Source organism: Semicossyphus pulcher, unplaced genomic scaffold, assembly GCF_022749685.1.
Source record: "Semicossyphus pulcher isolate SPU_LCO1_2020_fin unplaced genomic scaffold, fSemPul1.0.p SCAF_23, whole genome shotgun sequence".
NCBI lineage: Eukaryota > Metazoa > Chordata > Actinopteri > Labriformes > Labridae > Semicossyphus > Semicossyphus pulcher.
Window position 1 is genome coordinate 7,027,089 of NW_027211697.1, and position 102,898 is coordinate 7,129,986.

At 40.3% G+C, this 102,898-nt stretch overlaps 7 protein-coding genes and 1 pseudogene across 8 annotated transcripts; 6 read left to right on the forward strand and 2 right to left on the reverse strand.

Annotated features, from left to right (window-relative positions):
• Window positions 1-4,884: 4,884 nt before the first annotated feature.
• On the forward strand, window positions 4,885-6,801 carry soul5 (heme-binding protein soul5). Its single transcript, XM_069674835.1, has 7 exons — window positions 4,885-4,962; window positions 5,111-5,170; window positions 5,334-5,415; window positions 5,511-5,631; window positions 5,972-6,111; window positions 6,224-6,387; window positions 6,508-6,801. Coding segments are annotated over exons 1-7 (672 nt in total). The 5' UTR covers window positions 4,885-4,960; the 3' UTR covers window positions 6,611-6,801.
• Window positions 6,802-9,206: 2,405 nt separating this feature from the next.
• On the forward strand, window positions 9,207-12,526 carry nr5a5 (nuclear receptor subfamily 5, group A, member 5). Its single transcript, XM_069674822.1, has 7 exons — window positions 9,207-9,303; window positions 10,041-10,156; window positions 10,313-10,454; window positions 10,730-11,481; window positions 11,618-11,737; window positions 11,859-12,006; window positions 12,113-12,526. The coding sequence occupies exons 1-7, from the start codon at window positions 9,207-9,209 to the stop codon at window positions 12,358-12,360; spliced, it is 1,623 nt and encodes a 540-aa protein (XP_069530923.1). The 3' UTR covers window positions 12,361-12,526.
• Window positions 12,527-13,556: 1,030 nt separating this feature from the next.
• On the reverse strand, window positions 13,557-35,191 carry camsap3 (calmodulin regulated spectrin-associated protein family, member 3). The gene is made up of 17 exons (XM_069674839.1): window positions 34,730-35,191; window positions 28,662-28,924; window positions 22,388-22,528; window positions 22,062-22,148; window positions 20,776-20,914; window positions 20,553-20,692; window positions 20,371-20,455; window positions 20,238-20,280; window positions 20,093-20,148; window positions 19,759-19,831; window positions 17,581-19,675; window positions 17,359-17,483; window positions 16,891-17,183; window positions 16,702-16,795; window positions 16,262-16,380; window positions 16,053-16,171; window positions 13,557-15,933 (listed from the first exon to the last, which is right to left on the reverse strand). The coding sequence occupies exons 1-17, from the start codon at window positions 34,860-34,862 to the stop codon at window positions 15,634-15,636; spliced, it is 4,305 nt and encodes a 1,434-aa protein (XP_069530940.1). The 5' UTR covers window positions 34,863-35,191; the 3' UTR covers window positions 13,557-15,633.
• Window positions 35,192-37,361: 2,170 nt separating this feature from the next.
• xab2 (XPA binding protein 2) lies at window positions 37,362-44,109 on the reverse strand. 2 transcript variants are annotated; one of them, XM_069674814.1, is made up of 19 exons: window positions 44,011-44,109; window positions 43,483-43,631; window positions 43,118-43,241; window positions 42,829-43,026; window positions 42,543-42,677; window positions 42,279-42,443; window positions 41,941-42,085; window positions 41,699-41,850; window positions 41,436-41,555; window positions 41,203-41,334; window positions 40,694-40,825; window positions 40,359-40,472; window positions 40,084-40,246; window positions 39,797-39,987; window positions 39,195-39,317; window positions 38,922-39,087; window positions 37,810-37,936; window positions 37,595-37,707; window positions 37,362-37,464 (listed from the first exon to the last, which is right to left on the reverse strand). In XM_069674814.1, exons 1-19 carry the CDS (start codon window positions 44,044-44,046, stop codon window positions 37,403-37,405), a joined length of 2,547 nt encoding a protein of 848 aa, XP_069530915.1. In that variant the 5' UTR covers window positions 44,047-44,109; the 3' UTR covers window positions 37,362-37,402. The 2 variants fall into 2 exon arrangements, with proteins under 2 accessions (XP_069530915.1, XP_069530914.1); XM_069674813.1 differs by having other exon boundaries at window positions 38,916-39,087.
• A 2,562-nt stretch (window positions 44,110-46,671) lies between these two features.
• LOC138603125 (myosin heavy chain, fast skeletal muscle-like) lies at window positions 46,672-58,084 on the forward strand. The gene is made up of 41 exons (XM_069674801.1): window positions 46,672-46,683; window positions 47,284-47,328; window positions 47,448-47,674; window positions 47,806-47,949; window positions 48,073-48,229; window positions 48,350-48,377; window positions 48,458-48,569; window positions 48,655-48,747; window positions 48,837-48,900; window positions 49,053-49,151; window positions 49,231-49,334; window positions 49,418-49,556; window positions 49,655-49,773; window positions 49,868-50,017; window positions 50,098-50,268; window positions 50,361-50,664; window positions 50,907-50,977; window positions 51,066-51,153; window positions 51,329-51,446; window positions 51,544-51,667; window positions 51,753-51,889; window positions 52,039-52,294; window positions 52,429-52,671; window positions 52,782-52,958; window positions 53,075-53,220; window positions 53,336-53,426; window positions 53,520-53,909; window positions 54,066-54,192; window positions 54,272-54,390; window positions 54,556-54,752; window positions 54,835-55,018; window positions 55,106-55,271; window positions 55,354-55,478; window positions 55,595-55,903; window positions 55,986-56,189; window positions 56,281-56,406; window positions 56,505-56,675; window positions 56,873-56,977; window positions 57,064-57,159; window positions 57,254-57,385; window positions 57,981-58,084. Exons 3-41 carry the CDS (start codon window positions 47,468-47,470, stop codon window positions 57,996-57,998), a joined length of 5,811 nt encoding a protein of 1,936 aa, XP_069530902.1. The 5' UTR covers window positions 46,672-46,683; window positions 47,284-47,328; window positions 47,448-47,467; the 3' UTR covers window positions 57,999-58,084.
• A 3,643-nt stretch (window positions 58,085-61,727) lies between these two features.
• LOC138603216 (myosin heavy chain, fast skeletal muscle-like) lies at window positions 61,728-72,817 on the forward strand. The gene is made up of 39 exons (XM_069674916.1): window positions 61,728-61,931; window positions 62,087-62,230; window positions 62,324-62,480; window positions 62,569-62,596; window positions 62,683-62,794; window positions 63,188-63,280; window positions 63,411-63,474; window positions 63,592-63,690; window positions 63,782-63,885; window positions 63,969-64,107; window positions 64,207-64,325; window positions 64,420-64,569; window positions 64,647-64,817; window positions 64,910-65,213; window positions 65,564-65,634; window positions 65,723-65,810; window positions 65,978-66,095; window positions 66,193-66,316; window positions 66,402-66,538; window positions 66,678-66,933; window positions 67,147-67,389; window positions 67,474-67,650; window positions 67,754-67,899; window positions 68,546-68,636; window positions 68,724-69,113; window positions 69,226-69,352; window positions 69,436-69,554; window positions 69,720-69,916; window positions 69,998-70,181; window positions 70,272-70,437; window positions 70,628-70,752; window positions 70,869-71,177; window positions 71,257-71,460; window positions 71,549-71,674; window positions 71,791-71,961; window positions 72,049-72,153; window positions 72,233-72,328; window positions 72,454-72,582; window positions 72,800-72,817. The coding sequence occupies exons 1-39, from the start codon at window positions 61,728-61,730 to the stop codon at window positions 72,815-72,817; spliced, it is 5,805 nt and encodes a 1,934-aa protein (XP_069531017.1).
• A 7,021-nt stretch (window positions 72,818-79,838) lies between these two features.
• LOC138603217 (myosin heavy chain, fast skeletal muscle-like) lies at window positions 79,839-89,605 on the forward strand (annotated as a pseudogene).
• A 672-nt stretch (window positions 89,606-90,277) lies between these two features.
• Window positions 90,278-100,699, forward strand: LOC138603126 (myosin heavy chain, fast skeletal muscle). Its single transcript, XM_069674802.1, has 39 exons — window positions 90,278-90,481; window positions 90,740-90,883; window positions 90,973-91,129; window positions 91,226-91,253; window positions 91,343-91,448; window positions 91,530-91,622; window positions 91,710-91,773; window positions 91,859-91,957; window positions 92,047-92,150; window positions 92,226-92,364; window positions 92,822-92,940; window positions 93,021-93,170; window positions 93,252-93,422; window positions 93,515-93,821; window positions 93,957-94,030; window positions 94,125-94,212; window positions 94,295-94,412; window positions 94,509-94,632; window positions 94,718-94,854; window positions 94,958-95,213; window positions 95,367-95,609; window positions 95,698-95,874; window positions 96,001-96,146; window positions 96,243-96,333; window positions 96,428-96,817; window positions 96,936-97,062; window positions 97,343-97,461; window positions 97,790-97,986; window positions 98,100-98,283; window positions 98,379-98,544; window positions 98,640-98,764; window positions 98,888-99,196; window positions 99,286-99,489; window positions 99,577-99,702; window positions 99,807-99,977; window positions 100,065-100,169; window positions 100,271-100,366; window positions 100,446-100,577; window positions 100,679-100,699. The coding sequence occupies exons 1-39, from the start codon at window positions 90,278-90,280 to the stop codon at window positions 100,697-100,699; spliced, it is 5,811 nt and encodes a 1,936-aa protein (XP_069530903.1).
• Window positions 100,700-102,898: the final 2,199 nt, after the last annotated feature.

Consider the following 102,898-nt stretch of genomic DNA (forward strand, 5'->3'; position numbering starts at 1 on the left):
TCAGTATTTGTTCAAAGGTTACATTGTCTCTAATCTGATTTAAATATCCTGGAATGTTCAGTGGCCGACAGCATGAAGCTTAGTGTTTTGTTCAATAGAGCTCTTTATTCAAACTTGAACCCAGTAGCACATAAAATCACAATGATTATGTATGTGACTGATTATAATAACATATATAACATTGTCGTTGCAATTAATTAATTCATATTCAATAAAGTATTCAGTCGATATGTCTCAAATTCTGATATTCAGTTTCTTATTCGATTTAAATCTTTATGTCGGTGCACCAAATTAACCCAGTTATACACTGGGAAATATTATTTATAACAATGCATTAGATTTTTTAAGTCGCCAGAGTAAGAATTACAATATTTCTCTCAAATACCGTTAGTAGAACAATCACCCAAATTAAATAGGCTACAAATAACGGAGATACCACGGGCGATGGAATATACAATATGGTCACTATGACACTCATTCCCCTACAGGACCGGTTCACAACATCAAAGTCATGATTTAGAGGCCTGTAGTTCTACTTTAAAATGATGTTGTAGTCCACCAACCTGTAGAGCGAGCAGCGCGTCCTCCTCGTCTGCAGATGTGGAAAACAGACAGTACCAAAGCTAATCGATTTAATTACATTTACTTCAGTAGTAGGAGAGGAGGGACACATCGGGACACATCGGTGCAGGCGGCTACATAAGCCCAGCGATTACCTAAATGGGACACTAGGCCGACTTAGTACATGGGAGTTGTAGTTCTTTGAGTGACAGCTACCAAGTAGATACATCAAATCCTTGGTAAATGGTTGCATTCAGTATTTTGGGCCTAAATCATAAGCCTAAATAAGTCCAGTACTCCAACGTATACTACTTAGATGTCTGAGAACTGGATAATGTTTAGGCTAGAGAAAAATATAAATTAAAAAGTAGGCTATTGGCTGAGCTATGATGCTAAGTTTAACTGTAGCCCCTGTCCCTATCTGTGTAAAGATTTGTACCTTTCTAACAAACAGTTTTAACAGCTTTTAATTGAGTTTTTTTTTTCCTCTATGAAGAATGAACCGGAAGTACTGTATGTGTGGAAGTTTGTTTTAATGTAATTTTGATTTGACTGATAAAATGTGTTGCAGTTACTGACTGACCTGCTCATGGCATCAAGGCAGACACACATCCGATATTTAAAAAGAAAAACTCTCTGTTACAGTCCACTGCAATTGAAAAGGAGTTTTCACTGATTTGTAGTATGGTATGGTGATAATTCGCTGTTGCCATTGGAGGACATTGGGAATTCAGGTTTATAGAGACACTCTAGTCGTCCTTTAGTTATGGTTAGGCCGAGCAAAAAGTTGGACACGAACAAAAATGCAGGAAGATAATTGTTATTATTGTTTACGTTCTGTATCACTGGGTACAGGTTAAAAAAAAAAAAATACGTTGCTGGGCTGTAGGCTGGTACGGGCTTCAGAGTTGGTAACAAAGTAGACCTACATTAATGGAAATACCATTAACATTAAGATAACTTGTAGATACTTCAGTAATAATAATAATAATAACAGCAACAATAATAGTAATAACAATAACAATAATAATAATACATTTGATTATCTGGTCCATACTTTAAAAAAAACTATATTAACTTCGTATTTCTTTACCGGAAGTTCATTCCGGTACTATGCACTGCGGTACTATGCTATGACGACTGTTTTGGACTAATTTAATGTGTTGCAGTTTCCTACTGGGACCACTGTAGGACAGGTGCAGAAATTAGTTTCATGTCAGATTATGCACGTTTGACGACATTTTTGTATTGCATTGCAGTTCCTCACTTCGACCACTGGAGGGCATTGAGCACCCATAATTCTAAATACACGCATACACAAGACAGGCACAATACAAGAACTGTATACAGAAGGGCAGGACATCTTAGGAAGAAGAGAAAGGAGAAGGAACGAGCTAGGATTTTATAAGCATCCATTTAAGTTTGTTAAAAGAGCGTTCAGCCAAGAAAAGGGAGGGCAGTTTAAAACTTGAAAACAAGAGGTAGAGGAACATTTTAAAAAGACTCACTCAGATACAGGAAAGAATAAAGGGCCTTCCTCCTGATATAGCCTACCACCATTAGGAGAGATAGAGTTTATGGTGGATATAAGGCCACCAAGGAAGGAGGTGGAGACTATAAGGCAAGCAAAGGCTTCTTTGCACCTGAAGCACCTGATGTACTCAGATTCTTGTGGAGATTATTAAGAGTAGTATATGGTGAGGAGCAGGGGGATTCCTAATTCCCAAGGAGAAAGAGTCCTCAGATTTTAGCCAGTTTCAGACACTTTCCCTCCTGAAAATATTAGGTAAGATTTTCTTCAGTATAGTGGCACAGTGGCTAGCGAACTATTTAGAAAGAAATAGCTTAATAGATAGCCTAACACAGTGCAGAAAGTAGGAATCCCAGGCTTTGCAGGATGTATAGAACACATTAGCATGATATGGCATCAGATTCAGGCAGCTAAGACCGAGACAAGAGATTTAGATGTGGTATTTTTAGATCAGGCAAATGTGTTCAGTACCCCACAGCCTTATTTGGAGTGCTTTTGCCTTCTTTAGGGTGCCAGGGGTGATTGTAAACTTTGTGGAAGCATACTTCCAAGTTAATAGAATGTGTATAAACACTAGAGGTTTCACAACAGATTGGCAGATACTAGAAATAGGAATTATGGCAGGGTTTTCCTTTCCCCCACTAGCATTCACAATGGCAATGGAAGTAATTATTAGAGCTTCAAAATGGGTGGTCGGAGGAGAGAGATGGCAGGACAGGCTACAAGTAGCTTAGCTTAAGTAAACCAGTGTGGAACAAAGCAAGTCTCAGAGGAAGAAGGAAGCTGGTAGTGGAGCAGGTACGTCGACAAGAGGAAAGTGTACAAAGGCTGTGGCTCAGGCTAAGCAGGGACAGTGGATGAACTGGGAAAGTGTAGAGAAGAGGAAGCTTTGCTGGAGGGACCTGTGGAGGAAGGAGGATAGTCGTATAAAGTTCCTGACAACGGCTACTTATGATGTGTTGCCATCAACCCAGAACCTAAAACCCATCGTGTCCACTGTGTCCAGAGACAGCCTGACAACTTGAGGCATATTTTGTCAGGTGAAGATTAGTCTGTCGCAAAGTCGGTATGCATGGCAGCATAACCAAGTTTTGACAAGCTTAGGAATTGAAAGTAGAAGACGACTCAGGATGCAATCAGGAAAAGAGTGCAGCCATTCAATTTGTCTGTGAGGGAGAGAAACGTAAAGGAGGTAGGGGTTTAAGTAGGCAAGAGGCCAGCTAAAGGACTCTAATGAGTGGGAGATGCAGGTAGACTTAGAAGGAAAACTTGTTCCGCAGGAAATTGCACTAACTTGAGGCCTGACATAGTGTTATGGTCTGAGTTTGAGTTGCTCTCTTCCCTCATGAAAATGGGAGAGTAGGGGGAGCTAGCCCGCGATTTTATGTACATGTACAAAAAGTGATAATGATGTACTTTAAGGAGCTTAAACATTGTGCAGTGGACTATGGTAATGCTATAATCAAGGTGCAGTAGGTCCTGCCTATGTTCTAATTTCAAATACAGTAACTGGAAGTTCAAAAGTATAATCATAGACCATCCCTATCATTATTTGCCATACATTACATACTAACTTTATTTAAATTAACAATAACAATAACTTTATTCATCCCCAAAGGGAAATTCACATGAAGTTTAGAAGAAAATGAGGAAGTTTGGGTATATTTTGACAGGCTGCTAAAGCTGGCATTAGGAAATTCCATCCATCCGTTATCTATACTGCTTATCCTGTTCAGGGGGGCTGGAGCCTGTCCCAGCTGTCATTGGTCGAGAGGTGGGGTACACCCTGGACTGGTCGCCAGTCAATCACAGGGCTGACACATAAAGACAGACAACCACCCACATCTACGGGCAATTTAAAGTAACCAGTTAACCCAACGAGCATGTCTTTGGACTTTGGGAGGAAGCCAGAGTACCCAGGGGGAACCCATGCATGCACAGAGAGAACATGCACCTTCCGCAAAAAAGGCCCACTTTGTCCGAACCAGGAACCTTCCAACTGTGAGCGATAAATGGTGCATATATGATCACCTCCTTAAACAAAAGCCACTGTCAGAAATTTGAGCACCAATTTTATAATACTGTATTGTTAAAAGTTCTTCCCATGTAGCCAGACTGCTGCACCTCTCTATTGTACATGTGGGTGTGTTTGACCTTTTGTCCCATGTCTGAATGCTTTTTTTTGAAAGGGGAAGAAACTCCGAGCTTTTGGTGTTCTGCAGGTAAAAAACAGGTATCAAGTGGTCTGTGCCAACAAAAGAGACAACGTCAGTGATTCTCCTGAGACTGAGTTCTTTAAGAGTAAGTTGATCATGTCTTAGCCGTGTGTTTGTTTCTATATGAATGTGTATACCAAAGCGGTGGCCATTTAGGACATTCTGTACAATATGGGGGTAAATAGTAATACATGGGAACTGGGCGTTTCACTCCTGTTGTAGAAACGTGAGCCTGTGCCTCACATGAAGTTTTCTCACCACCTGATGTGGCTTACATTGATAACTATGTGATAACTATGTTTATTGATTATTTAAAAAAAAAAAAAGTGTGAATCCTACTTTTTTGTTCACTCATTCTGAATATTAGATTGTAGAGGGAACACAGGCTGTCCAATCTAGATCCTCTTCAGCATTAATGAAGTTACAAAACATGTAAATGTCACGTGCAGTCAAACATTTGGGTCACAAGTGTCCCAAGTTTCTTGTGTCTGCTTTGGGTTCCCATTGGTCACAACACTGTGTATCCTGGCTTGTGTTATGGATTCAGGGAGTGGCCAGTTTTCCTTTCATAACCAGTTGGAATAAATAGTAGCTGTGGACCAGACTGCGACGATACCATTTTCCAGTGGACGCAACCCAACACTCTGAAACAATGTAAGTACAATATAGCTGTCTTGGATAAATGTGATTCAGTTGAAATGTTTAAGTGTATGACTTTAGCTTAAATGCTTTCTTTTCACTGAATGAACAAACAGCTAGTTAAGTTTTGGTGCTGACTAAAACACTCGATATGTGTTTTCAGGATTTTTCTTTCAGGGCTTGTTGGCATTCTGCTGGTGCTAACAGCTGAAGCCAGAGTTGGGTAAGAAGCCTGAATTTCAACCCTTCTTAAAGTACATTTCAGCATTTGACCAAAATGACAAAATAAAAAACCTCACAAGAATGTTACTAATCATGAAGGAAATTGTTGGATGTCCAAGGGGTCTGTTTGATTCTTTTTAATGTTTTTTTCTGTGATTAAACAGAAACTCATCCGAGTCGTCGCTCTGCACTGAGACAGAAGAATGCCTGCTCTTTAATCCAATTTGCGAGAATGACTATTTTGAGGTGAGTGTGTCGTGCAAGGGAGAACCCATTTCACATTTCAGATGGAAGAAAACCTTCAAAAGGCCCACTCCTCCCTGTTTGTTCATGTCACTCAGGCCCGTCACTACCAATCCTCGAAATGGGTTACTATTGAGGAGACGTCCTTTATCATGGAGATCGCAGCAACGAGAGCATTCAAACAACTGTTTGAATACATCAATGGTGGTAATGACCAAGGTGTGTGTGCATTCAACTTATTTATGTTGTTATGTTAACGAATATAAGTCTCAATTAGATCACAATGCAGGGGTTCAAAATCACAGAAAATGTTTAAAACCCTTAAAGAAATATAAAATTGTCACAGCATATAAAAACTGTTTTCCAACCTCTCATTGCCCAGCTGAAAATGTCCTTTGACCTTACATAATCATTTCTTTATTTAGATGTAACCAGAGAACACATTTTGGCAGTTTTGTTGGATATTTAAGCCGGAACATTTGGGTTTGGCTTTTGTTATGCAATTTCTATTTCTGGCATGTTATAAAACCAGTTGTATTTTGTGAATTTTTACTTTCAGGAAAGAAGATTGCAATGACATCTCCTGTTCTTATGAAGGTGCCTGAGGAAACTAGATTTTTGGGAATGTGTGTCTATAGTATGAGTTTCTTGCTGCCTTCTATACATCAGAAGAATCCCCCCATACCAACTAATAGCAAGGTAATCTCTTCTGACACACAAACAAACACACATTTACCTTCACTTAGCCAGTAATGTTACTTAGAGGTTTACCTCCACATCTGGCAGATGATGAAACTTTGCTGCCTTGCAGGTGCACATCCATGAAATGCCAGAAATGAAAGTGTATGTAGAGAGCTACGATGGATGGATGATGAGCATTTCTGACAAATTCAACGCCCACGAGCTGCGCTCTGCCCTTGACGCAGAGGGTGCAATGTACGAAAGAGACTACCACTATGCTGTTTGCTACAACAGGTAAACAAATGACAATAATTTTCTCGAAGTTTATCAAGAAGAAAAACATTACAGAGAAAGCAGAACTTCAGTATGTGATGATGGTTTTATGTTCTGTGTGTGTGCATTTGTTTCTTGCAGCCCAATGAAGATGCTGAACAGGCACAATGAGGTGTGGTACATCGCTAAGGGTGAGCCGGAGTGTTCCAGCAGTGAGGAATTGGAGTTTTCTCTTTTCGATTAAATATTTTAGGTTTTGTGAAATGACACTAACGGCAGACAGCATATACATTTGTAGATATGCCTTAGTTCAAGTAAAGTCATAAGTAAATAAACGTCCAGTGAGACCACAGAGATTTAGAATGTGTTTGGAATGGGAATGAATTGAATTCACCAAGAACTGTTTGTGACGATGGGTTTACAGTGGAGTGTCTGATGGTTTTCTGATGTTTTCAATAAAGTTACTCTTTTGCATTCATTTCAATTTGTTGTTCTCAATCAATTAAATGTCTTGCGTTTGGACCTAAACTAAAATGTGTCTCAAGCAGCTGGCTTAAAAACAATAAGGCCTGCGTGAAGCAGTCCAGTCCGACTTCAGAATGAAACTGTGTTTATCTATAGTACCACCAGATGGCACTACTAATCCGTTACTTCCAGGACTAAACACACTGCCCAGCACTTCAGGCTTTTTCAATCACATTAATTTGGTTTTGTTCAATATCTTTACCTTCATGAGGATTGACCCTCTAAAAGACTACTCAGTGTCAGGGGTCAAAAGCTAAACAGACTGCTTAAAATAGCAGCGAGACTATTTCCCTGATAAATGTCATGATTTATATACAATACAAGCTCATGTGCAGGTGACATAACCGTTCACCCTTGAACAGCCCTGCAGCTGTGACATCACTATACGCCTCATTAAAGGAGCCTGAAACATATAGGCTACTGAATGGCAACTTATCATTTCTTCCCCCACTGCCTGAAAATGTTGAATATTGTTATTGTGTCTCATTTCACTCATTTGATAGTAGTGTGTTATGCTTCATTGAAGAATGAACAACTTATATTTAGTAGAACATAACTGCCTACCTTGAGTATTGTTACGGACAAGAACATATTTTTGTAGTGCTTACTACTTCCACTTCACTACATTTCAGAGGCAAGTGTCCTTTTTACTCCACTATATTTGTATGGCACATGTACTAAATAGGTTAATGTTAATGGAATACAATACATTGCTTAAAGTGGTAGTAAGCATCATGAACATTCTGATGGAAAGAAACTCCTGTATTACTTCACTTAGCACCAAACATGCACGCGTATTTTTGCATTTGTGCAGCTCTGCACCACCGAGGCGAGGAGAGAGAGAGAGAAGAGATGCTGTTTATTCCAATAATAACACTTTACTGCAGGCAAAATGTTTAAATACTACTAAACTTTTTGACCTCTAGGTGTTGGAGCTTAGTGCTTCTGCTCTTACCATAATAGCTACCGTTACCTGTCCAGATGGAACAGGCACCTTACACTCCTGCAGCTGTCGCCATCTGAAAAATGCTTTCCCGATGTTGAACCTCGTGTGATCCCTCTTTTTGTTTAGGGCTTTTTTCTCCTCCTCCTTCTTTTTGCTCCTTCAGCAGTACATGCCGTTGTCGGCAAAGGTAGCCCGCAGGAAATGTATGGCAAGTTACCATAGCACCTGACTGACACAACCTCTGCGTGCGCGCTGCTGACAGAAGTCACGTAGAAGCCGGATAACGCTAAGTTTGTACAGAGTCGCTGTGATTGGCTAGTTACGTGGAAAGCTAATTCTGATTGGTTGTTTCATTCAGACTGGACGAATTCTTAACGAACTAAATACAAAGGGACGGGCGGTCACAGATCAGCAATCAACATCATTTTAATTTGATATTGTTAGGGAAATGCAATGATCAAAATGTGTTATTTTAACCTTGTGAAATAATGTTGCCTACTGTAGCTTTAAGATGAAATCTGTGGCTCCCAAACCTGTGACCCCGCACTGAAAGGGCATTTGGGGCCCCCTGTCTTGTGTTTTAGATGTCTATCAGTTGTTATCAGTACAAGAGAGACTTTCCCTCTAAATATTTCATATTATTAACAGTTTGAAATTCAAAGAGGTAAAGCTATCTGATATTTTACAAAAGTGAACTTCTTGTAAGTTAAAAGAGATCGAGGGGCTTTAACTTCAACTCCCCTTCAACCAGCTACAATTTAAAAGTTTTTTTCTTACTACACAAGTACTTTTACTTTTGATACATTTAGCTGATTATACATCTGTACTTTAAATTATGTAAGAAAGCTTTTTTCTTATAATAAATATGTTCACATTGTTGTACTGGCACCTTAACTAAAGTTAAGGGCCTTTGTTTTTCTTCCACCTATACATAAGTTTAAATGCAACAATTCATTAGAATAAAATGCAAGATTAAAATGAAATCTGACTGTAGTTTTGGCTGAGATTAATTGCACTCCTCAGTGAACTCTTATCTTATCAGCTGAGCTCGTGGATGGCTCAGTGATACCACAGTCATTTCACTACAGTGAGGTTCCAGCAGGTAGATATCTGGCTGTCCCCCGCGGAGGTGCTGGTTGGTTGGCTGGCTGGCTTTCTGACTGACTGACTGGGTAGGAGTGCCAGTCAGGAGAGGTTTTATGACACTCACTACTGATCGAAGTCCACTTGCCGGCCTCAAGCCACCATCAGTCCACCGGGGCTGTCGGGCCTGCATGCCGGCCTTTGTGTGCCTCTCCTGCTGCATCTGTCTGCTGTCCTGATCTCTGCAACGATGAAGATCAGGCTGGACTGACTCTCCAGCGCCAGAATGGACCTACCTGGTTATCACCCACAGCAGACCCAGCCTCTTGTCCACCACTCTGGCAACCAAGTGGATCTGTTAACTTTGGAAGGGCCATCAACATGTGAGTACACAGTAGAAAGTGCCCTTTAAGGCTGCTTCAGAAATTGCTGCTCAGTTAAGTGTTAAAAGGTATTAATGTTTAAGGTATCTGGTTTTAAAGTAGCAGTATAGCAGCACCTGAAAATATTATATTATAGTGTAAAATAGAAATTATATTGAGTGCATCCATATGAAAATCAACATTTACAGAAGTAAAGGCACAAGAACGGTGTACAGTTGTGCTACATATTTTCATTCTGAAGACTGTTTCCTGTCAAAGTCATAACCATTGATCTCTGGGAATTATGTAAGGGTCATATCTGTGATCATAGTCAAGCAAATCAAGCTGAGTGATAAGGACCTGTCTGCAACAGAGGGATAGTCCTGTACTGCTCGATATTCCCTCAACAGCTGAGCAATAAAACCCTCTGGATGACACAGTTAATCTGAGACACTGGGGTTACATTATCATTTGTGTTACTGCCAAATACACTTATATTTCCCAACAACATAAATACAGCACAGTGGGGAATCCACTGACCTTTGGTATCTCTGTGTTTTATTAAAACTACAAAAGGAGAAGAGGAAAAGGGAACAGGAAGGAAGGTTTGGACAGGATTTGCTTGTTTTCAGTAGCCTGGCACATCAGCAAGACAACCTCCACCTTTCACCTTGTGCCACATTGTCCAGTTGTAGTATCAGAAGTCTCTGTCGCACTCTACATTTGACATTTAATGTTAATAGTTGGTCATTCTCCAGCTCAGGAGTTAAAGGCAGAGCCAAACGGCAGAGCAGAGTCAGAGGAGGGCTGTCCCGTCTGTGGGGACAAAGTGTCAGGATACCACTATGGGCTGCTCACCTGTGAAAGCTGCAAGGTAAGGGGTAGAGTTTGGACAGGGAAATGTATTCCCTGATGGTAAAGTTTTGTGATAAACCAAATAGTAAAAATCAACTACAATGATGCATGTTCTATATTCAGGATTGTACACAGTATAAGAAGCAACACGTTTACAGTCATTCTCTCTCTGCAGGGCTTCTTTAAACGCTCAGTGCAGAATAACAAACATTATACCTGTGCAGAACAACAGAGCTGCCCCATGAACCTTTGGCAGAGGAAACGCTGTCCGTTCTGTCGCTTACAAAAGTGTTTGGCAGTCGGCATGAAGAGAGAAGGTACAGTAAATACCCCCCCAACACAGAAACATATGTGTATAGACTCATGCCTTATTTTCCATTGCAACATGTCTTGTGTTCCACTGACATGCATGTTCTTTTCTTCCACATGACTTATCTATGAAGTCATAAACCTGCGCTGTAATGACCCAGATCTCCACATAGGAGGACTTTGTATTGTGGAGCTAATCTGAGCCTTAAGAATGCAAATATTCCAAATATTCTCTGACGATGTCTGAACTTTTGCAGTAAAACCTTTGTTTCATGTTCGACAGCGGTAAGAGCAGATCGCATGAGAGGCGGCAGGAATAAATTTGGCCCCCTGTACCGCCGGGACAGGCAGATAAAACAGCAGGGCGTGTGTCATCAGGCAAACGCTGCCCCCTACAGGATTAAGATGGAAACTACCCAAACACACCGGCCATCAGCTCCAAATGACCTTCACCTAATGAGCAGTCACACGAGTGATCATTTGCCCTCTGATGCCTTTCATCAGTCCCACATGTATCCCTCTGGAATGGGGCAGTCAGGCACGCCCACGCCTCTGGACTGCTCTGTGAACGCAGACAGGGTGCTCACTCCTCCTTCCCTGCCCTACCCCGGACTGTATCACCGCAGCTTCCCTGGACAATTCCAGGATAAACGAGAACTGCCTTTCAGCTACAGCCCGGCCTCAGCAAGCTGTTTAGTGCATCCAGCCAATTCATTCACACCAAGAAGCACACCAGCGTCATCCCCCTGCTCAACGTCCAGCTCATCCACCCCTCTCTCGCAGGCCGCAAACCAAACCCAACACCACCCCGCATCGGCTCCTCATACGCCCAGTTTTCTAAGCCAGCTCCTGGAGGGAGATCAGGACGAGAGCCAGCTGTGCGCCAAGGTCCTCGCCAGTCTGCAGAAAGAACAGGCCAACAGGGGGAAACATGACTGCCTGAATACATTCAGCATCATGTGCAAAATGGCTGATCAGACTCTGTTTGGACTTGTGGAGTGGGCCAGGAACAGTGCGCTCTTCAAGGAGATCAAGGTGATGCATCGTGAACATTTTTGTAAAAGTAGAAATTAGCTGTGAAGCAGACGTTTGGTATTTACACTTACAGGAGGTCAAATGTTGTAGTCTTTTGTTTCCAAACAATCAGATCCATTTTTTATGCTTAGCACAGGTGGAGGACCAGATGGTGCTTCTACAGAGCTGTTGGAGTGAGCTGCTGGTCCTTGATCACCTCTGTAGACAGGTGACCTACGGCAAAGAGGGCTGCATATATCTAGTCACAGGACAACAGGTAAATTTGACGGTAGCTGTGCATGATGAGGAATTCTTTTGAAATGTATCTTTGGATAGTACATTATGTGTCATTCGGGGTTACACAGACTCTTTGACCCCTCTCTGTCATTCTGATGCAGATTGAGGTGTCGACCATCATGTCTCAGGCAGGTGCAACACTGCGTGCCCTGGTATCGAGGACCCAGGACCTGGTGTCTAAACTGAAGGCAATCCAGTTAGACAGACATGAGTTTGTCTGTCTTAAGTACTTAGTACTATTCAACCCTGGTGAGTTTTTTCTTGTCTAGTTACAATAGACACTTATTTAAAGATGCAAATAGGATGTTGTGTGTTGTGACTCTGTTTGCATTAATGTGTTTTCTTTCTGTGTTAGATGTGAAGTCAGTGCAGAGCCGAAGGCAGGTGGAGCAGACTCAAGAGAGAGTTAACAGGGCCCTGATGGAGCACACCCAGCAGAGTCATCCAGGACACTCAGACAAGTTCGGCCAGCTGCTGCTGCGGCTGCCTGAAGTACGCAGCATAAGCTTACAGGTCGAGGAGTATTTGTACCAGCGCCACCTTCTGGGAGATTTGCCCTGCAACTCTCTTCTTACAGAGATGCTGCACACCAAGCACAGCTGAGGAAATGCTGTTGTATTTTCAAACACTGGTGACACAAGATCCGCAAGTTTGGTGCTGTTAATTTAAGTACCTCCAGTTTAGCCTCTAAGACCAAACAACTCGTAAATATTGCTATTAGCAAACAGGCATGCCTTTTTTTAACAGCCATAGCGAGAGAATAAATATGTGATCCAGGATCAACATTGGGGGATATTTGGAATACTTACCGATCCTGTCATGCTTTGTCCATGTGCTCATTATTAACAGTATTACCACAGCCACAAAGCCCAGTACCTGTTTTTTCTATCAGCATTGTCGGACAGACTTGAGATCCAAGCACTACCATGTTGTTTTAATAAGCAGAGTCCCACTGTGTAACGAGGAAGAGAAATGCATCATTAAATAAAGAAATTTGTTTTTTGGATATACCGATGTGTACTCAAAACACACAACTGAAGATACTCTAGCTTGTTTCAACATTATTGCATGCATGTGTCACTTTTCCAGCCAAAAGAGCTTTTCATCAGCTACAGTTTGCCTTTACTCACAGGATAGTGGCACTAACTGATTTCAACGGCATTTAAAATTTAAAAAAAAAAGTAGGGATGCATGATATCAGTTATCGGTATCTGCAGATTATGGATTGAAAGCGACATTTCAGCATCGGTCATTTTTCTGCCGATATTTTCCACCGATAAAACAATGCTTTCCTTATGCCTAAATGCTCCACGATTCCCTAACAAAGCTTGACATAATGCCGCGACATTAACTCGGCGCGAGTGTGTGTGCGTGCACTGCCTGCACCATGCCTCTTCCATCAAGCGTGAAGAAGGGCGCAAGATGTCTGTGGTATAGCAGTTTTACAGTTTCCGAAACAGACAGCAAGGTTGATTTCTGTATTTGTTCTGTGCAATAGGTTTGTTTAAGTAGCTTTCTCATATTGCCCAATGAATGTGTACATTTTAAAAAGCACTGTAATATGTTATTTCTGCATCTGCCAGTTGGCTACTGCAATAAGGATAGGCATGATATCAATTCCACTACTGCAATTAGGTGGAAAAAAAGCCTAAAACATCGGTATCGAAATCAGCAATCGGCAAAAAAGGTTGGAAAATACCGGCATATCGGATATCGCCAAAAAATCCAATATCGTGCATCCCTAGAAAAAAATGCAAATGATAAAATAATCATGGATATGAAAAAACAGATGATGATGATTTAAAAAGATTTTTTATTTTTCTGGTCCAGTTGCCGAGGAAAGTCAATTTATGAAATGAACATACATAATGTGCTGGCACAGATTTGATAACAGAAGAGAAAGATAAACATAAATGTTATGACAAGTTCGATGAAATGAATGAGTGATTTACAACCTCAACCAAAAAAAAAGACACAAGTAGGACCTGAAACTAAACATCAAATGCACCTTCTAATGCAAACCAAATAAATACACCTCTGGGGAACGTGGGGGTTTCTACGGGAGAATTGCACAGAATCAAAATATAGTGTTTCACTACCACATACTACTCTTTACAGACACATAAATACAAACATCCACTAGTTTCATATGCACTCCTGCACTCACACTTTCAATCAATCATCTAACCATTGTTTTCCGATTGTAATGGATTGTCTATCACACAACACATTTGTTGGAGGCAGTCCGTGGTTTGAAAGAAGACAGCTGCACCACGGCAGCTGCTGTAGTGCTAAAGACCACAAAGGAAGGGATGGAGGACAATTTCCCACGGATGATGTGGAGATATTGACCTGATCACAAGCTTTTGCAGGGTCAAGTGTTTATCCAAAAAACCATGGATGCACTGTCAAAAAAAAAAAAAAAAAACAGCTTGGCATTTTACATTCTCCCACTTATGCATGTAGGAGTCTCAGGAGACTCTGTGGGGGAAGATGAGCTGTTACAGTCAAATGATCCTTCAATAAACCTTCTGTGTATCTGCCAGTGCACACAAACAGGGAATCATATAATAGGAAACAGACTGCTAGTGACCTAAAGGATTTATTCATCCCAGGAACAAGGTTTCAACAATTCTCAGCTGTTTGACAATTTCTTTTCATTTTCATTCACTCGTTCTCGTCTCAAACATACAGCTCACTAATGCTTAAGCAGCAGGCTAGCTTATTCGTAGCTTACAAAAGGTCATCTTACTTTTTACAAATCATTGTCAAAAAAAAAAAAGAAATCAGCATTCAGCATATATATTAAATCAGCATTGATTATCATTTTCACACAGAGCTGAATCCATGTATTGATAAATAGGATAAAGCCCTCCTTCATGTTTCCAGTATTATTTTCAAGATAAGCTCAGATAATGTTTATCACATGTTGAAAATGAGAAAGCAGGTGAGGAGGAAAAGTCACATGAATTTCATTCTCTATTTCAGCTCTAAAAGGCTGAAGCGATTTGTCCAGCAAAAACATTTCAAAATAGTATAAAAAACATCCAGATGTCTACAGCTGAAGGAGTTGGAATGGAGTGAAATGCACAAACTACAGGGGCAGGGGGCAGTTTCTAGGGGCGCAAGTCCATCGACAACATCAGTAGCCGCCTACCAGTGCAGCCCACAGAGAAACCACCCACTACGGTATTTTCTGATAAGACAACCCTGAATGGAATGAGTGGTAAGAGTGTGCCCTACATTCATATGAGAGCAGCGTTACCTGCAATTAATTTTCAGCTGATATCTCCTATCAGGACTGAGAGCTGAGCCACTTGTCTTAGTAGATTGGAGAGAGAGTTAGCCCTGGAAGTAGAAGAAAAGGCAGCAAAAGGAAAAGCAAGCCGAATTTAGAGGGGCGAGAACTGCTCCGGCCCAGAATACTGTCGTGTGGGCAAGGGCAGTAAGGTTGTCCCCTCTTATTTTTACCTTAAGAGTCACAAAAATGACTCCAGGGGGCAGGGTAAGGCAAGACAAGAGGAGGCAGGGTGCAAGAGAATTCTTCATCACAACAAGATCTGTTGTATTACATTTTACAATCTGGCTGGACCAGGCAGAGCCAGTCAGAAGCTCTCAAGAGACAAACTAAATGGAACTACATTTGCTGAATGAGTGAGTGATGGCCTCTTCTCTTGGCATGTAGAGCCGACCGGATCATTCTTGAGGTCCACGTTGAAAGCTGGCCAAAAAATTAAGTAGTCATGCTGTCCACTACTAGTCTAACTGGGTAATGAACAATCAAAGTGCCTCACTGGCCAAAATAGCAGAAAATAGGAGTCACGTTGGTGGTTGGTTCCCTGAATGGTAACATCCCTACCCATCCCGGGCGTGTCTTCATTTCGGGGTGCCAAGCTTCTTGGGAGTTCCTGGGCGCTTTTGCCAAAAGTGACCGGGGATAGTGAAGGCATCAACACTCATGGACATGGTTTTGGACGGGATGACAGTGAACTGCTTGCGGTCAGAGCTGTACTTGTAAATGGAATCGACCATCTCAAGCGAGATCATCCGGGGGCCGATCCCAGTGAGTCGTACCATCTCCTCCGTTTCAGGGTTCATGGTGTAAACAGCCCTGAACTGGCAGCTTGCATCTCGGAACAGGATGAGGAAGTGGTTGGCAGAGCTTTTCTCCATTTCCTGAAGAGGGAGAGACAGCGGTAGATTAAAACAGAGTGCAGGTGACAATTTAAATCAGTCACTTATAGCCTTGTTAGGATGGCCTTCTTGTTGGACTCTGACACAGCAGCATGGCTTACCTCTACAATCTTGTTTTTCTGGGGCTCATTGACCTTGCCGGCCAGGCAGCAGCGAGTGATCGCATTATGGATGATGAACTTGTTTGACTTAAAGCTAGGCTCCTTGTAGAGCTTTGGCCCTGCAAAACAAAGCATTTACACATTAATCCCATAAAACACTGCTCACTAGTTCATTTTCATTATGGCTCAGTTTGGAACATTTGACTCACCTGTGTATTCTGGGATTGAGGCAGGGGAGGAAATCGTGGAGCCGTTCTCCCAGTCTCTCTCTCCGTTCTGAGCACTCATTCGTCCAGGCGACCTCAGCCGGGAGGGAGAATGTGAACGGCTAGAGGAAGGAAAAAAGTGAAATGATGAAAGTTAGTTATTTACCTTAGAGCTGAGTGTTAATGATAATGTTACATGCACCTTTACACTGCAAAACAGCTACTACTAGACCTGTAGTTTGTGTACAATTTCACATAAACACACAGGGAATTCCTTGATAAATATTCTGAGAGTATTTTAGGGAAGATGATCAATCAGACATGATAAATCATGAAGTAGAAATTATCCAAAACACAATACAGATGTAATTATTGTAAATGTAAAACTCAATATGATAAATATATTAAGGCCAGCTCTACTCCACCGACACTGTGCAGGTTACCTTGGAGACTTCCTGACAGTCAGGCCTCCCGAGTCGTTAGCCATGGACGACAGGTTCATGGTTGAGTGGGAGTACACCTTGTTCAACCTGCTTCCTAAAAGAAGGGATAGAAAAAAATGATATTAGTGAGGGGCTGAAGAGTGCCTACAAAGACGAAGACCAGTGTTGGTTAAAATCAGGACTTTTTACCCATGTATCCCTTGACAGGGCTTTGAGAGAGGACAGAGTCATCCCTGAACACAGTCTTGGGTCTCTGCTTCTTGACGCCGCGGACCGTGGTGGGTTTCTGCCTCAGCACCTTGTCCAAATCTTCCATGATCTTCAGCTGCTGCCTCCTCTCATACTCCTGCCTTGTAAAGTCTCCCCTGCGCTGAGGGGTCCCCTCTACTGGTGGAGTGCGCGATGTTGGAGGGGTGCCCGGGGTCTGGGGTCTGTCCTCACCCTTATTCCCCCAGCCCTCGATGATCATCCACTGAGGCTTGCTAAAAGTACAAGAAGACAATGTGTAAAACTTTCCATGTGAGACATTGACGATTCATTGAACATAAATAATCTACTTAACAATAAAATCCTTATCATCATTAGTTATTTGGTGCAAAAACATGACTACAGTAAATGCTACAGTCTTTATTGGGTTAAATTAAAAAGGTGTCTCACTTCGACTCTTTTTCCTTCTCCTGCTCAAGTTTGCGTCTTTTCATCTCTTCTGCTCTCTTCTGCTGTTTCTCCAGCAAAGCTGCTCTTCGCTGGGCCATCTCATCTACGGGGCGCTCCTGATCATCCTAATGTTAACACAGGAATAAAAAGGCTTGAATGCGCTGTCCTTACAAAACAATATCTTCAGAATTGCACATGCAGTAACAATAATCAGTCACCTACCTTGAAAAAGAAACCAACCCCTCCTTTCACGTCCTGGTCTAGCCGGTCACTCATCGAGTCAGAGAAAGCATCAGCTACTTGGTCATCCTCCTCCCCGTCTCCTCGCAGAGCAGACAGTGAGATCTCTATCAGGCTGCTGCGTTTGCCGTTTAACACACCTGAAGGGGCATCACTCTCGAAGGAGCACTCTGATGCAGCACCAGAGCTGCAGGCCCCACCCGCAAGCTCCTCCCTTCTGGCTAAAGGACCGTGTGAATGCCCTGTCTCTAGGTCCATGCTAAATATACTGTGATCGTCATTGGAGCCCACTTCTGACAGTGTGTCATCCGCAGCAGGATGGGGAGTCGGTGTAGGTGTTGGTATAGGAGTAATTGTAGGCGTTGTGAAAGGAGTTGGTCCAGATGAGCGCAGCTCATCTAAGCTGTCAGAATCACCAATGGAGAATGAGGACGAAGTCTGGACTTGGGATTGCCATGGGTTTACACGACGAAGGTGGGGGATGCGGTCAACGTTTTGTGGTGCATTTAGAACCCTTGACAGGGTTGGACCCTTTATATCCAAGGGACGACTGTGTTGGTGGTGTTTGGGGCTTTTAGGGGGCACCGATTGGGCTCTACGTTGGACTCGAGGAGATTTATGAGGAGTGGTGTGGTTTGTAATTTTGCGTGATGGCGATGGAGAGGAGGAGGCTGAATTTAAATCTCGGGTGGATTCCCGTGACATGCGTGCATGTTGAGGGGCTGGCGTTGAGGTCTTAGGGCTGGCTGGAATGACCCAGGATTTGTTGCTGGAACCTGCAGTTTTCTTCTTGACTAACTGGTTCTGCTGCTCAGTCAGTCGCTGCATGTCACTTTGCAGGGAGCTAAGAGCTGCAGTCAGCTTGGATACAGCATTGTTATAGTCTCCTAATGGAGCTACCATTTTCTCTCCTGGTGTCCCTGCCTTTTCTTGGGAGTGACTGGCTGGTTTGTTGAGCATGGGTCCTCCTTTGACATTGCCCTCATCATCCACTGAGAGGCGCTGTTCATCTTGTTCCTGTTGCTCTTCCTCTGCCATTCGAGCTAGCCTTTCTTCTAGTGTCAAACGAGAGAGGTCTTCGTCTGTAGAGGAGGTGCTGGTCTGGCCGTCCCCTCCTTCGTCTTCATTCTGCTCTTTCTTTAGCTGCAGAAAGGCACTCTTTCCAAGTCTTTGCCTGTGTTTTGCAAAAATGGCCTCAATGCGTTTCTTCTGGGCCTCGATAGCCTTACGCTTCTCCTCAAGCCTAACCCCCAGCTCAGACATTTCATTATTGAGTTGTGGGCTCTTGTTCGGGCTTTCCTCAGTCTTTTGTGCCCATGTGGTCATCTGAGGGGAAGTGGGTTCACTGGCTTTGGGAGAATCCATCTGTTTCTTTTTGCGTTCTGCAAAGCTGGTCATCTTCACTCCACTGTCAGACATCTCTTTGCCATGGCCTCTTTCAGACTGTGCACCAGCAGCTGGTGTTGTTGGAGTGGACTGGGCCTTAGGAAGGTCCTCTGACGCATCAGAGTCAACACTTCCATCTCTCAAGACTGAGTCATCATCTCGTGAACATTCAGAGGTGTTTCTGGTGCGAGCGGACTCCCTGGACTCTCCTGTGGGCCGGTACATCATTCCTGAGCGTGAAGGGGCAGAGCAGCTGACAGGTGCTAAGTTGTTGTTATGTCGAGAACTAGCAGGGTCATCAGGAGAGTGGAGGTAGAAGCCGTCAGGAGCGCCATCGGGGTGTAAACGAGGCTCCATCTTGCTCTCGTTGTGGATAATTTGAAGAGCCTCCTCTATGGTAGGCAGCTCTCCTGCTTCACTCGCTGCAAGGCCGTTCTCCTCTGCCAAACGTGGAATACTGGGAGTCTGGGTGGCCCAGGAAGCTCTCTGCGGACCATTTGGACCAGGGGGTTTGCTCAGCAAATGGCTGAGGTCTTCAGGAGGGGTGTAGGGTACTCGGGTCATGTTTTGGCTTGCTGGGTTGAGTTGGTCTGAGCTTACTGAGCGGGTTATCACAGGGTTGCCCATCACAATGTCCACATCACTGTCCAGGCCAAAAGGAATGCTGAAGGACACTGCTGACAAGGGGCGGCTAAGAAGAAAAAAAAAATTAGAATGTTTATATTACAATACAAATAAGGGGAAAAGATAGCGTTTACATTTTACTGAAAGTACCTGAGAGGTTTCTTGCTCCATGTCTTTCCAACTCCTTCTATATGAGACATTGAGGTAGACTGAGTCAAAGATCCTGAGTACAATGGGACACACACAGACACGTAAAGGCATGCACACCACACAGGGATGCATAAATAAACCAAGCAATACACCAATAACACAAAACAACATGTACAAAAAGTTTACAGGAAAACAATACTATCATACAACACTAAAAAACAACTAAAAGACAAACAAGAATTTAAGGGAATAAGCAAAGATTGTAAAATGATGGAAACATTCAAAAAACACTGAAGCTCGAATTAATGGCGACAGCACAAAGTCTTCGTCTTACCTGACGCAGGAGAGGAGATGGGGAGGAAAGGCTTCTTGAAGATAGAAGGGGAGGTACTGAAGGGCAAAGAAACAACCTTTCAGTTCAAATCCAAATAATACGAGACTACTACAAAACAAAAATCATATTCAGAGAGCTCCCGCACCTGTTACCGCTCAAGCTACTTGGAGTAACTGGTGTGGGTCCACCTGACAAAAAGAGAAAAGATCTGCAATGTTATGATCCAACTCGAAGGATTACACAGTATTACGAAAGTCCACAAAATTAATAACACTTACATAACGCGTCTATTGGCTGAACAAATTCTGGCCTTTGTACTTCGAACCAGCTGAGCAGCTCTGCTAGAAAACTCAGCAAGTTGAGCTAAACAAATCACACAGTAAAAATCAATCAGACATTAAGAAAAAGTTTTGCATGTGTCAATCAGTCTATTAAAGATAGTAATTGTTAATATGTGTACCTGGAGCTCCTGTGGTGCATAAAGCACGTCCTCGAGGGCTAAGTGACAGCAGCTCCTCAAACAGCTGTCACAGAATTCACGGATGAACTGCAGGTTGTACAAGCTGTCTGCTACGGACATGGACTCCTTCATACATACGTCTTACAGAAAGAAAGGAAACTGTGTTATACTGACATAAATAACAAAAGTACTAAAAACATTTTGTGTTAATGTTTGTTGCTACCTTCAAGTCTAAGGAGGCCAGGGCAATAGTAATGTATGACTGCAGCGATGGCACAACCACTGGAAAGGTCTTTGACTTCATTCACCACCGGAAAAATAGGCTTTTGTTTCGACTGAATTTTATCCTTCCTATAGCGGAGCTAAAAAAAAAAAACACACAACAAACAAGAGAATCAATTAAAGCACTGGTACTTTTTAAATGTTTACATGTTCAGTATTTGACATGTAAATATGTTATAATAAAATCACCACCAAAGACAAGGTTTTCCAAACATTGGTGAATACTGTAAAGTCAATATGCGCTGATACATAACAGAAATGTTATGTTAAAGTTATATATTTTAAAAGGGGACAGATAAAGAGCATGCTGATGCGAACAAGAGAGATCTGAGGTGAACAAATAGCAAATGCAAAAGGAGTGATTTAATCAGAGCGGGAAGAAAGAGGGTTTTGTTAGAAGCAAGTGTGATAGCTGAGGGTCTCAGGATGCAAGAGAGGGAGAAAATGGTTCAGGTGCAACCACATTATGAACAAACAGCCAACTGTCAGTGGGGCTCAGCTGACAAGAAGCTCGTCTCTGTTAACCCCCATAGCCATTTCAACTCAAACACACACCTCTGCTGCACAGACGACCAGAGGAACCGGTTGAACACAGGCGTTTCAAGGCTTTATTCGACACAGCATGTGATTCATGAGCCACTCGCGTGTCAACAAACAACACCTTTCGCACCCCCCGTCCTGCCCCGTCCGACCACATTTATGCTGCGACGTGCAATTTTAGTGCAGACTGGGGTGTGATGGTACACACTTGCAATCTCACACCAGCATATGAAGAAAAAAATAAAACATAACTGACCATCAGATATTTGCTGATAAATTTGATGAAGACACTGGAGGGATGGAGGGACAGGGGGAAGGATCAGAGGAAAGGAGAGAACTTACAGGAACAAGTTTCCAGTACCAGCGGGTAGGACACTGTCAGAAAGGAGGAGGGACAGGAAATAGAAAAAAAGACAGGGCAATGGAGAACAGGAGCAGAAGAAGACGCATTAAGCCTACAGTGGAAGAACTAGACAAACAGGAGAAAGGGTTGTGATGAAGGTTCTTTCTTGAAATGACAAGACAACCTTGTTGACATAGCAGTGACGCCAGCCTTTGTTTTATTGTGTCAATAAATACTGCTTGTGCTTGTAGAGTATGAGGGGGTGCGGCAGAGCAAACAGTATGTGAAATCATATTAGTTGGACAGGAAACAGTAATACGCCTGATGTGTAATTTAATACTCACCAAGGGTTGAACAGGTTGGGGTTCTGTAATGGCCTGAGACGTGTCATTCTGGGCTCCTTCAGTGCGTTCTTTCAACTTCTGGTTTAACTGAGAGCATGCAAAAAAAGACTAATTGGATCACACACGTAGATGACAGATCTACAATATACAGTTATTTGTTAAGTGGCTTAAAGAGTAAAGTATCTGTTCGAAACAGACAGATCAACAGACAGAGCATCAACAACACAGGTCTTGTGGAGATAAAGTCTAAACAAACATTTTTGTCAGTACAATAAAGTTGTTTGCTTCAAACAAACACTGCTTCTTCCTTTAGGCTTTTTCCTTACCCCATTAACCCAGTTAAGCAGAGCATCCTCCCAGCTGGATGCTCCGCCCAGTAGATCGGCGGAACCACGTGACTTCACCGCGGTCACCGTCTCCATGGCTCCAACGGCCATCAGGGCATCTATCAATGCCAGGTGAGCACTCTGCATCAATCACATGAGAGAGGGAGGAGGAACTGTGAGAGGTGGGACCGTGTACAGTGAAGGCCAGAGAGTCCAGACAGCATCACTCAATTACAGCTAACACAATAATGCAGGACGGACATTTGTATTGCTTCAGCAGGGCACTGCTTGCTGCAAAACAGAGATTACCTCTGACTGCTGCAGCACTACCATTTTTTGTTTTTCCAGCAGCGTCCTCTAGAGGTCATCATAAGCCAGCTGTGAGTCAGCAGAAACTGCATTTTTCCACAAGCAAACACACAGCAGGAGACGTCGGTGAACTTTGGACCTTTGTTTGAACAATCATTAAATCCTTAAATAGGCTACAGACTGGTATAATGATAACACATGTGTCCCAGGACTGTCATTCCACAGCTGCTTTACCTTTATTTGCCTTCGCTTTAAAAGTCTTCCTGTTCCCTTCCCTTTTGCTCTATGACTCATGTATAAAAGACAGCTGGATAAAATGAGGTGTTGTAACTTAATAGCCAGTAAGAACAACAATGAAAAGCATTCACTGGAAGAAGCAGGTATTTTTCTGCTGAATTGGTCCATGTGTGTGTTTGTCAGGCAAAATAATGCTTACAAAATCAACTTCAAACAATAACACTCATGCTTACACATAACTGACATTCCCATGTATTTGTTTCCAACAGACATACCTCGTTTCCTTATCCTTGAAAGACCATTATAGAGCCCTTTCTAAAGGCTAGAGCCCATTAAAATGCACCACAAACATTATCAGCTCAGTCAGAGAAAGCGCCTTAACTCTATAAACCAGTTAGCTCATTAGAAGTTGTGTTTCGTTTGTGCCTCCAACCTAATCTAATTTATTTCTAACCTCCAAACTGAACCAATTTTTTCAAATATGCGAATAAATTAAATTGCATTTAATAAATTAATATAAAAAAACAAATAAAAGCAAATTCTTAAGATGTTGTAAATAAAGTTTCCAGTTTTAGAAAGCCTCATCCAGACACTGGCTCATTACATGTAGGGCGAGAATGACTGAGGGGACCATGTTCAGCCAGTGAGGCCGTTCTATAAACAAATCTTCCTCCTTATTCGGTCATTGTACTTAATGTAAGAGCCTTCTATCTTTGTCTCCTCTATCTATATAACTTTTAGTTGCTATCCAACAGAGGTTCTCAGCCCCTCTCTCCTCACTATCAGCTCGTTGCAACAAGGTCCTTGTTGAAATAATTAATTCTGGCCAACAGAGGGGACAGACCACTCGTAAACAACACATTCCTGCCATGGGGCCACTTCTCCAATCTCCAATCTTTAGTTTTGAGCCTAATCTGTGCAAATCAGTGCCTGTTCCTTTTTACAGCTTACAAATTCCACTTCAGAGGCCAGAAAATTCTTACTTTAACCTCTTATGTTGCCCCAGATAGGGGCTGGTGGCAGTCCAGCTGTGTGCTTGAGCCCTCTCTGCATGTCTGTCTACTCAACCCTGATGTAAAGTGCTGACCAGGGCAGACCCGTCGCTGGGGTGGGCAGGGCGGGCTATGCCAGCAAAGGCTTGTCAGATAGCATTGGGCCAAGCTCTCTCGATGTGCTGCAGTCAGTCACTTGGAGCTGTGTGGCCCTGGCTGGCCCGCCCTCCCAACACTGTTGCCAGGACTGCTAAGGCGTCTGTGACATGACTTGTTCTTTCAGTGGAAATGTCTGCAGTAAAGAAGGGGGCCTGATTATGAGAGCCAATCTGACTGATTTAGAGCATCATTAAATAGCATGGACAATTTAACACTGTAATACCCCTTTCCCACCAAAATTAGCACACTGATGCAGGTTTTTTAGACCCGGGAAGACCCGCTAATAAATGCCCTGTATACTCCTGTCGGTCTCTTTTCTGCTGCGTTACCATCCGACATCACAAACGCGCCGGAAACAGGGTTAGTAAACAATGAAGATGTTACGGTGGTTAGGTCTTTATTGTATCTCATACTTATTCAGTCTATGTATCAAACTCGGCGCAGACAAATTTGGAACAATGGTCTAGCACTTAGATGGAGACGGACAGAATTTGTAGCTGCAATGACAAGGAGTCGCAGAAGTTACGACGGAGCATAGCGTAGCATAGATTGTTGACACGGGTTTTGTGTTCCCATCATTGTCGATCGGAGCCGAGGCGATAATTATCCGGGTCTACTGCAGAGTCATTTGACCCGGGTCTGAATGCAGATTGTAGCCTTTCCCACGAAGTAAAAAAGCTGGGTGTTAGCAGGTTTTTTGACCAGTGGGAAAGGGGCTTAAGACAAATATCAACTCCCATACTATGATTATGATTATTAGTTTAATTTACTGTATTATTGTTGAAAAAAAAATTAGTATTTAAAAATAATTATCCTGGTCAAATTCAAGTTATTGTTTTGAATGTGCTGTTTCACGTAACATCAATTGGTTTATTCTAATGCAATTTTGATGTAATTGCAATATTGTACTATAAACTACCTGGCAACATTGTCAGGTACACCAAATGCCAGTTTAAGTGAAAAGCGATCACTGACTGCATCTCAACATGGAAAAGATAATCATATTGTGATATTGATTATAGCCATTTTTGCTTTGTCATTTTTAGGGTTTTTTAAACCTAAACTCAAAGCTTGCTGCTAAATTCTTTCAGTAGCCGAGTTTAAACACTCATGACAACAAATGATTTATGGTAGTAACATAGCTCTGCAGTCAGCCACAAAGTCTAATCATATGTTTGAGCTATTGTCACAGTGTGAAAGGAGGCAGGATGACTGAGAGAAAAAGAGGAAATGAAAAAGGAATAATGACAGACCGAGGGAAAGTGGCCAGCCCTGTTGTTGTGTAGTACAGTAGTTATTCAGAGGAGAGAGGAGCTGGGTAATTCATGACAAAAAGTGCAGACTGACAGGGGGAGAAGGGGGGCTACCAGTGGATTTCCCGTTGCAGACCCAGGAGAGCTCGCTAAGCTTAATCACAAGTCTCCCTAATGAGAGGGGAGAGAGGAGCAACTCATGAACACCCAGCACAGAGCCTGCCAGGTCACCATAACAACCAACCAGCTGACCCACAATGCATCTCAACACAAGCCTGACCGCAGCATTGCTCTGTGCAATGGCTTAGCACCGGCTCTCTGCGGCGGAAACACCCAGCTAGCAAACAGTTAGCACCCCTCAAACCGATGTCACAAAGACAGGACAAACTTCGACTCTTTGACTGGCCGCTTCGAAATAATGTTAGTACGGCTCTATTTGGTAAATCTGCTTGCATAATCCTGTCAAAAACTGAGTCAAACAAAGACCGCAAAGGCATCTTGTGGATCATTAAGTGAGATTACGATGAGGGCAAAATCAGATTATGTCTGAAATATGACTTAACCCCACCCCCCTACCGTGCCTGGTGCTTACTGAGGGGTAGACAAACAGGGGGATCAGGCAGGTCTGGGGCCCGACAGGGGATTTAAGACGAGGTTCTCTCAAAACACATGCTTATATGAACAATTATATGAATATGAACGGTTTGCTTGGCGAGCAATACTAGTCCTTCAGCATAAGGTAGAAACATTTTAATGGTACTCAGTAAATCAGTAAAGGCCTAAAGCAGAACAAATGGTGTAAGATGATGGTTATTGTTTCTGATAGTCTGCCACTTCTATGTTCAACTAAGCTCCTGACTGATGCTCACTTGACCAGAAAGTTGCCAACACAGCAGTGTGATTTAAGACAAAGTGTCAGTCAGTGCCTATCCAAAACCAACAGGGGACCAGGAAGAGGGTTAGCTGAATTATGGCTACATGACTTACTTTGTTACTGTGGGAACAAATGCTAAACCCTATCAGCAGTGTAACCAAAATCAGTATGTTTGAAATGGATCTTGTTTTGTGACAAAAAGGTTTGATGTGAGACACGTTAGGTGCATGGTGAGTCAGTGGTCATCTCTGGTGTGTCATCCAATCGTGGATGATGACGTTCAGTCTGCATGGCAGATTATCTCTAATCTAGGCTGGGCTCCCACCAGAAGGACAGTTACCATTAGGGCAAACACACATATACAGAAAGAAGGGGATTGGAGTAGCTGGAAGCACCATTGCTGAGCCCCAATGATGTGCTATCTACAGAGCTGTCCTTTCAGGATAACCCTGATGTGTAAAGACAGTGGTGCTAGCATTGGCTGCAGAAGCAGTGCCAATGACTTAATGTTTAAAGGAGTTCATGCACACTACACACACATTAAACAAAGGGCAATAACAGATGATCAATACTTATGTTAATGCTGAAAGTTTAAAGTTTGTTTTTTTAACACATTCTCTTTCAAATAATTATCAGTACCATGTGTACAAATACGAGTGTTAACAGCTGATAACAACATTCTACATATAAATATTTAATACGGCTCATATTACATACTAAATCCACTAAGTCCCTGATCACACAGCTCACACCATCTTTTTCCTTAAATATATTTTGGTTCAACTATGACGACAAGAATATTCTACAAGCAACGACAAAAAAAGTAGTCCCCTTAAATCCTGTAGAAGCAGTTCACAATTTGATAAAGAAAAAAAGTCATTTAAATACGATTCTATATGTATTAGGTGTGCTTTGATGTGCCCGTTTTTGCCCTACTTTCCCCACAGCGCAGACTGTGTGGTTTTATAGAGAGCAGGTCATTGGCGCTCTTTACTGCAGCTACAAGAGCCAAAACCAGCATCTTCATGGGTTAGTGTAAACCTAAATCTCTGGATTTATACATAAGCCAGATTTTACAATCACCAACAAACAGCAGCAAATACGTTAGATGTGTGGCGCACCTTTAACAAAGAGAAAGCTATCACAAGTGCATGGCTTGTCACCAACAAGCATGACGCAACATACTTTATTGATCTTACACTACAGGTCATTTTCTTGTTTGACACAGAAGATTCGATATACAGCAGAGCTGCGGCAGATTGCTGCTGTTCCAAAGCTGTTTATCGGCCAAGACCCACATTGATGCTACATCCTTCTAATGCTGCTGCAGCATGACCCACTTTCTCTGCTTGCCACACTGTAGCTAGTAGCTACAGTGCTAGTCAGCAGCAGACGAGCTTAGAGAGCAGCCAGGGGCCAAGCAGTGACAGGAAGTCACCAAAGCAGCAAATGCAGTATTCACAGTGAGAGCCAAAAATCAAGCTTAAAGATTAGGATTTACAGCGGAGGTGGTCCATGGTCTGGCCTGAAAGCATCCCCCAGAACTGAGACGCACGCCAGCATTCATGCACACACATATTGCAGCATTATCAGGCATTTAAAAGAACTACCGTGTCATTAGGACATTAAACAGGTACTATAGTGATGATAAAATTGTAGGCATTACCACTACAACTAAAATAATTCAATATTTTGTGAGTTGTATTTTATTGTGGGGATTAGAAAGTAGTAGAAGGACTATATGACCTGCTATTGAGTGCAAGAGGATGAGCATGTGACATGCAGGAAAAACACTCTCATTATAAATAGCGAAGAAATCCTCTTAAAGAGACCTTCTCTACTGTGAATTTAGCACTATATTATGTGTGTACTAAAGACGAGAGAGAGCGAGCGAGAGATCCATTTCAGGGGCTATGAGCACAAACCAGTTCCTCTGGATTTAACTCACCTAGCCAGTCTAGGGTGTTTTCTCAGCGCAGAATCTAAAGTTTCACCAGAACTGTTAGCCATTGTTCTACGACTGATCTGGACCTTTTAGTGAATCTAGACACGCCCTCTCTCCCTCCCTCCCCTCTCACACTGTGGAATTAAAGTAGTCATCACTTGTGTCACCATGACTGCCCTGCTCCCAGCAGCTGGATCCATTCATCCTCTAGGATCAGCTGGGGCAGGGAGGATGGGGGTGGGGTTTGAATGAGTGAGGGTCTTTTTGATGTCCTTTAATCCCTAGAATCAAAGCATAAACAAGCCCCTGTATCAAAAACCAAGCCCACTCGACCCCTTCTGCTTTTTCAGACTCCTGGATGGATTCGGTTTCACAGGAGGAGACGTGCACTCCTTAGTTTCTACCACTAAAAACATCCCCTTCAATTAATCCATGAAGCCCACTCCCCACACAATTGAACACCAGATTGGTTTGGCTTCAACAACTACTGTTCCAATAACGTTACCATTTTGATGGGTTTATGTCGGAGGTCTGCATCAGTCACTGGTGCGTCCTGTTCTTTGGAGAGTAGCCCTCTCTGAGTGAGGAGCTGCACCAGGGCAGCGTTGTCTTTGGGCTGTGCCTCGGCTCCAGTGCCGCCCAGTATTAGGCTGTATGTGCGGCAGTAGAGCTCTGAGGACTGCAGGAGGCGCGTGACTGGTGGTTTAAGGTGCTCCTGCTCATACTGGTCACAGTAGAAGGGGTCACGCAGCTCTGCAGGGACATTCTCTACCGAGAGACAAAACATACAGACATAGTTAGATAAGTTCCTGGAACAGTGGTGCGAGGAAAGAGCTGTCTGTAAAACAAATGCAAAAATATGGAGGGTGATGTACAGATGTGGTTCTGAATGTTGAAAACTGGCAGAATCTTATTAATCATCTTCAGCATGTTCTATTGTTGCTAGCTTGGAAACGTGCATTCTGACAGGTTCAGATTAAGACAGCTGGTGTATACTCTAGAGCCATAATCATACGAGTGAGTAGAGCAGAGCAAGGTCAGTGGGGCATGACGAGCTCAGAGGTTGGCATCTGCAGATTACAAGATACTCTGCTACATGTGTCTCCCCCCTCTTTTTTAAACTCATGCAGATTTTTTGCATAAATATTCAATTTCAGATCTTCAGAAATATGATGTAAATTACCGTAGTAAAACAATTAGCAACCAAACCTAAACATACAACCTCAAAATAATGAAAAAACAAACTCATTTGGTTGTATGTATAATCTGTTTGCACTGGTCTTTCTTTAAATAAGATCACAGCACTCATTATCCTAACAACATATACAAGACACACCCTCTGTGAAACTGGTTTCTCTGCCCCCAGAGCAAACCAGCGGAAAACTCAATAGCCAGCGTAAACACTTGGTTTAAAGGACCTCTTGGAAAAGACAAGCTGAAATACCTGCAGTCTGCCTGCAAAGAGAAAGGAGAAAACTATTGGTGTCTAAGATTGCGCTTACCAGTGACAAAGGGGTAATTTCAAGGGAGGTTTCACTATGTTGTTGTGTCATTATACAGTCATGCAATGGATCCACTGACATCACACAACAAAACAAAACACCCAGCTTCAGCGGTTGGACAATGCCCTGTCCTCTGTCTCACTCTCTCTCTCTCTGTAATGACTATAGACAATATTGGCAGTCACGCCACATGGTCTATTTTGTTGTAGAACTGCTCCTGTGTACTGAAACTACAATGCTTACTTTAGCACAGTAAACACTGCGACACACCAAACATAACATACACCTTTTGTGTTTGGTCCAAAGTCTTCCTACGATGACGTGTTAAAAAAAAAAGAAGAAAAACTTCCCCCGGAGGCAAAGCAGGATGCAAATGCCACAACTCAGTGAGATGAGAGAGAGAGATATATGTGCACATTTCCCTATGAGAAGGTCTGGAACATGAACGATGACTTTGTCTTATTTGCCATAGAGTTAAAATTTTAGTCTCCCATAACCATGTCCCAGTCCATTAAAAAGCAAATATCATTGAATTAAGCAACTAATGTTAAAACCTAAATACAATATGAGCCAATAAAAGGAATGACCAGTTGGCAGCCTGAAGGCCAAATCCAAGCAAAAACAAATACGATACCTTCATAATGCTGAAAATAGACGTCCAGGGAAATAGTTTGATTAAAAACACAAGCGTGTGTGTTTGCATAAACTGGAGCAACAGCCTCTGTGTCACTGTCACAGGTCACAAGGTCAGTGTTTATCTGCTGGTCTGTGTAAGATCTTATCATGGTGGGTGAGCAGGGAGGTCGCTCCTCAATAGTGAGGTCCAAGCAAGCGTTTGCCATCAAGTGAGAAGGTTTTTTAACAAGAGATGTGATCCCCGACACTTGCAGGTGCTTTGCTGAGGCTGACATCTTGAGAAAGATCACAGAGCAGTTTCAGTGATGAGCTGCTATGTGTAATATTTGCTCATTCAAAACTTTACTAAATTGAGACAGCTTGGCTGCAGTATGTTCAGTTGTATGAGCGTCTATCTGTGCTGAACCACATTGCTTGATAGCCTTCTGATAACAGGAGCCATGTGTCCTTCTGCTTCATTGACTGATTGAGCTAGCGTGCTGGTCATGTCACTGACATCACCACACTTATCTGACGGTAATCAACAGACACAGAGAAACATAAACACAACCAAACAAAGGTTGGTTTGAATCAGCAACAGTTTAAACCAAGCAGGCTCCTTCAGGACCCCACCACCCATTCTTTCTCGCTTTACATTAAAAGCGGAACAATCAGAAACAGTGGATTTAAAGGTTGTCAATGATCATTAAGTAGCTCTCTCTTTTAATAACAACGCATAGCAAGGATTTACTATCTTAACCATCAAGCTGCTTAATGGACCCCTCAGGAACCTAGGCAAAGATTAACTAATTTATAAGAGCGTGGAAAGTGGGAATACAATGAGGAAGTTCAAGATGAGCCAGGTCATGTTTGCTATTTTTTTCCCCTCACAATTCCACTTCTGGAGACCATTTAACCTCACGAAAGCATTTCAAGTTCAAGTTGTTGATAAGGCTGCTGCCTGTAACTTCTAAGTCCTAGGAAAATTGAGCTACAAACATCCTCATCATGTGGTGGAAAAGGATCAAACACAGAAGATTATCGTTCTCATTTTTAGAACAAAGTACGTACTGTTTTGTGGCCCCAAAATATAGCAGTGGTGAGAGGGCCCATGTTACCACCCCACTCTACATGTGACTGTGAGCTCTGAGTAAAATGCTAATACCAACATATGTACAACAGCTTAGACGTCTTATACAAGAATGAGAGAGATCTATCCTATTCAATTTACATATAAATGTAAATTTTAAAATATTTCAATGGCCAGCTGTAAAATGGCACGATGCATTTCTTATAAGGTGCATTTACCATCTAGGTTCAAGATATATCTCATATGATTGAGGTCTCATGTCTCCCTATACATTCACAGGTCCACTTACCATAAATATGCCATCCCTAACAGCCCTATGTATCCTGTAACACATCACCACTGACAGCGCTGTAGCACAACACAAGCTCAGTAGCCTAAATTTGCATTAAAGTGTCAGTGTACACAGAAACACAACCTATAGACAGAGAGTGTGAGAGTGATCACACAGTGGGTGCCTGAGAGACTAACACAATTAGAAGTAACAAAGGTTGCAGGATGCATTTGTCTTGGCAAATTTCCACCTTGCAGAAATGTCCTCAAGTTTGCAACTAACTTCCAACCAGATGTCTGTATACTCTTATGTGGCCTACTCTGACCTTTAACCTCCCTGTTTGGTTTGGCAAATGACTTCTCTTACAATAAGGTATCACATTATCTTGAAATGCACTGTGCATCTTTATCTATTCGGTATAACAATAGGACTTCCTACCGCTTGAATAAATACTCATAGCAAAGTAACATCCTCCTCAGGTCCTTTTCTCTTGTTGACTCACCATAGTTACAATGATTGGGAGAGGATGAGTAATTGTTCCAATAGGATTTCAGTATGAGCCCAGGAGCTTTGTAGCTAGGTGGAGCTAAACATGGTGCAAGGTTAGTTTTGTTACATAGCTAGAAACAAAATACAAGAAGATACCAAACACTTTCAAATTACATTACTAGCAGGAACTATAGGAGAAAATTGTTTGATTGATTGATTAAAGAATCCTACAAACTGGTGAGTCAAGATTTTCTGGTATCATTCTTGTAACAGTTCCAAGCTAATTTAAGTTGCCCTCAAATGATCTGTCAAGTCATCTGTCATAGGTAGTTTATTAATAACATCCTGTCGAACCATTCTCCCTTCCTCTAATTGAAAGCATACACGACAGGTAGAGACATTACAAAATATCTTAAGACATTGGCACCTAGATATCTACAAAGCAAGTCTTGAAATACAAGTATTGAGAAATATATGTTGAAATCATGACTACTTGTTGCGTACTTGACATCTATGACATATAAATCAGTATAAACTATTCACAGCATATAAGAGCATGTAATGATAAGATTTTTAACAATGTTATTATAAAGCTTCCAACAGGGAGGATCAAACAGTCTATAGGGAACACCCACTGTCTAACCTTAACCCTAACCCTATGCTTGCCTTCGATTGACAGAGCAAGGAATTGTGGGTATGGCAAGTGTTTCCTTCCATAAGGGATGGTTATGACTTTTCTTGGCTAAAGGATTCTGATTTAGCTCCTATATTTGGGATTAAGAGAATTTAGCCACTATGACACGGTGAATTTAGTTGTAGTGAAGATGAGGGTAACACTAGTAGTATTCTGCCCTCAACTCTCCAAGCTTCCAGCCTGAAAAAGAAATGTCATGCTAAAATATCTATTTATGTCCAAGCCTGTAAGCAGCTTTCAGATTATTATGATTGCACAGGGATTCATTTTAGGGAAGTCAATATATGACTAAATATCTTTTTTGATTTTGTTATGTCTTTAGGCCCTTCCCTGCTCTCATTTAAAGCTACACATTTTAGCTACCATTTAAAACATTCATCTTTCTAAATAAGTTTTCACAGAGACCTTACGTCTAATTGGAAATTCCTTTTGTATTTTAACAACTCAGACATTAAATATGTGGCCTATTGTCAGATGGGTTAATTGACCTGGAAGAGCCGAAGACCTGATGACCCAGTCTTGCGGATGCTGTGCTGTATCTGTTGTTTTACCAATTTGAATTTTTGGGAGGAGACTTGATGATGTCATCTTGACTGGGTAGAAAACAACCAGTAAGGTATAAACTATACATCAACACTATCTTGGTCCTCATATTCCTGAAGCTTGGCATGGAGAGTGACTTTGACCAGAGGGTGTGGTTGAAGTGCTAAACAGAGCACACAGAGGCTGCACCAGTCTATAGTCCTGGACTGAAGCACTGTCTGAAATTGTGTAACACGCAAGTCATGTTGTTTGAGTAAAACAAAGCTAATCCCTCACAACATACCAGTCATAACCGAGTGTCTACCATTGAAACCTTGATCTTTAACCTCTGAGTACTTATTGACAAGCACACACCAAAAATGACAATGTGTTTGGTTTAGTTTAGTTTTTTTTGTGTCGTGGTCTACTAGTTAATGTATGCCACCCAAGATTACTTGGAAAACAGTGTCCTATCAATAGACAACTGTGTGTACTCTTCTGGTAAACTGTACAAAAACGAGCATGTCATCAAACTACAAACATGGTAGTTTTTTGTCTTCGTTGTGAGAACTAATCTTTACCAGATAGGGCTTGACAACAAAGAGAGGTGTTATCACCTCAGGGTCAAAGCTGACGCTGTTTTAAGACATGACTCAATAAACATAAGGCAAAAGTACCTCGTATGATACCTATGCTCTATGCACCAAGGGTATTTTCCGAGTAATGTGCGTTTAGCATCATAGAGGCTGGATGGTTCCTCAAATGCACCTTGAGGTTGGTGGACTTAAAGAAATTGGAGAAAAAAGCATCTGACAATCTGAAACGTATTTTTGTTATTGACTAGTGTACAATTAGCTATTACATGCAGCTATTTAACCCTGATTATGAACTGCGGAGAAAAGTGGTGTCCACATTTACTTCACTGCTGTCATCACATGGAGAGAAGAATGGCAGTGCAAATCATGTACGCCGCATGTGCCATGCCTGTTTAACCGGATTAAAAACATACCCAGTAGCCTGCAAATTGTGACTGAAGCCTGGCGGCTAGAAATACGACAAAATGGGTTAGCGTGATAAGGCCTAGGGAGGAGGCCCGTTTCTCTGACACACATATACCGAGAATATGTGACCACACATTGAGTGAGAACAAATGAAATGTCTGAGTCAAAAATGCATACCGTGAATGGTCCCCCTTTCATATGCTGCTCTTTGTGCTGAAAATTGCTGAGCTATACATCCACCGTAGTTTCCCTACATGTGCTTTCCGCTACAGTGCTGAACAGAATATAAATATAAGCTAATGCTAGAAAACAAAAGGATGGTGATCTTCATGCAACCTCTCTAAACAATATAACAACTCATCAGGCCTACATCCTGAACCGAAACCTACCTGTACTCCCGTAGGACTTTGCCAGTAGCCACCCGACACTTGCGCATATTTTTGCTTTAGTACAGTCATACAAATCCAATGGCTTTATGTCTGGGACTACAAAAGTCTTCCTCATGGTAGGGGAGTCCACCATAGCGAGTCTGTAAAAAATGGAAAAAAGGGTTCTGGCAAAAGGGCTACAAGAAAGTATAAAAATATTCAAGCCTTCATTCTCTAAGCCGACTATTCCACACGATACCGGTGCTGGGAATACGAATGTGAGTAGGGATTTAGTCCGGAAAATATCCGCCCCGGAGCTGTATCCAATCCTGTTATTGTCCTTTTCTGTGGAGTTTTAGAGACGAAACCCCTGTTAAATAATTCTTTACGACCAAGCAAAGCCCCGACCCGTCGGGTTGCTACAGAAAACCGAACTATTTCTCTCGTTTTTGCCCTTGTTCGTCCGCATTGCTGTGTGCTCAGTCTGCTGTAGGCAGCTCCGCTGAGCCCGGCCGATGACTGACTACCAGGTGCTCCACACTGGCATCACTCAGTCATCCCGGCGTCCAATAAAAATTTAGTTCGAGCAATGGGGGGGCGGGATCTCACTGCGTGAACACAGACAGCAGGTAGAGGTGTGGTGTGACTTTTGCTTCAAGTTCTACTTCTGACACACACACACAGACAGATGAACGCCAGAAGGCCCACCCTTTGGCTTCGTACGTCAAACAGTCCCAACAACAGGAATATACCGTGACCCAACTTCGTGGAATTGTTTTTTTACCTATGTATTGGTATAAAAGAACGTGTATACACGCTGTCCTGTGTTGGGTGAAATGTATACGAGCCCCTTTTAAGAATGTTGTTTTTTGTAAATTATTGTTATTGATGTTTTATTCAAGTAGTTCACACACCCTGCCCGCCATGGTCAACACCAAAATACAGTATGAGTCAGAAAAATACAATAGTGCTATATTTCTATTTTAAATGCATAAAGGAATAGAGATAAAAAGCAACATTAGTCGCAAATGAGTCAATTTCAATGCTGACCTTTTCTTGTAGTGCCTGTATTGTCTGCTTTGGCAAAATAAAGTTAAAAAAACAACAACAAAGCACACAAAAAAATATACAAAAAAAGGTATTCATATTAGCTGCTGATCAAATAATAGAGTTGGTATAGAACAGTTGTCAAAACCCTGGAAATATGTTCACCTGCATATATATCTTACTCCCATGAACAGCAGCCTGTAGTATATACAAAAAGCCTGCAGTTAGATAAATAGAGTGAATGTGCTATTCAGTGTAAATCCATACAGAAAGTAGAAAGGCTTATAAAGTTTGGAAAATAGATTAGCTGTTTGCTTATAATTGCTGGGGCTGAGACTGTTTCTTTCAGATTGCTTTGAAGACATTTCCAGTAGCACCAGCCACATGTGAAAACACAAATCCCAAGAGTGCCTCATCACATGATATTGCACAAAGTTCCAAGAGCACTCAAAGTGCCCCAGTGCAGTAACTTTTTAAGGAGATTACCTCTCAGCTATTTTAATCTAATTATGAAAGAAAGAATTTATTCCAAGTCAGTAGCTTTTCCAGTCCTCTTTCAATTTAACTTGTATAGAGGGTGTTGATAATTAAAAGCATGAGGCCTTTGTAGATCTACATTACATTTTATATATAAAGTAATCACACAAAGTAAGTTGCACATGCAATGTTGGGGCTCATTATTATAGACAACTAGTTTAGCTTTGTTGAAATATAGAGTTTTGCAAGACACTTGCGAATGTTACGTCAACAATATAAGACTTATTTTTTAAATCACTTTCATTCACGTTTCTTTTAATAAAAAAATTCCATCCTTCCAAGTTTCAGAAAAAGGTGATGACACTAAACAGGTATAAATGCATTTTTATTACAACTTCATTTTCAAGACGATGGAACGAACATTTTAGAGATGTAAAGAGTTAAATGTCACCACAATAATTGCTGGTACATAATTCATAAACACTTGATCAGTAAGCCAAGTAAACACTGGCAACTATAACAAAAAACAAGCATTAGGAACTCCAAATTAGCATTTACTGCAGGGCGACTGGATTATAACCTGTTTTGGAAAATGTGTACAGGCTTCCCATTATTCAATCTGTCTTACAAACTGTCTCAATTGCACTATACAATTATACATGAACAACTAAAGGATGATTTTTAGATTTGACAGTGACACGTATAAAAATTAATCTTTTGGAAACATTGGATATTGCGAGTCACCCTCCAACTTGTGATTATCTAGCCAACAATGTGAGGCTTATATGCTGTGTTCACTTTCAAATGAATGCCCCGTTAAAGAAGCTTTGCTCATACCCTCTGTTCTAGAGCAGAGGCTCCTGTCAAGAAAAGTTTCTGCATACAGTAGGTGTACAAAAATGTTTTCACTGTAAATTCCTGAAACTACGTTTTCGTTTTTCAAAACAAAAGCTACTCAATCGCATATTTATCTTCAGCTCCATGCTTGAGAGAAATTTGCATCAAATACTAATACAGGCTCATATCTTTGTATACTGCACTACAAAAATCCCCTTGGAAAATACATAGAAGGCACAAATGCTGCCATGCTTTTTACACATTTTTAAATTGAGCCCATTCAATGTCTAAAGAATGCATCTTCGCCAAATTCAGCAAGGGAGCTGAAAGAGTTCAATCTTCTTTTAGACCTCCAAAAACAGCTGTGGGGACACTCTTCTGTTCAAGCTGCACCTCTGTATAGACAAAGAGATTATACAATAGTTAGTATGTGCATGCTGATGAACAACACATGTCTGCTTTACTGTTCAAACAAACTGTTTCTGTTTTACTGCCGAGGCTGGGCACATTGTGGGGGTCACTCACCCTCTGGTCCCTGGCCTTCATCATCGTCATCCTCATCGTCATCATCTATGTCGATTTCATCAGGATTGGCTTGTTTGGAAAGCTCTGCCAACTCACTGCGAGATGTGTCACTCCTGGACATATGCAGAAAACATTTTTAGCGTCTCCATTTCCATTGGAACATGTAGTCTTATGTGTAAAAGGCATAACTTATCACAGGGGTGAGAAAGACAAACCTGACAAACAGAATCTTCTCTTTGGGCTTGAGTTTATCCTGCTCAGCCTCTGCTGCAAGTTGCTGTGCTTTCTGCTCCAACATCTTCATATCATCAATTCCCATTTGGCCTGGAGCGAGATCTGACACTTGACACAAGAGAAACAAATGGTTGGATAAACACAGCAACAAAGCAACAGAAGAAAATAAATATTGTCCATTTCAAGTAAACTGCCTCAATATGTTGGGCAAATATGTTGCATGTGTGTTAGAGATCCACCAATTAATCTGTTTGGCTGATTAATTGGAACGAATAGCAAATTTTTCAAACTGTTATTGAAGGAACTTGGTTCTGTTCATGACTGACTTTTTATTTTATTTTAAAATTTGAATTTAAGACAATGTCTATTGAAAACTGTTAAACAGAATATAGCAGCTAGATTTCAGTGCACGTGTTGCAACACTCTCATATGGACAAAGCATGTCAGAAGCACAAGATTGGCAACGTAATGAGGAGAGAACTGATAGAGAGCTAAATGTTTAAAATATATATATATATATATATATATTCACCACTTTATATATTTCTAGATTTCTGAGTGATTTTCTTTTTCCATAGTGACTGACTGTTAGGCTAGATAAAATTTTATTGCATCAATTCTCTGTGTGTTTGTTCATGTTTTACAGCGGGTTTAAACTGAGCCGGCCGTAAAACAATAATTGCAATCATATGTGATTATTTGATGGCCACTTTTACTGAAAATATCAGTGCTTCTGATTATCTTATACATCAGGCAGTTCCTTGACTTTACTACAAGGCTGAAAGGGCAGACTAGTCTTGAGTAGAAGTAAAGCACTGCATGCATAACAACACCATAATCCAACTGATGACACAGCAGAAAAGGTTCGTTTTTTTTAAAGCTACTTGAGTTTTGCACAATTATCAGCTATTTACTGCTGCAAACTAATAATGATCAGCCTTTAAAATCCACTATTGGTCCACCGCTAATGTGTAGCTAATATGTAGCTAATATGTCAAAATAATAAACATTCCCCTAATCTCTTGTACAGCCCAAAGAGTTGATGGGACTGGGACAGTGGTTTAAAAATGAGCGCAAGCTCTCTTACCAGTACCTGTGGAGCTCGTTGTGGCCTTCATCATCTGCGAAGACATAAAGTTGACCTGGGTGTTGTATGTGGCCTGGACACTGCGTTTGATCCTCAGCATTTCTCTAATTGTGTCCTCATTTCCATGGCGGATCTCAAATTCTTTCCAGGTCTGCCAGAAATTGGCTGTCACCTGAAAGAAAAAGTTAGTGAATATATATGAAGAGGAATTATGATACGCAATATCAAATGTGCTATGTTATTCCGAAACAAATAATCATAGGAGGTGGTAAATCTTACCCTGGGGTCACAGATCTGGGAGCAGTAGGAGTAGATTGCTCTGGCCCGATCAATCTCACCCAATTTACTCTCCATGTCAGCAAATCGCAGACACATATCCCTTGCATGCTCATCAGGAAGAACCTGAATACATACAAAGGTGCAATTGTGATTTTCAAATATTTTGACAATGAACATAACAGAGAACATGATTACTTTGCCTTTGCGGAACAACAACAGATAAAATAGTGCTAGCCTCATTTTCAGCTGGGGAAAAACATCCTGAACATTGTAGGCACACAATCTTGATATGTGCCGGCTCTCCATTATTCTTTGGTGTACAGCATATCACCACATTACGTCTATACTGTACAGACAAGAGTTTAAATCCAAGTTTATTTCTTCTCCTTGTGAAATTAATAGTTTGAATGAAATTGTGCTGTAAAAAGAAATTCTTCAGACAAAATTCATCAGTTAAGGTGCCATTTATATTTTCTTTAGATCATTACAAGGAACTTGCTATGATTGTATGATTACTTTCAGAATTGCACCTACATGAACCAATTCATTCAAAAGAGAAAAAAAACATGCTTCAATTTTTTATCAATGCTCTAACCACGTACCTCGATAGCTTTCTGGTAAATTGCTCTGGTATATGTGACTCCGTAAATTTCAGCTGCTCTCTTGATGTAGATATTGAACATGTGATGCCGCTCATCGGTTTCGACAGCCTGCGTTGCCCTTTCATAGACAGCCATGGCATGTCGTGCCAACCCATATCCCTCCTCCAATTTGGCATACAACAGATAAATGGCTGGAAATCAACGCAAAGGGTTACATTCTGCTAAGAAACAGTAGAAACAATGTGGAATATACTGTCAAGTTTTGCAATTCATACAGTGCAACTTACTCTTGGCAAACTTGGCAGGGCAGCCATCCAGGGCTTGTTCAAATAAATCTCTGGCTCTTTCCAGCTTCTTGCCTCCATAACGATCAATGAACTTGGTGAGGTAAGTGTTCCAGATGTCGTAAACATTTGGCCACCTGAAGAGAGCGATACCACGCTCATATGCCTATAAGTTATTGGCAAAGAAATTGAAATGTTTTTTAATCAGTAGCCTTATTTTACCAAAGAAACATATTGACATATAAAACTGGTATGGTTAATATGAGACATCTTATTACTTTGAAGCTTTCTTCAAAATAGTTGTGTTCTTCAAGGAACATGGCATAATTGATTATGATCTGTGGCGTGGCAATGCGGAGGTCAATAATGCGGTCGTACACAGCTTTCGTTGACTGAAAAAGAAAAATGGAGGAAGAATCAGACAAAAAATTCAGAAAACAACTCACAAAAATGTTCTCATTTTAAAGACACCCAAAAGCATATCGTAGATCAGGATTCTTAATCAATACTAATTATCAGTATTTATGTTTCCATGTAATGTATACCTAATACATATCTCGGCACAAATGTAGTAATAATGACCTGCAATTACATAGCCGTGTAATGAACATACCTGGAAAGTTCCCAGACTCTCTTCCAAGTCTGCAAGCATAGACCAAACCTTCAAGGACTTGTAGACTCTGTTTTGGACAGGTTCAGATGCATCAAAGTACTCAGCCTTCTTGGACGGGATGGCTGTAGCTTTCTAAATTAAATTAATTAAAAAAACATTTCATACAATAATATCCACAGAACTTTTATACACAAATATACAAGTAATATTTAAAGAAGTTCCCAATCAAGCGACTGTTTAAGTTTAATGCCAAAATTCTAAACAAAACACTATTACGACATGCAGCCTTGGGTCTTATTATATATATTATATAGTATCTGACTTTAAAAATCTTCAGTTTGATCTCTCTGGAATAAGAATTAACTTCAGAAAAACCTTTGGAGGGAGAATAAAGTTACTGTAGTTTCTCTGTCCTGCCACTAGATGTTACTAAACACCAAGCATAAACGGCAGCACTATTTTAAGTGATAGCAACTGTAATCATTACACCAGATGAGTTTGTGTCTCACCCTCAGTATGCGCAGAGCCTGGTCATAGTTTTCATGGCGTAGCTCCATCTCTCCATATTCACACCACACTGCAGCAAGGTCATCCACCTGCTTATAGTTCACCTTGGTAGCCTTCTCAAAAATGGTCCTGGCCTGAGAGAGAGTAAATGTAAGACATATTATAACTAGAAAAAAGTATTAGATGTAAAATAGCATTTTCCCAGAATCCCTGTGTAAAGACATCAGTCACTTACATCATCGAGCTGCTCATTTTCCTCATAAAATTTAGCGAATGAAACCCAGAGAGAGTGAGGCTTCCCTGTGGCCTTCATTGGATCCACAGTCTGTACTGCCTCAGTGTAGGTGTTGATGATCTGCAGAAGATATGACGAGCATAGATGCATTTTTTATGTGTATTATGATTAAAGTTTTACCAATTAGATGTTTGTTAAATTTTAAACTATGAACTGTGTGAGCACTGTCATTGTCATAAAATGTAAAAATGCTTAAAACATACCTGTCGCGGATTGCCCTCATAGAGTTTTACCCGCTTGTGCCACTCATGGACATTATGAGGGTTCTGCCGCAACAGCACACTGTTCAAAAGGAGGGGCCGCCGGGCTATCAGCTGCTCAAAGCGGGCCAGTCTAAGCTCCATGTCAGTGTCATCTTGGAACAGACGGACAAAGAGTAAGGCTAGCAGGTCAAGAGAAGTAAAAGCAAAGACTGTTGCCAATATTAACAAATCTACACACGCACCATCTTCATCCTTCCCCATCTCAGCAGTGGTCTCCATCTTTGCTGCGATCATGCTCTCTTCAAACTGGGCATAACTATCAAACACTTGTGTGAAATCCCTTACGGTTACCACCGTTAGGATAGCCTCTTCATACACATCACGGGCCTCAGAAGGAAAGGACACATCAATAGTCATAGTCAGTCAGTTAAACAAGCAAAGAGTAAATTAAAGCCCATGCAACTGAGCCAAACTTACTATTTCTATATATAAACAGAAGAGTATTCTAAATAAACAATTTTCAAAATGTTCGGAAATTTCTGATATGTGTCATAATAAAAGCTATACAGGGGACAGACACCTTCTCAAAGTGACCACTCCTGATGTAATAGTCAGCTAAAGAACACCAGAGTTTTCCAAGTTGGTCTGTGAAGCGAGTGAGGCCTCCTCGGATGATGGCTCCTACATTCAGCGAGGTCACCTTATCAGGGTTCTGAGAGATCAAGTCGCATAACTCATGCCACAGCTGTGAAGGAAATAAACGTAAAACCAAGATTTGTTAATTTTCCTAGTTAGCTTAAACAACAAGCTTAATGTAAGTTTTGGAATGAGAATAAAATCTTACTTGATAGTTAGACTTGCCCTCTTTGGACACAAAGCTTTCGTCATTGACAACAGCTGCTAGTCGCACAGCTGCTTCATCCAAGCGGCCAACAGACCTTAAGTAGTCTATGTAATCCTCTGTATTCTCTGGAGAAAGCTACTTGGGAAAAGAGTAGACAGCACATTTTAGAACAATTCGTTTAGCTTTCCTTTTCAACAGTAATCCAATGCTCTTGTACGAATAAGATCTTGAGGAAATATGTTTTATATGCCCTAGTATAGACCTTGTGTGGGAACTATTCTCTCACCTTAAGGTACCTGCGGTACACTCGGATGGCTGTTTCTGGCAGCGGCAGGTTACGGACAAAGCGGAGATACAGAGGCCAGATGCGTGGGTGCTGGGTAACAGGAAGAGCTCTGAGTGCACGGTCAAATGTTTGCCGGCTTTTTGTGATCTTGCACTGACCCACAAGGAACTGGCAATAATCAATCCAAATTCTAGGCATCTAGATTAAGGAAAAACAAATAGTTTAAAAAAACGAGACTGTATCTTGTACTTTCAAATGGTCCAGTAAAGAGTTTTATATTAAATATTACCTTGTGCATGAACACCAGTGCCCTTTCATGGCAATTGTTGACCTCTTCATAGGGTGGTTCATTGATACATTTCCCTTTGACTTGTTTTCGCCTCTCTCTGAGATAATTGTACCACAGCTTATAGCTGAAAATACAACACAAACAATTAGTCACCTATATCAAAGTCAATGTAATAATTCAACACTTTGAACAACCCCAAACATTGTTGGTAACATCATAACTGCTGCCAATGTTTCATAAATGTAGAAATTTAATCACAAGGCCAAAATACTCTTGCATGTTCTGCTCTTGCAAGTACATACAGAGACCTACTTTTCATTACAGTAACAAGGCGTCAATTATAACAAAGCACTGTTGTTAGTTACCTGCCGGGCAATTCTTTCAAAGCCCGCTCATAGATCATGTTGAGGGTAGATTTAGATGCATTCTGTTTGAACTCGATGTAACGCATCCAACACTTGACCGAGTATGGGTTCCTGATAATCTCCTCTTCGTAAGGCAGATCATCGTCCTCCTAATTGAAGCACAAATCACAGCACTTAAAGGTTTTATACTATTATAACTATAGATGTTACGTCTGCTAATATTAGCGCGACAGTGTAACGTAACCAAGACGTTTACTACATGATCATCAGTAGCTTGGAAAATAAACATAAATTGATCAACGATAACTTCTATGAGTTCGTGATTTAAATGCTTAAACTATTGTGGTGGAGCCAATCATTTTTGACAAGTTATCTCTCGAACATCAGTCTTAGCTAAGGATAAGCAATGAGCTAACTTTAACACTTAACAGACATATCCAAGCTAGCATTCTAGTAAAAGTTAGCTTGAACGTTAACTCGTTGTCAACAAACGAGAATAGATACAATATACTATAAAATGTAGCTTACAAATATAACATCGGGTTTTCCGTTTAGCGAAGGCATTTCTTTTCAGAGAGAATGACCGTTCGAAGTGAAAAGAAATGCTAACTGTTGCTAACACTAGCTCTCATAAGACTGCTCAAAGCGTGTACACTTCAGTGATACTTCCGGTTTCGTCACTGAGTACGCAAAGCTTACGCAAAGGCGTAGCACATTACAAACCACAGGGAGTCTGTAGTCCGAAAATGGTGCTCAGTCAGTATGCTCAGTACGTAAACCCTGGGATATTTTTTTAGGATTATTTATCCTGCGCGCACAAAATGTATCATGTATCAAAAGTCATATAGGTATACAATCTTTTTTAGACAATTTTAAAGCTTCTCTTTTATATTACATTGTCTTACAATTATACAAATTGTACATTGAGAGTAGGTTTGCTTGAACATAGCCATAGCCTACCTGGTGACATCATATCTAAAATATTTCCCACACATACACTGCATTTTCATTTATTTATTTGTTACACGAAGGTAACTATGATCTTGGTACGTTTTGTTGTAGTTATATACAGGGTCGTGTATATCCTACAACACACAGACTAAATGGGTTTTACCCTTTACCGTACATGATTGTCTTTACAGTCAAAGAAAGTAATAATAAATCTCTGTCAGTGTCTCTGTCTGATAGAGAAATCTGGGAATCTACCTCAAATGTTACAACAATGTTACAATTTCATTTAGCAGACGCTTTTGTCCAAAGTGACGCACATTTGAGATTTAATAAAACACAAGCAAGTATCAAGACAGGAGGGAAGTGCACAGGGCGGTTTTCTTTTTGCATAAGATGTATAAAACATTTGCAATTACTTTATATGTAATTTTGTTCAAGTCTTTTTGAAACCATTATCAAGCCACAAATATGTAGCCATTAGAATGAATGGATTTCACAAAATGTTATCATGGGTAGACACCATTTAACACAGTGGCCCAATGTTTTACTTAAAGGGGTTAATTGTGAAATGAAATTCAAATTTTCTAAATTAACTAAATGAGCTACAATCTACACTACAAAATAAGCAGCTCTGCCTTTGTTTTTTTAAACTATGAACCAAAATTATAGAGCTCCTTACTCGGAGTGGGACAAAATATTGATGTGGCAATATATCGTCGCCCTGACTGGTGTGATACAATTATCGTAATTGCTGGCACCAAATATTGATATTTTATTTATTTTGTTAAAATTCAGCGCTCTAAACAGATCTCCCTGCCAGTTTGAGTCACTGCGTCATTGTTTATCTCAGTTTTTATCAAAATGTGTGAAACTGACTCCAAATTGCAGTAAATAAAACATTCATTCTGCACTTGTTTTATTCTGCTGTTTTATTGTAAATTGCTCTGTGATACAGGTGTATTTGAACCTGTATGAAAGGTGCTATATAAATATAAAAAAATATTATTATTATTATTATTAGTTATTTCCAAAAGTTAAAAAGGCTGTTGTGCAAGTTTTAAAGTCAACAGGTTTTAATGTTTTTATAATGTTAATTATAACTATTATTCTATAACATAATGTTAATACTTTGAAAGACAGTTAGACAGCTGCCAAAAAGGTCATTTTATTTTGAAGGCAATGCCAACAATGTATCAAAACCACATAGTCACATAGCTTTTCAAGGACATTTTGTTTCCACAACAGCAACAACGTCTAATGTAGCATGGGGATAAAGATCTTTGATATGTGAGTGGGACTTATTATAGGTCTTATCTCAGAGGGGTTGGCAAATATCCCTCTTGTCCTTTTAAGGCAAAGGTTAATACCACATGAACTTTATGGAAAGGGCCTTACATTCTGTTTAACTAGAGGAATATGAGATGTGGCAATGTCTTGCAACTGTATACCAGCACCACTTGGGTGCTTCTCCAAAATTAAGTTCCATTCCTGGCTATGAGCATGTTTAACTGGAGTAAGTAGAGACAACCTCTCATTATAAATTGATAAAAATCCTTGTCACTTAAGTCATAATCTAAATTTGAGTAAATTATTTATTGGAGGAAATTAGTGGTTAAAAAACACGTGTATGTATTGCACAGTCTATTTTGGGACATGCTTTGGACATTACCATCACACTTGCGCTTTATTAGCAGAAATAAAACTTAGTCCAAATCTTCTTTTTAAAAAACATTACTACAATAACATGGCATACAACTACAAATTAACTTGTTGTATGTGTAAAGCTCTTTAAGTTACAATGCTAAGTGTAGTTTATATATACTGGTGACACCAATGATATTTAATTTTACTTTAATTTTTTAAGATTTGAAATACGGACAAGTTCTGACACTCAATACCAATGACATTTGGGTTCACCCTACTAAGGCAAAGACTTTATGGGTACAAAAATGGATGTCAAGGCACATCTTTCTTGATAAACGATTTAAACATGTAAAAGTTATGTTTTGACATAATTGTGTGTCTTATAGAATGTTTTATATACAAAATGTAATTATTGCTATGTTGACTGTTAAGCCATGTTATGCCGTAGACACAAAAAAAGCTCGCTAAACCCGCAATGTTACAAGATAGGTCTTGATGACAGGGATGCTTGACCAAATCGAGTGGAGGACGGCTGCTGAGCAGGCAGTTCCAGACTCTATAAAAGCAGCAGCTTCAGTCTCCTCTGAGAACTGACAGGCATCCCAGGTTAGTGCTTTGTGTGTGTTTGTGCTTACCTTATTTGCTTTAACATTGGATTTAATTCACATCACGTCACTCTTTGTTGTATTTTGTCACGTCTAGTATTAAATCAAAGATGTTACTGTTTAGGCAAAATACATTCTGCAACTATTCCTGATAGGTTTTTAAGAAAAGCTTTACATCTAATACATTATTTAATGTTCTTTAAACAATTAAAATACTTTGGAATCACTGGAGAGGCAAAAATGATGGTCTACTATTTAAGTGTGATAATTATAAAGGCAAAGCAGTTTTATTTGTCGACAAAACTTTAACCACGAAGGCATTTCAAATTTATTCATAAGCAGACATGGAGCATGGATGGCATGAAAAATAGTAAAAACTAATATTAAACAAAACTCAAATGAAACCATTTCAGATAAAATAAAAATTAGAATTTAAAATAAATTTTGAATAAAAAAACATACATTGAAATAAAATATAGATCATAGTTACAGTGCTGTAATAGAAGCTCAAAGCTATTTTCAAAATAGGTTAGGGTTCATGCACTGATTGTTTTTTGTTTTTTCATCCTCATCATTGATCATTTCAATCTTTCTTTAATAGCATCCACAACAACAGATCAGTGCCACCCAGTTCGGATAGACCGAGGTAAGACATGCTGCAGTAACATAACCTCCATAGTATTCAGATACACACACTACCAAAATGCTTACTTAAATTATTACACAATCAAATACATTTAAAGTAATTCAAACTCTTTCTTTTAGGTCCCCAATAAAGTGCCATCATGAGCACAGACGCAGAGATGGCGCAGTATGGGCCTGCGTCCATATACCTCCGCAAGCCTGAGAGGGAGAGGATTGAGGCTCAGAACACTCCATTTGATGCCAAAACGGCCTTTTTTGTGGTGGAGCCTGCAGAAATGTATCTCAAGGGTAAACTTGTCAAAAAAGAGGGTGGCAAAGCCACTGTTGAGACACTTGAAGGAGGAAAGGTAGGTGAATGACAGCTGTATTTGAAATTCTTGTTAACAGTGAAATATAATGATATCTATCTCTCGAAAGTTTATTTGAAACACTGTCCGAGTAAAACTGAACAGTTATTTTTATTGAATTTCTTATTCAGAGTATCACTGTAAAAGAGGATGACATCCATCCAATGAATCCTCCAAAGTACGACAAAATTGAGGACATGGCCATGATGACCCACCTCAATGAGCCCTGCGTGCTGTATAACCTCAAAGAGCGTTTTGCATCATGGATGATCTACGTGAGTGTTTAGCATGACCATCCAGATAAGAAATAAAGAAGCTTACAAGTGGTTGTTTCTCTACATCCACAACTCTAAATAAAGTTCAGACTGAAATGAGATGTTTCTTTCATCTCTTTCCAGACCTACTCCGGCCTGTTCTGCGTCGTCGTGAATCCATACAAGTGGCTTCCTGTGTACGATGCTCAGGTTGTTAATGCATACAGAGGCAAGAAGAGAGTGGAGGCTCCACCCCACATCTTCTCCATCTCTGACAATGCCTATCAGTTCATGCTCACTGGTATGATATTTTACTTTGAAAAGGGGACATATCTATTCACATGTCAAACAAAAGCAAATCTGAAATACGACTACATTTTCAACATATAAGGCATTTCATGACAGTTTCTGTTGGTTTCAGATCGTGAGAACCAGTCTATCCTTATCACGTGAGTAATATACAAATAACCTAATAACATTACAGAACACAGTGATATATTTGACTCAAGATACCTCTCACTTCCCCCAGTGGAGAATCCGGTGCCGGAAAGACTGTCAACACCAAGCGTGTCATCCAGTACTTTGCAACAATTGCAGTGGCTGGAGGCAAGAAGGCTGAGACTACAACCAGCAAAATTCAGGTAAAAATGGTTGCCTTTCATTACAATTTTTATAGTTTATAGATTCTTTACAATCTCCCAACATATATTTTAAAATCTTTCAAAGGGATCGCTGGAGGATCAAATCATCGCAGCCAACCCTCTGCTGGAAGCTTATGGTAATGCTAAGACCGTGAGGAATGACAACTCCTCTCGTTTTGTAAGTGTTAATAGGGGAAAATATATGCATACGCTTATGATATGGCTGCATATTAACAACCATGCGTTTTAAATTCTAAAAATGTTTAGGGTAAATTCATCAGAATTCACTTTGGGACCAGTGGCAAACTTGCTTCAGCAGATATTGAAACATGTAAGTAATTTTCTACATATTGCTCCGTAGCCTATGTTTGAATTTACATCTGGGTTTTAATTTGGGTTTTGAAAAAAGTGTAAGATACATTTGTTGCCACTGTAGACACACATGCAATGTACTGTAATCTCTCCTTGATTTGTTATTCTAAGATCTCTTGGAGAAGTCTCGTGTAACCTTCCAGTTGTCTGCTGAAAGGAGCTACCATATCTTCTATCAGCTGATGACAGGCCACAAGCCTGAGCTCCTGGGTAATTAATGAGACAGTTGTAATAATACTAGAAACAGTATTGTAGGAAAATTTCATGTGTTTTGTTTCTTGTCTTTCAGAGGCTCTTCTGATCACGACCAACCCCTATGACTACCATATGATCAGCCAGGGTGAAATCACTGTCAAAAGCATCAATGATATAGAGGAGTTCATTGCAACAGATGTAAGTCAACTATTTAGTTATGTAGATAATGTACAAAGGACATTTTTTTACATACCAATAATATTGCTTCTTATACATTGCAGACTGCAATTGACATCTTGGGCTTCACTGCTGAGGAGAAACTGGGCATCTACAAGCTGACTGGTGCTGTGATGCATCATGGGAACATGAAATTCAAGCAGAAGCAGCGTGAGGAGCAGGCTGAACCCGATGGCACAGAGGGTAATTGTTAAAATAATACATTCTCATTATGCAAGGCCAGTGTGTAAAGTTATACACAAGGTAATATGTATTTTGTGTGTGGGGGGGGTTTCTATCAGTGGCTGACAAAATCGCCTACCTCCTGGGCCTGAACTCAGCTGATATGCTGAAAGCTTTGTGCTACCCAAGAGTCAAGGTCGGAAATGAGATGGTGACCAAAGGTCAGACCGTGCCACAGGTAATAAAAAGATTTGACATTTGAAAAACATAGATGAGCTTTTTGATATGACAATATGATTCTGACTAATTCTGTGCTTAATCCTTATTTCTAGGTCAACAATGCTGTCAGTGCTCTGTGCAAGTCAATCTATGAGAAAATGTTCTTGTGGATGGTCATCCGTATCAATGAGATGCTGGACACAAAGCAGCCAAGACAGTTCTTCATTGGAGTCTTGGATATCGCTGGCTTTGAGATTTTCGATGTGAGTTGGATTAAACATATTTGAGGTGATGATATAACACTGCATGCTAAATAAACAGATTATCTACCTATTATCTGTAGTTCAACAGCTTGGAGCAACTCTGCATCAACTTCACCAATGAGAAACTGCAACAGTTTTTCAACCACCACATGTTCGTCCTGGAGCAAGAGGAGTACAAGAAAGAAGGCATTGATTGGGAGTTCATTGACTTTGGTATGGACTTGGCTGCCTGCATTGAGCTTATTGAGAAGGTACGTCAAATCTGTCTTGTAAAAATGAATTCTGTTTTCTTACTACCTGCTAAATCATTGATTCTTTTGAATGTAACACATTTTTCCTTAAGCCAATGGGCATCTTCTCCATCCTTGAAGAGGAGTGCATGTTCCCCAAGGCCTCTGACACAACTTTCAAGAACAAGCTGCACGATCAGCATCTTGGCAAGACCAAGGGCTTTGAGAAGCCAAAGCCTGGAAAGGGCAAGGCTGAAGCTCACTTCGCCCTGGTTCACTATGCTGGTACAGTGGACTACAATATCAGTGGCTGGCTGGACAAGAACAAGGACCCTCTGAACGACTCAGTCGTTCAGCTCTACATGAAGTCTGCAAACAAACTGCTGGCATTGCTGTATGTAACCCACGGTGGTGATGGTAAGAAGCTCATCAGTAAAAACTGGAAGTTTTATTCACTAAGCTATAATACTAATGCAGTTCTCCAAGCATTGTTGTAAACGTCTTTTGGCAACAGGCTTCCGGTGGTGGTGGTAAGAAAGATGACGAAAATAAGAATGGTTTCTTCTATACAGTGTATGCATTTATATAACCCACTTTTCACAAGAAAGAACTTAATTTATTCAATCCTATTAATGAAATGTTATTGTTTTGTGTAACAGAGGCTACTAGTGGCAAAAAAGGTGGCAAGAAGAAGGGTGGCTCCTTCCAGACTGTGTCTGCTCTTTTCAGAGTATGTATTGTTTCATGTTTTTAAATATGAGTTAAAAACCTCATATCGAAACAAAGTTAATCTGTATTTTTGTCATGCTGATACACAGGAGAACTTGGGCAAGCTGATGACCAACTTAAGGAGCACTCATCCTCATTTTGTCCGGTGCTTGATTCCAAATGAATCAAAGACCCCAGGTACAAAATGTAGTAGTAGTCAAACTTTCTATATTTTTATTAACAAAGTAACACGATAAATGTTTTACACAATTTACCTTTGCAATTTGGAGGTCTTGTCTTAACGTTACGTTATGCACTATATAGAGCAAGTGATGCTAAAAATATTTCTAAAATATAAATGTGCAACTTTTAGGTCTTATGGAGAACTTCTTGGTCATCCACCAGCTGAGGTGTAACGGTGTGCTGGAAGGCATCAGAATCTGCAGAAAGGGCTTCCCCAGCAGAATCCTCTACGGTGACTTTAAGCAGAGGTAACTTTTCAGTACAACTAATTCAAGCGATTATGATGTTAAACACAGGACTGGGGAGTGAGGTAAATATAAGTAACAACATATTTTTCTCTTGTAGATACAAAGTATTGAATGCCAGTGTCATCCCTGAGGGACAGTTCATTGACAACAAGAAAGCTTCAGAGAAGCTGCTGGGCTCCATTGATGTGGACCACACCCAGTACAAGTTTGGACACACAAAGGTTCATTGTAGTAGACTACATTACTTTTGTGGTGTTTGTGTTGTATGTAAGTTTACTAAAGGTTTTGTTTAATGAAACAACATAGGTGTTCTTCAAAGCTGGTCTGCTGGGTACCCTGGAGGAGATGAGAGATGAGAAACTGGCTGAGCTGGTGACCATGACTCAGGCTCTCAGCAGAGGATATGTCATGAGAAAGGAGTTTGTTAAGATGATGCAAAGGAGGTAGGATTGTCATAGAGTATGTAGAATATTGGTGTTTATTATTTAAACATCTAATATATATACACACAAGATTTTGGTTCACGGTACAGTCAAAAGTCATACAAATTAACATCATGGTGAAGTCTTACGTCCTTTTTTTTTTAAAATAGGGAATCAATCTTTTCCATCCAGTACAACATCCGTTCATTCATGAATGTCAAAAATTGGCCATGGCTGAAACTGTACTTCAAGATCAAGCCTCTTCTGAAGAGTGCTGAGACTGAGAAGGAGCTGTCACAGATGAAGGAGAACTATGATAAAATGCAAACAGACCTGGCTACTGCTCTGGCCAAGAAGAAGGAACTTGAGGAGAAGATGGTTTCTCTGCTGCAGGAAAAGAATGACCTGCAACTGCAAGTAGCATCTGTGAGTACACTGCAAAGGGGGGTCAAGTTTATAGGGGCTCAACATTACAATCGACTGAACATTAATTTGTGCTGCTTGGCTTGTCTCAAGTATATTTCATACCACATATTCTGTGTGATAAAAACACACTTTAGGAAACTGAGAATCTCTCAGATGCTGAGGAAAGGTGTGAGGGGCTCATTAAGAGCAAGATTCAAATGGAGTCCAAACTCAAAGAGACGGCTGAGAGACTGGAGGATGAAGAGGAAATTAATGCTGAGCTGACTGCCAAGAAGAGGAAACTGGAGGATGAATGCTCTGAGCTGAAGAAAGACATCGACGACTTGGAGCTGACCTTGGCTAAAGTGGAGAAGGAGAAACACGCCACAGAAAACAAGGTATAATGATACAAATCTAGACGTACGAAAACAAGAGTAAATTGTCCTTCAATTTTTCAGATATGTTTTTGCTAACTGACATTTAAATGTGTCTTAAATGCAACTGTAAGGTGAAAAACCTGACAGAGGAGATGGCATCTCAAGATGAGACTATTGCCAAGTTAACAAAGGAGAAGAAAGCCCTCCAAGAGAGCCACCAGCAGACACTGGATGATCTCCAGGCAGAGGAAGACAAAGTCAACACTCTGACCAAGGCCAAGACAAAGCTGGAACAGCAAGTGGATGATGTAAGAAACAACTCTTTGTAATTTTGGGGTTTTCCGTAGAATAACTAGTAATTTGGTATTTTAGGATACTTCTTTAAAGGCCTCCAATCAATTCATCATTAACTGTTATTTGACAGCTTGAGGGATCGCTGGAGCAAGAGAAGAAGCTCCGCATGGACCTTGAGAGAGCCAAGAGGAAGCTTGAAGGAGATCTGAAACTGGCCCAGGAATCCATAATGGATCTGGAGAATGACAAGCAGCAATCTGATGAGAAAATCAAGAAGTAAGTTTTCTGTTTGTGTTGGGTTATTATCAATCTCTTTCTTGATCATCTCAAATTAAACTGCATCAAGAGTAGAAACTATGGCAGTGAAAACTTTCTTGGCATTCTCATCTAGGAAAGACTTTGAGATCAGCCAGATCCTCAGCAAGATTGAAGATGAGCAGACTCTTGGGGCTCAGCTTCAGAAAAAGATCAAGGAGCTCCAGGTAAGATATTCCAGAGAACCATTTAAGTCAGTGAATTAATAACTACATGCTCAAGTTAATCAGCGTTCTTGATATTACGATCATGAAATCTAGGCTCGTATTGAGGAGCTGGAAGAGGAGATTGAGGCTGAGAGGGCAGCTCGGGCTAAAGTGGAGAAGCAGAGGGCTGACCTCTCCAGGGAGCTTGAGGAGATCAGTGAGAGGCTTGAGGAAGCTGGTGGAGCAACGGCTGCTCAGATTGAGATGAGCAAGAAGCGTGAGGCCGAGTTCCAGAAGCTGCGTCGTGATCTTGAAGAGTCCACCCTGCAGCATGAAGCTACTGCAGCAGCTCTCCGCAAGAAGCAGGCCGACAGTGTTGCAGAGCTGGGAGAGCAGATCGACAACCTCCAGCGTGTCAAGCAGAAGCTGGAGAAGGAGAAGAGCGAGTACAAGATGGAGATTGATGACCTCTCCAGCAACATGGAGGCTGTTGCTAAAGCTAAGGTGAGAAGGATTAAGCACTCTATCCTTAACTTTGTAAGGATGTAAATGTTTACATTGCTTAAATACTTGTATTTTCATATATAGCACATGAATTTTTTAAAAAACTAACCAATAAAAATGGAAAAATACTTATTATATTTCATAACTTGTTTATAGGGCAATTTGGAAAAAATGTGCAGAACTCTTGAGGACCAGTTCAGTGAACTGAAATCTAAAAATGATGAGAATGTCCGCCAGCTGAATGACATTAATGCAGCGAGGGCAAGACTGCAGACCGAGAACGGTGAGCCACCTGTGCATCCCTAATGAAAAGCAATCTGTGGATCGTTTCATCATTTGACTAAGTATACATTGTCATTCAGGTGAGTATTCACGCCAGCTTGAGGAGAAAGAAGCTCTTGTTTCCCAGCTGACAAGGGGCAAGCAGGCCTTCACTCAGCAGATTGAGGAGTTTAAGAGGCACATTGAGGAGGAAGTGAAGGTATTACTATAACCATATTTTTCACAAAATACAACATGCATAAAAAGTAATGATAAACATTGTGTGCAAGTTACCTGAAAAGTTTTATGGTAACTATTTAATGTGTATGAGATTTACAGCGAATGATATGTGGGTCAATTAATCAAAAGTTCTTCATCTCAACAGGCCAAGAACGCCTTGGCTCACGCTGTCCAATCAGCCCGCCATGACTGTGATCTGCTCAGAGAGCAGTTTGAGGAGGAGCAGGAGGCCAAGGCTGAGCTGCAGAGAGGAATGTCCAAGGCCAACAGTGAGGTGGCTCAGTGGAGGTCCAAATATGAGACTGATGCTATCCAGCGCACTGAGGAGCTGGAGGAGGCCAAGTATAGTATTTAAATTTAAAGTCTTTATTTTACCACCTCATGAAATTTGGCCTAATTAAATAAAAAATATTCTTCATTACAGGAAAAAGCTTGCCCAGCGTCTGCAGGATGCAGAGGAATCCATTGAGGCCGTGAACTCAAAGTGTGCCTCTCTGGAGAAGACCAAGCAGAGGCTGCATGGTGAGGTGGAGGACCTCATGATTGATGTGGAGAGAGCTAATTCTCTGGCTGCCAACCTTGACAAGAAGCAGAGGAACTTTGATAAGGTAACAGAAAATCAAGACCATATTGTTGAGAGTGACATAAAAATGTATCTTGCTCATATTAATTGCAATTCATTTATATAATTAAAGGTCCTGGCAGAATGGAAACAGAAGTATGAGGAGGGTCAGGCAGAGCTGGAGGGAGCTCAGAAGGAGTCTCGCTCTCTCAGCACTGAACTGTTCAAGATGAAGAACTCTTATGAGGAGGCTCTGGATCATCTGGAGACCATGAAGAGAGAGAACAAGAACCTGCAGCGTACGTGAACTTTTAAAACCTGTGAAAAAATTATACTGAATGTATACCTGCTCTTCAAAGTTTTATTGTGTTTTTACTTTAGAGGAGATCACCGACCTAACTGAACAGATTGGTGAGACTGGAAAGACTATCCATGAGCTGGAGAAAGCAAAGAAAACAACCGAGACTGAGAAGGCTGAAATTCAGGCAGCACTTGAGGAAGCAGAGGTAAACTTTTGTTGCAATATCCAACACCTTACATGGTAAAATACAACATTGTATAGAAAACGATGAATTGATTCTGATGTTGAAAGACAACTATGGTTTTGGTATGACTTTCGAAGGGTACATTGGAGCATGAGGAGGCCAAGATCCTCCGTATTCAGCTTGAGCTCAACCAGATCAAAAGTGAGGTTGACAGGAAGCTGGCAGAGAAGGACGAGGAGATGGAGCAGATCAAGAGGAACAGCCAGAGAGTCATTGACTCCATGCAGACCACTCTTGATGCTGAAATCAGGAGCAGGAATGATGCCCTGAGAATCAAGAAGAAGATGGAGGGAGATCTGAATGAGATGGAGATTCAGTTGAGCCATGCCAACAGGCAGGCTTCTGAGTCCCAGAAACAACTGAGGAATGTCCAGGGACAGCTTAAGGTAATTTTTGCATGATTAATAGGTTAAACAACAAGTAAAAATGGTCCAGATGGCTGATTGTTATTTTTTCAAATGTTGTCAGGATGCCCAACTGCACCTTGATGATGCTCTCAGAGGACAGGAAGACATGAGGGAGCAGGTTGCCATGGTGGAGCGCAGAAATGGCCTCATGCTGGCTGAGATTGAGGAGCTGAGAGTTGCTCTGGAGCAGACAGAGAGAGCACGCAAAACGGCTGAGCAGGAGCTGGTTGATGCCAGCGAGCGTGTCGGACTGCTTCACTCTCAGGTGTGTTTTTATGAATTCAAAAGAATTGCATCCCCTCAAGGGTGACAGGCAGATATCCATAAATCATTGTCTTATTCTACCTTTTGTTCAGAACACCAGTCTTATTAACACCAAGAAGAAGCTGGAGTCTGACCTTGTCCAAGTTCAGGGTGAGGTGGATGATTCAATCCAGGAGGCCAGAAATGCTGAGGAGAAAGCCAAAAAGGCTATCACTGATGTGAGTTTATGTTTAACGCCACCACAAAAAATACACTTAACCAGTAATGTCTGTGAATGTATAATTGAATGTATAATTCCAAAACACTAACATTACAGGCTGCCATGATGGCTGAGGAGCTGAAGAAGGAGCAGGACACCAGTGCTCACCTGGAGAGGATGAAGAAGAACCTGGAGGTCACAGTCAAGGACCTGCAGCACCGTCTGGATGAGGCTGAGAACCTCGCCATGAAGGGTGGCAAGAAGCAGCTCCAGAAACTGGAGACCAGGGTATGTGCCATAAAAAGTAACACTCCATCATCTTTGGGGCTACATCATGGTGTCAGTGTTTCTGATACAACACCCACTTCCCCTTCAACCAACTTCCCCCAACTCCAGCCATCTTCAGCCAACAAAAACCTTCAATATATTTGTGACTTTGTACTTCATCCATTTGGACATAATACTTATTTAATATCACCTCACAGGTACGTGAACTGGAATCCGAAGTTGAATCTGAGCAAAGACGTGGAGCTGATGCTATTAAAGGTGTCCGTAAATATGAGAGGAGAGTGAAGGAGCTGACCTACCAGGTAACTACTACTAAATGAAAAACACCTTAGCTTGTCTTTATTTCTATATTCTACTTCACTTACTGTATGAACCTGTATCTCATCAGACTGAGGAGGACAAGAAGAATGTCATCAGACTTCAAGATCTTGTAGACAAGCTGCAGCTTAAAGTCAAGGCTTACAAGAGACAGGCTGAGGAGGCTGTAAGTCTTTAATTAAGTACTTAATATGGCTCATGATTTTCAGTTAAACTGTTATTAACACAGCTATGTCAATTTAATTCCAAAACCTTCACAGGAGGAACAGGCCAACACTCACATGTCCAGGCACAGAAAGGTTCAGCATGAGCTGGAGGAGGCTCAGGAGCGTGCTGACATTGCTGAGTCCCAAGTCAACAAGCTGAGAGCCAAGAGCCGTGATGTTGGAAAGGTACCTTTTTTTTTTATTCATGATCGCAATATCAATCAATCAATCAATAAAATTTTATTTGCATAGCGCCAAATCATAACCAGAGTTATCTCGAGACACACAAAAAGAGCAGGTCTAGACCGACTCTTTGTTATGTTATTAAAAGAGAGGCCCAACATGAATCATCATGAGTAGCACTTAGCAATATTCGGCACATTGGCAGAAAACTTCCTTTAACAGGCAGGAACCTCGAGCAGAACCAGACTCATGTCGAACAGCCGTCTGCCTCGACTGGATGGGCCGAAAATGGGATAGAAGGAGATGCAGGATAGAGACAGGCAAAGAGAGCAACAACAACATATGTTCTTGTTACAACAACAACATATGTTCTTGCTACAACAACAACATATGTCCTTGTTACATGTTATGGTTACAATGCCAATAATAGTGGTACACTAGTGTGAACATTCGCAAAAAACAAATTGCAATATCAATATCACCTCTCATACAGAACCCAAACCATTTTATATGTGATTTTCCACTTTACAAAAGAGAATAACTTACTTTGTAAATTGAAATGTTGCTATAATAATTGCTTTTTCAATCTTCTTTTTAGTCCGAGTCTGCAGAGTAAGAGTCTTCATCCAGTTGAAGCCTTCAACAGAGTTCATAAAATATGAACCATTGGTTGGGGACTCTTTAACATTTCAATAAAGATGATAATCATCACTATCCTGAATCCTTGTCAATTCATTTAGGACAACTTATTTATTTTGTTGCCCACAAATATATCCCAAACTAAGTACAGCATTTACTTTTGCTGTGATGTCTTGTGGTACACCATTAGCAGCATCAGTACCAGTGTGAGAAGCATTATTTCTCTTTGTCTGGTATAGGACAAATAATATGCAAATATTAGGCAGACTGGGAGTTCAGAAAGTCACACAGAGATCATATGTTTAAATGACCCTTTTCCTCCATTGTAATGTGTGCAGCTTTTAGGCTACATTATTCTTATATTGTGAGTTCCATATAATAGATGCATCCCTGACTCTTCACACTTATTGAAATCAAGTTAGGGTATTATGAGAACACATTTTTTCTGATATGAAAAACAAAGAACAAAAAAGACGAATACAATAAGAGAATCGAATTCTGCTTAGGGGTTGTAAAAAGAGCTTGTATCTATGCAAGGCTCTATTTGGGATGTCACAGGCGACAAATAGATTAAGGCTGCCAAGTCATGCAAGTCTTTGCACAACATGTTTGGAAGAAATCAAACCTTGACTTGGAATCTTGGAGCAGAATAAGGTCTCCATTTAAGCTTTTGATGACCCTAATCCATCAACCTCTGGGGCTTTTCTTTGAAGGGTACTTGGAATTCACATCACTTTTGTATCCTCCTAAAGGGAATATATGGTGACAGGATAAACATTCTCATGTCACATATGCAGCAAAAGGAATCAACACCAGTAATCCTCCAAAGTGTATTTTTTGCCATCACAGAATTCCAAATCCCTAAATATCCAAGGAACGCCATACAGCTTTTAACTCATGTGTCCAAGTAAACAAAATATTTTACATAAAATATATCACTTTTTACAGACAGCCAGGTGGAATGCAATGTAGAGTCCTCTTAAAAACCTAGAAATCTCCCTGCGTGAACTCACAATTGCTTCTTTGCAGCTGGCACCATGGGCAGATAACAAAGAGAGAGAGGGCTCTTGGATAGTTGCCTGTTAGTCAGATGTGATCTCTCCGCTCTGGCATATCTGTCATACTTGACAGCAAGTATCTTTTTCAGTCCCACAATCCACACATGCAGAAACACACGCACACAAACTTTTTCATTAGTAGATAAAGAAGAAAATAAATAAATAAACAATGACCAGATGTAAACAGTATCAGGGGCAGAGAAGCTATAAAGAGTGATAGAGAATATTTGTGTTGATCATATGGACATTTCAGGTCCTCACACCATCTACTCAAAACAGTGTGTGTCCTAAAAACCCAACTCAAAAGATGTCAACAAAAGTGTTAAAAAACAAAGATGAGACTGCAACCAATTTCTGGAATCTTATTGTTTCCATGTGTTTATGCATAGATTCAGTGGTTTGCCAGTTTGACTCCAAAAATGCCCTGTCAGACATGAGCCCTCAAGATTCACCAGGATAATCATGCTTCTTTAACAGATGTCTTGGTATCAAATGTGGCAGCTGGATGAAGATCATTTTGACTTGAGTGGAACTTATTTTGGGCCTGATCTCACATGAGTTGCAGACTGTTTACATGTCCATTTAGGGTGCTATGAAAGAGGCAATTAAATTTATACGGATAGTACCTCACCTTTAATTTCATTACAGGAATATGAGATCTAGCAGATGAGATCTGTAATGTAACTGTAGACCACAAACATTCAGGGACATGTCCAAATCGAAGCTCTTTGCATCTGGCACGGCATCAGTGCAATGTAAACTCTTCCAATAAGTAGGTTCATTTTAATAATCATAACATCAAATAGTGCTAGACAACTATAAAGGTTATGGTATAGATTTAGATGAATCCTTTAGGTATTATTAACACACACATAGGTGTTATTGTACTTTCAAAGGGACAACAACATTTAGTGAAATATCGTATTTTTGGGGGCAAAATGATGATGCACTTTGAATATTTTCCCCCAAACTCTTGATGCATACATTTGATATTAAAATGGTTATTTACCTTCATATTACGTGTGTTGGCAACTGTGTTAAATCAGTGTCATTTAGAGGTGAACTTTCTTTTATTTCAGATGTTTCATACGTGCAAGGGTCCTGCAATTGAATACCACTGGAATTATAAGAGACCTAGCTGAATCGACCCTTAAAGCTGAAAACAATTTTAAATAAAGATTGGTAATGTTCGTTTAATTATTACATTGTATGGCAACATCCCCCTGTTTCTTTAAAGGAAATCTCTTTTTGTTAACTTCAATTCTGCACTTTTATATGTGAAAACTGATTTTTCGGTTGATTTGGTTTGTATTGCCTTTTTATGGATTCTGGATGTGGTTTTTATACAAGCCATTTGCAGGTTTCTACCACATCCACTCGTGCTTTTATGTTTTATGTTCACTACATATTTCAACTTCAATGTTCCTTGAATCAAGAGATATAAAGTACACAAACCATATTGTGCAGTGTTAAATTAAAGATACATTTTGTTCTTCATTTACATGCCTTCACTTGGAGGCAGTAGTGGACCAACATTTAGAGCGGAGAGCTTGTTATTTACCAACATAATCTTGGGCAGAAATGGTTAAGCCCCTCCTTTTTTCTCTCTTAATAATTTGACATGTTGTCATGCTTCCTTAAGCAGATCCTTAATCTTTATTTGGCTTACTGTATTGTTTGAAAGTTTGAAAATTGCAAATTGTATATGTAATTCCATTTCAGCAACTATTTGCTCTGGACTGCAATTAATTTTTTGATGCGGTAAAAACATGTATTCCTATTTGGTCACATGCAAGTCCACATTCAAATTAAAACAACTCAAATCAAACAGTATAACATCATAATGCATCCTCTGATGATGTTGATTAATTATTGTTACATAGAAATATGAATACCACCTCCTTAACCATCACTACCACAAAATAAGCAGCAGACCAGAAAGATGCCATGACCAAATTGAGTGAGAGACTACTGCTGACCAGGCACTCCCACCCTCTATAAAAGACGCAACTCTGGACTTCTGCATGAACTGATAGGCTCCCCACACAGGTGAGTGTCTTAACTTTTACCTAAATTTGCAATGTTATGGATTATTCTGTAAAGGTTATGTGATTTTTTTAAAATTTACTTTGGTAATAGGCTTGAGCGGTATTCTCGCGATTATTCCTAAAAACTGTTTCTTGATATGCTATGAAAGCATTTAAGAAGTTTTCTTCAGAAAACTCCAATACATCTAACACATCTAAAAAATGGCTTGTCTCACCACATCTATACTGAATCCTAATTAAGAGCAATATTTTTTCTCTGATTGTAGAGGACAGTTGAGTTAATGGGCAAGTAAATGATTAAATGAATTATTTGAATACAGTAAGCCCTTAAAGTTATCTAAGTCTAAGTTTTATTTTCATTTTTTTGCCTATTAAGTACACTTATGTTTAATCATCTTCAGAACCGACCTTATAGCATCTTGAGACTTCACCAGAGACTGCACCACTCAGTCTTTTTTGGAATAAGTTGAGGTAAAACATGTCACTACAAAATACATGAAATCTTCATCATCAGCTACATACAAAACCTTTGCTCTATCATACTGAAATGTTAACACTATTATGAACTCTTCATCTCCCAGTCTAAACTAAAGTGCCACCATGAGCACAGATGCGGAGATGGAGGCCTATGGCCCAGCAGCCATCTACCTCCGGAAGACAGAGAAGGAGAGGATTGAGGCACAAACTGCTCCATTTGATGCCAAAACAGCCTACTTTGTGGTTGATGCCGCTGAGATGTACCTTAAGGGTAAACTCACAAAGAAAGAGGGTGGCAAAGCCACGGTTGAGACAGATAGTGGGAAGGTAGGTGATTCATGTTTCTTTTTCTAGCAAAACTCAAATGATTTCTGTCTAAGACCCTTTATAGAAGAATAAGATTCTGACCAAGAACATTTATTTTAAAATATTGTTTATCCATGTATTTTAAAGGCAAACAATATACTGTATTTCTTATCCAGACTGTCACTGTAAAAGAGGATGAAGTCCATCCCAGGAATCCTCCAAAGTACGACAAAATTGAGGACATGGCCATGATGACCCACCTCAATGAGCCTTGCGTGTTGTATAACCTCAAAGAGCGTTATGCATCATGGATGATCTACGTAAGCAACACTTTACTAAGTAAATGTGTGTTTAAAAAAGCATATGAGTGTAACAAAATGTTCACATTATTTTTATGCTTTCTACAATTACAGACCTACTCTGGGTTGTTCTGTGTTGTCGTGAATCCATACAAGTGGCTTCCTGTGTATGATGCTGTAGTTGTGGGAGCGTACAGAGGAAAGAAGAGAATTGAGGCTCCACCCCACATCTTCTCCATCTCTGACAATGCCTATCAGTCCATGCTCACTGGTAATACTGGTTTAATATTTACTTTAAACAAAAGTTTATTGAAAGAACAATACCAATGGTGCTCATTTGAAGCATGCTTGTATTTCAGATCGTGAGTACCAGTCTGTCCTGATTACGTGAGTATATAAAAAACTGTCGTGCTTTATCTTTATACTTAATAAAAACATAGAAGAATATTGATAATGTGTCTCCTATACACCAGTGGTGAATCTGGTGCCGGAAAGACTGTCAACACCAAGCGTGTCATCCAATACTTTGCAACAATTGCAGCTCTTGGAGGCAAGAAGGCTGAGCCTGTACCAGGCAAAATGCAGGTAAAATAAGTTTGTTTGTCGGGGGAGAAGATCACTTGAATAGAAATAGACCGATATGGTTTTTTCAGGGCCGATATCGATACCGATTATTAGTAGTCAAGGAGGCCGATAACCGATATTTGAAGCCGATATTCATTTGAAGTAAAAGTGAAAATATTGGCGTCAAAATTTTGAATAATACAAACTCCAACACTTAACTTTGTTGAAATGCCTTTAAGCATATGCATCAGAGCCAAAATAACCCAGTTTTAAATTGATCTCTTATCGGCCGTTGGATTAAAAAAAAAAAAAAAGGCCGATGCCGATATGCGTCAAAATGCCGAATATCGGCGATAATCGGTCTATCCCTACACTTGAATGTATAACTTATGTCAGTAAAATCTTCTCTTGCAGGGCTCCCTTGAGGACCAGATTGTTGCAGCCAACCCTCTACTAGAGGCTTATGGTAATGCCAAGACTGTGAGGAATGACAACTCCTCTCGTTTTGTAAGTATATACAGGAAATATCTTAAGACTTTTTGGTTGTACATGACAAAAAAATTGTTTTCATTATTTTTAGTTAGTTATGTAATGAAGTGTGAGGTCAAATAAAGTACTGAATAATTCAACTCTCCAGGGTAAATTCATCAGAATCCACTTTGGCTCCAGTGGCAAGCTTGCTTCAGCTGATATTGAAACTTGTAAGTTTTAACCCTGTGTCAAGACTTATCTGGAATAACACTTTGGCTCAGATTAAGGAATGCAATAAACTGTACAAAAGCAATCTCAAAGTTTTCACATATTTTTGTTATCTGCAGATCTGTTGGAGAAGTCACGTGTCACCTTCCAGTTATCTGCTGAAAGGAGCTACCATATCTTCTATCAGCTGATGACCGGCCACAGGCCTGAGATCGTGGGTATGTTACTACACACATTTTTCTGAAAGAAATTTAAAATTACAGAGGAAAACACCCAACAACATGATGTATTTCTATCGGGGTCCTCTAGAGGCTCTTCTGATTACCACCAACCCCTACGACTACCATATGATCAGTCAGGGTGAAATCACTGTCAAAAGCATCAATGATATAGAGGAGTATGATGCGACAGATGTAAGACTACAATTTAATTAAACAAATAATATACAGGTTAAAATGTCAAATGTACCACTAACTTTTCAAAATTAACATTGCAGGCTGCAATTGACATCTTGGGCTTCACTGCTGAGGAGAAACTGGGCATCTACAAGCTGACTGGTGCTGTGATGCATCATGGTAACATGAAATTCAAGCAGAAGCAGCGTGAGGAGCAGGCTGAACCCGATGGCACAGAGGGTAATTGTTAAAATAATACATTCTCATTATGCAAGGCCAGTGTGTAAAGTTATACACAAGGTAATATGTATTTTGTGTGTGGGGGGGGGTTTCTATCAGTGGCTGACAAAATCGCCTACCTCCTGGGCCTGAACTCAGCTGATATGCTGAAAGCTTTGTGCTACCCAAGAGTCAAGGTCGGAAATGAGATGGTGACCAAAGGTCAGACCGTGCCACAGGTACTGAAAATACTTGACATTTGAAAGACATAGATGAGCTTTTTGATATGAAAATATGATTCTGACTAATTCTGTGCTTAATCCTTATTTCTAGGTCAACAATGCTGTCAGTGCTCTGTGCAAGTCAATCTATGAGAAAATGTTCTTGTGGATGGTCATCCGTATCAATGAGATGCTGGACACAAAGCAGCCAAGACAGTTCTTCATTGGAGTCTTGGATATCGCTGGCTTTGAGATTTTCGATGTGAGTTGCTGAAAAATATCTGAGCAATTTTAAAATTCAATTCTTTATTGATTAAATATTTTTTTTCTGTAATACAGTTTAACAGCTTGGAGCAACTCTGCATCAACTTCACCAATGAGAAACTGCAACAGTTCTTCAACCACCACATGTTCGTCCTGGAGCAAGAGGAGTACAAGAAAGAAGGCATTGATTGGGAGTTCATTGACTTTGGTATGGACTTGGCTGCCTGCATTGAGCTTATTGAGAAGGTAAGTAACTCTAGTAGTCAGGATTTCTAGATCCATGTGCAAAAATTCAGTAAGTAAGCTGTAATTTAAGATGAAATATAAAATCTTCTCAGCCAATGGGCATCTTCTCCATCCTTGAAGAGGAGTGCATGTTCCCCAAGGCCTCTGACACAACTTTCAAGAACAAGCTGCACGATCAGCATCTTGGCAAGACCAAGGCCTTTGAGAAGCCAAAGCCTGCAAAGGGCAAGGCTGAAGCTCACTTCTCCCTGGTTCACTATGCTGGTACAGTGGACTACAATATCAGTGGCTGGCTGGACAAGAACAAGGACCCTCTGAACGACTCAGTCGTTCAGCTTTACCAGAAGTCTGCAAACAAACTGCTGGCATTACTGTATGTAACCCACGGTGGTGATGGTAAGCAATAAGAGTGAGACAGGTATGCCTAACATGTTTAAACCTGCTTAAATATTTTCTACCATTAAAGAAAGCAAGCAACATTGTTAAATTGCTTCTTACTGATAGCTACTGTCAACGTATCAGACAGGGAAGTTTCTAATGTTTTGGGAGGTGCAGTATGTTTGTAGTGATGGATAACAAACCATCCATCCTTCTCATAAACTGAAGACTATTAATCTGTAATAAACTTATTGATTTTAATAAAAATAAAAAAATCCATATTCCACAGAGAAGACAACTTAATTCATTCAGTAAATAGGTGTTATTTATTAAATGCCATTAACAAAATTCAATGTTTTGCAAAACAGAGGCTACTAGTGGCAAAAAAGGTGGCAAGAAGAAGGGTGGTTCGTTCCAGACTGTGTCTGCTCTTTTCAGAGTATGTACAATTTTATATTTTTGGGTAACAGTTAAGGACCTTATCTTTAAAAACTGATGATCTATTATCTTGTGTTGATGATACACAGGAGAACTTGGGCAAGCTGATGACCAACTTGAGGAGCACTCACCCTCACTTTGTACGATGCCTGATTCCAAATGAAACTAAGACCCCAGGTACAAAATCATAGTCAAACTACATTTTTAGTAACAAAGTAACGGGAAAAATGTTTTACACAATTTACCTTTGCAATTTGCAGGTCTTGTCTTAACGTTACGTTATGCACTATATAGAGCAAGTGATGCTAAAAATGTTTCTAAAAATATAAATGTGCAACTTTTAGGTCTTATGGAGAACTTCTTGGTCATCCACCAGCTGAGGTGTAACGGTGTGCTGGAAGGCATCAGAATCTGCAGAAAGGGCTTCCCCAGCAGAATCCTCTACGGTGACTTTAAGCAGAGGTAACTTTTCAGTACAACTAATTCAAGCGATTATGATGTTAAACACAGGACTGGGGAGTGAGGTAAATATAAGTAACAACATATTTTTCTCTTGTAGATACAAAGTATTGAATGCCAGTGTCATCCCTGAGGGACAGTTCATTGACAACAAGAAAGCTTCAGAGAAGCTGCTGGGCTCCATTGATGTAGACCACACCCAGTACAAGTTTGGACACACAAAGGTTCATTGTAGTAGACTACATTACTTTTGTGGTGTTTGTGTCGGATGTGAGTTTGCTAAAGGTTTTGTTTAATGAAACAACGCAGGTGTTCTTCAAAGCTGGTCTGCTGGGTACCCTGGAGGAGATGAGAGATGAGAAACTGGCTGAGCTGGTGACCATGACTCAGGCTCTCTGCAGAGGATACGTCATGAGAAAGGAGTTTGTTAAGATGATGCAAAGGAGGTAGGATTATTACACAGTATTATACACTAGGCTGTAATGCCAAATTATTTGATGTAGTTTTCATATAATTTTGTTAAATTGTTATCCTCTGCAGTTATGAAAGAAATCCCATTCTGACACTTTCTTTCTGAATTGCCAGAGAATCAATCTTCACCATCCAGTACAACGTCCGATCATTCATGAATGTCAAGAATTGGCCATGGCTGAAACTGTACTTCAAGATCAAGCCTCTTCTGAAGAGTGCTGAGACTGAGAAGGAGCTGTCTCAGATGAAGGAGAACTATGATAAAATGCAAACAGACCTGGCTACTGCCCTGGCCAAGAAGAAGGAACTTGAGGAGAAGATGGTTTCTCTGCTGCAGGAAAAGAATGACCTGCAACTGCAAGTAGCATCTGTGAGTAGAGAAGGAAAGCAAGTGTGACTCTATTACACACATTCTTCAGTAGTTGAACACTGTTGTGCTATGTGTGTGCAACGCAAAAGTTGTAGATTAATTAAATAATAGAAAATAGTCTAACTCAATTTACAAAAAACAATGAATATGGAAAAAATTTACCAAGAAAATAAAAAACATAACCACTTACTGAATGTTCAAAATGTCCTATAGGAAGTTGAGAACCTCTCTGATGCTGAGGAAAGGTGTGAGGGGCTCATTAAGAGCAAGATTCAGATGGAGTCCAAACTCAAGGAGACAACTGAGAGACTGGAGGATGAAGAGGAAACAAATGCTGAGCTGACTGCCAAGAAGAGGAAACTGGAGGATGAATGCGCTGAGCTGAAGAAAGACATTGACGACTTGGAGCTGAACTTGGCTAAAGTGGAGAAGGAGAAACACGCCACAGAAAACAAGGTATAAAATAATTTTAAATCTACGTTTTTCAAAACATAGACAAAATAAAATGGTAGACATAACACACATTTCATATCACTTCAGGTGAAAAACCTGACAGAGGAGATGGCATCTCAAGAGGAGTCCCTTGCCAAGTTAACAAAGGAGAAGAAAGCCCTCCAGGAGAGCCACCAGCAGACACTGGATGATCTCCAGGGAGAGGAAGACAAAGTCAACACTCTGACCAAGGCCAAGACAAAGCTGGAACAGCAAGTGGATGATGTAAGAAAACAATTGTTTTGTGGTTGTGCCCCGTTATAACATGACATCTCTTGACATGAGGCTCTTTCTGTAAATGCATATCTTTTTAACTCTCATCTGGCAGCTTGAGGGATCACTGGAGCAAGAGAAGAAGCTCCGCATGGACCTTGAGAGAGCCAAGAGGAAGCTTGAAGGAGATCTGAAGTTGTCCCAGGAATCTGTAATGGATCTGGAGAATGACAAGCAGCAATCTGATGAGAAAATCAAGAAGTATGTTTGTTGTTACTGTTTGCCACGTTAGTCAAGACTAAAATATACACACAATGATTTAATGGGTTTCAATTACATTTGCTGGTAACATTTATTTTTCCAAAGCATGGTCTCCATGTGGTGCCATAACCAGGTCACAGCTTTAATTGTCCTATACTGTTGTCACTAAACTACAAAACTACTGATATTCCCATCTGCCATAGCCATCGTGTTTATTTATAATTTGCAAATGTTAGCACGACAATACGCTAAATTGAATATAGTACTCATTATACCTACTTAACGTCAGCTATGTTGTTATCTGTGTCATTGTGAACACATTAGAATTGAGCCTTTACCACAACTGTGCCAAATTACATCACTGCAAGAATGTTGCTAGGTAACTGTGCCTAATGTATATAAATATGAAAAAAGGCACCATTCAAGGCAATTGATTGAGTCAGAATTGATTGTGACAATGTCAGTCACAAGTAGTCATTTCATTATTAATGTTGGATTATTTAGACCTTAGGTAAAAATAATCAGCTATCAATCAGGTAAAATAAATATAGAATTTCAACACGTCACTAAGACTTAATAATGACCAAGACCTTTGTTGATGTTATTCAGAACATAACATAGAAAATATTGTAATTCTCTTCTACAGGAAGGACTTTGAGATCAGCCAGCTCCTCAGCAAGATTGAGGAAGAACAGTCCATGTGCGCTCAGCTTCAGAAGAAGATCAAGGAGCTCCAGGTACAGATGGATAATAGTCCAAGGAAATTACAAACAACACATTTTTTTCCACCAAATAAACCTTGATATTATTATGATGAAATCTAGGCTCGTATTGAGGAGCTGGAAGAGGAGATTGAGGCTGAGAGGGCTGCTCGGGCTAAAGTGGAGAAGCAGAGGGCTGACCTCTCCAGGGAGCTTGAGGAGGTCAGTGAGAGGCTTGAGGAAGCTGGTGGAGCAACGGCTGCTCAGATTGAGATGAACAAGAAGCGCGAGTCTGAGTTCCAGAAGTTGCGACATGATCTCGAGGAGTCCACCTTGCAGCATGAAGCTACTGCAGCAGCTCTCCGCAAGAAGCAGGCTGACAGTGTTGCAGAGCTGGGCGAGCAGATCGACAACCTCCAGCGTGTCAAGCAGAAGCTGGAGAAGGAGAAGAGCGAGTACAAGATGGAGATTGATGACGTCTCCAGCAACATGGAGGGTGTTGCTAAATCAAAGGTGTGGAGTTTGTTTAGGAGTGAGGAAGCAGATATGAACTGTAACTATATAACATGGCAGAAGCTTTAAATGTAAAAAGCACTCAACATACCTCCTGTTTTGCTGTTTATAGGGCAACTTTGAAAAAATGTGCAGAGCTCTTGAAGACCAGTTGAATGAGATCAAGGCCAAAAATGAAGAGAATGTCCGCCAGCTCAATGACAGTAATGCACAGAGAGCAAGACTGCAGACAGAGAATGGTGAGCCATCTGTTATGAAAACTAGTAATATAAACCATTAATAATCAATTTCATAAGAGACACATTTACATATTGTCATTCAGGTGAGTTTTCACGCCAGCTTGAGGAGAAAGAAGCTCTTGTTTCCCAGCTGACAAGGGGCAAGCAGGCCTTCACTCAGCAGATTGAGGAGTTTAAGAGGCACATTGAGGAGGAAGTGAAGGTATTACTATAACCATGTTTTTCACAAAATACAACATGCATAAAAAGTAATGATAAACATTGTGTGCAAGTTACCTGAAAAGTTTTATGGTAACTATTTAATGTGTATGAGATTTACAGCGAATTATATGTGGGTCAATTAATCAAAAGTTCTTCATCTCAACAGGCCAAGAACGCCTTGGCTCACGCTGTCCAATCAGCCCGCCATGACTGTGATCTGCTCAGAGAGCAGTTTGAGGAGGAGCAGGAGGCCAAGGCTGAGCTGCAGAGAGGAATGTCCAAGGCCAACAGTGAGGTGGCTCAGTGGAGGTCCAAATATGAGACTGATGCTGTCCAGCGCACTGAGGAGCTGGAGGAGGCCAAGTATAGTATTTAAATTTAAAGTCTTTATTTTACCACCTCACGAAATTTGGCTAATTAAATAAAAAATATTTTTCATTATAGGAAAAAGCTTGCCCAGCGTCTGCAGGATGCAGAGGAATCCATTGAGGCTGTGAACTCAAAGTCTGCTTCTCTGGAGAAGACCAAGCAGAGGCTGCAGGGTGAGGTGGAGGACCTCATGATTGATGTGGAGAGAGCTAATGCTCTGGCTGCCAACCTTGACAAGAAGCAGAGGAACTTTGATAAGGTAAAAATCTGGTAATCAAAAACAGTGTTTTAGCATGAAACGAACACGTATGTAAGTGACTTATGATTTAATCAACCTTAACAATTCTAGGTCCTGTCAGAATGGAAACAGAAGTACGAGGAGAGCCAGGCAGAGCTGGAGGGAGCTCAGAAGGAGTCTCGCTCTCTCAGCACTGAACTGTTCAAGATGAAGAACTCTTATGAGGAGGCTCTGGATCATCTGGAGACCACGAAGAGAGAGAACAAGAACCTGCAGCGTATGTCAATCTTACTTTAGTCAATAGGACTTTTATAACAATTGAAAGGGTTCTTTTTTGATCCCTATTGGTTCCGTTTATGAGCTTCTGTGGTTGTTAAAGCCTTGACATGGCCTTTTATATACAGTATTACATAAATGCTTCATATTCTGAATTAGTCTAACTGAATTTGGCTTTGGTTGCTCTGTAGAGGAGGTCACAGACCTGACTGAACAGATTGGTGAGACTGGAAAGAGTATCCATGAGCTGGAGAAAGCAAAGAAAACAACTGAGACTGAGAAGGCTGAAGTTCAGTCAGCACTTGAGGAAGCAGAGGTAAACTTTTGTTGCAATATCCAACACTTTACATGGTAAAATACAACATTGTATATATAATGGTGTATTGATTCTGATGTTGAAAGATAACTATGGTTTTGGTATGACTTTCGAAGGGTACACTGGAGCATGAAGAGTCCAAGATCCTCCGTGTTCAGCTTGAGCTCAACCAGATCAAAAGTGAGGTCGACAGGAAGATGGCGGAGAAGGATGAGGAGATGGAGCAGATCAAGAGGAACAGCCAGAGGGTGATGGACTCCATGCAGACCACTCTTGATTCTGAGGTCAGGAGCAGGAATGATGCCCTGAGAGTTAAGAAGAAGATGGAGGGAGATCTGAATGAGATGGAGGTTCAGTTGAGCCATGCCAACAGGCAGGCTGCTGAGGCCCAGAAACAACTGAGGAATATCCAGGGACAGCTCAAGGTGAGTTCTGTTCGATTGTTAAATTAAAAAAATGAAAATGAAAAAGGTTTAATCTTTTTTTTTTACCCTTCAATGTCAGGATGCCCAACTGCATCTTGATGATGCTCTCAGAGGACAGGAAGACATGAAGGAGCAGGTTTCCATGGTGGAGCGCAGAAATGGCCTCATGCTGGCTGAGATTGAGGAGCTGAGAGTTGCTCTGGAGCAGACAGAGAGAGGACGCAAAACGGCTGAGCAGGAGCTGGTTGATGCCAGTGAGCGTGTCGGACTGCTTCACTCTCAGGTATGTTTTTATGAATTCAAAAGAATTGTATTCCAGCAAAGATTTGAAGGCACATATACATTAAACATCGTCTTCTCTTGCTCAATAGAACACCAGTCTTATTAACACCAAGAAGAAGCTGGAGTCTGACCTTGTCCAGGTTCAGAGTGAGGTGGATGATTCAATCCAGGAGGCCAGAAATGCTGAGGAGAAAGCCAAAAAATCTATCACTGATGTGAGTTTATGTTTGTGTCTTTTTTTGTCTAAAGGCAATCACATAAAATACTTTTTAACACTTGACCATTACTGTCAAGACTATGCATGTATGATTGCAAACTGCCAACATTACAGGCTGCCATGATGTCTGAGGAGCTGAAGAAGGAGCAGGACACCAGTGCTCACCTGGAGAGGATGAAGAAGAACCTGGAGGTCTCAGTCAAGGACCTGCAGCACCGTCTGGATGAGGCTGAGAACCTCGCCATGAAGGGTGGCAAGAAGCAGCTCCAGAAACTGGAGACCAGGGTATGCACTATATAGTGTAAATACTCATAATATATAAATACTAAGATGTTGGTATAATTTATTGAATTTATTATCATCATGGTGTAGGTGCGTGAGCTGGAAGCTGAAGTAGAAGTTGAGCAGCGACGTGGAGCTGATGCTGTTAAAGGAGTCCGCAAATATGAGAGGAGAGTGAAAGAGCTGACCTACCAGGTAATTAATTATTTAACTAAAATACCATGCATTTTTAATGTCTCTAAACATCATTGGTAACAATCCTTCATCTGTGTAGACTGAAGAAGACAAGAAGAATGGGACCAGACTTCAGGATCTGGTGGACAAGCTGCAGCTCAAAGTCAAGTCTTACAAGAGGCAGGCTGAGGAGGCTGTAAGTCAATTTTTTGTGATGTTACATATAGGAAGGAAGCACAAATTATTAATGACAATGAGAAACCATACTTCAGTGAAGCAATTGTAAAAAAAAAAATGCAACAAACTGTTAATCCATCACAGGAGGAACAGGCCAACACTCACATGTCCAGGCTGAGAAAGGTTCAGCATGAGATGGAGGAAGCTCAGGAGCGTGCTGACATCGCTGAGTCCCAGGTCAACAAGATGAGAGCCAAGAGCCGGGATGTCAAGGTAACCATTTATCAATATTTTATGGAAAATGACCATAGAAACTAATTCAATAAATTAATAACCATGTGCACCATTACCATGGGCACTTTCCCCACATGGTGTAGAGACTTTAACATGGAAAATGCATTAGAATTAACTTTCATTACCACAAGAGAAAGAAAGCTTAAATGTCAGTAGTACATGCTGAATAATTTTATTTTTCTTGCTCTTTTTCCAGGCTGACAGTGCTGAATAAGAGACATCATCTCGAGTTCATAAAATATGAACACGCTGTTGAACTGTCTTCTTATAATGTCAATAAACTGTATATTGATTATTAAAACAATTGTACTTGGTATTATTTACTCAATTAGTGTCACACAGTGTTCAACACAGCAATTAGGTGTAGCTGCATTTGTCAGCTGCCTGGCATCTGGTTAACGGGGTGGGCAGCTCTTACAGTCTAAATAAACATTTCCCTTTCTTCAGGACAATCATATTTCATACCCATGGGGCTTAAGTCTTAAGTGGGTGGAGCCAGTTTCCCCCAGCTGCTTTTAGCATGAATGATAGCAGTGTCAGCTTCGACCTTGACAGCCACCTTCATATTTTAAAAAGCAGAAATGACCAAAAAACACACTCAGTTCTTGTTAGCTACTGAAAACCTTGTCCCTTATAATTTTAACACGGTGAAATTGTTGGTTATAAATGTATGCATTTGCTGTTAGTGTGGATTAGAAAAAAATCAGCTTAGCTTATGTAATTAGATTTTAAAAAATCCAAAAGGTCAATGTGATAATGATCTACATATCTGTATAACATTTTAGATTGTGATGACTCACAAAGTTTTTAGTAGTAATACTGTAGTAGTGCATTATGCACTGTTACTAGGGATGCACGATATTATCGGCACGTTATCGGTATCGGCCAATATTGGCTTAAAAATGAACTATGGGATATCGGCCAACACGCCGATATATGCCGATATAATTAACCGATAAAATAATGGCCTTTCTGCATACTTGATAAAATGCCCGACCTCGGCGCAATGTCCCCGGCGCGAAGAAGTCCTGCGCGGCGCAGCGTGATGACGTCACGTGTGTCTACCTGCAGCATGAGAGAGTTAGAAGCCAAAATGTCCGTGGTGTGGAAGTTTTTCAAAGTGTCCGAAATAGATACAAAACTGCTGTTTGCAATGACTGCTCAGCTTCTTCTGCTCAAGTCTTTCAACACTACAAACTTGATTAACCATCTCAAGACCCGTCACCCCGACCGTTGTGACAAATGTAATAAGAGTATCACCATTATACTGTACGCGAATTCCAATACAGAAGAGAGTTGATGATCTCTGCAATTAGGTGTGCGGGAAAAAAATATCGGTATCGGTAATCGGCCAAATGAGTTGTAAAATATCGGCATTTCGGATGTCGGCAAAAAATCCAATATCGTGCATCCCTAACTGTTACATTTATGTACGTGAACAAGGTGTGAAGCTATAAATAAAGAGGAAACAATCGGGAAACAATCTTAAGTAGTAATTACCTACTCATGAGGAATACAGATGATAACAATAGGATTGGAAAATAATGTAGTTCCTAAATAACTACAGGGCACCTTTAAGTATTAATCTCAGAACAAACAGAGGTCTAGACTAAATTGTTTACAGGAACACATTGTTGGCCTATAGCCTATATGTCCCTGTGTATGTTAAAAACAAGGCTTGCCAGGGGATACAACACTGTTCTTATATGGGACTGGGTGGCACAGGTTGACGTGGAATGTCCCTGTTGTTACACAGGGTACTGTCAATTGTAGTGGACAGAGGAAAAGCCTTTTTATGGTAATGTTTCTACTGTAAATACAACAGAAATGACAAACAGAAGTGCCCATTTATACCATAGCCTATGCAGTTGTAGAGTATGATGATATGTCCTGTAACTGTATATGTCATAAACATTAAAACAGGACTATCTAGAATGTGGCTGACCGCATCAGGTCAATGTGCGCTTTTGTGGGCAACACTGGAAGCGTGGTGTGTGTGTGACATGTTCATTTTCATTTTAAATTAAAACGGATGAGTCTTCACAATGCTGGCGTGACACACGTGCATATTTTTACCGTGAGCCGCGCGCGGTTCTCGACAAAAAATATAAATAGCTTTCTCTCCATCTCGGCTAATACAGTTGTTTTCGCTGTGTGTTAATTAAGGTCCCGTTTCTAATGTAAATAAGATTGTTTTCTGTTAAGACCAACCCACAGAAATCTTTAAAACAAAGACCCGAAACTACCCCTGGATATGCGCACTGCGGACATGGCGAGGACAGTTGACGAGCAGCTCCGCCTACTCTCTATGGCTCTGGTTCTGCTCGAGGTTTCTGCCTGTTAAAAGGAAGTTTTTCCTTGCCAATATGCCGAATATGGCTTAGTGCTACTCATGGTGATTCATGTTGGGCCTCTCTTTAAATAACATAACAAAGAATCGGTCTAGACCTGCTCTTTTGTAAAGTGTCTCGAGATAACTCTGGTTATGATTTGGCGCTATACAAATAAAATTTGATTGATTGATTGAAATATCTATGGATAAATAAATACATTTGAAACTCAGCATGTCTCCTCTAACAGTAGTAATTTCAGCTTACATCTACGTCTAATCAGACCTTACCTCACTACCACAGGCAAACATGTCTTTCTACATGCAGACTCTCGGTAACCTCCCTACATAGACTGTCTCAGCTGCTTGTCATTTTACCAGCAATGTTGATGATGTGTCCTCTGTGCGCCTCTCAAGGATGCTAACCCTAAGCCGGCCATATAAGAATAAAATCAAGAAATTATAATATATATATTTTTATGGACCTCCAATACACCAGATAGTTGCCCATTCAGCCATACTGTACTCCCATTCTCCCATATGATTATCCCTTTAACTTATAAATCCTGTTGCCTTGGGCCTACTTTTGATCGGTATTGGTACACTGTTACTGCGGTGATGATGAAATGATTCCATGGTCATTTGAAGAGGAGCACGCTGAATTTGGGTGCTGAATTCTAAAGCATTAATCATTTTATAAAAAATATTAACCACACCATGCAGTTTCCCATTTCAAATTGTGCAATCTAACGCAAATTTGGAACAATTGACAATGTTGAAACTATGACAGTAATGGCCTTCCACCTCCAGTCCCTTATAGTACTTAAAACATGGCAGCAAGCATACAGCAAGCATGAAGTTGAAAAGTAATTACCAAAGAAATAAAACATCTGTGCATACATTACAAAGGCTTCTTCAACACTTACTGTACAAGCAATGAAATCTAAATCCATTGGCTATACACATCATTGTTACTGCCATGTGGTAAAGCGGGACATATAGCTATGATTCAAACAAAAGTCACACATCACTGATGAAATTGGCCAACTGCACAGGCATAATACCATCTGTACAACTTTATATCCAGAAGCCTCTGTCATTAGTTCATGCCTACTGACACATGAGGCCAGACTTGCAGATGCCTTTCTATTTTTGATCATGCTGTTGCAGAATCTTACCCTAATTGAAAATGTGGGCGGTCATCAAATAAATAACACAGGCCCTTTACAAAATTTGATATCATCCTTACAGCACATAACATACCCATATTGAGAATGGTAACTGTAGATGTTGACAAGTTCTATTTGAGTAAAAGCTAAGCAGTGCTCAAATCAAAGCCCGTCCCGGAAATGCTCAAAACACTTCGAAGGTAATTTTACTGTTTTATTTTTTCACCCTATTTCTACATATTTTGGGGTCTGAATGAACAACAGTAAAATTAACAACAACAAGAAGATTGCCTAAGCCGGCAACCATAAAACCATGCTGCACCATTATCCTTTGGAGTAGAATGTAAGGTGTTTATACAGAATTTCACTGATACATAACTTTGGTGCTGTGTCTTCTAATTAGGGGTGGAAATCGCAGGATAACTCGCGATATGATACGCAACATGTGACCATTGATAAAGATAATATCACGATATAGCGATTCTGCGAAATTGATATATTGCAAGACAATCATATAACGTTACATCACTATATCTGATTAACTAAAGAATACAAGTGCAGAATTAATGTATTATTCACTGCAATTGGGTGTCAGTTTCACAGATTTTAACACAAATTGATGTTGCAGTGACTAAAACTGGCAGGGAGATCTGTTTAGAGCCAGACATACAAAATTAAACAGCTCTTAAAAAGGCTCTACAATGCAAATGTATTAAATGACTGATATCTCACCATTTGAATCCACCAACACATGTGGACTGCGCTGCATTTTGTTGTTTCTTAAGTAACAAAACATCCTACATGAGTCACTTCACCAGTTGAAATGCGGTGGAGCCCATGTTAGAATGACCCTCATTGAAAAAGATGATATGAAACAAAGGAGGACTGTATGAAATTACAGAATTCATGAGATACCTCATTGACATTTAGCTATTTCATTCATCATGCGCAAATCAAATAACCGCCCTGAACAAAAACAGTCAATGCAACCGAAACAATATGAAACAACAAAAAACAGCAACTGATCACATTGGGGAAGCTAGAAGTATAAAATATGCTCAACCTTTAGCAGGGCTAGGTGGATGATCGCACCACATCAAAACAACTGAGTAGAAACCACTGGTCGGAGAGCTTCTAGTAATACAACTTCTCGCTACAGTTCACTCCAGGCCAGAAGAATGTAATGGCTTACGTGCTTTGCATGCACCCTTTCTTGTTGGAATGATTTCTGCAAAGCCCACAGTCTTAACACTCTTCTGTTAGGCCTGGATTAAAGGTCTGGCATTGACAGAGATAAAGGGTTTAAATAAAGACTTCACAGCCTCCTCAGTGAGAAACCAGTCTCCCAGCTCTGCCACCACTGCAGCCTTTGCACTGGCCAGTAGCACTCTAGCATCATGTCCACACCAGGCACATTACAACCACAACTCACAAACATTTTGTTATATTCCTCTCACCATCTCCACTGACAATGAACTATCTTTACAGCAAACTACGCTGATATTGCATCCTTTTCGGTAAAAGGAACAACAACCAGTACCCAATATGCACAGACATCAACAACCAGGTGTTAGATAGATTTAAGAAATCACATCTGACTCCACTATCTGTAACAAACCTGATGTAAATACCAGGGGTAAGATCAAGTGAAGCAAGTCAGTCATTTCCTGTTTTGGTTGTGGCTCCTGCCAATTGCTATGCGGCACCTCAGCACATTTCCAGCAATTCTACCTGATCCTACAACAACTACGACTACAACGAACATATGCAATATAGGCTATTGTACTTAATAACCCCCTATCAAAAACTGTACCTTCCCTACACATATATACTTTTTTGAAATACATTTATTAAGAAATGAAAAGATTATTTGAGAAGATGAATCCCTTTAAACTTGGATATAGTCTTAACAAAATATCTTAATGTGTCCTATAAATATATCCTTCTCTGCAAGCCAAATATGAATCGCTGCTCCCTCCCTTGCTCTTAGCTAGATTTATTTTTGACCATGGTAATACCTTGTGATCTGCTGGTAAGATGGCAAATAACAAGCCAAGTATGTGCAAAACGTGCAAATGTAAGTTGTTTATTGAAATGATCCAAAATTTTGCATTTATCAAATAATTTGTCAGTGAGTCATTCAGTATTTAAAACTATTCTACAGAAAAACTGCATCCTTTCTTTTACCTGAGCAAAACATTAATGTCATGTGAGGAACATTAATCTTGTATTAAATTATCTAAGTTGGCTATCCTTCTTAAAATCTGTTCCCAAGAGATATTTAATACTTGACCTGCGTTGATGGAAAGAAGATCAGCCTGAATTTCATTTTGGATATCTGAGATTGGTATATCCTGTAACTAAACACCAGTGACATTTCAGTGCTTCTCCAAATTTAAAACTCATTACTCGCTGTGATGTCCAAAGTAATAGGACACAGGTGTCTACTATACACAAAGGGAGTGTCAATTTGTTTCATTCTCTAGGTTTATTTGAACAAATAATCCACAAATGATGCAGCACACTTCAGCAATTTACCACTTCATACACTTCATACAATTACTGTTGTGCTCAGTACTTATGAGTGCAACAAACAAGTAGAGTCATCTGTAACTAATGAGTAACAACAATGAGTAATATTAACATTTTAAAGATTGAGTTACAAAGTATTTATTTTGAGACAGATAAATCAGGTATTTGTGATATGGATCAAGAATGAGGATAAAATATAGTTTAAAAAAATAATAATCTATGGGGTAAAGTGAGAGATAAACTTTTGGATACAACTAATTAACCACTTTACTAGGTGTGTATTTGTACACATCATGAAGCTGGCTTTACAGACGGGTGAGTGCAGTCGACATTTTTGACAATATTATACTTTAACACAGTCAGTTTGAAAGATGCTGCTACAATGTTTTACTTTTCAATAACTTTGCTTATCAATTTCTGTACCTTAAACTTGTTTTGCAGCATCTTGACATACACGGAATACCAAGGAATTTCTGTTTGCATCGGTTGGGGTAAATTCAAAGCCACCATTAAGACAGAAAGGTAGGTGACTAATTACACTAATTACGACTTTTGAAACATAAATATTTGTCCATCTATTCCACTGAAAGTGTCCAACTGTAATAGTCCATGGCAACTAGCTATTTAAGCGATATATGAACTGTCCCTTTAATCTCTCCTAAACCTTTTAAGTCTATTTCTTATTCAGACTGTCACTGTAAAACAGGATGACATCCATTTGAACCCACTTGAATGAGCCATCTGTTTTGTACAACCTCAAAGTTGTTATGCATCTATGTAAGATTATTCTTTACAGTGCAATTGAATATGTACATAATACTACTAAATGGACTGCACTTATATAGCGCTTTTCTAGGCTTTGCAACCACTCAAAGCTTCTTTTACACTACAAATCACATTCACCCATTCACACACACATACATACACTGATGGCAATGGTTGCTACGTAAAGTGCCCAAGTGCTCAATCAGTTATCACATTCATTGTTGGCTATGCCAGCGGGAGCAATTTCGGGTTCAGTGTCTTGCCCACGGATCGAACCTCCGACCTCCCGATTGAAAGACAACCGATTCTACCACTGAGCCACAGCCGCCCCCAAGTATGCAGCTGCACGGTGGTGCAGTGGTTAGCGCTGTTGCCTCACAGCTAGAAGGTCACTGGTTCACACCCCGGGCCTTTCTGTTCAGAGTTTGCATGTTCTCCCCATGTATGCGTGGATTCCCTCTGGGGTCTCCGGCTTCCTCCCACAGCCCAAAGACATTCTTGTAAGGTTAATTGGTGACTCTAAATTGCCCATAGGTGTGAGTGCGAAAGATTTTCTGTCTCTATGTGTCAGCCCTGTGATTGACTGGCGACCAGTTCAGGGTGTACCCCGGCTTTCGCCCAATGACAGCTGGAATAGGTTCCAGCTCCCCGCGACCCTGAACAGGATAAGCGGTATAGTTAATGGATGGATGAATGGATGGTTATATGGAAGTGTTAGACTATTATTTTCTATTTTTAAAGACCTACTCTAGGTTGTTCTGTTTTGTCGTGAATCCCTACAATTGCCTTCCGAGTATGATGTTTGTGTAGCAGCATACAGAGGCAAGAAGAGAATTGAGGCACCACCCCACATCTTCTTCATCTCACTGGTAAGACCGATGTCACTTGTGTAAAAATGTTTACTTACAGGGAAGAATGATTTATAGTCGGATTATTGAAAGAAGAATGGACTTGTGAAGCATGTGTTTATTTCAGATCGTGAGATGCCATATGTTTATAAACCTGATGATAATGAAGCAGAAAGTTAATAATGTGTCTCCTATACACCAGTGGAGAATCTGGTGCCAGAAAGACTGTCAACACCAAGCGTGTCGTCCAGTACTTTGTACAAATTGCTGCTATAGGAGGTAAGAAGGCTGATGCTACACCAGGTAAAATGCTTGTGTTACTACTCTTGCAGGGCTCCCTTAAGGACCAAATTGTTGCAGCCTCTGCTGGAGGCTTATGGTAATGCCAAGACTGTGAGGAATGATAACTCCTCTCGTTTTCTAAGTGATTACATCCACTGAACATTCTTAGACTTGTTCTCATTGGTCCCTTATTAAATATTACACTGATAAGGATGTGACTGTTTAAGGTAAATTCATCAGGATCCACTTTGGCTCTTCTGGGAAACTGGCTTCGGTTGATATTGAAACATGTAAGTTTGTATGTTATGTTAGACATCTGATGTATAACATTTGACATCTTTGGGTTTTTATACTTAGGATATGGTAATACAGTTTAAGTTTAAGAAGACTTATTGTTTTGTAGAGTTTAAGCATGGGTATAGTGTTTTTACTGTCAGTGTAATATACTGTACAGCTAGAACATGATATTTACATTCCCACGGTAACTGACTGCCATCTGTTGGTCTGGCAGCACCTCCTGCCATAAGGATTAAAGAGACCACCGTTAAGTCTGGGTTTGATGGGGAGTTTTGTGCAATATATTGTGCTGTGCTATTGTGTTGTATATTGTATATGTATATTTTGGAATATATTCCAGTTTCAGTCAACCATATGCTGTATAAAAGCGTAAAGAAAAGGAATGAATAGATACTTGCTATCTCTTTGGTTAGAAGTAAAGTAAAGGAAAGAAGGCTGGCTTTAAATATTAACAGTGTTGTGTTTTAATGACATAATTCTACAGTCTCCAATCAATTTGTTACCTGTAGATCTACTTGAGAAGTTTCTTGTAACCTTCCAGTTGTCTGCTGAAAGGAGCTACCATATCTTTTATCAGCTGAAGACTGGCCACAAGCCTGAGACCTTGGGTATGTTAGACAATTTAAACTTTCAAACATAACAATACTAGAAAAAATACCCCAGGAAAATTAGTTTTAGGTTTGTTTTTTTCAGAGGCTTTTCTGATAGCCACCAACCCCTATGACCACCCAATGATCATCCTAATATCAATATACATCCATCCTGTTCAGGGGGGCTGGAGCTTATCCCGGCTGTCATTGGGCGAAGGGCGGGGTACACCCTGGACTGGTCACCAGTCAATCACAGGGCTGACACACAGAGACAGACAACCTTTCGCACTCACACCCACATGGGTGTGTGGGCAATTTAGAGTCACCAATTAACCTTACAAGCATGTCTTTGGACTGTGGGAGGAAGCCAGAGACCCCGGAGGGAACCCACGCATGCATGAGGAGAACATGCAAACTCCGCACATAAAGGCCCACCTTGCCCAAACAGGGGTTTGAACCGGTGATCTAGCTGTGAGGCAACTGCGTTAACCACTGCACCACCGTGCAGCCTTACTAATATACATATTGATGAAAAACAAAAGTTTAATTTATGAATATACATTTCTCTTCTGTATAATGCAGACCGCTATTGACAGAAAGGGCTTCAGTGCTGAGGAGAAGATCTACAAGCTGACTGGTGTTGTGATGCATCATGGTAACAATTCATGCTGAAGCAGCGTGAGGAGCAGGCTGAACCTGACGGCACTGAGGGTAGTAACTGGAAGAAAAAAATATTCTTAAGATGCAAATTTTATGCTTTTTTAAATACCACAGAAGTTAATGTTTCGAAAGTACTTGTTGGGTTTCTCTCTGTCAGAGGCTGATAAAATCGCCTACCTCCTGGGCCTGAACTCAGCTGATATGCTGAAAGCTCTGTGCTACCCAAGAGTCAAGGTCGGAAATGAGATGGTGACCAAAGACCGTGCCACATGTAATGAAAAGATTTAATATTTGAAAAACAAAGATTAGCCTTTTTATATGAAAATATTATTCTGACAAATTCTGTGCTTAATCCTTATTTCTAGGTCAACAATGCTGTCAGTGCTCTGTGCAAGTCAATCTATGAGAAAATGTTCTTGTGGATGGTCACCCGTATTTCTGTAACAGCTTGGAGCAACTCTGCATCAACTTCACCAATGAGAAATTGCAGTTTTTCAACCACCACATGTTCGTCCTGGAGCAAGAGGAGTACAAGAAAGAAGGCATTGATTGGGAGTTCATTGACTTCGGTATGGATTTGGCTGCCTGCATTGAGCTTATTGAGAAGGTAAGTAACTCTAGCAGTCAGGATTTCTAGATCCATGTGCAAATGTTCACTAGGAATGTTCAAGGAACTCTAATGTCACCATGTATATTAGATACATGCAAATCAGTAAACCAGTAAGTATATTGAAAGACAATGCTTTATAATGTTAGGTTAGGAAGAAGAGATTAAGGCTGAGAGGGCTAGTGCTGAACTCTCCAGGGAGCTTGAGCAGATCAGTGAGAGGCTTGAGGAAGCTGGTGGAGCAATGGCTGCTCAGATTGAGATGAACAAGAAGCGTGAGGCCGAGTTCCAGAAGCTGCGTCATGATCTTGAGGAGTCCACCCTGCAACATGAAGCTACTGCAATTCTCCGCAAGAAGCAGACTGACCAGTGTTGCAGAGCTGTGCATGTCAAGCAGAAGCTGGAGAAGGAGAAGAGCGAGTACAAGATGGAGATTGATGACCTCTCCAGCAACATGGAGGCTGTTGCTACAGCTAAGGTGTGGGGTTCGTTGGTCTGGTTTCCTGAGTGGAGATCTCAGGAGTGCACATTTTTGTTTTCAAAACTCTATTACTTCTATTTTAAAATTTTGATCAATTATCTATATTCACATTGAAGTTGCGTGAGCTGGAAGCTGAAGTTGAAGCTGAGCAAAGATGTGGAACTGATGTTGTTAATGGAGTCCGCAATTATGAGAGGAGAGTGAAGGAGCTGACCTACCAGGTAATTGTTTTTAAATAAAAAACGCAGTACTAAAATGTATAATCGATGTGAAAGATTCGAGTCCTTGCGAGCAGCACTCTCTTGGTTACGACGCATCTTTGAATGCACACAAAGTCACTTTATACGTTGAGTCTATCTGAAACGAGCTGATACAACAACCGTGTGGCACGTGGTAATGATGGCAGAGAATTCAAATCCCAGCCCAGAGAGAGATTTTCACCCCCAGCATAACAGACAGGTATAGGTACGTAAACTTTTTCAAAAGACATGTTTATGTTAAAATAAATATACCTCGGAGCGCTGAATGTCTGCTCTACAGTAGTACTGAAACCTAATTATTTTATTTGTTTACTTTACAAGGTGTTAAAAGGCATGTTTATGTTTAAATAAATATATCTTTGCAAGTAAGTTTGTCTCATTGTATTGGTATGTCCTCTTATTGCGCAAAAAATAGAAATTCGAACAGTTCGAACCTTTGAGTTTTTTTAAAAGGAATAATCGAACATCATTTTGGGCCAATTTTGACAGCACTAAGGTGATTACAATGATATGACCAATCACCTAATTGGGAATAAATAATACCACCGTTACTGTCTCATGACTAAGTCAATATAATTCCCATTTTACAGGAGGAGCAGGCCAACACTCAAATGTTCAGGTTAAGAAAGGTTCAGCATGAGCTGGAGGAAGCTCAGGAGCGTGCCGACATTGCTGAGTCCCAGGTCAACAAGATGAGAGCTAAGAGCTGTGATGTTGGAAAGGTAATAATTTCTTGACAAACATTTTACAAATATGTAAAGACTGGAATCTTACATTTAGGATCAGAACTATTAAGATCTACTGCATGGTGCTGATATATTCACAACTTTCATTGATTCAAAATTTTGAATTGAGTAAGAGACCACAACAGAATCCTGTTCAGAGTTCATAAATATGAACCAACTGCTGAAATCTTTCAAACTGTAACATTTTGATAAAGATTATTCAAATTACTCGCTTCTTTAAGTGGTGCTGAGTCAGTCTAACACATTGTGGAACAGCTAAAAATGTCCCATGACATCCATGCAATGTTTTTAGTAACCAGTGATTTCTTATTTTTTGAAAAAAATAAAATATATTATATATACACACTATTTTTTACATGCAATAATAGTAAAACTGTTTAAAGAAATGTAAACAATCCAGTGTTTTTCACCTTAGTGCAGAATTATGATGGGTTCAGCCAGGTGTCTTTCATGCTCTGGTACAGTCCAGTGCGAAGTCTGGCTTTGCAAGACCAACTACATTAAATTGACTCATCAATCAAAGTTGTAATCACATTTTCACTATTAAATGTCTTCTAACTAAGTTCATATAACCCTAAGCACTTAAGAGAAGGAGACGGCCAACACTCACATGTCAAGGGCTAGGCTCAGGAAGGTCCGGCATGAGCTGGATGAAACACAGGGAACGCACCGCTGACATCTCTCAGTACTTGGTTAACAAGCTGAGAGCCAAGAGCCATGACGATGGAGGGGTATCTTTTCATTCTGCGGTTGACAATAATAATATTACAATTTTACATTGGAGTCCAAGACGAATTTCCTTAAAGGGACAATAAAGTGTATCGTATCGTATCGTATCGTATATATACTATAGCTTAATAATAAATTCAGACAAATATTGCTCACTATGCTACTTCTAGTTCTAGCAGACCACAAAACACAATTTACTAGCCTGTCATTTCCCCAGACAGCCTGCATGAGGAATTAGATAAAAGCAACAATCACTGAAGTCAGGAGCAGGAATGATGCCCTGAGGGTTAAAAAGAAGATGGAGGGAGACTTGAATGAGATGGAGTAATTCCAGCTGACAGGCCACAAAGGCTCACACACAACCGACAGCCAGGAACAGCTCATGGTACTATTTACAATGCAATTTGGTTAAAAACAACAAAAAAAGAGTACTGACTGTTTGTAGAAGCATCGCAATTTAAGTGGGAGAATGGCAATGTAAGTAAGAATGTGTTCCTTTTTCAGTCTAAAATTTCTGGTCATTCTTTCATTTGACATCTTGAATTGATCCAGAGATTAACTCAAAGGTATTACACTATGACCAAGAAGGAACACATAATGGCCAACAAGAAGTCAACTGTAAAGATAAGCAGATAAACCCCAAACTAGCAGGTGCAGTGTTTAAGTTAGCTATCCTAATTAACAGTTGTACATAATTATGTCATTTTTCTCAGGAAATAAAAATAAAGGTCTGGTATTAAGCCACCACTGACCTATTATTACTATTATTCCTACTATTTACAGGCGTTCAATCCAACCTTCTCGCACCTGGACAGCAAAATATCTGCTGTTCAAAAATGCCAGAATATGCTATATAATTTAGCTAGTTCAAAAAACTACTACTAAGTGCAAGTAAACGGAGGAGATTTTGTCTAATACAACACTGACTTCTGAAAGTTAATGGCCACAAACAGTATCGTTAATCTCCGTTTAAATGTTATATCAGGCGTTCTTCTAAAAAAAATTTCCAGTTCAAGGTATTCAGATAGTGACGGAACGTCTGATAGTGACGCCTACTCGTATATTAATGGCAGATTTTACCGCGACCCGTCAGTTATGTAATAATTAGTAAACGCGCTAGAATTAAAGGTAAACTAAACGACCATATATCACTTAAAAAGAATGTAAAACTTTTTAATGATTTGTCAAGGTATTGTCTGAGATAATGGGACCCCATAGAGATTATATTGGGCTTTAGCATTGAGTCATTGACACTTTTAACATTGAGACATTTACTGTTATGGTATGACAATAAGCTCAAAGCCATTGCAAGAATCCAAATGCTGAAGCCGTCTCTCCTGTGGCTTCTTTCTTGGCCAGACTGCTCAGTGCTCTGTTCCAAGAGGCCACAGTCAATTAATAGGAATTGTAATAGCCCTCTAAATGTTTGTCTATACCTGGGTGTTGCCAACAGGACCATTAATAAACATAGTGCTGAGTGGCTTATTTAAAATGTAACAAGACTCAACTGCATGAAACAAGTGCAATTGTTTTTACCCAACAGGATGTGAGCAAGTGTAGCTAAATCCCATCATAATTCTTGCTTTCGGATGTTTGGTTTTTTTCGGGGGTTTTTGCAAAGGTTTCCATATAGAATATAGTAGTATCCATAATACAAAATCACAATTTTAAAGACAGGGATGCAACTTTATACTGTATACAATAGGTAAAATGATGTCACAAGCAGGATAAATGAATGGGTGGCTCTTGTGGCGCTTAACCCTGGCAGTCTGCGTAGGAAGCACAGGTGTTGTTGGAGGCAGATGCTATTTATGTGGAGTGCCCTGCACTGTTGTCCATTTGTTCACTAAGATATTTTTAGGAGCTGACTTGAGCTTTGTTATGCTTATTAGCAACTGTAGGGTATTTGGCACGGAGGGGTTGGCTGTAAAGACAATTCGATGTTTAAAATAACAAAGACAGTTCAACACAGCTGTTTATGTCTTTAATGATTGAAATGACTGAGGTTTGCTAAAAATGGTATGTGAATAATAATAATTTTTTATAATTTCTCATCAATCTATCTCATAACACAGTTGTTACGGAGTTTTAGTTAGAGCTGCTTCAATTTATTCCAGAAATTCTGTTTAAGTGTCTTGGCACTGGCAAACACAATGGGTAAGGGATCAGAGAAAAATCCCAGTTCCCCACCACACTTTGTATGTAAGATAAGGGAGCAAGTAAAGAAATGGCTGTCAACTGCATAAATACTGACAAATCAACCTTAAAAATTAACCACACTGGACATCATCCCTTGTTCTATCTTTGCCCTTCTTTCTGAAAACATAAAACATGAAAATACTAAATAAAACAAAGAAAAACAGAGGGAGCTTAACCAACACAACCTTTGGGTATCTAAGTGTTACTTGCCAGTCATGGAGGACTCTTTTAAACCCTCTCAGGCTCCTCCTCACCAGACGTATTTGGCATGTTATATTTCAGTTCAAGGGCCTTGTGCAGAGACTCATCTATAAGCATCTGACAGACTCAAGGACATACAAAGGAGAAGGTTAAGCAGGACGGTCTGTCTTCTCTTCACCTAAAAGAAAATGTTCCTATCTCTTGTAGCACATGCTGCATTAAAACCTTTAATGTATTTTTTGCTGTGAGTGGTGTAGCTTATTAGCCTAAATGTTAATTGCAATCCAAATGTCATTAAAATGTTGGTATTGTAGTAAGAGGCAACTATAAAGTATCCCCATCAACTAGGCTAAATTGCAAATAAACAATAAAGTAATGCTCCCTATAAAACTGTAACAAACTATAACATAGCACCATAGTGCTGCAATAAAGCAGGTCAGATTTACATAGTGAAACTGTTTTATTCTGTTCTTTATACTTTAAGAAATGTATAACCCCCAGCAAGTTATAACAGATCTAATTGAATGTCATATTTAGTTTGGGATGTGACCACTGAAAATGCAACTTAAATCACCTGGTGCATGTTGTCACCACAGATGAGACACTACAATAATGGGCCCTGCATGCACAACATTCTCTTTTCCAAGGTGACATAGCTCATACATATACAAGACAACTGCAGCAAACTTTTAGCTTAAGAAAATGAGCAATTTGCTGCTAGGTGAATGTAATGAAAGGACAGATTTATCTTTGTATGTACATGCAGAATGAGAGAAATTAGTAAACTATAATTAATCAACAATATCCTTAACTAACGTTGTACAAAAATAGCATCTGATGTGTTTAACTACACCAAAGCTTCCGTCAAACAAGCTGACTAAAACAACGACTGAGGACCTTTGACAGCATGCTTGACATTTGCTATTCAGGCTAGCTGAAAATTATTGAAGACCCTTGACCTTGCTCGGACGGCTTGTGCACAACACATGCTTGCACAATAGCCCACCTACCTATTGAGGTTGCATAGATGGCATTTCTCAAGGTCATTTCCTTTTCTGACACACAGACAGCTAGGTAAATATACAACTCAATAACACTTCAATCCAACTAGTCATTGTAAAAATTGATTTAGAAAAAGTTGAATGGAAATGTATCTTCCCTCTGTTATGACACATTTTCATTTTATCTTACACTAATACACGTTTCATTCATGGTACTATTACAGGTCTGGAATCTCTAACATCTTGTTTATTGGCACATGACTTATTTTGGGTCTTATCCCTGCCTAGATGGCAACTGTTCGTCCACTCCATTCCAAGGCGATATGTAATCCCTCCTCAGCTTTTATGGAATGGCGCTCAGCCTCAATTTTATTTCAGACATCCGAGATGTGTGGTTGCTCTGCAACAGTATACCAGTGACATTTACATGCTTCTCCAAAATGGCCTGTGTGTGCCATAATATACTGCAGGAAGATCATTGAAGATCATTAAGGAGATTACATTTTATTATTGAAACAAGTAGCTGACAGATCTGACTGTTAATGAAAAGTATAGATTTTCAAGTGTACAAACACAAGTATACAAATCTGAGCTAAACAAATGTCCTGCCAATTACTGAGTGATATCTGATGTTTGATAATAGATAGCAATAAAAGTAGGCCAACATTAAATACTAATATATTATTTTTGTATAAAGTACAAAGTTGCATCCATGTCTTTCAAATTGTGATTTTCATACAGAAAAAGTATGAGCCATAAATCTTAAGGTGCAAAAATATTTATATATCTGTGACACTGAACAGACAGGCTCTGACCCCACATGTCCTGCAAAAGTACACCAGTGACATTTGGATGCTTCTCCAAACATGGAAAAAAAATTGCTTTTTAATAAATCCATACCTCCATATTTTACACTGATTAACTTGATTAAGAGTATTCACGATTATAATCACAATAGTGATATAATCTATTATATTATATATGACTTTGAATGTATCCACACAAACAACATCAATCCTTCAAGTATCAAGTGTATTGTATGCCCATGTATAAATAGCTATATAAGGCAATAGCTTGTCATTGTCAGTCATATGATAAAGACATTTATTTATGTTAACAAATGGATGGAAAATATGGACCAAAAGTCACTCTTCAAGTAAACAGATTGTTTTAAATCACGTTACTTGTACTATGCTTTTTGACCATTCAGGTTGGGTACACGGAAAATACCTACTGCAACAAATGCGAGTACAAGGCCATATCAATCAATGTAAATGTCAATGTCACTGGCTTAGCGGCAACATGACAAGAATGCATGACCAAACTGAGCAGGGCACACCTACTGAGGAGACAGTCCTCCCTCTATAAAAGAGGCGTCTTGGGACTCTGTCAATAACTGGTAGGCTTCCAACTCAGGTAAGTACATCCTCTTTAGTTGATCGGTATTATGTAAGTAATGGATGAACTGTTCACCTGCAACATGTAAGATTTGTATGCCACTTTGGTAAAGGTATAGGCATCTCTTTTACAACTTCCTATTTGTTGTTTTGTGTATTGTTCGTGTGGACTCCATGTAATTGAAGAATTTGTAGCCCAATGGGACCTGAATAAAGCACAATTAAATATAATTAAATTAACAGTGCTTAAAACCTAAATTAATTGTTTCCATTCCTCACACTATATATTTCCACTGGGTGGTCATTATGTGATGCAAATGTATAGTTAACAATATGCAAATATTTTAGAGATTTAAAATATTTTTTCTATAGATTTTGTGACTCATCCTTGACCACTTTTAAACAGGATCTAAAGAGCAGACCTGACTGTACACCATCTACTGTTTGGACCAAAGAAGGTACATAAGAGAATACACACCTCACCTGCCTACCAACAGCGTGTTAACATGTATCAAAACAAAAACTAGAGAAGTTTAGTATTGTTTGACCTCTCTTTATTTTCAGTCACTTAAGGTGCCATCATGAGCACAGACGCAGAGATGGAGGCCTATGGCCCAGCGGCCATTTTCCTCCGGAAACCAGAGAAGGAGAGGATTGAGGCGCAGACTGCTCCATTTGATGCCAAAACCGCCTTCTTTGTGACTGATCCCGAAGAGATGTATGTCAAGGGGAAACTCGTTAAACGAGAGGGGGGCAAAGCCACAGTTGATACGGTGACAGGAAAGGTAAGTTTAATAGCTAGAATGAAACTCAAATACACTTATGACAGACGGACAAACCGATCAAAGTTCTAATGCGTGTTTGTTTTTACTTTACAGAGGATAATGTGTTTTTTTTTACTTTACAGAGGATAATGTGTTTTTTTTACTTTACAGACTCTTTCAGTAATAGAGGATGCGCCACATATCAAAACACAAAAAGAGAAATTATGACCACATCAATAATAGTAATTGTATGTTTTCTTTCTTGCATATCCTATTCAGACTAACACTGTGAAAGAGGAGGACATCCATCCTATGAACCCTCCCAAGTATGATAAAATTGAAGACATGGCTATGATGACTCACCTCAATGAGCCCGCTGTGCTGTTTAACCTCAAAGAGCGTTTTGCATCATGGATGATCTACGTAAGGTTAAATCTTATAATTGAGGATTTGTTTGTGTCTGTAAAGCCTGTGCATCAAATGTGATAATGTTTCTTCCTTTTGTGCCACAGACCTACTCTGGGTTGTTCTGTGTCGTCGTGAATCCCTACAAGTGGCTTCCTGTGTACGATTCCAAGGTTGTTAATGCATACAGAGGCAAAAAGAGAATTGAGGCACCACCCCACATCTTCTCCATCTCTGACAATGCCTATCAGTTCATGCTCACTGGTACGTTCAAAGTAATCAAAAACTTGATTTGAGCTGATGGGACAAACAAGGATGTCAGCAAACGCTTTAACTTAAATATGTATGCTAATATTTCAGATCGTGAGAACCAGTCTGTCCTTATCACGTGAGTACAATACAACTTGTCGATACAATTTTCTAGGACCTTCATGACTTATCATCAAAGTAAGTAAAGATTATGTTTTAATTCCAAAGTGGAGAATCCGGTGCAGGAAAGACTGTCAACACCAAACGTGTCATCCAGTACTTTGCAACAATTGCAGTGGCTGGATCTAAGAAAGCAGAAACTGGAAAAATACAGGTGACATTTGTGTCTGCTTAAAATCTTCTCAACTATTGATTGTTGTTGAATAACTTCATACAGCGTTATGTCTCATTGTAGGGTTCGCTGGAGGATCAAATCATTGCAGCCAACCCTCTACTAGAGGCGTATGGTAATGCCAAGACTGTGAGGAATGACAACTCCTCTCGCTTTGTATGTATTCATATAATGGACCTTCACATAACTTTCTTATGTTTTTGTTACTAGGCCTCAAACTGACATTTTTTGGTCAATATTTAGGGTAAATTCATCAGAATCCACTTTGGCTCTAGTGGCAAGCTGGCCTCAGCTGATATTGAAACATGTAAGTTATATATCTTTTTTTCTATTTTTTTGTGGGTGGTATCATTGGCTCATTTTTGATCTTTATATCTTCCCAATACTCACAGATCTGCTGGAGAAATCACGTGTCACCTTCCAGTTGTCTGCTGAGAGGAGCTATCATATCTTCTATCAGCTGATGACTGGCCACAAGCCTGAGCTCATAGGTATGTTTGTAGACAATGATAAAATAATTTGGTAAAAAAAAATGTATATAGTGTTTTTCAACTTATACATTCCCTCTTATTTCTTCCAGAGGCCCTTTTAATCACCACCAACCCCTATGACTACCATATGATCAGTCAGGGTGAAATCACTGTCAAAAGCATCAATGACATAGAGGAGTTCATTGCAACTGATGTAAGTTTATAGTAGTTTGTAGATTTAGAGCAGGTGAATGTTTTATTATAACGTTTTACTTTGCATGTTTTGCAGACTGCTATTGACATCTTGGGCTTCACTGGTGAAGAAAAGGTTGCCATTTACAAGCTGACTGGTGCCGTGATGCATCATGGGAACATGAAGTTCAAGCAAAAGCAGCGTGAGGAACAGGGTGAACCTGATGGCACTGAAGGTAATTGTTTTTAAGTGCTATATCACATCAAATTGCATTGAGCCTATTAACCAGGTAAACAAAAGATCAAGCACCTCACCTCAAAACTTTTGGGCATAAACTTACACAGCAAGAATCTAAAAACTTCATCACATTCCTACAAAAGTGGGTTATGATTAATGAATGCCAGTTCACATCTCTCTGCTACAAAGGCAATCTGGCAGTCAGGATGATGTGTGAATTTTCAAAGCAACATGAGATGACAGAGGACATCTCCCTCTGCCAAAAAATGCAGGTGCATCAATCATGACGATGGCATATTTTAAGCAGACTAATTGTATATATGAAGAGAAAAAGCAGCCACAAGCTGTAACTATAACCAAAAAGGCTTTCTACATACAGTAATCTTGAAGTGAACATTCTCATTTCATTATGTTAACATTGTTTTGTATACTGAACATTTTTTTTGTACAATCAGAGGCTGATAAAATTGCCTACCTCATGGGCCTGAACTCAGCTGATATGCTGAAAGCTTTGTGCTACCCAAGAGTCAAGGTCGGAAATGAGATGGTGACCAAAGGTCAGACCGTGCCACAGGTAAAAAAAAATTGACACATTTGCATTTTGATATAATCATATCATTCTAAGAATTATCTCACAGATATCCTTATTTCTAGGTCAACAATGCTGTCAGTGCTCTCTGCAAGTCGGTCTATGAGAAAATGTTCTTGTGGATGGTCATCCGTATCAATGAGATGCTGGACACAAGGCAGCCAAGACAGTTCTTCATTGGAGTCTTGGATATTGCTGGCTTTGAGATCTTTGATGTGAGTTGCTGAAAAATATCTGAGCAATTTTAGAATTCAATCCTATATTGCCTTAAAATTAAATATTTTTCTGCAATACAGTTTAACAGCTTGGAGCAACTCTGCATCAACTTCACCAATGAGAAACTGCAACAGTTCTTCAACCACCACATGTTCGTCCTGGAGCAAGAGGAGTACAAGAAAGAAGGCATTGATTGGGAGTTCATTGACTTTGGTATGGACTTGGCTGCCTGCATTGAGCTTATTGAGAAGGTACGTCAAATCTGTCTTGTAAAAATGAATTCTGTTTTCTTACTACCTGCTAAATCATTGATTCTTTTGAATGTAACACATTTTTCCTTTAGCCAATGGGCATCTTCTCCATCCTTGAAGAGGAGTGCATGTTCCCCAAGGCTACAGACATGTCTTTCAAGAACAAGCTGCACGATCAGCATCTTGGCAAGACCAAGGCCTTTGAGAAGCCAAAGCCCGCAAAGGGCAAGGCTGAAGCTCACTTCTCCCTGGTTCACTATGCTGGTACAGTGGACTACAATATCACTGGCTGGCTGGACAAGAACAAGGACCCTCTGAACGACTCAGTCGTTCAGCTTTACCAGAAGTCTGCAAACAAACTGCTGGCCATGCTATATGCAACCCATTCTTCATCTGATGGTGAGAAGCTAATACTGTAACTCCTGCATGGCAATTCAGTTATTTATTAATTAAAGGATGTAGTTTTCTTATGGAAATGAACCTGAACAAAGAATAAAGAGTTTATGAATTGCTGTCACTTAATTTACAAAACAGACAGTGCTGGTGGCAAGAAGGGTGGTGGAAAGAAGAAGGGTGGTTCCTTCCAGACGGTGTCTGCTCTGTTCAGGGTATGTTTAATGTCCATTAAAATTGAAGACCCAATATAACCTGATTCGTCATGTTTTTAACCTCTGTTTTAAATGATAACATTTTCCCTCCCAGGAGAACTTGGGCAAGCTGATGACCAACTTGAGGAGTACTCATCCTCATTTTGTGCGCTGTCTGATTCCAAATGAAACTAAGACCCCAGGTTTGGTATTCTAGTGTTTGTCTTTTTTCCCCTTAAAATTACTTCCTTTGCCTTTTACACTGACTTATTGTATAATGCACAGGTCGTATGGAGAACCACTTGGTCATCCACCAGCTGAGGTGTAACGGTGTGCTGGAAGGCATCAGAATCTGCAGAAAGGGCTTCCCCAGCAGAATCCTCTACGGTGACTTTAAGCAGAGGTAACTTTTCAGTACAAGTAATACAAGCGATTATGATGTTAAACACAGGGCAGAGGGTAGGGTACATGTAAGTTACAACTTAATTTTCTCTTGTAGATACAAAGTATTGAATGCCAGTGTCATCCCTGAGGGACAGTTCATTGACAACAAGAAAGCTTCAGAGAAGCTGCTGGGCTCCATTGATGTGGACCACACCCAGTACAAGTTTGGACACACAAAGGTTCATTGTAGTAGACTACATTACTTTTGTGGTGTTTGTGTTGTATGTAAGTTTACTAAAGGTTTTGTTTAATGAAACAACATAGGTGTTCTTCAAAGCTGGTCTGCTGGGTACCCTGGAGGAAATGAGAGATGAGAAACTGGCTGAGCTGGTGACCATGACTCAGGCTCTCTGCAGAGGATACCTAATGAGAAAAGAGTTTGTTAAAATGATGGAAAGAAGGTAGGATTCTCATTAAGTATACTGAATTGCCTCTTAAATTCCAGTTTGATGTTAAAATAGATGCTACAGTATATTTATACACTATGTAATGTTATGTTATTAGAGATGCAATCTTCACCATCCAGTACAACGTCCGATCATTCATGAATGTGAAGAACTGGCCATGGATGCATCTGTACTTCAAGATCAAGCCTCTCTTGAAGAGTGCTGAGACTGAGAAGGAGCTGGCTCAGATGAAAGAGAACTATGGCAAGATGCAAACAGACCTGGCTACTGCTCTGGCCAAGAAGAAGGAACTTGAGGAGAAGATGGTTTCTCTGCTGCAGGAAAAGAATGACCTGCAACTGCAAGTAGCATCTGTGAGTAGAATGCAAAAGCAGCATCTTGTTTTATTTAAATAGAACCAGTTACATGTTCTTCAATCTGAAGTTTTGCATTAGCAAATCAATTCATGAAAACATTTTAAAAATATTTTCAATCAAAATATTATTGTATGTATGTTCAAACTATAGGAAAGTGAAAACCTCTCTGATGCTGAGGAAAGGTGTGAAGGGCTCATTAAGAGCAAGATCCAGCTCGAAGCCAAACTCAAAGAGACAACTGAGAGACTGGAGGATGAAGAAGAAATGAATGCTGAGCTGACTGCCAAGAAGAGGAAACTGGAGGATGAATGCTCTGAGCTGAAGAAAGACATTGACGACTTGGAGCTGACCTTGGCTAAAGTGGAGAAGGAGAAACACGCCACAGAAAACAAGGTTTAACACAAGTTAATATAAACTGATACATATTGATGCTTAAAGATTTTAAGTTAAATTGAAAGCATAACAATCGTTCCTTTTCAAGGTGAAAAACCTGACAGAGGAGATGGCATCTCAAGATGAGACTATTGCCAAGTTAACGAAAGAGAAGAAAGCCCTCCAAGAGGCCCACCAGCAGACGCTGGATGATCTCCAGGCAGAGGAAGACAAAGTCAACACTCTGACCAAGGCCAAGACAAAGCTAGAACAGCAAGTGGATGATGTAAGAAAACAACTTTTTCGTGGTTGTGCCCCGTTATAACATGAATGATTCTTGATAGTTATGCTCTCTCTCTACGCTTTCTTTGAATGCATCAATTCAACATCATCATTTACTCTGATATGACAGCTTGAGGGATCACTGGAGCAAGAGAAGAAGCTCCGCATGGACCTTGAGAGAGCCAAGAGGAAGCTTGAAGGAGATCTGAAACTGGCCCAGGAATCCATAATGGATCTGGAGAATGACAAGCAGCAATCTGAAGAAAAACTCAAGAAGTAAGTTAAAAAATATATACATTGATGGAATTTCCACTTTCACATACAAATTATCAGAAAACCAGCAATGTAACAATTCTTGTTTTACACATCTAGGAAAGACTTTGAGACCAGCCAGCTCCTCAGCAAGATTGAAGATGAACAGTCTCTTGGTGCTCAGCTCCAGAAGAAGATCAAGGAGCTCCAGGTACAGTATTCCAGGGTGATATTTAAGTCAGTGAAATAAAAAAAATCATGCTCATGGTAATCGGCTTTTTTGATACAACTATCATCAAATCTAGGCTCGTATTGAAGAGCTGGAAGAGGAGATTGAGGCTGAGAGGGCAGCTCGGGCTAAGGTGGAGAAGCAGAGGGCTGACCTCTCCAGGGAGCTTGAGGAGATCAGTGAGAGGCTTGAGGAAGCTGGTGGAGCAACTGCTGCTCAGATTGAGATGAACAAGAAGCGCGAGGCTGAGTTCCAGAAGCTGCGTCGTGATCTTGAAGAGTCCACCCTGCAGCATGAAGCTACTGCAGCAGCTCTCCGCAAGAAGCAGGCCGACAGTGTTGCAGAGCTGGGTGAGCAGATCGACAACCTCCAGCGTGTCAAGCAGAAGCTGGAGAAGGAGAAGAGCGAGTACAAGATGGAGATTGATGACCTCTCCAGCAACATGGAGGCTGTTGCCAAAGTTAAGGTATGCACTATGAACAAATAAGCAAATAATATAATTTGATAATAAATTCAGAACCTCATCTACAGAACAGTTCCATGTTTCATGCATTACAGCCATTTCATTTACATGTTATTTACAGGCCAATCTGGAGAAAATGTGCCGAACACTTGAAGACCAATTAAGTGAAATCAAGTCTAAAAACGACGAGAATGTTCGCCAGCTAAATGATCTGAGTGCACAGAGAGCGAGACTGCAAACTGAGAATGGTGTGTATCCAAATATGTGTAATTTGTAGTATTACATATATTAGGGCCTTTTTTTTAAGTTCACCTGAGTTATTCAAAAATACTGATTGTGTGTTTAAATGGATACACTTTCATTTGTATAGGTATAGTTATTCAAATGACATGTTACATTTGTTTTCTTACCTGTTATGTATTTTATTTAGTCCATTCTCAAGATTAGTCTCTTACTTGTGTGTTGTTAAGCTATTTTTCTGGTATGTAAGAGTCCATCCTTATCATATTATTACTCTCATTATATCAGGTGAGTTTACTCGCCAGGTTGAGGAGAAGGAAGCACTTATTTCCCAGCTCACCAGAGGCAAACAGGCCTACACTCAGCAGATTGAAGAGCTGAAGAGACACATTGAGGAGGAAGTGAAGGTACAGGAGCTTATATTGCGCTGTCTAGTTTATAATGTGTTCTTATGCTTGGGCAAAATGTGGATGAAATGTAGATCTATACAATGAACATCATACATCTTCTAAGTTCCCTGACATGGTAAACTTATTGCAAGCTAAATTTATACCCAGACTAAATTGATCAAATATTAAAATGCAAATTTATTTTTCTCAGTTAAGATAACAAAATGAATTTACTTTTTCATTATCCAAACTGGAAAATTGGGCAGTTTGTTCAAGAAAAGATGTTCTGTGTTTTATGCATTTATTTAAGTTAATTAATTAGGACTTCCATGTTATGACTTTATAGGCCAAGAACGCCCTGGCCCACGCTGTTCAGTCCGCCCGCCATGACTGTGATCTGCTCAGAGAGCAGTTTGAGGAGGAGCAGGAGGCTAAGGCTGAGCTGCAGAGAGGAATGTCCAAGGCCAACAGTGAGGTGGCTCAGTGGAGATCCAAATATGAGACTGATGCTATCCAGCGCACTGAGGAGTTGGAGGAGGCAAAGTACATAAAATCAATAAAAAAAGTTTTTGCATAAAAAGATGCATTTTTAAGTTATCATCAAAACACCATACACATTTTGCACAGTTAAATTCACAAGTCCCTCCACACTGCAGGAAAAAGCTTGCCCAGCGTCTGCAGGATGCAGAGGAATCCATTGAGGCTGTGAACTCAAAGTGTGCCTCTCTGGAGAAGACCAAGCAGAGGCTGCAGGGTGAGGTGGAGGACCTCATGATTGATGTGGAGAGAGCTAATGCTCTGGCTGCCAACCTTGACAAGAAGCAGAGGAACTTTGATAAGGTTTGTGGTTCTAAGGGAAAGCCAAACAAGAAGCAAGACCAGTATTGAACACAAATCTATTATAGTAACATATTTATTTATCTGTTTTATTCTAGGTCCTGGCAGAATGGAAACAGAAGTATGAGGAGAGCCAGGCAGAGCTGGAGGGAGCTCAGAAGGAGTCTCGCTCTCTCAGCACTGAACTGTTCAAGATGAAGAACTCTTACGAGGAGGCTCTGGATCAACTGGAGACCATGAAAAGAGAGAACAAGAACCTGCAGCGTATGTGAACTGCTATCTACATTTAAGGCAAATAATAATTGATCAGGAGTTTTTAAGAATCTAACAATGTATATCTTTCTTGTAATAATCTGTAGAGGAGATCTCAGATCTGACTGAACAGATTGGGGAGACTGGCAAAAGCATCCATGAACTCGAAAAAGCCAAGAAGGCTGTCGAGAGTGAGAAAGTTGAAATTCAGACTGCCCTTGAGGAAGCAGAGGTATTATCTTTTACATTAATTTAACAGTGCTCTGTGTAGTTAGTTGTTTAACTAAATTCAAATATGTTATAATAACAAAAGTCAATTTGGTTCATAGAAATACTTGGCTGACTTTTCTTGCAGGGTACACTGGAGCATGAAGAGTCCAAGATCCTCCGTGTTCAGCTTGAGCTCAACCAGATCAAAAGTGAGGTTGACAGGAAGATGGCAGAGAAGGACGAGGAGATGGAGCAGATCAAGAGGAACAGCCAGAGGGTGATGGACTCCATGCAGAGCACTCTCGATTCTGAGGTTAGGAGCAGGAATGATGCCCTGAGAGTTAAGAAGAAGATGGAGGGAGATCTGAATGAGATGGAGGTTCAGTTGAGCCATGCCAACAGGCAGGCTGCTGAGGCCCAGAAACAACTGAGGAATGTCCAGGGACAGCTCAAGGTGAGCTTGTTTAACTCCTAAAAGAAAAGAAAAAATCTGTTTGTGGGTAAAGAAAGTTAAGATTAGCTCTTTATTGTTTATGTTGTCAGGATGCCCAACTGCACCTTGATGATGCTCTCAGAGGACAGGAAGACATGAAGGAGCAGGTTGCCATGGTGGATCGCAGAAATGGCCTCATGCTGGCTGAGATTGAGGAGCTGAGAGTTGCTCTGGAGCAGACAGAGAGAGGACGCAAAGTGGCTGAGCAGGAGCTGGTTGATGCCAGTGAGCGTGTCGGACTGCTTCACTCTCAGGTGTGTTTTCTTTTAATTAACATTAAAGGAGTATTTTGATAATAGATTATACAATCATATTAAACATTGTTGTTCTTTTTCATTTAGAACACCAGCCTTCTTAACACCAAGAAGAAGCTGGAGTCTGACCTTGTCCAAGTTCAGGGTGAGGTGGATGATTCAGTACAGGAGGCCAGAAATGCTGAGGAGAAAGCCAAAAAGGCTATCACTGATGTGAGCTTTCATCTCTAACTCACCTATGTTCTGTTAATGGTCTATGCACCAATAGTGTTAGATAACTTATAGACTACAAGTAAGAGACTTTTTTCAAATCACAGGCTGCCATGATGGCTGAGGAGCTAAAGAAGGAGCAGGACACCAGTGCTCATCTGGAGAGGATGAAGAAGAACCTGGAGGTCACAGTCAAGGACCTGCAGCACCGTCTGGATGAGGCTGAGAACCTCGCCATGAAGGGTGGCAAGAAGCAGCTCCAGAAACTGGAGTCCAGGGTATGACCAGTAAAGCTTTTTCAAAAGCTTCTTTACCTGAGCTCAAATCCATGTATAAAACACTAATTATTTATCATCATGGTGCAGGTGCGTGAGCTGGAGACTGAAGTTGAAGCCGAGCAGAGACGTGGAGCTGATGCTATTAAAGGTGTCCGGAAATATGAGAGGAGAGTCAAGGAGCTGACCTACCAGGTAAATTTCATTTTGCTTAAAAGGACCATAAGTCTTAAGTTCTTGTGGCTTTTTCTAGGTACTTGTAATTTACCATCCAATAAGTGACCATATATTTACAGACTGAGGAGGACAAGAAGAATGTGGGAAGACTTCAGGATCTGGTGGACAAGCTGCAGCTCAAAGTCAAGGCTTACAAGAGACAAGCTGAGGAGGCTGTAAGTGAACCACACAAATATTACAAATCAGTAACAAACCATCAACAAGTTAATTTATAAAACCCTAAACCCTTCACAGGAGGAACAGGCCAACACTCACATGTCCAGGCACAGAAAGGTTCAGCATGAGCTGGAGGAAGCTCAGGAGCGTGCTGACATTGCCGAGTCCCAAGTCAACAAGCTGAGAGCCAAGAGCCGTGATGTTGGAAAGGTAACTTACACAAACTGACTTCCGAAGGATTACCCACATCTTGTCATGATGCATATCTACAACTACTGCCTGAAATGACTAATCATCTCTCTGTCTTTCAGGGAAGTGACTCTGCTGAATGAGATACAAGATCAAGCTGAGGCATTCAAACTGAGCTCATACAATATGGGCCACTGAGAATGTTCTTCTGTAAATCTTATTAATAAATGATCAACATTTTTCTGGTGTTGTTTTCTTTTTACTTCCTGTTTTTCAATTTCAATCTTAATGAACCAAATTAGCTTTTCAAACAGTTACATTAAACTGTATTAGAATGGTAAATGTTGCACTTATATAGCGCTTTTTTAGTCGCTTTTTCTAGTCTTGCTCACTCAAAGCTGCTTTTACACAACATGTCACATTCACTCATTCACACACTAAGTGCTCCAATCAGATCTATGCCTATTCATACCTGATGGCGATGCCACCGGGAGCAATTTGGGGTTCATCGTCTTGCCCAAGGACACTTCGCCATGTGACTGTAGCAGTCAGGGATTGACCCCCCCAGCCTTCCGATTGATAGACGACCAGCTCTACCACTGAGCCACCGTCGCCCCGTTATGAGGACGGTGTGTCAAGACCAAACCAAGCCAAATTGTGACTAAAATGATTGCTGCAATTGTAATTAAGGACAAATGTTAGACCTCTTTTTGATCGTAAGTTGTTGTTGAGACACACCAATAATTTATTGAAAACAGTTGTGTCCAATGTTGTAATCACGTAAAACTTCACAAGCACGCTCCAGGCTCAACTAACTTATGTTTCACTTATGAAGAGCAAACATGAATTGGCAATCAGGTCTAATTTGGGTTAAGGTTTGTCATAGTTTGTCAGAGTACAGGGTTTAATTCCATATTTGCTACAAATTCTCTTTGGATAAGTAGCTAATGCAGTATTATCTTTAAATTTACACATTACATTTAGATTTTAGAAAAGCAAAGCAATGAGTTCTTATTCACACTAACTAGCTCAAGACAACATGTACGATGCATATATAAATACAGAGTATTTAACTAGCAAAAAGAAACTTGACATATACAACTTCATACACATTGATCAATCAATTATTTTCAAGGTCAATGACCCTCACATTTCATCTCTTGCTTTCCTTAACAGATAATTTGTAATTTAGCATATCTAACAATTCCACCATGTCTATCTTTTTTTACCACCCCCCTTTCCCTTTCCATGCTGTGTCTTTTCCCTCCCCTTTCCAGGATCCCCTTTATTTTTTTGTGCCCCCTCTTTTTGACACTGGGCTGTGTGAACCTTCTCAATCAGAGAGAAGCCATCTTCATCTGGACAATGTGAAGTTCCAGGATGTCCTTTTCTGGTTGCTGGGTTGGGAGATGAGGGCCTTGAGCGGGCTTTTCTGGGACTTGCACGGCTTGGAGAGCAGGGCCTGGACCTAACGTCTTCTTTTGGGACGAGGTTTAAGTTTAAGGACAGGGGTCTGCCAGGCGCAGGGCTCAGGGGGATCACAAGGTTATCTCCAGGGGCTCCCAGAGTGAGAAAGACTTCAGGAAATGCACATGGTTGGTTGATTTTCTTCTGCCCCTTTGATGGATAAGTGGCAAAAACAGAACAGATGATGGTACACATATTTAATTAAAACAATAACCTTAATAACTTCAGGCCATTAGCTCAGAGGCATCTCTACAGGCTGCAGCTCAACTTACCTGCTTTGGTGTGAAGCTCATGGACACCTTCACTGTCACCTGCAAAGAAACAGCATGTCATCGTTCATTATGCAGCATATGCTAAGATGACCACCTCATCCTATGGGGCTCCAAGAAAAGAGCATCACTCCACCCCTCTATATGAAACTATTAAGTCTGGTGGGTCATTCAAATTCATCTTTGTCTACATGAAATCATTAGTCTATTTACTTTCATCTACTTGGTGTCCTTCAGTGCCAAAAGCCTGGTAAATAAATGCAGTATACTGAGTTCACTTGTATGTCCACTGCATATTTAATGTTGTTGTGATTAATTTACCTGCCCTTGGGAGTTTAGCTTCTGATACTCTGTCTCAGGGGTAAATGAAGCAGATTTCGGAATAGCTCTGGGGGAGCCCGGCGCTGCATAAGCCATGTTGAGTTGAGAAGTAGGTCTGGACCAGTCTTTTCTTGATGTTTTTGGTGTACTTTCAGCCACAGTGATGTGAGGTACTGAAGCCTTGTAGAAGAAAAATTAAAACAAATGTGATTAAATCATTATCCACTATTGTAAAACATCAGTTTATTAAGCCTATATTTTCATCTCAACATACCATTATTTTTC

Bases quoted from the DNA above. Each gene is read 5' to 3' on its own strand.
- soul5 (XM_069674835.1), top strand. The intron at 5,632-5,971 runs GTGTGTGTGCAT...TTTTACTTTCAG, and splicing joins CAATGGTGGTAATGACCAAG to GAAAGAAGATTGCAATGACA. The intron at 6,388-6,507 runs GTAAACAAATGA...TGTTTCTTGCAG, and splicing joins TATGCTGTTTGCTACAACAG to CCCAATGAAGATGCTGAACA.
- nr5a5 (XM_069674822.1), top strand. From the start codon at position 9,207: ATGGACCTACCTGGTTATCACCCACAGCAGACCCAGCCTCTTGTCCAC. The intron at 10,455-10,729 runs GTACAGTAAATA...CATGTTCGACAG, and splicing joins AGTCGGCATGAAGAGAGAAG to CGGTAAGAGCAGATCGCATG. The intron at 11,738-11,858 runs GTAAATTTGACG...ATTCTGATGCAG, and splicing joins ATCTAGTCACAGGACAACAG to ATTGAGGTGTCGACCATCAT.
- camsap3 (XM_069674839.1), bottom strand. From the start codon at position 34,862: ATGGTGGACTCCCCTACCATGAGGAAGACTTTTGTAGTCCCAGACATA. The intron at 20,915-22,061 runs GTGAGTATTAAA...TTTTTTTTTTAG, and splicing joins CCCAACCTGTTCAACCCTTG to CTCCGCTATAGGAAGGATAA. The intron at 16,381-16,701 runs GTAACCTGCACA...TCCTTCCTCTAG, and splicing joins ACTGTCAGGAAGTCTCCAAG to CCGTTCACATTCTCCCTCCC.
- xab2 (XM_069674813.1), bottom strand. From the start codon at position 44,046: ATGCCTTCGCTAAACGGAAAACCCGATGTTATATTT. The intron at 40,473-40,693 runs GTATGTTCATTA...TTTCTTTTTCAG, and splicing joins AGAGTCTGGGAACTTTCCAG to TCAACGAAAGCTGTGTACGA. The intron at 37,465-37,594 runs GTGAGTGACCCC...TTGTCTATACAG, and splicing joins TGAAGGCCAGGGACCAGAGG to AGGTGCAGCTTGAACAGAAG.
- LOC138603125 (XM_069674801.1), top strand. From the start codon at position 47,468: ATGAGCACAGACGCAGAGATGGCGCAGTATGGGCCTGCGTCCATATAC. The intron at 51,447-51,543 runs GTAACTTTTCAG...TTTCTCTTGTAG, and splicing joins TACGGTGACTTTAAGCAGAG to ATACAAAGTATTGAATGCCA. The intron at 55,479-55,594 runs GTAAACTTTTGT...TGACTTTCGAAG, and splicing joins CAGCACTTGAGGAAGCAGAG to GGTACATTGGAGCATGAGGA.
- LOC138603216 (XM_069674916.1), top strand. From the start codon at position 61,728: ATGAGCACAGATGCGGAGATGGAGGCCTATGGCCCAGCAGCCATCTAC. The intron at 68,637-68,723 runs GTACAGATGGAT...GATGAAATCTAG, and splicing joins AGAAGATCAAGGAGCTCCAG to GCTCGTATTGAGGAGCTGGA. The intron at 69,353-69,435 runs GTGAGCCATCTG...ATTGTCATTCAG, and splicing joins AAGACTGCAGACAGAGAATG to GTGAGTTTTCACGCCAGCTT.
- LOC138603126 (XM_069674802.1), top strand. From the start codon at position 90,278: ATGAGCACAGACGCAGAGATGGAGGCCTATGGCCCAGCGGCCATTTTC. The intron at 96,334-96,427 runs GTACAGTATTCC...CATCAAATCTAG, and splicing joins AGAAGATCAAGGAGCTCCAG to GCTCGTATTGAAGAGCTGGA. The intron at 97,987-98,099 runs GTACATAAAATC...TCCACACTGCAG, and splicing joins GAGGAGTTGGAGGAGGCAAA to GAAAAAGCTTGCCCAGCGTC.